The sequence below is a fragment of the Labeo rohita genome, chromosome 3, assembly GCF_022985175.1.
Source record: "Labeo rohita strain BAU-BD-2019 chromosome 3, IGBB_LRoh.1.0, whole genome shotgun sequence".
NCBI classification, from domain to species: Eukaryota; Metazoa; Chordata; class Actinopteri; order Cypriniformes; family Cyprinidae; genus Labeo; species Labeo rohita.
Window position 1 is genome coordinate 31,021,027 of NC_066871.1, and position 115,582 is coordinate 31,136,608.

The 115,582-nt window shown below is 36.8% G+C and overlaps 6 protein-coding genes across 13 annotated transcripts; 1 reads left to right on the forward strand and 5 right to left on the reverse strand.

The window, feature by feature from the left end:
• Positions 1-3,952: 3,952 nt before the first annotated feature.
• On the reverse strand, positions 3,953-16,947 carry ldlra (low density lipoprotein receptor a). Its single transcript, XM_051097627.1, has 18 exons — positions 16,699-16,947; positions 10,366-10,488; positions 9,760-9,882; positions 9,300-9,677; positions 8,670-8,792; positions 8,456-8,578; positions 8,246-8,365; positions 7,855-7,980; positions 7,603-7,774; positions 7,274-7,501; positions 7,066-7,184; positions 6,673-6,812; positions 6,234-6,375; positions 5,985-6,128; positions 5,677-5,892; positions 5,215-5,295; positions 4,336-4,499; positions 3,953-4,155 (listed from the first exon to the last, which is right to left on the reverse strand). The coding sequence occupies exons 1-18, from the start codon at positions 16,754-16,756 to the stop codon at positions 4,123-4,125; spliced, it is 2,613 nt and encodes an 870-aa protein (XP_050953584.1). The 5' UTR covers positions 16,757-16,947; the 3' UTR covers positions 3,953-4,122.
• Positions 16,948-23,474: 6,527 nt separating this feature from the next.
• Positions 23,475-35,321, reverse strand: LOC127155444 (very low-density lipoprotein receptor). 5 transcript variants are annotated; one of them, XM_051097647.1, is made up of 10 exons: positions 35,183-35,321; positions 32,623-32,739; positions 31,852-31,971; positions 31,096-31,215; positions 30,709-30,756; positions 30,464-30,583; positions 28,282-28,401; positions 26,411-26,530; positions 24,112-24,172; positions 23,475-23,997 (listed from the first exon to the last, which is right to left on the reverse strand). In XM_051097647.1, exons 1-9 carry the CDS (start codon positions 35,238-35,240, stop codon positions 24,141-24,143), a joined length of 855 nt encoding a protein of 284 aa, XP_050953604.1. In that variant the 5' UTR covers positions 35,241-35,321; the 3' UTR covers positions 23,475-23,997; positions 24,112-24,140. The 5 variants fall into 5 exon arrangements, with proteins under 5 accessions (XP_050953604.1, XP_050953622.1, XP_050953595.1 ...); XM_051097665.1 differs by lacking the exon at positions 24,112-24,172 and having other exon boundaries at positions 28,282-28,331; positions 30,514-30,583; XM_051097638.1 differs by lacking the exon at positions 24,112-24,172.
• A 1,454-nt stretch (positions 35,322-36,775) lies between these two features.
• Positions 36,776-57,711, reverse strand: smarca4a (SWI/SNF related, matrix associated, actin dependent regulator of chromatin, subfamily a, member 4a). Its single transcript, XM_051097615.1, has 33 exons — positions 57,416-57,711; positions 57,188-57,320; positions 54,298-54,756; positions 53,901-53,999; positions 53,511-53,763; positions 53,241-53,367; positions 52,467-52,640; positions 52,165-52,338; positions 51,898-52,065; positions 51,738-51,788; positions 51,354-51,484; positions 51,110-51,164; positions 50,718-50,830; positions 50,439-50,586; positions 50,161-50,324; positions 47,470-47,536; positions 47,196-47,306; positions 45,705-45,947; positions 45,507-45,620; positions 45,278-45,385; positions 45,104-45,190; positions 44,948-44,994; positions 44,685-44,851; positions 44,350-44,513; positions 42,817-43,044; positions 42,654-42,731; positions 42,350-42,568; positions 42,004-42,266; positions 40,417-40,522; positions 39,800-39,901; positions 39,330-39,462; positions 37,987-38,123; positions 36,776-37,447 (listed from the first exon to the last, which is right to left on the reverse strand). Exons 1-33 carry the CDS (start codon positions 57,635-57,637, stop codon positions 37,415-37,417), a joined length of 4,878 nt encoding a protein of 1,625 aa, XP_050953572.1. The 5' UTR covers positions 57,638-57,711; the 3' UTR covers positions 36,776-37,414.
• Positions 57,712-63,570: 5,859 nt separating this feature from the next.
• Positions 63,571-76,306, reverse strand: il12rb2l (interleukin 12 receptor, beta 2a, like). Its single transcript, XM_051105918.1, has 15 exons — positions 75,833-76,306; positions 74,782-75,060; positions 73,963-74,098; positions 73,711-73,862; positions 71,400-71,545; positions 70,075-70,219; positions 68,862-68,938; positions 68,521-68,758; positions 67,769-67,960; positions 67,578-67,679; positions 66,723-66,854; positions 65,356-65,499; positions 65,126-65,204; positions 64,628-64,703; positions 63,571-64,531 (listed from the first exon to the last, which is right to left on the reverse strand). The coding sequence occupies exons 1-15, from the start codon at positions 75,894-75,896 to the stop codon at positions 64,151-64,153; spliced, it is 2,343 nt and encodes a 780-aa protein (XP_050961875.1). The 5' UTR covers positions 75,897-76,306; the 3' UTR covers positions 63,571-64,150.
• A 2,461-nt stretch (positions 76,307-78,767) lies between these two features.
• On the reverse strand, positions 78,768-80,618 carry rln3a (relaxin 3a). Its single transcript, XM_051106292.1, has 2 exons — positions 80,363-80,618; positions 78,768-79,291 (listed from the first exon to the last, which is right to left on the reverse strand). Exons 1-2 carry the CDS (start codon positions 80,523-80,525, stop codon positions 79,002-79,004), a joined length of 453 nt encoding a protein of 150 aa, XP_050962249.1. The 5' UTR covers positions 80,526-80,618; the 3' UTR covers positions 78,768-79,001.
• A 3,083-nt stretch (positions 80,619-83,701) lies between these two features.
• Positions 83,702-113,172, forward strand: rfx1a (regulatory factor X, 1a (influences HLA class II expression)). Of its 4 annotated transcripts, none has more exons than XM_051106114.1 (18): positions 83,702-83,858; positions 88,619-88,969; positions 90,583-90,692; positions 93,603-93,698; positions 94,974-95,071; positions 96,650-97,097; positions 98,759-98,958; positions 101,655-101,774; positions 101,862-101,995; positions 102,139-102,257; positions 102,384-102,493; positions 104,667-104,818; positions 105,063-105,160; positions 106,196-106,345; positions 108,592-108,800; positions 109,237-109,390; positions 109,575-109,620; positions 111,404-113,172. In XM_051106114.1, exons 2-18 carry the CDS (start codon positions 88,633-88,635, stop codon positions 111,562-111,564), a joined length of 2,742 nt encoding a protein of 913 aa, XP_050962071.1. In that variant the 5' UTR covers positions 83,702-83,858; positions 88,619-88,632; the 3' UTR covers positions 111,565-113,172. The 4 variants fall into 4 exon arrangements, with proteins under 4 accessions (XP_050962071.1, XP_050962072.1, XP_050962073.1 ...); XM_051106115.1 differs by having other exon boundaries at positions 98,777-98,958; XM_051106116.1 differs by having other exon boundaries at positions 96,650-97,046.
• The last annotated feature ends 2,410 nt before the right edge of the window (positions 113,173-115,582 follow it).

Genomic DNA, 115,582 nt, shown 5'->3' on the forward strand with positions numbered 1-115,582 from the left:
CACAAAAAGTATTCCTGTAGCTTCATATAATTACGGTTGAACCACTGATGTCACATGGACTATTTTAATAATGTCCTTACTACATTTCTGTGACTTGATATGGGTAGGACCTTTGCTGTCTATGGAGGATCAGAAAGCTCTTGGATTTCATCAGAAATGTGTTCTGATGATGAACCAGAGGTCTTACGGGTTTGGAACAACATGAGGGTAAGTAATTAATGACAGAATTTTATTTTTTTGTGAACTAACCCTTTAATGACATGTTTTTATCTTTGGTCTAATTTGGCAAGCAACGGTTAATGCTTATTATTTTAAATGTTATTTTTGATGAATTTTGTATGTTTGTAAGTGTCCACAGTTCAGTGGCTAAAATTTATGTAACAAGTTGTCATTTGCAAAGTATGGTTGAATTGCAGTTATGGTCAAATATGGCAAATAAAAGTGTAATTAAAATACTGTGTTTTGTTTGTCATTTAATTTTGTTATATTTATTGTAAAGTACAATGGTAAATACAATTAAAAATATATAAGTAAAAAAAAAAAAGTAAATATAGGATATTTGTATATACAAAATATAAATTAAATCTACTCATTTTTTTTGTTTCGGATTTACTATTGAATTACTGTTGCATTGCATAAAGATTTTAATTATATTTACTCAGTTTTATTTAAAAGATTAATTAGTTGAATCTACTTAATTTTTTTAGTTACATTTACTTGATTCTTAAAGTATATTTCAATGATTTCACAACTTTTAAATTTACTTAATATTTTTCAGTGTAAAAATGTTTCACCAAAAAAAATGAGTAGATCATTGTAAAAGTTTTTAGAGTGTGTGGTCTACTGGAAATTGGTCACCTTCTATTGGTGGCTTGTTAAATCGTAATTGAATAGGTCCCAAAACACACCACAGAAAACGTTTTTTAATGGTTTTAATAGTTAAAAGTTGATGGTTTGTAATGTTTGCAATGGTATTTGAAGTGGAAACCATTATCATTTCTGTGATGGTTTCTATTGTTTTTTTGTTTTGTTTTGTTTTGTTTTCAGGAGGGAAATAATATATTGTTCACTCAGTGAACCGTTTGCAAAAATCATGACTTTGACTTGAATGTAAAAGGAATTGCCCAGTTAACAAAATGAATATATCAAGCAATATTCCATATGAGGATTTTTTTTGTGTGTCAAAGCAAAGTCACAAAGCAAACATGCCACACAAACACTGTGCAGCGACAGAGCGTTCAGGCATCTAAGGCTAATCATTAGTGATGTCAGAACATAGAATTTCTGGGAGATTAAGGGGCAAAAAACAATTACAGTCCGTTCTGAACACACTGTGATGTACAATTGTTTTTAAGCAATAATTAAAGCCAAATAAAAGACAGATCCTAAAACACTTGAATTCAATGGCCATAAATTATATAGGGCAATATAACAGCAACTGGAAAAAAAACACTACCTTTCAATAGTTCGGGGTCAGTAAGAAATTAATGCTTTTATTCAGCAAAGACACATTAAATATATCAATAATAATAATAATGTTTCTTGAGAAGCAAATCAGCATATTAGAATGATTTTTGAAGGATCATGTGACACTGAAGACTATTAAATATATATTTTACAATATACTCAAAAAGCAAACAGTTGTTTAAATAGTAAAATATTTCACAATATTAGTTTTTACTGTATATTTGATCAAATAAGTGCAGCCTTAGTGATTATATTACAATAGATAGATTAAACGACCAAATTAGAAAGATACAAATGTGTTTTTATCTAACGTAACTGCCCACAATGCACACTTTGAACTTTGTCTGTAAAATAAACCTGCCATGGACTTACATTAAATCCCACCCACCTCATTCCATGTCTGGTTTTCTGGTCGCCCCACAAAACACTCAAAGAAGTGCCAGAAACGTGAGTGATAACAAAACATGTTGGAGGCGGAGCTGTTTGCCCTGTCGTCTTAGTCAAAAACATGTAAAGGTTATAGAGGCCCCACACACCCACCGGCCCCAGCTAATCCTTGGCCTACTTTTCCCAGGATGTCGGCATATCATGGTGTGGGGAAAGTGTGTTTTGAAAACTGAGACATGAGGCTTTCCTAGAATTCACTTTCCTGGAAATCCCCAGAAGTCATGGCTTTATTTATCAATCCATTGTGGTTTTACAGGTCACTCCACACCTACCAGAATAATGTGCATCCATTAGAAAATTGGTCTTATTTATAAGCACATTCACATGTGAAATAAGGCCTTTAGGTTCACATTTACAGCTGCCTTTGTGTCGGTATTTAGCAGAAGCCATTTTCACCCTGGGCCTCATGTGCTGCAGATCTCTGGGAAAAGGAATTGACCCTTGATCTTCTCATCTGCTGAAACTTAGCGCCTGTGTTTTATCCTAACTTTACTTTACTGAAGCTATGAACTGTTTTATTCTTTTGGAGCTCTACATGGAAAAACACAACTACAGTCAACAGGTGAAATCTTCAAATTGTTTATTTCAAGTTAGGTTTACACACAATTAGATTAATTAATCAATCAGAATGTACAAAAACATATTATAAATTCTTTACAAATGAACAGCTGACTTAGTACACAGCAAAGAAAGCCAATTATCAACCAAAGATCTCGATTCAAAAAAATAAATAAAACATTTCTTTATATACAATACTGCATACTTCAAAATACAAATGCAATAATAAACATATTTACATATATTATTTACACGTTCACATTGAAAATGTAAAACAGTTGTCAGTTTTTTGTAATAAAAATTAAGAACATTTTTTGACATCCTGAAAAGTATCTGGCATGAATCATCCACATTTTCACTGCAGTAAAATCACAGGAATCATTGGCTGATATAAAGACCTTTATCATAGTGAAAGAGGAGTAACCTCATTATCAATACTGCATATGAGAAAGCAGCCAGATATCGAGCTGCTGTTGCACAAAGTCTTTTTATCGTGAGCTTCCAGTTTCAGAAGTAACATTGACCATTTTGGCACAAAATTAAGCACTCGATGAGTGCAAATTGTGTAAACAACGGCATAAAACATTGGCAAAACCAACTTTGCACTGCTCATGACAGTAAATGGTCCATTTTTGCCTAAATGTAAATGTACTGCATCTTTAATTAATTAACATGTGAATTAAATTACATAAATGTGACCAGTGTTGCCAAGTCCATGGTTTTCCCGCAGAATTGGGCTACTTTAACACTGTTGCCGCGGGTTGTTTTTCATGTCCACGGGTTGAAGCGACCCCAATAATGTAACATTTAGCCCCTGGGATGCTAATTTTACCAGGGGAATCCTGCCAAAAAAATGTGTATTTTACCCCCCAGATTGCGATTTTTAGTGGGGGATCCCCCTTATACTTAGTAGTTTTGAGTAGCAATTGGGCGGGTTTTGTTGTGAAAACCTGGCAACCCTGAATGTGACCCTGGCTATGAAAACCCAGCAAATTATTTGTGATTTACTGTTGTCTACATAAAATCATCCCTTATAAGGTAGACCACATTCTCTAAAAATATGACCTTGATATCTTTAATATTGACTGAGTAAGGTCAAAGATTGAAATCACAATAAAATTACTGACTGAAATCAACCTTTGAGGCTTATGTCATAATTAGATTTTGAGACTTTAGCCTGGATTTCAAATTACGTCACAAATGTTCTAAAAAAAAAAAGTTTTTTGATCCCTGCAAAAAAAAAAAAAACTAAAACAAAATTTAAACACAATATTTACAATAACATTATCATTGACATCTCATGAGAATAAAACCTTGATCTTTAAGTGCTGTTAAAATATATCATTATTCATCATTTGTGTATTATTTATATTAAGTGAAGTGCTAAGCAGCCTTGATAAGCTGAGGTTGTTGTTGTCTGAGGTTTCTTTGTTTCTGTTTTTTTTTCTTCTCGCATCTGCTCTAAACCGTCAGCTCTTGATTGTTTTTTTTTTTGTTTGTTTTTTGCATCAAATGCCTTGTGTGAAAAGGCTGTTTGTATCTGTTCTCCAGATTTCTTTACTGAAGAACTGACCTCCAAGTAGGGAAGACATCAAATATGGCTATTGTGTTGAAACGTTGTCAGTTTTGGCATGGACCTCAATGTTGTTATCATATTTCATCATCAATACTCACAATCTGTCTCTGTGAAAACCAAATAAGACCATCATTATTAGACACAGCAATTACCTTATACACCAGAAGGCTTAATAGTAAACCGATAAAGTTAACAATACTCCAAGACATTAGCTAAGACTAATATGCTAACATAAATATAGTGTTGTTGTGTAATGAGTATATATTTTTTTATGAAGTATATCGTACCTGTGGGTAAAAATAGCCTTCAGAACTACCGTTTCTGCATAGATGCACCTGGTCCTCTGTGGTCTTTTGATAAACCGGGTTGTCAAAATGGATGCTGTTGGTATTTTTCTGACGCCACTTTTTCCATAACAGCACAGCGCCACCCACAACCAAACACAGGATTGCTTTAAAAAGATGAGACATGTTAGAATGAGAGTCTTGAGGAGACAGAATAGATAAGAGAAGTATAATTGCTATTACAAAACTATATGAGCTGCTTTGCTGTCTAGGCATCATGGAACCTCATCAGTGACTGATTTGGGACATTATACATTGTCAGCAACACCGTACACCACCCAAACAGCTCAGAACTGATTTTAAGAGTTTGCCATTAGCATATTGGTAAGATACAACCAATACCTAATGAATAGAACCAAGTACCATTCTACATTTGATCCTTTTCAGTATTCACTTGGATGTATGTCACAAATACGTAAAAGATCCATCGTTACTTCGGGTTACATTGTGACTTTTAAATTGCCGACCTCTTGGAACAGCATTTGTGTACATAATACCTTAAAGGGATTAGCTGAAGCTAGAGATTATGGTTTATCAAGTTTTAAATATGGATATTTTTCCTCACACAAACATGTACTTTTTTTGATGGATGGATGCACTTTATTGGACTTCTATTGGACTAGTGAATCTCAACAGCCACTCACTGCCATTATAAAGCTTGTATGCTTCTGACAGAAGAAAGTCATACACAGCTAGAATGGCTTGAAGGTGAGTAAATCATGGGGTAATGAGGTGATGTTAGGTGAACAATCCATTTAAAATTCTCTTGGATCACAACACATTTATACATGCTTGTTTAAGCATTTGCATTGAGGAACTCACCTAGAGGAAGCAAAATGTACAAAGCCAAGGGTGTGGAAGATGATGCTTTCGACAGAGCATTAACATTACTGTTGTGGTCATCTAAGGAGAAATAATGAAAATTGTAAAACAGATTTCACACATTTCAGTAAAACCGTAAGATCATCTTGGAGGGTTCAGGAATCTCTAGGACAGGGATCCTCAAATCTGGCCCACAATATCCACTTTCCTGAAAAGTTTAGCTCTAACCCTCATCCAACACACCTGAGCATGCTAATCAATGTCTTCAGGATCATCTGAAATTCACAAGTAGGTGAGTTTGATCAGGGTTGGAGCAAAACTCTACAGCGCATTGACCCTCAAGGGCAAGATCTGAAGAATCCTGCTCTAGAGTCTTGAGATTAGGTTTGGGGCTTGGGTTTGCCAGGAAAATGAGAAGGCCGGGACAGATGGTAATGTCTGGGTGGATAAAGCAAGACGTACCTGTCTGGGTGGATAAAGGAAGTGTAGTTGTGGTTTGGGAAGGCTTGATTGGGGCAGCTTGAGTGGGTCGATTAGGGATCACAGGAGCAGGAGTAGATGAAGGTTGCACATTGGTAGTGGAAGGGCCAGCAGGTTTGGGTGTTGTCTTTAAAGGCACTTGAGGACGACTAGTTGTAACAATTTCAGGCTTGACAGGAGGTTTTGTAGTCACTACAGCTGTTCAAAACAAAGCAAACGTTATAGATGTAGAAATCAGCAGGAATTACATTACATCCATGCCTCAACAACAAGCCCCAAATCTGACTTGCCTTGAACACATTTTCGCATGTCACTGGCCAACATCATGTTGTCTGGGCAAGCACAAGTGTACTTGGGTGAGAATCTGTTGATTTGAGGGGCAGCCAGGCACAGAAATTCACATCCACCATTGTTGACCCTGCACCAGTTGGTTCCTGGAAAGACATCCAGAATACGTTCAGAAATACACTGAAGACTATTTCGCATTTTGGATGGAAAATCAATTAGTTGAAAGGTACAGTCAAATGTGGCTGACATACCACTCGGTTGCTTGAGGTTGTGGTACAAGACGATGTCCTCTGGGGACGAAAGGTGTTCGGCCACTTTTGTGATGTCGCTTCCAGTCACACGATTCGCACTTAGAATTGCGTTATTGCTCACATCTGTCCAAAACACTTTCTCCTAGAAATGACAATGGCGAATTCTTGAGTGAACATTCAGACAACCTAGAGGTCTTCAACCCTGTTTCTGGGGACCCGCTCTCCCGAAAACTTTAGCTACAACCCTAATCAAACACACCTGAAGTGGCCAATCAAGCTCCTTAAAACTGCTTGAAAATTGCAGGCAGGTGTGCTGAAGCAGGTTGGAAATAAACTTTTCAGGACAGTGGGTCCCTAGGAGCAGGGTTGAAGACCCCTGAGATAACCACCTAAACAAGGTCTTCCAAAAACAAGTTGAAAAGGAGTTTGAAAGTGCTACCTCAAAAACAGTGAGACCCAGAGGGTGGGCAAGTTTGCCCTGGTCAATGATCAGAGTACGCCGACCATCTCCCTGCACGCTGATGCTGGAGAGGGTGTGCAGTTTGGAGTCGACCCAGTACAGACGCTGGTTCAAAAGGTCTAGGCATGGGACAAGACAAGAAAGTGGGTCAGACCAAAGTTACACTGTGGACCAGGGGTCTCCAAACTTGGTCCTGAAGGGCCGGTGTCCTGCAGAGTTTAGCTATACATCTGAACCAGCTAATCCAGGTCTTACTAGGCATGCAAGAAACTTCTAGGCAGGTGTGTTGAGGCAGGTTCTAACTAAACTCTGAAGAACACTGGCCCTCCAGAACTGAGTTGTGGACAGTTATGTAAGTGGACACGTTCATACCAAGGGTTATTCCGTTGGGCCAGACAATGTTATCTGTAACCAGGGCATAGCGGTCCCCTCCATTAAGTCCACCTCTCTCGATCTTAGCTGGTGTGCCCCAGTCAGTCCAGAACATGAAGCTACAACATATCAGAGAAGATTTAACATAGTAAACCACTTGCCCATGTAGTTTATCCCTACTTTTTAAAGTTTCTAGGACTTGGCATACTTCTTAATAGGATCGACCACAATTGCACGTGGCTTGGCCAGGTTTTCTTTGAAGAGAGTCTTGCGTCTGCTCCCATCCGCTGTTGCTACAGAGATGGCGCCTTTGATACTGTCAGTCCAGTAGATGTTTCCGTGGATCCAGTCGAAGGCGATGCCTTCCGGTGCATCTAAGTCACTGCCAATCACAACACTGTGTTGGGAGGAGTTGTCTGCTGTATCCATTGGTGCTCTGGGAAATAAAGGCAAGATGTGACACTAGGCACCGGTCAGTTGGGAAAGAAGCAATTGATCCTCAGAGACCCAAGACTGATCATGACTCCAAAGATTTACCTGTAGATCTTTTTGAGGGATAAATCCGACCAGTAGATCTCCCTGGAAGCAACATTCATATCCAGTGCCACAACGTTCTTCAGGCGGGGAATGACACGTGTATACTCGCTACGATCCAGAGTCATCTTCCTTACCTCGTGGCGATTGGTGAAAAACAGGTAGGCAATGGTTCCTGTAGAACCATGTTTGTGAGTATGAGTTTATCAGCATGCAATTATGGGATATTACTATTTGGAAGCTTAAAAGCTGTACCAATAGCTTTGCAAGCCTTGCTGGCTGGGTCCATCTGGTAGCCATCCTCGCACTCACACTTGTAACTACCTATCTGGTTGACGCAGATTTGGCTGCAGGTGTCTGGGTTGGCACACTCATCAATGTCTGAAGAAATCAAACAAGCATGTGGGTTTGGAGTTGAACGGTCATTTTGTTGCTTCAGAACCAATGAATTATGACAGGCAGCAAAAGCATGGACTTGAAGCATGAACTCTAACCTTATTTTTAGATCAGAAAAAGCAAATAAGTTTAAAGTCCAAATGAAATGAATGAAATCAGTCTTTGAACTGGCTCTGCACCAAGGTCTGTGAAACGTACTATGACCAGACATCCAGATGATTCAGTATGGGAACCAAATTCAGTTTTGTACCTTCACAGCGTCTCTTGTCCGCCAATTGAAAGCCAGTGGGACACAGGCACTCGTAACCAATCTTCAGGTCATTACAGATATGAGAGCAACCCCCGTTGTTGTAAAGACATTCGTTAGAATCTGTGAATTTAAAAAACACATACTTTAGCACAGGTTGATTTTTGACAAAATTCTAGGCAAGTCACCTCCTTGAATGCAGTGTTTATTTACCACATTCCCGTAATGGCTCGTCGGACCAATCCCTGCAGTCCCGTTGTTTGTTGCAAACTTTTTCCATGCTGATGCATTCACCACTGCGGCACTTAAACCTGTGTGGCGGCTCACAATGGGTTGCTAAAAATCAGAAAGGAGAACTATAAGTTTCACACCTAAAGCATATATTTTGCATATCAGTTGAATAAAGGGCATAATACGTATGGTTTACCATTAACACAGCCCAGCTCATCACTCATATCTTTGCAGTCATATACGTGGTTGCACTGCCGGCTGCCATGAATGCAAGATCTGTCACCACATTGGAACTCATCCGGTCGGCATGTGGGCAAGGCTGTTCGTAGGGAAAACAAAAAATAGTTCGTCATGAGGCTAAAATGGCTACTGATGAGAAAACCGTTATCAGTTATCTGCCGTGACTTTCGACGACAGTCCAATTTATCAATTCCTTGGTTTCTATTTCTGCTGTGTAGCCCCACCCACGTAAAATCTCACTGGTGTATAATGCTTCTCACACTAACTGTACAACAATTTATTTGTAGTGCAAATTCGTATTTATCCGTGAAGAAGAAATTGTTGAATAAAGTCGTTATTTTTGTTTTCTTTGTGAACAAATAGTATTCTTGTAGCTTCATAACATTAAGGTTGAACCACTGATGTCACATGGACTATTTTAACGATGTTCTGACTACCTTTCTGGACACTGAACATGGTTACGTTGCTGTCTGTGCAGGGTCAGAAAGCTCTCAGATTTCATCGAAAATATCTTAATTTGTGTTCCGAAGATGAATGAAGGTCAATAGCAGAAAGAACTGGCAAATGTAAAATCAACAATTCTTACAGCAGTTTTTCTCATCAGAGCGATCCAAGCAATCTTCTCCCCCATCGCATTTCCAGCTACTGTGTATGCATTCCCCACTGCCGCAATGGAATTCCATAGAGGTGCAAGGGTTTTTGGTGGGTTTAGGAGTTCCTGCACTGCATTTCTGAGGTAATTCGTCTGAGCCGTCGGCACAGTCGGCATCTCCATCACAGACCCACAGTCGAGGCACACACTGTGCGTTGTTGCACCTGAAGGAGCCAGCGCTACACGTGGTGGGCGGACAGGAGACTTCATCACTGCCGTCATCACAGTCTCTCTCATCATCGCACACAAATGCGGCAGTCACACACTGGCCGCTGCCACAGCGAAATTCGCCATTCAGACACTGCCGAGGAGCTGTAAGAGGTGATGGAAATTTAAACACACATGCACACTGGCAGCATAAAGAAGAAATACATGACTTCAAGATGTCACTCACCACAGCCTTCCTCATCCGCACCATTCTCACAGTCCGCTTTGCCATCACACTTCCAGCTCTTTGGCACACACTGGTTTAGTCGCCCACCACAGCTGAATTCACTCGGTCTGCAGGTTTTGGCCACTAAAAACAGACACGGACAAGAGGAACTTGTTGAAAAAAAGTTATTATTTTTGTTTTCTTTGCATGAAAAGTATTCTCGTAGCTTCATAAAATTACGCTTGAACCACTGATGTCACATGGACTAGTTTAACAATGTCCTTACTATCTTTCTGGGCCTCAAACTTGTCAGTTGCATTGCTGTATGCAGGGTTAGAAAGCTCTCGGATTTAATCAAAAATATCTTAATTTGTGTTTCGAAGATGAACGAAGGTCTTACAGGTTTGAAACGACATGAGGGTGAGTAATTAATAACAGAATTTCCATTTCCAAATAATTTTCGCCTTATTGATATCAGACAGAATTTTAATATCAGTGATGGCCTACTTTTGAATACATTTCATTCAGCTTCCAATGAGAATGTAGAATGGTCAACTATGGATTAACACAGTTAACCACATTTAAATCATTTGCAAATAGTATTAATAATGTTACATTAACACTTACAGCAGGCAGCAGGAAGTTCATCAGTGCCGTCACCACAGTCATCAGTTTCATCACATACCCATCTCGATGTGATACACTTTCCATTGCCACACTGATACTGCCGTGGTCCACAAGTTAAAACATCTGTAAGATGGAGACATAAGTGATGCTTCACGTAAGTGACACTTTATTTAATACCTTAAGCATGTTATTTTACTGATTTGAGGTCACAGAGATAACTTGAGGGCGAATCAGTTTTTTTTTTTACCTTATCATCTTCCTTAGCCCTAACATCTAAGCATATCACTGTACACAATCTAGTGCTAACAGTATTAACAATGTTATCTTGGTCTACCTACGTATGATTTACTGATTGTGACACGTATGGACAAAGATGGTGTCAAGTTTTTCCTGTTTTGTAATCTGAAAGAGAATGTATGGCAATGCCCGTAAGAGCAGGTCTTCTGGCTCTTAATTAAGGATGACGCTTGCTGTGAGTAACATGACACCAACGATCATAAAGACAGCTCTGCATCATTTTAAAATGATATGGTCATACACAAACAGAAAGAAACATGCTCTTGACATTGGCTGGATGCAACAATGGCTGACTTCTAATCTATTGAAAGTAGTAGTAAACCTTTAAACGGGTCTTATTATCCAAAAATCACTTTTATAAGGTATTTGAATACAACTGTGTGGCCGCAGTGTGTAAAAACAACCTGCCTATAATGGTAAAAATCCACTCACTCATTTTATTATAATCCAAACAGTCTCTCTGAACATGCGATTCTAGATTTCTCCCTACATACACTTCATCGTAGGGAGAAATCCCATCCATTTGTGATGATCTCTGCCCTATTAGCATAGACATAGCCCTGATTGAGAAGCAGCAGTCTGCCATTACTGGAGATATACAATGTCAGCGCCAAAGAGGCATTACAAGTTGTTGTGCTTTCTAATGCACCAACGAACATAGGAGTCTCCAAAAACTCCCTCCATCTGAGCCGCTGAGGACACTGTGGTTAAATTTAATTTTCGAAGGAAATGTCTCGGAAAAACATCAGTAGGAATAACAGCATTTTAAATAAACAGCGTTATTAACAAGTAATCAAACAAATTATTGTTTCCCCTGTTACAATGCCATTACCGTTACTGACAATAAAATGCAGCGTAACTGTCTATAATTTTCATGTTGCATTCTTCTTCTAAGGTAAATTTTATTGTAAATGAGAACTGGTTCTCAACTACCTGGTTAAATAATGGTTATCATTATTATTATTATTAAATTCTAGCTTATTCCTCTCAGCATGTCTTTTACCAGAAATAAAAAGTAGCAGAGATGAGCAAAGTAAATGTTCACGTTTGTTTAGGTGATGTGGGCATTCCCTTATGAAAATTAACCATGGTTTTATTATAGTAAAAGTGTAGTAATCATGGTTTTTGGCACATTGATTACCATTGGTATAAGCATAGTTTTATTACAAATACCATTAAACTATATGGTTAGTGTAGCAAGACCATGGTTAATTTGTGGTTACCATGGTTTAACTGCAGGAACCATGTTTTGTTTTTGTTTTCTTTGTAGTAAAACCATGGTTAATTTTTATAAGGGTTCACCTGCATGTCTGCGCGTTTAAAACTTGAAAAGTGGAGCCACTTGTAGGCGATCACAGTAGAGATAATGAGTTTAGACAGGAAAAACTGGAGCTTGCGTTGGTATAATATGGATTACTTTATCTAAGAATATTTTGTTTTCTAACTTCATTGAAAAGTAGACATTTCAAGCTTTCTATACATATATTTCTCATGTCTGTGAGGCACATATCCGCGGAGATTCAGGTTGTTTTATTTATCATTTATTAAAACAGACACTTGCCGCCACCTACTGGATGTTTTATTATTGATATTATATTTATTTATCCATGACAAGCCTAAACCAGCAGAAAAACACATTCAGCAAAATATTAATTACTATTATCAACAACAAAAAAAACCTTAAAAATTTTTTTTGTCAATATCAATCAAGGGGCATCATTTCGTGTCCATTGGTTTAACCTACATTGGGAAGACCAAATGTTCCCACAAAAAAAGGGTAAAACTTTTGACATTTCAGGCCCCACAAGGAAAACAGAAATAAAGTCCAACACTTGAATTTGTCGAGCTCATAGTCACAAGTGGGACTTACAAAATTTGTGATAGCATGCGAAAGCACCATGAGACCAGTGGTTATTTTTAATCGCACCGTGTTCCCCGTCTGTATAATTCATAAACATGCATTTATTATGCACAGTACAATCAGATGGCTGACTTTTAGATGTTTCCAGTTCGAATTTATACGGCTGAACACTGCTACTGAGAGTATGAGACATGTTTTTGTGTGTGAGATTGTCCTGTTTCATTTTTGCAGGCTCTTGAAGCTCTGCCCTCTTCTGAAAAGGGGGCTGGGAGCACCAGCTCATTCGCATTTAAAGAGACAAATACAAAAACAGCGCATTTTGGCTTATACCCTAAAAGTGGCAATTTTAACTAGCTATAAAAATTTAGGTATTTTGAGCTAAAACGTCACGTATACACTCTGGGGACATCAGAGACTTATTTTACATCTTGTGCAAAGGGGCATAATAGGTCACCTTTAAACTGATAATTAAACAAAGATACTTAAAGACATTGCTCCTAACCACCCACTGTTAAGGCCCATTCAAACCAGGTACAGCAACTATAAAAATAAATATATTAGCGTCCACACCAGCGGATGATATCATCTGTTTATTCTAAGCGCACACTTGTCTTCCGCTTTAAATTCTCAAGCTTGTTATAGCAGGATTGATTCTGATTTGGGGTCAATGTTTTTATCATTCATCAGCTGGAAAAAAAGTTCTGAAGTGATTACAACAATATAGTTTGTGCCATTATCGTTATAGCTGTGGTGTGGAGTAATATTATTAAGATAGATTTTTAGAACTATATCTTTATCTTATCTTTATGGTTATTGTCCTTGGCTTTAAGGCCCATTCACACTAAGAACGATAACTATAAACAAAACTATACGGTTGGTGCAGACAGCCTAGTGGTTAAAGCACTGACATATAGTGTAACTTCACTTTTGCCGACCCGAGTTCGAGTCCCGACTCGTGGTCCTTTGATCCCGTTCCCAACTCTCAACCCGTTAAAGCATGAAAAAGGTCACATCAGCGGACAATAGCGACGCTCATCTGCTGCTTATAGCAGAACTAATTCTGATTGGCTGTCCACGTTTTTATTGTTAATCAACTGGACAAAATCGTTCTTAAGGTGATTCCAATTATATAGTTTCTCTGTGCGGACTCTGCCGTTCTTTAATACTGAAAACGATTTTTATAACTATATCTTTCTAATACTAAACTATATCTCAGAGGTTGCCCTAGACTTCAACATTGTCTGTCATTTTGACGGACAGGGTCGTGAAAATTCCGTCATAATCTTTTATTACCCATCATTTTAATTTTCATATTTTAATTACAAAAACACATTTTTTTGTGTGTTTTGTTCACATTTTGGTTTTTAATCATGAATCTACAGGACGACATCGCAGTGTTTAAAAAATTTAAAACCAAAACAATATTCTTAAATCACAATCGATCTCTTGGTCTAAGCTGTTTTCAGTTGATGAATGGACATAGTGCGTCTTCCTTCCAATAAATAGCAATAGACTAGGCTTTGTGTTACTTTTGGCGTGATAGATCGTAGCTTCTGTGTACTCACGTATGCTTAATCAAACGCTCTGTAATAGTTATCGTCCTTGGTGTAAACAGACCTTTACTCAAGCAGAAGTGGAAGAGTCATGTGACGTTCATTAGTTAGTATTCATAGTTGTGAGGGGAATAATGATGTGTTGATAATGGCCTTTTGATGGCTTTAGCCTACGGCTCAATGGATCTGGGTCACCTATTTCTCTGAAAACTGACGCGAAAGTTGCTTTTATGCCAATTTTTTTTTTTTTTTTTACTAAAGAAATAGCAAAATCAGCACAACCTTAAGTGGCTTATTAATTTTGTAAGAAAAATAACTATTTATCTAATAACTTATTATTAGATAAATATTTGTAATATTTAAAATGAATCACCACAAAGTTCATTAGGCTTATAATTGGCTGTTGCCAAGCAATGTAGCAACTTCACACAATAATTCAGAAACATATTAACTTTATAGCGACCATTTTACAACACCTTCCAACCTGGCTCATCCAATCAGGATTCAGAGTTGTCTATCTTATAATGCAAATGTGAACATAAACTGATTAATGATTACACAAATGTAACATGTAAATAGGTCTTATCAGTATTTAAAGACAAACCTTCCGTTGATATAAAACCGTTTTTGACCTTGAGTTGGCATCATCTATTCAAAGAGTTTCCTGGTTTTCAAATGTCATGTTTTGCCATAACTTATTTTATATATAAATCAAGGAAATAAAGTTTTAAATAAAAATATTAGCATATTATACACATTGACAATTTACTGTCAAAACAGCCTGCTACTGGTGTCATACTAATCTAGGTACTAAATATACTAGTTTTGAACATTTACTCCATGTTGACCACTTCATGTCAATATAATTTCTTTAATCAGATACTTTTGCATGTTTTAATAAACAGAACTTAAATCATGCTGTAGTTAATCATATTGAAATTGTTATCCTAAATCAGTCAAAGTTGTGAAAAAATTAGAGGTTTTTTTTTTTTTTTTGCCAAATCTTCCATCCTTACTTCAAAGCACCATGTATTTTTCAGTTTGTACAGATGCACTTTGAGTTTGGCCACAGTATGCAACGTGGCTGTTTGCTTTTTTCTTGGACGTTTCTTCCACACACAGTGTGTCTGATTATCTAAACAGCCTACTATCAAGACATCTTCAGGGTGGAGAAAGATGCAGAGCAGCCAAGCCAAGGATGTTATGGAAAGTTTATCTGGTTTTTCCCATACTGCCTAACTAAAATGCATCATAACTGATAAAAGTCCTCAAGAAACCTTCTAAGCTACGAGAAGGTTATCTTCTCATGTAATGAAATATTTGTGGCGTATTGTGCTTGCTTCACTAGAACCTGCATGACATCATCTGCACATGTAGATACCAGTTAAAAGAAAACAGAAGCATGTCATATCTCTCTACAATATATCTTTCACCTTTCTCATGTGTAAAAGATTAACCGTGTACAATAAAACCATCAGTGCTACCAGTCTATAAAACAATCTGTTTGACCATAAGAGTTAATCCAACATATGGGTGAACCTATCAAAATATTCTGGGGTGAAACATGATTTGGCACCCACACAGTAAAATAATTTCACTTTACTGAACCTAAAGTCAAATTGTGATTATTTTTAAACTGAATTTACAATCATCTTAATTTTAAATTAATTATTTATAAGCATAATCTATAGAGATCAGAAGCCTAACTACAGTTACACCCAAACATACACCTCCATCACTATTGAAGATTAAGTTCTACATGTTTTTATTGTTTTTCATATATTTTTCTAACTTTTTTTCTCAAACAATAGCAATGCTATTCAACTTTTTATCTACACCGGTACCAATCCAGCAAGACTCAGACATGCCAAACCAACACTGAGAGACCAAACAACATAAACATAGAAACTATGTTCATTTAAACCTCTATTTTTCTTGTCTGTGAACATGAGTAACGTGCCTTTCTGGTAGAAAAATAAGTTTGCATGGGAAGCCAGTTCCTCATGCCATGGATCTACGCTACTGTCCTTGTGACATCATACACTGCAAATGATTTAGAACTTCTGGGAAAGGCATGTGTGCGAAAATACCGGGGAATGGGGCCCCTATAGCAGACACATGGATTGTATAGACACATGTGGTTACTGTAAGGCAATACTAGTGGAGAATTCATTCATGTTGAGCAAAACAGAAGTGAACAATGCAATGGTTTGCGTTCTGTAGAATAACAAATAACGGCTTTAAAATACAACTTTTAGCAAGATAATAACACACATGCGTATTAAAATAATTAGAATATACTTCCATAAACATTTTAGAAGGCATAAGCGCGAGGGAATTCATTAATGCAGAATGTTACATATGGATACATTGCCTACATATATATATATATATATATATATATATATATATATATAATTTGTATAGATCAAATAAGCCACGTTTTAAATTACAACATCACTTACACACGTTAAGCGTGACTGAATGTTATCCTAATGTCACTTAACACGTGCATGATACCGAAAACAATCTCTATATGGGTTAAAATGCATTTATGTACTAATTAAAAAATGGCTACGCTCATTAAAGAATCATAGAGATAAAGTAAACTTGTTTACTCACCTGTTTGAACATGACAGAAGAAAGCAACTGCCAGTAAAAATACTAATGAGCTCTCCATAATCTCTCAATGAGCAGTTTAAACCCCCTCGCTTTTCTGCTTGCTGTGTTCTGGTTTTTATTGAGGATGCTTGTATGAAATAAAGAGTTCTGATAAAGCAGATGGACTCGTGTTAATTTGACGCAGTGGGGAAATGTATAGCGTTAATTTAGGAGCGGTGAACCCAGATATTTGTGTTGTGGTGGTTGAACTTGAGCCATTCGAATTTGAATGGGTGCGTAGAGTGGGCGGGGCTTCGTGACGCGGGACGGAATTCGGTGGTGTGATTTAAGAATTGCACAATCGGGGGCGTGGCCAACCGCAGTCCACGCCCATCCCAAACAATTCTACTCTACAAGTTTCTAGGTAGAAGAGGGGTAGGAAATCTTGAGCGATTACCTCTTATCATTTATGGCAGGGGAAACAATAATAATGCGAAAAATGAGATGAATGATCTGATAAGCATAAACCTGATATATCTAGACGAGATTGCTGCTTCTCTACCCTGTCAAACTACCTCTCAAGGCTGTCAGAAGTCATAAAACTAAATTATATCCGTATTTCTGTGACCTTGACTGATCTGAAATACTATACCTTAATGCTCGTGTGTAGAAACAGAGTAAAGGAAAGCCGCAGTCATTAGTTATCTGTCAGAGAGTTCAAAATCATATTCATGATTATTATACAGATTATGTAGGATAGAAATATAAAAGTAAAAAACAAGCAACACTTTTATTTTGATTCCTGTAAGTGATATTTTCCATAAAATAATTAAATAAAGGAACAGTTTTTACTTATCTCATGGTTTATAAATACTGGGGACACATTATCAAATGTTTAACTGGACAAATTAGCAGCAATGTAAAAACACTGTGAAAAAAAAGGACTCCATGTGTAACCTTGAACTAGTAGCCCAAACGTCATCAGAACACAATCTTCTTAAACCAGCACTGGGACATCAACAAAAATATTTCAGAGTCGTCCTGTCGTTTTTCCTGAAAAGATTTTTAGGAATTTCATGATGTTGTAAGCTTTATATGTAGATGGTAATTGAGGTTAAGATTTCCACGACAGCAGGCATGTTACGTTCCTGAAAGCAGATCATATAATATAAACAGACCTTCCCTGACTTTGCTACAAGGGGAAAAATATTTGCGAGTTGGAGCTGGAGGCCCCTTGAACCAGTTCTGCTAAATTCTGTGTTTGTCTTCCATGGGAATCACGCACAGCGCTTCAGATCAAAGGAGTACAAACACTGTAGTGTCTTCACAGTGGCAGCCTATCTGCAAATGAACATGTCATAAAGTTAGAATGAGAATATGAGTAGAGGCTTTTTAAAGAAGTCTCTAATGCTCTCACAGGCTGCATTTGATTGGTAGAGTAAAAACAGTAATATTATAAAATATTATTGCTATTTAAAATAACTGTTTTTGAATATTTGAATGTATTTTTAAAATGTAATTCTACATTTCCTGTGATGCAAAGCTGAATTTTCAGCATCATTACTCTAGTCTTCAGTGTCACATGATCCTTCAGAAATAATTCTAATATGTCGATTTGCTTTTCAAGGAACATTTATCATTGTTATCAGTGTTGAAAACAGCATTTATTTGAAATAGAAAACTCTGCATCCATGCTAAATAAAAGTGTATGTCTTTTTGAAAAAAGAAACTGCAAGACAACAAGGATTTCTGCAAATAAAAAAGTCTACTGTTTGTGTGGAGGACAGGTGAGGTGAATGTTGTTATCTGTTATCTTTTAAAATGAAAGAAAAAAAAACTGCACCCCAATCGGAAACCGGATTTGTCACTCTGCCACCCATCACACACCTGAAGCTTCCCAACCTGTTCTAGCGAAGCTCTGTGAGTTGTTTGAACAAAACATGTCATTTGTACTTAGTTGGGTGTATAAGTGGGATTCTCAGATGTTTTGTGTTGCCTGTTGGTATGTACGCTAAACGCTAAAGAAAAATGAGGGGAAAACAACTCAGCTTAAGAAGCAATATCTTGTATCAGTAATTAACCCTTGAAATAGAAAGTAGGAGTACCTAAGTTGTGTTTTTACGCTTGTTTGAGAGTTTAATGTGTCCATTACGCTTCTGTGACTAAACAGACTATAGTTTGTTTATAGTAACAGCATTGCTTTTCTAAAAGATGTTGAGAACGCCTCCGTTTTGCCTGCTCACAATGAATATAAAGAAATTAAAATAACTGAATATATAACTAAAAAAACAAAGCATGTATTCCTCAAAAAAATATTTGGCGGCTGTGTAATGTAATCAGATTGATTCAGTCATATTAAGTAAAATATCTGACTTACACAAAAATGTAAATTACTTATAAAATGGATAGTTTCATTCCTCGATTCTAATTGGTCAGCAGCTGTGTTTTAGTCACGATAAAGCATGGCTGTGACCTCTTCACTCAATGGTTTTGTGTATCACTGGGCAACACCTTTAGCAACCACCCTTAGTAACATAAACAATCAATAATATAGCGTCAAAACTGTTCCATGTTTTATGTATTTCGGCAAAATTGACTTTGTTATTTATTTAATGAAGTATGAGTGACCCTATCATATATGGTGTTAAAGAAGAGTCTGTTTTTATTTGAGCTCCGAAGGATGAGGCATGTTACATTTAGAACATTCACCTCTTGCAGTTTACTGTCAGGAACTATTTTTTTTAGTGGAAGGACATCATTTAATGAACTTTAAAAAACAAACAAACAAAAGATATCAATACATACATTTTTGGTTTTAATATTTGTTATTCTTTGGTAACCGGTTTATAAAAGTAATAAGGTACTCGAGGCCGTGCTTTACTGTGAATAAGTCATGTCTGAAGGGTGTTGTTAGCCTCTCGTATCTTATTGCTTACTTATTACAGCTACACAGAATACTCAATTCTGACTGGTCAGTCACCACATTCCAAGGTATGTAAGGGATAATGTACATCCAGCCAGTTGTTATCGCAGAATAAAGCCAAACGCAAACGCAAAGCAGACTGAAGGGCTTTATTCTGCAATAACAACCGGCTGGATGTACATTATCCTGCTTATTACATGGGAGCTTGCCACAAAAGTAAATAATTAGACAGGAATTGATCTGAGTTGAAATATGTGAAAGCAAAGCTTCTGTAAAGAAAGCAGTTGCTGGCAAGTGGACATTTGATGGACATTTAAGGGATAAGGTGGAGTCATACCACATAATACACAACATTTCATCACATAAATAATTATGGCGATAAAAGCGATTAATTTAAGATGAAAATGTTTCAAAATCTTACCAGTTTGTTAGTTATCTTATAATCCATTACAGTGTACAAAACAATCGTCGCAAAATGGCAGTAGCTGCATTAGAATTAAATGAGAGAGCTAGTCTGCAATATCAGGATGACAAAGAATTTTACACATAATGATGAACTGAGTTTTAATTAGAGGTTGGCCGATGTATCGGTTTTGCCGATAGTTAATCGGCACCGATAACTGATTGGTGAACTTGTCGGTTATCGGCAAAAATCCATGCCGATAGTTTTTTCCGGGTTGGGTCCGTTGCTGGAGTGGATGAGAAGGTCGTCATTATACAGCAAAGTCTCTACAGTCTTTGTTGTACAGCAGGAACTGACAGCACGTGCTGTTTGTTTAGACACATGACACTGCGCGCTGCATAGAGCGGGACACTTCAAAGGCGGATTTAAAACATCCACAACAAAACCGTGTGTACAGTATACTGTAGTGCATGTTTTCATGTCATTACTAAGCCATGAATTTGTTGACTAGATACTGCATTAGTGGAGAAAGGACAGCAGTATACTTTTGCCCATTTGGTGATCAAATAAAGTCTTATAGACCACCACTTGAATTGAATGCAATGCGTCCAGTGTTTGATACAGAATAGCTGTGAGCTGTGAGTGAACCGTATTGGTCAATTAATCGGTATCGGCCAGTGTGGTCCAACGGTATCTGTAAAATCCAATAATCGGTCAACCTCTAGTTGTAATATTTTATTAGATAAACAAACACAAAGCTTCCACCACGAAAATTTTTTTTTTCCAGCAAGTGAACAGCGCAGACTGCAGGTAGTTACCTGGATGAGTTTGTGTTATTAGTTTTTATCGGTTGTTATCGGATAATAACATACCTTGGAATGTGGTGACTGACCAATCAGAATGGAGTATTCAACAGAGCTGTGTAATAATCCCCGATAATAATCGGTAAAAACTAATAACACGGGCTCATCTGGATAACTGCAGCCATGCTATTTGTTTGCTAAGAGCATTTTTTCTTCGTGAAAGCTTTGCGTTTGGTTAGCTAATAAAATATTAAAACTCAAATCAGTATTCTATGTGCAATTATTCAATTGTGTCATCCAGGTATCGCGGAGCCGATCTCTCTGGTTTAATACAAACACAGTTGCTGCCATTTTGTGATGATTTTAATGGCCTGTAAGATACCTAACAAACTGATAAGATTTTAAGAGTTTCATCTTAAATCAATGTCTTTTATCGCCATAATTATTGATGTGGTGACATGTCATCTAGTTTGAACTTGCCACTTGCTAGCAACTGCTTTCTTCACAGAAGCTTTGCGTTCAAATATTTAAACTCAAATAAACATTTTGTGGCAAGTGTAATAAGCAGGATAGTGTACATCCATAACACATTTGTTTAAGTTGCCTGACAAAACATTTCTATTGAACTCTCTTTGTTCCTTCTCTTGGAACAAACTCAGAATGAGGAGGTTTGATGACAAGTCATCGTCAGAGGGGGTGGGAGGTTAACAATAGTGTCTCTATGTTCTCAGAGTACCAGTGTCCTATAGTAAGAATGTGCAGGCGTTCCCTGCCACTAGTACATCTGAAATCAGTCAATGTTTTCAAAGCAAAAACCCACAAGATTTTGTCTGATCTCTTAACAGAGACAGAAATTACTGTTTTTGTGAATCATTCTCTTAAAACGTATCATGTTCACATATGTTAAAATCAAAAGGTGATATTTTGCGTATAGAAAAAGAGGGCTTTTATAAACCAATAAGATTTTTATGACAAACAAGCACATAGCTTACACAATTCTCAACATAGACTTTGTTTTCTTCATGCAAAATCTGATTTTTTTTCTTGCTTTATATTTCACAGTGAAACATGACCTGGACATTTTGTGTCATATAGGTGTTTAAGAGGAAGTGTTAAACGGATAAACTCATTTGCCACTCCTTAAATTGTCACCAGACTTTGCGTTACGGGTAACAGGTGGCCTTTGAGCAAGTCAGGCTATTTAGTTAGCATGTGCAAACATCAACTTAGACCTCGATCGGGCGCATATACAGTACAAATAAAATGTATTGACCTCCGCTGGTTTTAGCACATGCTATTGTGTTACAGCACAAAATCATGTATTTGACTAAGAACCATTCACATTTTTTAACACAAAGTAATCAGATATTGCGAAATTAATTACAATTATTTGTTAGTGCATAACTGAACACATAATGCGCCTTTTGTTGTGTGATTCACCGTAACGCCCAAGGGCAAATCTAGCTATGGTGTGACAAATTGTTTTCATGAATAACGGCAGTTAAATGATTGATAGATATAGATAAATCGATAGACAGACAGAACATAAAATAAAAAAGAACAAGAGAATGAACGATAGATGTACTGTTTTTTTTAAGCCTAAGCTTCTGTAACTCCTTCAGGGTTTCCGTAGGCCTCTCAACTGTTTCCATTATGGATCTTCCTGTCTGGCTACTTATTTTTGGAGTTCAGCCAGTTTTGGGTAGAGCTACGGTGTTTTTTTCATTTCATATTTTCTCATTCTGTGAATGTTGGTCTCCACTTTGCTCCAAGGCATATTTCACCCCCTTGGACATTTTCATCTGCTTTTTTTCATCAAGGGTCATATCACAGATTTGAATGGAATGCTTCTCGGTCTTGGTGGTGAAAAAGGAGCATTTATTTGAAATGTTCACAATGTATCGGACATCATAATAAAACAGGAACAGGCCAATCATGTAATTATATGACTTAACAAGAGTTCGTTATGTCAGGAGAGGTTTAGGTGTGTCAAAGCATAACGTTTATGTAATTAAGAGGTGTTTATAGGCACTGTCAAAATATTACTTAAAAAATTAGGAGAAAAAACAGTTACTAATACAATATTAACAAGATAAATGTGAATTTCTAAGGAACCAGCCAAAGGAAAAATGGTAAAAATCTGGTAACCCATAAATTCAAAAACATTGTTGGAGGACTATAGTAGTTCAGTATGTTTCTGACCCAGTCAGACTTGTTTAGTTTTAACTAACACTAACAGCACCACCTTGTGTTAAAAAAGAAACCCTGCACAATAAATACAAAAAACACCCTTCTCTTTCTCCCTTTCCAGTCAGCAACCACTATCAGCAGCCTTGCATTGTGACCTTAACATTTTGAATAACATTTTAATGTGATTGAGATTCTAATCTTATGTGACCTTCTTAGATGAGAAGGATGAGAGCTCTGTAGTTTACTTTAATCGTTTGGAGATTTGATTACTTAGAGTGACTTTTTTTTTTTTTTAGAGAGTGAGTACACTTAAAATATCTTTTAGCCATTTTGAATGGAAGCAATCAATCAATAAAGCAGAAAAAACTGAATTTTAAACCTGTGAATTAAGGACATTTTTGTGAATGGAGGAGAATTTGTTTGCCAGGATCAAACCGTATGTTAACAGTTTTCAGGTGTCCTATCATTTTTAATGAGAAACAGTCAAAAGAAGTGATTTATTGACAGATTTCTTTTAGTGACACTCAGACGTCAAAAAACAATAAAATTGCTAATTTATAATGATACATTTGGAACATGGTTTTTTACCTTAAAAAAGAGAGCAATTTGGCAAATCCAACTCTTTCTTTTCCCTAAAAAGAAAAGAAAAAAAACAAACAAACAGAAAAGGCAGACACTTCTGGTAAAAATACTGTAATGGCAGTGATTTTAATTCAGATTAGCATAACTATATGCAAAAATGCCTTACAGTAACACACTACATTACACATATTACCTGATTAATTAATTCTTGGACAATGGTTAATGAGATCTATACTCCATTCCAAGATTGTGTAGCTCCACCTTCAGTTTAGTTTTCTATGTCAGTGTTATATCAATACTTCATGCTGTTTATCCAGTATAGTAGTAATGTTATAGTAATGTTGCTTGGAGGGTCTTTCCATGTCTCCATGTGTCTGAACCACTTGCCACAGGTGTCATCTGCATGTCGCCCAAATCATCTTCATTAGAAAACAAAAAGCAACATTAGGGAGTTACAGAAACACATTTTTCGTTGGAAAAATTTCTCATCATGGCAAGATTTTCAGGTATTTTAAATTTTTTGAAAAACCTACTTTTGCGAACTAGTCCTAGATTTTTCACCCTATCGCAACCAAGGCAGTGCAGGAACATTTTCTGGAAAGGGAATATCAATAATTATCAAAAAAAAGTTGGTGACTTGGTGGCGCTATAAGAGGGAAAAAAAAACATAAAAAACATATCCCATAACTACGCAACCATTTGTCCTATCAGCATGAAAATCGTTATACACGGCCTTGGTCTAAAGTGCCACAAGTGGCTATATGGATGTTTGCGCAGTTTTTCACACATATGCACGATATTCATATCATATGATAGAACTCTTTGTTTTAAACAACTTTGCCTCGAGAACCACTGCTGTCAATCAGATTGTTTATTAAATGATTGAGAAGATGTAACAAAAAAACCTACTTTTGCGAACTAGTTTTCGGTTTTTTATCTGGAAAAAAAAACTGCAGTGCAATTGTCTGGACTCTCTAGATCAATAATTATCAAAAAAATATTGAAATTTACTCTTTGGCAAGCTATAATGGAGTCATTTAAAAATGGAACCTGTCCAAATATACCCAAAAGCCTATAAAGCCTAAACGAAAACTCAAAACTTCACGAAACCTGGTGAGCACATGTGACAAGTGATTCTAAACAAGCATGCAAAGTTTTGAGTGGATCGGACCACAGCTGGCCCTATAACAGTCATAAACATTAAAAACATCATATTTCTATGGCAAACTACCTGCATTTGCCAAAAATGCTTTTTTAAATCATTGATTTAAGTGGTTACAGGCTCGCTAAATAATATGTAATAATTATTTTTTAATATGTGGTTAAATGCCTTAAAGCGCTTGAACCCCGGTAATTGCTGCTTGCAGCTATATTTTGCATTGCATTGTAATTACTAATAATTAATAAATTTGTAAATTACAAAACGTAGTAATTAAAATTGATTTGGCAGCACTGCATTGTACCTCCAATATACAAATGCTTTCAGCAAAAACTATCCACTGTGTTGTTTAAAGTCTTTTCTCACAAAGCACAATTTGGAGTATCTATCTATCTATCTATCTATCTATCTATACACCCGCACATACTACATTTGTGAGTTATAAAATTGTCAACAAATAGTGGCAATTGTGAGATATGAAAGTCCAGTTCTGAAATATAATGTCATATAATGTGTTCATATAGACTCTTTTTTTGAAGTGCATCATCAAATAAGAAATGTTTTTATTTTGTTTGAGATCCTTTTATAATATCAGTGAAAAAATGATGCATAAATAAATAAATAAATAAATAAACATTTTAAGGGCCATTTTTGTGATATTGTCTTAGTGGAGTAAACAGTGTTTCATTTTAAATTTTAGTTAAAGGGGTCATCGGATGCCCATTTTCCACAAGTTTATATGATTCTCTAGGGTCTTAATGAAAAGTCTATAATATACTTTGGTTAAAAGTCCTAAATAGTAGTGTTTTTACCTTGTCAAAATGAGCTCTGCAAAAATCATCCCATTCTGAGGGATTGTTCCTTTAAATGCAAATGAGCTCTGCTTGCCCTGCCCCTCTCTTCTCTCTGCAGAGTGAGGAGCTGCTCTGAGAGATTGTTTACTTTAGCCGCATTTAGCGCATTTAGCCGCAAAACTTGCTAACTAGCATGTTATTAGGAAAGGTGATTGCAGAGATTCATAAAAAAAAACCCTTATACTCACTTCTGCTGTAAGTGAAGCTGCATCACGAATGATTTGCGCGAACATAGACGCATTTATGTAGATCAGGAGGCGCATTCCCTTCACAAACAAATGTAATTCACTGCATCTTCAGCGGTGCAGATGTCGGGAGTAAATGACGACCACTATGTTCATTATTACATCCAGCAACACAACACCTCAATCGCTCAATCTGAGATATTCCTGTCTAACTTACATCCATGCTCCGGCATTGAAACAATGGAGGTCGGACTGTTACAGCTGATCTGAGGTAAAACGCTCGTGTCAATCAACTATCGTGGTAATGGCCTCTGTTGTTTTGATGCCACAGGCATCTGAGAATGGCTCAATTTAAAAAAGGGGATATTATTTTTACAGATTAATTAAAAACCACTGCATGGATTTTTATCATTATAGGGTAGATTTGTACATACACTGCCAACACACATTAATGTTCAAACAACATGTAAAAGTGAACTTAGCACCCGATGACCCCTTCAAAATATTTTTGTTGTCACTTGAGAAGCATCACTCTTGCTCTCAAATCTCATTCCATCATTTTCAGTGCCGTCACCACAGTCATACTTCACATATCCGGTGAAGGCGATTTACAGCAGTTAAAGAGATCACTCACCACAGTCTTCCTCATCTGCACCATTTAGACAGTCAGTTTCACCATCACATCTCCATATCATAGGCAGACATCTTTTGTGTTTGTCTCCACAGCTAAACTCTCTGGGTTGGCAGGTCTTGTCTGAAATTAAGAGAAAAGCAAAGAAAATCAGTATATCTATCTATCTTCTTTAACTAAGGGGGCTTTTACACTAGCACTTTTGGTGTGCACCAGGGTTTGTTTGACGTCAGAGTTTGGTTCATTTAAACAATGTGAATGCTGTTTTCTGAACTCTGGTTCACACTCGCAAACTGTACCCAAATCCAACTAAAGAGGGTGGTCTTGGGTAATTTTCTCTACCCCTCAGAATATTCCAGAGGATGTTGGGTTTGAGGGCTGCCACATCCTTCTTGATTCCGTTGGGCCTGCGTTCCGTTGCGTGGCTCAAAGCCTGTGTCCCGTCCCATGCTTGGTGCCTGAGATCTTCGCCTCAAGGTGACTCACTGCTGCATCAGAGCTGTAGCCCCTTGGAAGGGCTCTCATCTGTATCCGACAGGCATCCAATTGGGACTGACCTCCAGAAGAAAGGTGGTCACAACAGATGCCTCCAACTCAGGATGGGGAGCACTGTGCATGGGCAGACTGGCGTTCGGCTCCTGGACCAGCCTGGAGAAATGCCTACATATCAACTGCCTCGAAATGATGGCAGTTTTTCTGGTCCTAAAAACCTTCCTGCCAGCCCTAAAGGGGCACCACCTCCACATCCACATCCATACGTCGAGAAAGCTCCTATTATGGGCACAGTGCAACCTGTGCTCACTGGGGGCAGGCTGAACCAGGAAGCAGACGTGCTGTCCCAGGGCAGTGAGTCTCCAGGAGAATGGAGGCTCCACCCCCAGATAGTTCAGATGATCTGGGAGATCTTCGGGAGGGCAGAGGTCAACCTCTTTGCCTCAGAAGACAACTCGCTCATGAAGGAGCGAGATGCCCTGGCCCACGATCATCCCAGCGCCCACCTGTACGCATTCCTCTGATTGCTCTGCTCCCTCAGATCATCAGACAAGTCAGGGAGGTTAGATTCTCAGTCCTTTTGGTGGCCCACATCAGCTCTGTGCCTGATTCCACTGAGGAGGGACCTCTTCTCCCAAACGAGAGGAATGGTTTGGCATCCCTAACCCAATTGTGGAGACTTCACAGTTGGCCTCTCAATGGGAGCCTTTACAGCTCCCTGTGAGGGTAGCTAATGCCATTTCAGAAGTTAGGGCCTTGATGCCACTATGCCATCAAATGGTCTGTATTTTCTGAATGTGTGCAGTCCGGAATGAAGACCCCTCCTCCTAATCTTTTTACAAGAGCTGATGAATAAGGGGCGCACCCCATCCACGCTTGAAGTTTATGTGGCAGCCATCACAGCAAATCACACCCTCATGGCTGGCCAGTAAGTAGGCAAAAACAACCTGGTCGTTAAGTTCCTGAGGAGAGCTAGGAGATTAAATCTGCCTCGTCCTCATACTTTCCGACCTGGGACTTGTCCACAGTCCTCAGGGCCCTTCGATTGAGCCGCTTCAGTCGGGCGACCTACAAAGTCGTCCTCAAGCCTAGACGTGGTTATGTACCCAAGGTGCTCTCTACTCCATTCAGAGCACAGGGAGGTCGCTCTAAAGGCCTGCCAGTTACGAAGCAGAGATTATCCCGCTGGATAGTTAATGACTTTATGCATTTAGACTGCTCTGCTCTTTTAGGCCTTAATTCATCTAAAAAATTAAGACTTTTTAAGACCCCCAGAAACCTTGGAAGATAAGTGAACAGATGATAGAAATATATGTGCATTTGATTTTGCAGACTGTATCTGTGGGGAAAAAAAAGATGAGATTTGAAAAAATGTCACTCACTACAGCCTTCCTCATCTGCACCATTCAGACAGTCAGTATCACCGTCACACCTCCATCTCATAGGCACACACAATTGGAGTTTGTCCCCACATCTGAACTCTTCGGGTTGGCAGGTCTTGTCTGAAATTAGGACAAAAACAAACTGAGAATCAGTGTATATCTTTCCAGATTTTTGTTGTTTTGATATCTCTCTGTGTTCAGTCATGAAACTCTGGGTGACGCAGGCTGATGCAATCTGCTAGCTATCACATCATTCACTAACGGCAAACTGATTGTCCTCTGTTGATTCTACAGCCAATGAAATAGCTTGCTCAACAGTTAAATAGTCTGGATCAGTGATCGGTGTAAGCTGGTCCTTTACAATTGTGCATCCTAAGACAGGGTGTCTATAGGTAAGACTTTTTAAGACCAAGTAACAAAAACTTTATGAGTACAAGAAACACAATTTGAAGAAACACAATATGTTATTAAAGCTGCAAGCAGCGTTGAAAGGGCCCTCGCATCCGGGCTCATCGCCGCCCGGGGGCTTTAGAAAATCAGCGTTGAGCAATATGCATTAAAGTGGTAAATATAGGAGGAATATGTGTCAAACTTCCTGCTGCCAGCTGGTGGTGCTATGACTGTAACTGGATATTGGCATGTAGATGTCTTCAGGACAGGACTCTTATTACACATATAAAGTCTGGTGCAGACTTAACATGGTATGTTTATGTTTGAGTGCAAAGCATGATGTATCCTGTTGCAGGTGGCGCTATGATTATAACTGAATATTGGCCTTGAGATGTCTTCAGGCCAGGACTCTTAACAAATTTGTGAAGTTTGGTGCAGACTGGGCAGTGCATATTTTAGTTAGTGTAAAACAAGTCATTTCCTGTTGACAGCAGGTGGTGCTATGATTATAACAGAATAATGGCCTTTACTGTAGATGTGTTCAGGCCAGGACTCTTATCGAACATGTGAAGTTTGGGGCAGATCTGACATTGTATTCCTGTGGCAAAACATTGAACTTTGTCAGGCCGCCACGGACATGCTCTTTAATGAAAACTCAAGATTTTTTCAATTTAACATTGCAAAGGCTTTTAGATTAAAATTACCAAATATAATGTTGAAGTTATTAAATCTCTATGAGGAGTTCGTTAGAGCGTAAAACATACGCTGTATGTTTTCATGGCATGGCATGTGTTCAGGACAGAACATGTGAATTTTGGGGCAGATCGACATTGTACACCTGGAATTATAACAACTTCCTTTTTCATGGCAAACATTAAAATTTGTCAGGCTGCCACGGACACGCCCTTCAACGTACACTCAAGATCTTTGCAATTTAACGTCACGAGGGGCTTTAGATTAGACTGACCAAATTTAGTGTTGATCTGTTTAAATCTCTAGGGTGAGTTTGTTTAAATACGATACCTGAAAATGACAAAAACGACAAAACTTGAATAGAATATTCAAAATAACAGACTTCCTGTTGAGTTTCGGACTTCGTACCGGCTGACTATTTCGTAAAATTTCGAATTTCGTACATGCGTGTGAAACATAGCTTGAGGGGCACTTCGCTGAAATTTTATAGGTGGCGCTATTGAGCCATTTTGCCACACCCACTTCTGAAAGCCATATCAGATGTAAATTTTCACAACTTTTGGTGTATGTGCAAAGTTTCGTGAGTTTTCGAGCATGTTTTGGCCCTCAAAAATGTGATTCATTTTGGAGAAGAAGAAGAATCTCGCACCATCGGTGCTCAGATCCTAAATATTGTTCCGAAATGTAAATGTCTTTTACTAGCAATACTTCAAAGCTTGAAAATAAAATTGAGAATTGGGAAATAGAGAATTTATGAGATTATAACAAGATCAAATAACTGCCAATAAGCTCAGAAAACTCAACATAACAAGTTTTCTTACCCGACTGGCATATATTTCTTCTTGTGTTCAGCATAAACTCAATTCATTTTGATCAGTTTCTTTTAGAAAACAAGACTGATGTGTTTAATTTGCATCTCAAGGAAATGTACTTTGATTAAAGACATAAAAAAAATATTTTTTTTGCAATCCATGCAATATTTCAAGTTTAGACAAGATAAGTGAATAGTCGATACATAGAGATCCAGGTATGTGCATCTGATTTTGTATACTGTATCTGTGGCAAAAGAAATAATGAGATTTGAAGAGATTTCACTCACTACAGCCTTTCTCATCCGCACCATTCAGACAGTCACTATCACCATCACACCTCCATCTCATAGACACACATGATTTGCGTTTGTCACCACAGCTGAACTGTTCAGGTTTGCAGGTCTTGTCTGAAATTACAACAAAAACAAAGAATCTGTCTGTCTGTCTAGTTATCCAGAGTGAAAAAAAAATTACAAACTGACAATCATTCTGACAAGACTTGTGGTTGTAAGATTGTAATTATGATCCTTACTTTCACTTTGTGCTGTTTGGTTCTGGCTTGTGCCTGCTGCTGCTTCACCTTCAGTAATGATATCAAGAGAGAGGAGAATGGTACCTGGCAACTTTCTTTGATATTATGGACCAAGCCGCTGTTTATAAAATTATTTGCATTGTAATTACAAATTTTTGTCTTGTTTTCCAGTACCTATTTACTCATCTTAGACCTAGTGGGGCATCACAGTACAAATATCTAAATATTCTAAAATCAGGACACAAGCAAAATGACATAAGAGTTGCTTTCTGAAACGTGCAGTTAGTTTATGTTTAACTCAAGAAAAAAAATCTTAATTCAAATGGAAAACAAGGTCATTCTTCTTACCCTGTTGGTAGATATTTTTTCTTGAGAGATTTCACTCACCACAGTCTTTCTCATCTGCACCATTTCTACAGTCCTTGTTACCATCGCACCTCCATCTCATAGGCAGACATAAGTTGCTTTCATCACAACTAAAATAATCGGGTTTGCAAGTCTTGACCGCTGATCAGAGAAAAAATAAAATAAAAGCAAAGAAAGAATCATGACTTCTGTCAGCAGTTGTAATACAGCTGAGGTCTAAAGTTTACATCTTCCTTTCAGAAAATGTCAATTATTTACCGAAGTAAGAGGGATCCACAGCTGTGTTTTGTTTGTTTGTTTGTTTGTTTGTTTAGTAATAGTTGTTCATGAGTCCCTTATTTGTCCTGAACAGTTAAACTGCCTGCTGTTCTTCAGAAAAATCCTTTAGGTCCCACAAATCCCACATTTTTGTGTATTTGAACCCTTTTTTGAAATTGCATTTTGGAAGTTCAAATTCGCGGGCACACAGAGGTCAATTATATGGAGAGAAATCCTGAAATGTTTTCCTCAAAAAACACAATTTCTTTATGACTGAAGAAAGACATGAACATCTTGGATGACAAGGGGGTGAGTATATTATCTGTAAATTTTTGTTCTGGAAGTGTTCTACTCCTTTAATTTGCGGAAAGGCGAACTAACGCTTTTTAAAACCTTTTTAACACCCACAGAAACCTTGTGAGATAAGTGAACAGACGATAGATAGAGATATGCGCATCTGATTTTGTATGCTGCATCTGTGGCAAAAGAAAAGACAAGATTTGAAGAGATGTCACTCACTACAGCCTTCCTCATCTGCACCATTCAGACAGTCACTATCACCATCACACTTCCATCTCATAGGCACACACGACTGGCGTCTGTCTCCACAGCTGAACTCTTCAGGTTTGCAGGTCTTGTCTGAAATTAAGAAACAAACAAACAAACTGAGAATCTATATAGACAGATAGTATCTATGTAGATTTTAATTTTAATCTAAGTATTTTCTTTGTGTTAGTAGCAAAGGTTAAAGGTGTTTTATCTTGTTCTGATTACATCAGACAGTGATTTAGTTTTTTTTATTTAGATCATTCATTTGTTGTTACTCGAACATACTGCTTCTTCTGAACCAGCGACCACAGACTGTCACTACAGTCATCAGTTTTATCACACATCCTCTACAAGTGATCTGCACAGTCCCTTTTACCATCACACCTCCACCACTTAGGCACACACTTTACCACATCACATTGGAAGTGACTCCGCAGGACTTCACTGAAAACGTGCTGAGAATCACAGCGCAAGTTGGGTGTGATGTTTCAGATACTTCATGTCTCTTAAAGATTGTTGGTGATTTGTTGTTGAGAGTGAGACCCCTGCAAATCTCCATGTACATGTTTGTTAAATGTTTATTAAAAACCATTAAAAGTGGATGCTATTTCATTAATATTACTTTGTACACACCAAATATATTCTGCTGTTTTGCTATATACTAAATCTAGAATTAAATTAAATTAAAACGAATTCACCCATGGCGACAGAAAAGATGAGATTTTAAGCAATCTCACTTACTGCAGCCTTCTTCATCTGCACCATTCAGACAGTCCTTGACACCATCACATTTCCATGCTAAAGACACACACTTCGTGTCACCACAGCTGAACTGATTGGGTCTGCAGGTTTTGACAGCTGATCAAAGCAAAAATAAAACAAAACATGTTTTGGCAGATATTTCTCATGAAATGCAATTAAAGACTGTATCTGTTCTGCTAAAATGGCCCAGCAACTAAACATAAACACACATTTTCAGAAAATCATTTACACTGGGTCTGTGTACCTTCGTACATAATTTGAACGAAGAAAGAACGAGCATTTCTGTTGACACAAATTTTAATTCTTTCATTTTATCTCAATTGCAACATAGCCTAGTATGACAAAAACTTCTTGCAGTTCTAAGTGTACAGTTGAGGTCAAAAGTTTACATACACCTTGCAGAACCTGCAAAGTGTTTATTTCACCAAAATAAAGGGATCATATAAAACAAAACAAAATATTTTACAAAATATTTTACCTGAACAAAATATTTTACAAAGGAAAATGACCCTGATCAAAAGTTTACATACACTGGATTCTTAAAGGGGTCATCGGATGCTGAGTTCACTTTTTCATGTTGTTTGAACATTAATGTGTGTTGGCAGTGTATGTACAAATCTATCCTATAATGATAAAAATCCATGCAGTGGTTTTTAATTAATCTGTAAAAATAATATCCCCTTTTTCAAATCGAGCCGTTCTCAGATGTGGCGTCACACCGACAGAGGCCGCTCCCATGATAGTTGATTGACATGAGCGTCTTACCTCAGATCAACTGTAATAGTCAGACCTCCATTGTTTCAATGCTGGAGCAGGGATGTAAATTAGACAAGAATATCTGAGGTGTTGTGTTGCTGGATGTAATAATGAACATAGTGGTCGTTATTTACTCCCGACATCTAAGCCGCTGAAGATGGTTTACGTTTGTGAAGGGAATGCACCTCCTGATCTACATGAACGTGTCTATATTTGTGCGAGTCATTCGTGATCCAGCTTTACCTACAGCTGAAGTGAAAGTGAGTATAAGGGTTTTTTTTATGAATCTTTGCGATCGCTTTTCCTAATAATGTGCTAGTTGGCAAGTTTCGCGGCTAAATGCGGATAAAGTAAACAATTTCTCCGAGCACAGTTCCTCACTCCACAGAGAGAAGAGAGGGGCGGGGCGAGCAGAGCTCATTTGCATTTAAAGGAACAATCCATCAGAATGGGTTGATTTTTGCAGAGCTCATTTTCACAAGGTAAAAAGGGTGTTGTTTTACACTACCATTGAGAATTTTAAGACCCTAAAGAATCATATCAACTTGTCGAAAATGGGCATCCGATGACCCTTTTAACACTGTGTTGTTACCTGAATGATCCACAGCTGTGGATCAAACAGTTTTTGTTTAGTGATAGTTGTTCATGAACCCCTTGTTTGTCCTGAATAGTTAAACTGCCTGCTGTTCTTCAGAAAAATCCGTCAGGTCCCACAAATTCTTTGGTTTTTCAACATTTTTATGTATTTAAACCCTTTCCAACAATGACTGTATGATTTTGAGATCCATCTTTTCACACTGAGGACAACTGAGACACTCATATGCAACTATTACAGAAGGTTAAAACGCTCACTGATGCTCCAGAAGGAAAAACAATGCATTAAGAGCCAGGGATGAAAACTTTTGGAATTTGAAGATCAGGGTAAATTTAACATATTTTGTCTTTTGGGAAACATGTAAGGATCTTCTGTACCTTCTGAAGGGCAGTACTAAATGAAAAAAAATATGATATTTAGGAAAAATAAAAATGTACACATTTCCATTCTGTTCAAAAGTTTTCACCCCTGGCTAGTAATGCATCATTATTTCCTTCTGGAGCATCAGTGAGCGTTTGAACCTACTGTAATAGTTGCATATGAGTCCCTCAGTTGTCCTCAGTGTGAATAAATGGATCTCAAAGTCATACAGTCATTGTTGGAAAGGGTTCAAATACACAAAAATGTTGAAAAACTAAAGAATTTGTGGGACCTGACAGATTTTTCTGAAGAACAGTGGGCAGTTTAACTGTTCAGGACAAACAAAGGGACTCATGAACAACTATCACTAAACAAAAAATAAAACACAGCTGTGGATCATTCAGGAAACAACACAGTATTAAGAATCAAGTGTATGTAAACTTTTAAAAACAGGGTCATTTTTATAAATTCAACTATTATTCTCTCGTGGACTACATGTAAACGTCTTTTATGTGAAATAATCCCTCTTATTTTGGTAAAATAATTAACATTTTGCAGATTCTGCAAGGTCTATGTAAACTTCTGACCTCAACTGTACATTTTGCGTTTTTTTTTTCCTTAGAATTGTGAGTTTATATCTCACAGCAAAGGTCACAGTTGCATTTCTGAAATTAAGTATTCTTATTTTGCATTCAACGGCTAAACCATGCATTTCAGTGCCATCAACACATGCAAATCTACAGCCAGAAAAAAATGTCCATCGGACCAGATATAGCAAACTGGCATTTACAAAACATAACTGATCATCATTAAAAATTGCTTACTCACATGTTTGAACAGGACAGGATAAAGTGACTGCCAGTAAGAACACAAATAAGATCTCCATATCTCCTTAAACCAAAGCAGAGCAAATGAGATGAACCTTACCAACTTAATATTTATCCAAGAGGTCGGGAACTTTTGGGAACGGGGTCGGGAACACTCCTGGCTTTTTGACAAAAATCATGTGGATTACCAGGTCTCTCACCCTTTACTGGTCGATAAAAAAAAATACACATCACTGCAGTTTAGCCTCCTGCAGTAAAACAGTGATGCTCCAGAGGAGAAACGATGCATTAGGAGCCAGGGGTGTAAACTTTTGAACAGAATGGAAATGTGTACATTTTTCTTATTTTGCCCAAATATTTTTTTCCATTTAGTGTTGCCCTTTAGAAGCTACAGAACATACTTACATGTTTCCCAAAAGTTAAATTTACCCTGATCTTCAAATTCCAAAAGTTTTCATCCCTGGCTCTTAATGCTTTGCGTTTCCTTCTGGAAAATTTTAGAATATTTACAAACTTTTGTTGGTTTACTGAACCAACAGTTCAGTGTTTGCTTTTCTTGATGCACTATGATCCTTTGCGAGTAAGTGGACAACAAACAGAGCATTTCCTCACCATGACATTCATCCAAAAAAAACAAACAAAAAAAAAAATTTGGTGGTCAAAGTCTGAAACCATACTGAAAAATCTGGAATTCACATCCACGCCTATGTCAAATAATGTTACGAAAAATGGTTAATGTGTAAGCAGTCCTAAACCAACATCAATCACACAGAGGACAAACTGTGCAAAGGCTTACCCAAAAATTAAATTTAGCTTAAGATTTATTCACCCTTTTTTCACCCAGACCATGTTTTTGGATTAAACCAAAATTCAAACCATCACTTCTGGCCAAAACACCAGTCCATAATGCACAATGTTGCTTTCCTCAAGGAAAAAAAGACCTATGGATAAATCAAGCACAGTTTACAAATGCAAAAAAACAAAAAAAAACAAAAAAAAAAAAACAAATGTCAACAACAAATCAACACATGTCAGTGGATTTTAATGTGAGAGGACCACAGGGGATGGATGTTTTCCACTCCAGGACGCATTATTATGGTTTATGCACTGATATTTTAACCCGAAATGATGGTTTAAAATGAAAATGCCTTAATGGACTTTTTTTTAATAAACAGCTTTTCACCTCACAAGACATTAATTGATGGACTGGAGGCATGTTGTGGATTATTGTGATGTTTTCGTCTGCTGAGCTGACGCTCATTCAGACAGCACCCATTCACTGCAGAGGATCCATTGGTAAGCAAAGCTAAATTTCTCCAAATCTGTTCTGAAGAAGAAACTAACTCATCTACATCTTGAATGGCCTGAGGGCGAGTACATTTTTAGCAATTTTTCATTTTTAAGCGAACTATACCTTTTAAATCCAGAAGAGTTGCTTTAATTTATTGACTATGAACAGTATTGCCTCATGAAATTGGTTTCAAATCAGTAATGCACATTGTTTAGTAAACACGTAAATGGAGTATAAATTTCTACTCAACCATACGTTTCAACTTGTGTGCAAAAATAAATATCTCAAGCAGTTTTTTTTTTTTGAGATGCCTTTATTGTGCATTTTGGAAATCCAGTGACACTGACACAGTACAGAATCCTACACCCTATTCTCCCCCATTTCTCCTGACAGGAAGTCTATAAGGAAGAAGTACCTTAATCCTCTTTGCATTCTTAATTTAAACAGAGAAATCAAGAGAAAAACAGAAAGAGAACTGGCTGCGTTTTCCACAAAAACAAAACAAATCATGCATTCTGGGGTCTTGGATTGGGGGGGATGAAGGGGTGACGTTCACACGGCTAAAAACAATAAGAGGACATTTGAAACATGATCGGCTCTTACTGGTCCACTGTGAGTCAGTCTTGTCAGATATCTGTCCGTCTTATGTCATGTCCTTGAGGGAAATCATAAAAACAAATACGGAAAGAAACAAACGCTCAATACATAAACCGTCTTGCTATACATAAAAGAAGATCGTCTGCTTAAATAGGCAACTGGAAGGGCTTTCTGCATTTTATAGTGTAATTTTCTCATCGAATCATTTTCGTATACATGTCCTCTCTCTAAAAAATGTGCTGTTCTAGGGTAAAACTAGGCCCCTTGTGTGCGGGCGTCTGTTGGATCTCATGTAAAATGACGTATCTGCAGCAGAAGTGAGTCGTGATTGGTCCTGAAGAAGGTTTAATCTTCCTCGCTGCCACTAGCTGAATGCTCCTATACAAAAACATCAGATAAATAATAATTAGCATAAGTGAGCAACAAAATATTGGTAAAAAACATCACCCTGCCTTATATTTACTGAATGAAATGTGAAACTTGCTTCTTACTAATTCCAAAGATAGTGCCTTTTTTGCTCTAGCATTTCAGGTTCTCACAAAATATATTTCATAGCATTTTTGCCATCTTGTACCACTTAATGAGCAGAAAATAAAAACATGATTCTCATCTTCCTCTGAGCCAGATTATAACAATTTGTCCAACTTTCAGCCTCGTTTTCACACGTATGAATGATGCCGAAGACATTAATGCCTGAACCTGATTTCCACTTCGTTGATAAGTCAAATTGAATACATTTTGAAAACTTTTTGACATTTAAACCAAAACTGCTTCTGTTATTTTGATAAGTGTGTTGAAGCTGATAGACTGATAATAAAAAATAAAAACCTTAGTTTAGTAAAAAACTGTACATGAAAGTTAACCATTTTCTTTTTTGGTGTACTTCTTTAAGTTCAACATGAATTATTTATTCGTACCTCTTCCTGGTCCTCCTCACTTTCGTCGTCACTAACAACAGGTTTAGGGCGCCAACTGCGTCCGGTTCGGCGTCTTCCCTTCCCTCTCTCCACCTTTTCCTTTCGGCTCAGCTTTATCTTCACCTTCACTGAACGAGCTAAAAAGACACATGTGTTAATCAGGGACTCAAACTAAATTTGAGTTGTGCATACCAGATACTCTGCTCCAATAATAGTTGCACTGTACAAAATATGTTCATTACCGTAGCTATGTTTTTTTGTGCATTTCGAAGTGCCTCATCAGAAACGAGCGGTGAAAACACCACATTTTGAAATAAAATCCCTTGATTCACAAAAAAAGTTTTTACGCTGGCTTGAGGTGGTTTTTAAAAAGGGTTAATGTAAATACGGAGAGATGGAAAAACATGTGCCGAATAAATTCCTCCATGCACATGTGACTTTGCACAAAGGGAAACCCGGGTAGTGTCAGTATTAGGGCCGTCACTAACGATTATTTTGGTAATAGAGTAATCTGTCAATTAGTCTGACAATTAATAGAGTAATCGGATAATTCTAATACGTTTTTTTGGTTTCGTTTAAAAAAAAAAAAAAAAAAAAAAAAAAAACTTAAGTGAACAATAGCCTTTAAAATGACTTAAAATACACAAATAATAACAATGAGGCTATAATAATTAGCTTAAATAAAGTATCAAAAACAAGTAATCATATGGGTTTATTAAACAAAACTGTTAAAATACATAATGTATTATCAACAATAGGGCTAATCTAATCTATATTTAATATTGACTCAACAACATTTAATTCAAATGTCCACTTATTTTTTAATATTGGGCCATTTCTTTATGATAGAAAAGCTACAGCCACTGTCATTTCTTGAATATGTGGACACGAAAACGTGTGTAAACGTTTATTTTGAAATTGCGATGAACAGTAAGGATATTGAGAAAGAATATTCTCCTGTGTTTGCATGTTTATAAATGATTTACCATACAAATCTGATGAAATAACACACATTGTGTTCTCAGATGAACGTTATAATAAACCCAAACTTATATCAATATGCAGAGATGGAGTTTGAGACACTCTGCACATGTAAATGATAACAGTTTGTGGAGCAGAACTTTGAAATGTAACCTACACACATGTGAATAAAAGCACATATATTAAACCTGCATTGCATATATTTATTTAATTAAATTGTAGCATTTGCATTACCGCCACTTCCGGTATTTTGCCGATTACTCGACACAGGCAAAATGCAATAGATTTTTTTTTTAATTCGAATACTCAAATAGAATCGAGGAATCGTTGCAGCCCTAGTCAGTATCATCATCAATACTCACATTCAGACTCTGATCCTTCATCTACCTCGTCCTCTTCCTCCTCACTCTCTTCTCCCTCGCTCTCTTCCTCTTTCTCGATCTTCTGCCGCACGCTGGTAAACACTGACTGCAGCACGATAGAGTCCTCGTAGATCTGAAATTTAAGATAATTTTCATCTCATTTGAATCAGCCAAATTAAGTACAAGTCCAACAACCTACCAGTGTTATTATTGTTAGCTGAAACTATAAAAATGCATGTTTCTTAAATAAACAGTAACTGAAAATAAAATAAAATTTACATCCATTTCAGTTAGTCGTCAAAGCAACATTTTTATTAATTTGATTTAGGCAGAAGTACTAAAATAAACTGAAATAAAAACCAATATAAAACACTTACCAAAAAAAAAAACAAAAAAACAAAAAACAACTTACTAAAATGGAAAATATCAAACTTAATAATTAACAATATTACAAATAAAACAAATATTACCAATGATCCCTCCAGGTTGAAAGTCTGAGCGTTCTGACAGAGAAGCATGACGTCTTTCTCCAGGTCATTCAGAGTGCGGTACTTATGACTCCTAATGCGTTCCTGCACAAAAAAAAAAGGACATGATTCCATTTAAACCATTATTTACTAACATATTATGAATTACCAGGCATTTATAATATAAATAACGCAGTTCACGCAAACCTACACAAGATGAGCTTTTGAGGTTAAAGTATATAAATTGTCAATTTATTTAAAAAAAATGACCAAACATTTTGCTAGAGAAGACCCTTCTTCCTTGGCTGGGATCGTTTGGAGCCATTTGAAGCTGCAATGGGGGCACCATTGAAGTCCACTATATTTGAGATGATTCCTGAATTTTTTTTCCCCCTCAACAAACAATTTCTTATCGAATGAAGAAATAAAGACACGAACATCTTGGATGACAAGGGGGTGAGTGAGCTTATTTAAATGTTATTAATATTGTGCAGTTTTAGTGCATTTCAATTGGTGTTTGTGCACCAGCCAAAGCATTTGCAAATTAATCGCTTGAAAGAAAGAAACAAAGGGGGAAAAAAAAAAAAAAAAAAAAAAAAAAAAAAAAAAAAAGGACATACCTTGATCTTCCTGAAGTCCACAGGTTTGCGAATGAGTTCGTAATATTCTGGCAGCTCTTTACGAGATGGCAGTTGAACAAACACCTCACTCAGTTGCCTTCCGTTGCTGTTATGAAATACGGCGACAAAAAGGAAAGAGCTTAGAAAAAAGTATGACTCCTAAATGTTTATCTAATCTACAACACAGCATAAAATCACTTTAAGCCTGGGACCATTTTAGTAACACTGTGTTTGTCTAGTCTCTGCATTATGGTAAAATCAGTGTATGATTGTTATGGTGTTGTTCAAATGAACCCTAAATGGATTCAAATCATCAATTCATCACACTATGGAAAAAAATAAAAGCTGGTAAAAACAGTAAGTCTTTAACACTAAATAAACAAGTAAACATACATGAATCAATAAAACAAAGTAAGCACGGAAAAACACTTTTCTGAATACAAAACAGTACAGCACAGCGTTTTCAACACCAAAATCATGGGTTTGCCTCCCAAAAAAGTTATAGTGCATGAACTAATAAAATTGTATGTCTTCAGATAAAATCATCTGCCAAATGCATAAATGCGAATACCCCCAGAGGGTAGTTGAGAAACTAATAAAATGAAATGTACAGATAATTTACTCACCCCCTTGTCATCCAAGATGTTCATGTCTTTCTTTCTTTAGTACTAAAGAAACTGTTTTTTGAGTAAAACATTTCAGGATTTTTCTCCATGTAATGGACTTCTAAATGCAGCTACAAAGGGCTCTAAATGATCCCGGCGAAGGAATAATGGCATTATCTCACAAAACGATCGGTTATTTTCTAAAAATAATACAATTTATATACTTTTTAACCTCAAACCCTTGTCTTGTCTAGCTCTATGTGAACTATTTATTTTATTTTTTTGGTCATGACAGTTAGGGCAAAAAAAAAACTCTCCCACTTTCTCCAACTTCAAAATTGTCCTACATCGCTGTTTTTACCTTTTGTTTGTAAAGGGTATTTGATCTTCACTTTGTAAACACTGGGTTGGTATTTCTGCAGCGATGTAGGATGATTTTAAAATTGGAGGAGAAAATGAGATAGGAGTTTTTAGACGTACCCTAACTGTCATGGAAAACAAAACAAAACAAAAAAAAAAACAAAACAACAGTTCACACAGAGCTAGACAAGACAAGCGTTTGAGGTTAAAAAGTATTTAAATTGTGTAATAAAAATAAATTAACAGATTGTTTCGCTAGTTAAGACCCTTCTTCCTTGGCTGGGATCGTTTAGAGCCCTTTGTAGCTGCATTTAAACTGCATTTTGGAAGTTCAAATTTGGGGGCACCATAGAAATCCATTACATGGAGGGAAATCCTGAAATGTTTTCCTCAAAAAACAATTTCTTTATGACTGAAGAAAGAAAGAAAGACACGAACATCTTGGATGACAAGGGGGTGAATACACTATCTGTACATTTTTGTTCTGGACGTGAACTACTCCTTTACTTACTCCAGAACACATTAGAGCATCAAAATGTTACATGCACATCCAGTATTTCCAACAACTTAAAAGTCCAGAGATGAAAAAGGTCTAGAGAGGAACATGACAGAAGTGACTAACCCATCTTTGTATTTGATTACTGCATCCACAATCTTCTTCATCTTCTTGGTGAGCGTGGGAGGGTTTGGCGAGAGTTTTTCAGCAGGAGGACGACCTCGTTTCTTTTGCTTCTTACTATCGTCGTCTTTATCCCTGCTCCGCCCGCTAGAGCTGGGCGTGGCCGGACCTGGAAGGTCGAGGTCACGGTCCCGCTTTCTTTTCCGGGTTGTTTTCTTGTGGCGCACCTCTTCTTCAATCTCATCAAGAGTGCCTTCCTCGATGGCCTGAGAAGCAGTAAAATACGTCAATATGCCTTCCTTTTTATAACCAATGGTTTTATACAATGCAGTTGTGATTCCTCATTCACCTTCAGCCATTGTTTCTCTGTGAGGGAGTCGCTGTAGTCCACTTCTTTTCTTTGACGGGAGCCACGGCCGAACATCTTCTCCTCCTCTTCTTCGCAGGTGAGCCTTTCCACCTCTGCGTCGTCCTTCATGATCCAGGTCGGCAGCTCATCCTCTTCCATCAGCCGGGGTTTGCGTTTCGGGTTGCGAGCCTCTTCGCGACGGCGGTCGAGATCCATGCGCTGGACGAAAGGAAAAGGAGAGTTAGCAGACAAACAAAACAAAGAGTGTCAATTTAATGTACGTTAAACAAGTAGGACCGCTAACCATGAAGTGATCGAACTCTTCCTCGCTTCTAGCGATCATCTGATTAACAGTCTCGTCATCTGGCACTTCATCTTCCTCCTGAAATAGGAGAGAAGAGAGAGCGAATGTTAATTACGGAAAACGGATGACACCGAAATTGACCATCATGAACGAGTATCCGTACCTCATCCTGCTCTTCGTGCTCCAGGATGGCCTGCAGGAAAGCTCTGCGCTCGTGGCTGGACGACTTCTGGTCGAACATACCGGCCTGGATGACCTTCTGGTCCACGTTCAGCTTGTATTTGGCAGCGGCCAGGATCTTCTCCTCCACGCTGTTCACGGTGCACAGGCGCAGCACACGCACCTCGTTCTGCTGCCCGATACGATGGGCGCGATCCTGGGCCTGCAGATCCTATGAGAGACAAGAAAGAAGCATTCAGAGACAAAATATTGTGAGAAAATTTTGAATGATAAAACCAACAAGACATATAACCACTGATTTTTTTTTTTTTTTCTGAAGATTCTATTCCACGATGATTCCTTACAAAAGATTCAATTCCACAATTAAAGAATTCTAAAGTTTTTAATCGCACAATGACTCTACTGTTCAAATGACTCAGAAATCTTTGTGGAACAGAATCTTCAAAATCATTTGAACAGCATCATTGTGCAATTGAATCTTTAGAATTCTTGTGGAATAGAATCTTTAGTAAGGAATCATTGTCGAATAGAATCTTTACAGATTCTATTCCACAATAATTGTAAAGATTCTTTTGAACAATGATGCTGTTCAAATGATTTTGAAGATTCTATTCCACAATGACTCTGTACTAAAGATTCAGTTGCGCAGTTAAAGAATTCTAAAGATTCTACTGCACAATGATACTGTTCAAATGATCCCAAAGATTCTATTCCACAATGATTCTGTAGTTAAGATTCAATTCCACAATTAAAGAATTCTAAATATTGCACAGATGATTCAGAAGATTCTATTTCACAATGATTCCGTAATAAAGATTTAATTCTACAATTAAATAATTCTAAAGATTCTATTGTACAATGATACTACTCAAATGATTCTGAAGATTCGATTCCACAAGGATTCCGTGTTAAAGATTCAATTCCACAATTAAAGAATTCTAAAGATTTTATTGCACAGTGATACTGTTCAAATGACTCAAGATTCTCTTTCACAATGGTTCTGTACTAAAGATCCAGTTCCATAATTAAATAATTCTAAAGATTCTATTGTACAATGATACTATTCAAATGATTCTATTTCACAATTTTTCTTTACTAAAGATTCAATTTGGCAATTAATCAATTCTAAAAATTATTTTCAAACTAATATTGAATTATAAAATGATTCCACAATGATTTCATACTAAAGCTTCTATTTGACAATAAATCTATTCTGAAGATATTGTTATAAATTAATGTAAGCTCTTATAGAAAATTATCCTGTCTACAACACTAAGCTACTGCACAAACTTATGTCACATCAACAGCTCCCCCTATTGATAAATACTGCTATATTTAAAGCAGGGGTGTCAAACTCGGTCCTGGAGGGCCACAGCCCTGCAGAGTTTTATTCCAACCTTGCTCCAACTCACATACTATGCAGTTTTCAATTAAGCCTGAAGGACTTGATTAGTTGGATCAGGTGTGTTTAATTAGGGTTGCATCTAAACTCTACAGTACAGGGACAGTATTGTACCTGGTGAGGGTTCCAATCGCTGTCAAAGATGATAACAGTGTCGGCAGACTGCAGGTTCAGCCCCAGACCTCCTGCTCTGGTACTAAGCAAGAAGACAAAGTACTGCGAGGCCGGATCATTAAAGTTCTTCAGCAACATACCACGATCCTCAGCCTTAGTGGTTCCTACAAAGAGAAAAGAACAATGTTATCACAATTCACATATTTGAATGAACTTTTTACCCAAGACTTTTTTAACAAAAACAACCAGCACAGAAAAATCAGAGATTCCCACGATATGCAAAAGTTTCTTCCTAAAACGCTTCATCCTGTGTGAATCTGGTTAAAGTGACTTGCCATCCAAGCGCAGGTATTTGAAGTTGCGGTAGGCAAAGTAGTCCTCCATGATGGTCATGAGTGAGGTCATCTGACAGAAAAGTAGCACTTTGTGGTTGGTGGCGCGGAGCTTCGGCAGGATACGGTCCAGCAGCTCAAACTTACCGGAGGCACGGTACAAATCAGGTCTAAAGAGAGCCAACAAATAATGTCAAGTAACAAAGAAAACCAATAAGAATACAAAGCCTAAAAAAATTTCCATTACCAGAAGGTGTTCTACATACCCCTGAACAATGCCTCCAGTGAAGCCCAAGTGCTCAGAGAAAGATTCCTGCAAAACAGACCACAAAAATACATCAAACAAGCTGCCATAAACCTAGCAGATGAATATACAGAACATAAATGACCCTGTATGAGGAATATGTGAAACAAATGATCACCTCAATGTGCTGGAACATGTAAGGGTGGTTGCAAATCTTCCTCAACTGCATAATAGTGTTCATCAGAGTCTTAGTGCCTCCTTTACCCTGTAACAAGCAGGAAGATACATTTTAGAGGTATTCAGAAACACTGAACGTCTTTACACATTCTCAACGTGAATCATGTCTTCTCACCTTCTTGTCTTTCTCAGAGCCGTCAGTGAGCAGCACTCCTTTAGCCTGCATGTGTCTGTACAGCACTCTCTGTAGAGCTGACATGTCGCATTTGATCACATATTCCACCTGAATGCAAGAAAACAGAGGAGGACAGATTTACATTTCAACTTAAAGAACACGAAGTGTGATGTTCTGATGTTCTTGTTCGGACTTTTTTTGGCTGAACAGTTTCAAGCATAAAACAAACCTTCTCCGGCAGTTGGGCCTCCACTTCCTTCTTGAGTCTCCTGAGCAGGAAGGGTCGGAGCACTTTGTGTAGACGACGGATGATCAGAATGGTCTCTTCTTCGTTCAGGTCCACCTTTGGAACACAACAGAATTGAAGAATTTCAATTTATTGTATCCTGTCTAAACATACTAGTACACCTACTAAAAGTTTTCACACCTTCTCTCCGGTCATGGCGAACGGAGCGTTGAACCACTGTTCGAAGGTGCTGCAGCTCTTGAAGATGGTGGGCAGCAGGAAGTTGAGCAGCGCCCACAGTTCGGGCAGCTTGTTCTGCAGCGGCGTGCCGGTGAGCAGCAGACGCCGGGGGGCCAGGTAGTGCGTGTTCAACACCTGAGTCAGTTTACAATGGTGGTTCTTCATACGGTGACCTTCATCCACTATCATGTACTTCCAGCGGAGCTGAAAGAGAGAGAAGCATTAGATACAGAAATCTACAGTGCGACAGTTTCCCATTCATAAAGACAGTCACTTGCTTTATTCCTAAATGAATCAGCCATTCAAACAAATCAAATGAATGAATGATTCCGTAATTAAATCAGTGACTTGCTGCCACCTACTGGCAGTTTTAGTTACATTTTTAAAGTATCTTTTCAGTTATTTAAATCATTTAATGTTTCTGTATTCAGTGCTGTATTTTATATTTAAAACATCAATCTCAACATGCACTGCCACCTCTGAGCCTCATTAAATGCCTAAAAATACACCTACAAGCCACTTTTGTGTTGTTATGTGCCATCTTTGTAGTACAAATTAATTTTGTTAATACTGTTTTCATTTGATTAGTAACTTCTTATTCTACTTGTTCTTATTCTGTTGTTTTTAGAAATTTTAAAAAGCCTAAATATATATTTTTTTTAATTTGAAAAAAAAAAAAAAAGACATACTTTTAATAATGTTAGAAAAATGCCATTACAAAAGTAAAAACAAAATTCCCCTGTAAATCACTTTAAAGTCAAATATCACCTCATAATGTAAAGGATATATTTTTTTTAAATCAGATTTTTTGATTATTGATTAGAAGGTGCTCCTGAAATTTTGACTATGCTCCTAAATTTAAGTGCTCCAAGTGCTACTAAAGAGAGAAGTAAGCATAGAGTACGGAGATACTGAACAAGTGGTTCTCAGTCAAAAACCTTATAAAAAAAAATAAAATGTCTGATAATGGTTGTTCGACAATTGGTGGGTTCAGTTGGGTGGCCAATCAGAATCATATAGTCTTTCGTTTAACACTCAAAATGTAGGTTTGTGTCAGTTTTTTTTGTTCTGCACGCTTGCGAATCATCTTATAACAAAGAGTGTAGACACAATGTACGTAACAGATTCATTGTGCAGTGTAAAAAGCTTCATTTGATTATAACGGAAGAGTTTTTTAGAGACTCTCTTTGCATGCTTTCTAGGCTATATATAATCCATTCAGAATTTGCATAAAAAGTTTGTTTTTTTATGCTGTTTAGAGGACCAGCAGCCATATACAGGCTGCAAAGTTTTGGGAATGACATCCACACATAAATGCAGAATTCACTCTCAAAAATGCAATAATTGATATTGTGATAACTAAAACAATACATGGGCCAAACATAGATACGCAATAAGGCTAGAGAACCCTCTGTAATTTAATTCTGCAACCAGGCCTGGGCAGATTCGTACCTTGGCCAGCACTTGCTTGTCTTTGATGATGTACTCGTATGTTGTCACCAGCACGTTGAATTTGCCACTGCGCAAAATGGGAACAAATGCACGGCGAGCGGCAGGAGAGCCCTGAAATGAAAACCAGCAAAGAAAATTAGTTATTAGTCCTGTAATATCCTTCAGTTAATTGCTTCACTGACATAGTTTATGGAAAACCATTGAATTTGCCTAAAATTGTTTAATGACATCATTTCAGTACTTCGTTTACTACACAAATGAATTAAGTAATCACCTTATAAGAAACTTTCACCACAGATGGAGCCCATTTATCAAACTCGTACACCCAGTTCGACAGAGTCCTGTTAGGAAAACAAATTATTACAAATACATATCACTGCAATTATTTGCGTTGAAATATTACCAAATGTAATAGATCAATAATATAAAATTACAAAATAAATATGGTTTAACCATGGATAAGTTACGGGCAGATATATAAAAATATTTCTACACTGTAGAGTAGGGCTGCATGATATATACAAATAAAACACATTCATGAAGGCTGTGACTGAAAATAAGCATTGTGGGCTTCAGAGTGAAGTACAGTAGCATGATCATCCGGACGCTTGATGTTAACAGTGTTTCTGTGTTTTGGATGACAGTAAATGAATTAGGACATTCTGAAATTCTGTACCATGAGCTGTACGTGTAAATAAATACACAATCCGCTGAAATAAGAGTTTGCTGGTTTAAGGTTTAAAATGAAATAATTTAAAATGTAAATACTGTAATTTTACAGTTTACTTTTTTCCCCCAGTATAACAGTTGTGTTACATTACTAATAACACATTAATAATAATAATAATAATAATAATAATAATAATAAAAATCTTTTTTATTTTTACATTCAACAAAGGGGGATTTGGGACCCATGTAGAGATTTTTCTGTTTACTTTATAGTTTCTAAAATGGGTTTGGGTTGGTTAGTCACTCACACACACACACACACACACACACACACAAACAAACAAAGCAATTTTATTTTATATACATACATACAATAGGGGAAAAATTATTTGATCCCCTGCTGATTTTGTACGTTTGCCCATTGCCAAAACAATGATCAGTCTATAATCTTTATGGTATGTTTATTTGAACAATGAGAGACAGAACAACCACAATTTAAAAAAAAAAAAAAAAAGTTAAATTGATTTGCATTTTAATGAGTGAAATAAGTATTTGATCCCCTATCAATCAGCAAGATTTCTTGCTCCCAGGTGTCTTTTATACACTCTCTTAAAGGAAGTGCTCCTAATCTCAGCTTGTTACCTGTATAAAAGACACCTGTCCACAGAAGCATTCAATCGATCAGATTCCAAAATCTCCACCTTGGCCAAGACCAAAGAGCTGTCCAAGGATGTCAGGGACAACACTGCAGACCTGCACAAGGCTGGAATGGCCTACAAGACCATCGCCAAGCAGCTTGGTGAAGTGGCGACAACAGTTGGTGCAAATGAAAAAAACAAAACAAAATAACTTTCAATCTCCCTCGGTCTGGGGCTCCATGCAAGATCTCACCTCTTGCAGTTTCAATGATCATGAAATGTGAGGAATCAGCCCAGAACTACACGGGAGGATCTTGTCAATGATCTCAAAGCAGCAGGGACCATAGTCACCAAGAAAACAATTGGTAACACTACGCCGTGAATGGACCGAAATCCTGCCGAGCCCGCAAGTTCCCTCTGCTTAAGAAAGAACGTGTTCAGGCCCATCTGAAGTTTGCCAATGAACATCTGAATGATTCAGAGGAGAACTGGGTGAAAGTGTTGTGGTCAGATGAGACCGAAATCATCAATTCAACTTGCTATGTTTGGAGGAGGAGGAATGCGGTCTTTGACCCCAAGAACACTATCCCCACCAAAAAACATGGAGGTGGAAATATTATGCTTGAGGGGCCGAAACTAACCAATTAGTTTCATCCTTTCCCCTAACAACATTAAAAGCACAGCCAAGATGGAGAAACAGCTGATCACAGCAGTACAGGGATAGCCATATTTACATAAATTTAATAGCAGAGCTACAGCAAGTGATTTTTAGTGCTGGAAATCCGTTTGTCCTTTGCTGAAACTTCCATGTCTTCATTGAGAGTGCAGGTCATGGCTGCGTGGCAAACGGCAGACGGGAGCACAAGCTACGGAGCGCTTTGGAAAGCCGGAGAAAGCGGCACGCCTAGTGTTTTCCACGCGTTTAGACACGATATGTGAATGGCCCCTTAGGGGTGTTTTTCTGCTAAGGGGACAGGACAACTGCACCACATCAAAGGGACGATGTACTGGGCCATGTACCGTCAAATGTTCCCTCATTAAAAATGGGTCATGGATGGGTATTCCAGCATGACAATGAGCCAAAACACACGGCCAAGGCAACAAAGGAGTAGATCAAGAAGAAGCACATTAAGATCCTGGAGTGGCCTAGCCAGTCTCCAGACCTTAATCCCATAGAAAATCCGTGGAGGGAGCTGAAGGTTCGAGTTGCCAAGTGTCAGCCTCAAAACCTAATAACCTGGAAAGGATCTACAAAGAGGAGTGGGACACTCCTCCTGAGATGTGTGCAAACTTGGCAGCCAACTATAAGAAACGGCTGACCTCTGTGATTGCCAACATGGGTTTTGCCACCAAGTACTAAGTCATGTTTTACGAACGTGTCTAATACTTATTCCACTCATTAAAATGCGAATGCTTGCGTTTTTCTGGATTTTTTTGTTGTTCTGTTTCTCACTGTTCAAACAAACCTACCATTAAACATATAGACTGATCATTTCTTTGTCAGTAGGCAAACGTACAAAATCAGCAGGGGATCAAATAATTTTTCACCCACTGTAGATACTCACCAACAAAATCAACCCAATAGTTGTAGAATGATTAATTCTATCCAAATAGCAACTTCTGCAGCTCTAGTTTAGAGAGAGTGAAAAGTGACTCACGAGAGGGGGACGATGATGAGGAAGGGTCCATTGAGGCGTTTGTACTCCATGAGGTAGGTGATGAGTGCAATGGTCTGGATGGTTTTTCCCAAACCCATTTCATCAGCCAGAATGCCATTCAAGTTATTGTTATACAGGGACACCAGCCACTCCAGACCTTTGATCTGCAGACGGGACACACGCAATAATTCCAGCATGCCATTTAACAAATCTGATCAGTTCACTAAAAACTTTGAGGTGTATTTGCAGCGTGCTTGGTCTGTAAGGTGCATCTGTACCTGATACTGTTTGAGCTGTCCATTAACTAACAGGCTTGACTGTCTGTCTACCTTCTCTGTGACTGCGTGAGCCACAGCGTAGTACGATTGCAGGCCCCTAACGAACGCTGCATTTCCGTATTCATCGTCAACATCCTGCTTGGCATGCCTGCAAAAGACATCATGGATATTATTGCAAACACCATAACAACAGAAAGGAATTCCAAAAGGAGCATAGGACAGGACAACTTAGTCCCATTTGGATGTAGTAAAAATCCCAGCACTAAACCAGTGACGTACTCAATGATGTGACGGGCGTCCACCTCAGACACATCCTCGCTGTCTGGATCTGGAATAATCTTCTTCTCCTCCGTTTGGGCCTGAGACGGCTGAGGCTGCTCCTCATCCTCCTCCTTTACAGAAGAAAAATACAATAGTACATAAATATAACGAAATGTAAAGATCATGAAACATTACTCACTCACTCAATCAATTAGTTAAAATTATTAATTGTTAGCAATTAAGTAAATTAAAGGAGTAGTTCACTTCCAGTTGTGCATAAAGACAAATATTGGTTATCTGCATCAGGTCACGCATCTTTTGCATGTAAAGTGCATGTAAAGCCCTTGAAAAAAAACATGTACTGTTCAAGAGATGTTGAACAGAAAAACAGATCTGAAGAATAGCCATACCTCGTCCTCCTCTGAACCGCTGTCTTCACTATCAGACCGTGGGGCCACCTCGTACCTAAAGAATATTAACAAAATAGCATTTAAACACTTTCTACAGTGCTGCTTTAGAATAATAATAAATACAGCCTTTTAAGTGTTTATAATGTGCTACTCCAAACCTTTTCAGCAGCAGATAATTAAGTACTGAGAAACATCATATTTTGAAAGAATGAGAACCCTAGAGAACCCAGTGTGTCGCACTCACCCTGGATTCATCTCCAGCCAGGCTTCCAGTTGTCCAGCTTTAGGAGCTTCCATGCCGGTGAGGATCTTCCCACTGTCCACGTGAATCACCTTCACTGGTAGGTCACTCATTTGACTGGTCTCATCCAGAGGCTACAATAGAAGACAAGAACATTGCTGTATTAGATTAGTTATCACTGTTTAATGGCAACTTGCAAATTAAGCATCACTATGACTTGCAGGCAAGTTACTTTTATGCACTTTTAAAATTCAAATACAAATGTCCAAGATGATAAATGCTACTAGTTATGGGATATACCCAAAACTGTTTCAATGAAAGAGACACATTAGTGCAATTGATCAGCCAAGCTAATTGCAAAAAGCCAAACATATGTTAGGATCTCACCTCTCCATCTGGACCCAGAGCAGAAGCTCCACCCTCAGCGCTCTCTGGCTTCTGTGAGAAGAAAAGCAGACAAAGATCTCACACACTGGATAAACAACTGAGGACAACTTGACTTGGATTCCATTAAGGAAACCTTTTCCAATCCAGTAAACCTCATCACCTTCTTTTTCTTCTTCTTCTTCTTGTCTTTGAGGGCCTGGACAGCTTTGTGAGCTCTGACGAGCTCTGTGAGGTTGGCCACATACTCGTCCGTCTGCTGTAGCAAGTAAGCCAGACGTTTGTCCTTCTTCTGATCGATCAGCTTCCTGTAACCCTCTTCATCTTCAGCCTAGAAGAAACAGATGTTTTTTTAGACATCTGCTCAGAAAAACAGGTCCACCAGTTTAAACTGTCTTTGTCACGTAAAGACCAAGTTTGTGCATCTCACCATCAGCCTTCTCATTCTCTCCTTCTCGATACGCTCGTTCTCCTTCTTCTGCTCTCTCTCGGTGTTGGCATGGTACGTGGCTACGGCTTTGGTCAATTTCTGCATCTTTGCGGTGATGGAGCGATGATATTCCTTAAAGTCCTTTGCATGCTGCAGGATGCTGTTGAGATACTCCTACAAATGCAATAAGAGAAAAAACAGGCGGTTCCATCACGAACAATCTTTTATCATTTCTGAATCAGGTTTGAAGTGTGAAGCACACATTTAGCATAATTTAAAAAGCAGCCAGAACAGTCCAGTACCTGGTGTTTCTGACGTCGCTTGCGTTCTTGCTCGATCTTCTGCTGTTTCTCCAGTTTCTCTGTGATACGAGCCTCACGCAGGGACTGTCTCTTGCTGCGCTTGTAGGCCTTGCCGTTCAGTGCTGTCTCCAGGGCCGTATCACGCCGCATACACACTACGACCTCCTGGCGGAGCTGCATTGAGATGGACAACATTGGTCATAAACCAATAAAATGTACCAGGACTGGGCTGAAGTCAATCACAACCACCTTCCAGAGTAGTGTTGTAAAAAGTACAGGCAATTTTGTTATTATAAAAATAATGAAAAAAAATATAAAAGAAAATAAATACCAGGGATCTACAGTCCGACCATTTCAGTCACATTTGCTTATTTAGCTTTCCATATAAAAATTCAATTTTCAATTTCAAAAAATGCACCTTATGACTGGTTTTGTGGTCCAGGATCATATTTAAAATAAATTAGATATATATAATAAACAACAGACAATTTAATCTAATAATTAGGGATGTACTGATGTATCAAGCAATAATCCGCATCTGAAAAAAGCAATTATCTATAATTATCAGACATCAACTAATTGTGTAAAAACAGCTGATGATCAGACCCCAAAAGGGGGTTGAAAAAAATGTCAGTACTTGTGCTGTGTGAAGAAAATGTCTCATGTGTGGAATTACTTTGAACTGGGTAACAATGACAACAGAATTGCAATATTAAAGCTCTGCAAAATAAAAAAGTTGAACATTCTTTGTAATGAAGTAGATACTAGTCATACCTGTCTCTGAAAGTTCAGGAGCCTAAGTGCCTTGAGCTCAATGTTGGCTTTGGTCCTCAAGTCTCCAGCCAGAGAGCCTGGAAGGTTCTCCAGCTCCTGAATACGATGAGCAATACGAGCCTGTAACCTGACAGATGGAAACAGCAACATCAAATGTTGGTAAAAACAGTTTAAAAGGTTGTTTCTCATCGATTTGAAGAATGTTTTCATTCCATCATCATACATCAATGTTTTTTTATCAACATCAACCATTTCTTTTCCTCATCTCACCTGTACTCTCTCTCCTGGAGGATCTCCACTGGATCCAGACCCCGGGGTTTCTGGATGGGTGTGATGCGATTCTGTTTCTGATGAAGCACCATGGGCGGCTGGGTGGGTTGTCCTGGAGACTGGGTCTGAGGGGGCATGACGGGTGAGGCGGCGGGAGGAACTGAAGGTGGTGCTGGAGACGGGCGGCCTGTGGGCTGAGGAGGTATCAGCTTCTGTGGGGCACTTGCAGGGGCGGCAGCATTCACCATGGGCCCTGGGATTACAAAGATGTGATAAATTTGTGACTCTGAGATATGACTGTCTCTTTAGCTTTGCAGAATACAATATGTAGGCTAAATTTTAAATTGATAATATGGTAGCGATTGTTGATAAATTTCCCAATTTACTGACCTTCAGGCCAGGATTTAGGTGGTCCATTGGTGGGTTGTCCCGGCATGCCTGGAGGAACACCAGAAGGTCCTGGAGGCGGCATGTTTGGTCCAACCATTCCTGTAACATACAAAAAAAGATTTTTTAAATATAAATTACATTTCAAGACCATTCAGAAAATTTTGAAAGGTTGAAAGCTAATTTAAAAAGATTAAAATCCTACATTAAAACATCTGGTTACACATTTTAAGATTAGTGTATATTTAGGTGCAGAGTAATACTGATTAAATTCTTATGAAAATAATGCAGTTAAAAAAAAGAGAGATCCTTAAAAAAGACTTTTACATCATTACTTTCCTATGTTGCTTATTTCAGCATTTTGGAGAGCTTTTGAATTCATTACGAGATATCACCTCACCTTGTGGTCTATTATAGTTGGGTCCCCCAGGTCCAGGGCCTCCTGGTCCAGGTGGTCCTGCTCCTTGTCCTGAGGCAGGGGGCATGTTGGGCATCCCTGGCTGCATGCCTGGCATGGGCCGTTTTCCCTGCACTGCCATCTGGAGGTGGTCAGGTAGAGGTTGCCCACGTGCCAGCATCTTATAGGCCATGATCTGTGCCCGCAGTTGGTGAAGCTGGTTTTGGTTAAAAGGAGTGGGTCCGCCGGCACCACCAGGTCCACCTGCATTTGGAGGTCCTCCGCTGGGTCCTGAACCTGCAACGCCACCGGCACCACCACTCCGGTTCTGCTGAGCCATGGCCTGCGGGTCACCGCCTTCCATGGCACCTGGACCAGAAGGCATCATGGGGCCAGATGGAGGGCCGTTGGCAGGTACCGGACTGGGGGCGTGTTCAGAACCACCCAGAGGAGAGGGGTAACCTAGAAAAAAAAAATATATATTTTTCACATTTTCAGAAGAAATTGCTTAAAAAGAAAACAAAACTGCCATGCATTAAATGATTTCAAATGCATTGCTAATGTAACTGTGAATGAGCAATAATAATAGTAAAGGCAAAGGTTGCAAGAAATCGGAGGGGAAAAAAAACAAAAAAAACAAACTGTAGTAGACCATAAAAAAAAAAAAAAAAACACAAAGAAAGCCTGCAGGAACAACATACTTTCATATCTGTTGCTTTCAAGTCTTTAAACATGCTACTTTTATATTCGTTTCTTTTTCTGCCATGACTTGCGGTTTCCAACAGCTGTGGGTTTTTCTGTTTCAAAAGGGTAACCCTGTTCACCCAACATTTCTCTCTGTATGGAAAACAAGCGTGCGAGCGGCCCCAGCGGAGGAACAAAGCAATGCACATCAAAGGAAAATGTGAGCAAACAGGTTGGATGGCTTTTCTATACCCAGTCTAAACAGTTTAGCAGTGATCGCACCATCTGTTCTCCATATAACAGACACAGAGTGCACAAAACATCTGCATATCTTATATTTCACACATGTGCAAGTGGATGATAAAATACATTAAGGAGAGAAGGACATCTATAGAAAAAAAAAAAGAAAAAGAATGACAGTGATAGAATGGAGAGCACCAGATAAAAAGAACAAAAGTCAGATAAAAACAACAGAATGACAGACCGATAGACCAATAGACAGGATGGCAGACAGAGTGACATACAGATATAAAGAACAATAGATAGGTAGAATGATACATACACAGACAGATTGGTATAGATAGAAAGTGTGCGAGCAACAGACAGAAACAAAGAATCATATACAGACAGAATGATAGAACAACAAATAAAGCGACAGGAGGAGTGAAAGTGCTTTAAATATAAATGAATTAAAATAACCAGAGAGACAGAAAGAGTGACAGAGAAACAAAGAGGTAGAAAGATGACAATGACAAATAACAAAAAGAGATAGAGCAACAGACATACAAAACACACTGCTTGATAGATAGATAGGTAGGTAGATAGGTAGATAAGTATATAGAAAGAGCGACAGAGCAACAGACAGATACAAAAACAACAAGCACAACAACAGACAGACGGAACAACAGAATTACAGACAAATATACCGACAGAAAGAGTGACAAAAGAAGCAATAGAGTGACTGAAAGATACAAAAAAAAAAACGCAAGTGGAACAACAGACAGACGACACAAATAACGATAGCGCAACAGACTGACAAATAACGATAGTGCAACAGACTGAAACAAACAGGTAGAACGATAGACAGCGACAGGCACACAAATAATGATAGCGCAAAATACAGACACAAACAGGTAGATCGACAGAGGGTGACAAAGCAGCAGCCAGATAAAAAGAAACAGACAAGCAGAACAACAGGTAGACAAAAAGAACAGACAAATATAGCAACAGAAAGACTGACAGAAGGAGCAATAGAGTGACAGAAAGATACAAAAGAACATAGGTGGAACAACAGAGACAGAATGACAGATATAGGTAAATAAATAGAAAGAACGACAGACAGATCAACAAAAAGAGCAACAGACAAATACATAAATAGACAAGCAAATGACAGACAGACACAAATAACGATAGCGCAACAGACAGAGCAACAGACAGGTGACTGACAGGGCGACAGAGAGTGACAGACAAGCACAAATAACAAAAGCGCAACAGACAGACACAAACAGATAGAGTGACAGAGAGTGAAAGAGCAACACAGACACAAAGAAACAGACAAAATGACAGATAGAGCGACAGACAAATATAGCAACAAAGACAGAAGACAGAAGGATCAATAGAGTGACAAATATACAAAAAAAACACAGGTGGAACAACAGAGACAGATAGAATGACAGATATAGGTCAATAAACAGAAAGAACGATAGACAGAATGACAAAAAAAGAGCAACAAATACATAAATAGACAGGCAAATGACAGACAGACAGAAATAACGACAGTGAAACAGACAGACACAAACAGGTAGAGCAACAGGTAGACAGAGTGAAAGAAAGAACGACAGACATACAGAAACAAGAGGCAAATGAAAGCGAGGCAGAAGACAGACGAAGAACGACAGACAAATATAGAAAGAGCAGAAACAGCGTCAGGAGTAACAGTGACAGAAAAATACAAAAAACAGGTAGAACAAATGACAGACAGAATTACAGATACAGAATAGATAGAAAGAATCACAGACAGAACAACAAAAAGAGTGCCAGACATATACAAAGAAACAGACAGACAAACGATAGATTGACAGAACGACAGACAGATAGAAAGAACGACAGTTCCACAGACAGACACAAACAGGTAGAATGAAAGCGACAGAGCGGCAGAGCGGCAGTCAGACAAAAAGAAACATAGGTAGAAGGACAGACAGACACGTACCTTGAGAGTGTTGGTCCATAGGACTAGGTGGCGGTCCCATGCCACTGTGCCCACCCTGTCTCATGCCCATACCCTTCATTTGACCATAGCGTTGATCTTCAGGAATGCCTTTCTCATGCATGCCTTCCATGGGCTTCAAAACAATACAAAATAGAGAATAACTCAATGAAACCATCCGAACAGTAGAAACACATGCATCAGACGCATATTGATAAAACCTGGCAGTACCTTGTGCATCTGGTGCATGTTGTCCTGGGGGTAACCTGAGGGGCCCTGTGGAGGTAGTGGATGTCCTGAGGAGGGGGGCCCAGGGCTGGGGCCCATCATGCCATGAGCAGAGCCAGGTGAGGGTCCAGGACTAGGCCCTAACATGGCCCCTGGAGACGGACCAGGGCCTGGGGAAGGGCCCGGCCGAGGGGTCCCGCCCATAGGTGGGTCAGGAGTGGACATCTCTCAGCAGAGCCAGAAGAAGTGAGAGGCAGAAAAAACAGTGTTCTGTATCCGTGTATCCGTTTTCAGAAAGCCTACAATAGAAAATAAAACCAATTTTCATCCAGCAGATGAATAAGATATATTATATGCTGACATAAAAAACTGCTAAAACATAAAATAAATAAATAAATAAATAATAATAATAATAATAATAATAAAACATGCTTCAACAATAAAACAAAAAAAAAACCAATACACACACAAAAAAAAAAAAAAACCTAGACATACATATACATTATATACATTATATATACATATACCTAGACATACATATACATTATATACATATATATATATATATATATGACCCTGGACCACAAAACCAGTCTTAAGTCGCTGGGGATTATTTGTAGCAATAGCCAAACATTGTATGGGTCAAAATTATTTATTTTTCTTTTAGCGCAAAAATCATCAGGAAATTAAGTAAAGATGTTCCATGAAGACATTTTGTAAAATTCCTACTGTAAATGTATAAAAACTTAATTTTTGATTAGTCATATACATTGTTAAGAACATTATTTGAAGAACTTTAAAGGCACTTTTCTCAATATTTTGATTTTTTTGCACCCTCAGATTCCTGATTTTTAAATAGTTGTATCTCGGCCAAATATTGTCCTAACAAACCATACATCAATGGAAAGCTTATTTATTCAATTGTTCAATTTTGACAAAATGACCCTTATGACTGGTTTTGTGATCCAGGGTCACATATACCCACACACACATATATAATATATATATATACACATACACATATATACACACACACATACACTACCGTTCAAAAGTTTGGGGTCAGTAAGACTTGTAATAGTCTTTAAAGTAGTCTCTTACGCTCATCAAGGCTGCATTTATTTGATTAAAAATATAGAAAAAAAAACAGTAATATTGCAAAATGTTTTTACAATATAAGATAATGTTTTTTATTTTAACATACTTTAAAATAGAATTTATTCCTGTGATGAAATGCTGAATTTTTATCAGCTATTACTCCAGTCTTAAGTGTCACATGATCCTTCAGAAATCATTCTAATATGCGGATAATATCAACAGTTGTGCTGCCAAATATTTTTTGGAACCTGTGATTTTTTTTTTTTTTCAGGATTCTTTCATGAATAACAAGTTTAAAAAGTACAGTGTTTATTCAAAATATAAATATTTTATAACAATGTAAATTATTTATTATTAACTTTTAATAAACTTTTAATTATTAAATAAATACATCCTTGGTGAATAAAAGAAAAAAAAAAAAAAAATGTACTGACCCCAAACTTTTGAACGGTAGTGTACATATATATATATTCTATTTAAATATATTTATTGTACAATTTTATAGCTTTATTTAATCCAGTTACAACTACAAAAGCACAGCCCTTGAAATGAGGCATAAAAATGGGTTACTTAATCTGTGCCTTAATGTATGTCAATGACTATATTAAAATATTTCAGTGAAGACCCCAAAGGGTTTTTTTTTTCTTATCGGATTGTATTTTATTCAAATATTAAATAGGTCAAATATCAGTCAAATGTTGATATGCAAAACTAAAACTTAGAATTTTTTTTAAAGTGACTATACTATTACAAACGGATCTTAAGAATTCATAAAAAACAAGACTATTACACATTTAAAAAAAAATAATAAAAAAATCAGAAAATACAGATTAAAACAAATAGAGGACAATATAAAAACATTACATTACACTAATGCATTTTCTTTAGCATTAAATGCTATAAAACGTATCATAACCGTTTTACGTTTTACCTTTAGCTGAAACTCGTTAATAACGTTCAACGTCAGGGTTTGTTGTGACAATATGCTAAACAATTGGGGCAAGCTGTCACAAAGGTAAATGAACTGAATATTTGTCTTGGCCAATAACAGTGCAAATGTTCAATGGTGTTTTCCATACAAGAAAAAGTACACAAACACTTACAAATTAATTAATAAACAAATTCACCCTGAGAAATATAAACTGGAGCAAACATTGTGACAACTAGCCCCGGTGTTAATTATACAATACAACTTTTTCAAGCGTTTCCTACCGGCTCTCAGCAACAGTTTTTAACTATGTCACAAACACATGCAGCATTTTATTTATAAAACAGCTATAAGTAAACTAATTAACACAAAATAATTATTTTTATGACGTAATTACTACCTAAAAATGCATAAGCCGGCTAACAAGGCACTTACGAGTTTATTTACCAAAACAACTCAAAGTATAATTAGTTATGGTGTAAAACCCTGTTTTATTTATTTTAAAAAAGTTTTAATAAGCAGTGATAAAAAAAAAATAAACGCCAATTTCAGGGTTTTTTTTCCTAAGGCTAACGTGAATTAGCAGCCGGCTAACACTGTGTAGCTAAATATTAACCAACAATCTCTCACAATCATTACAAATTATTGTTCAACATCATAATAAAACTAGGATGTAATGCTGTAAGCAATTTGTGAAATGTATATAAAACTATCGCAAAGTGAAAATTAGTTTTTAAAGCGTTTTAAAGACGTGACCCAACTAACGTTAGGGAACAAGAGAGAGACTACAGCTCCATTAAAGCCGAAGACATAAAACAAAACAAATTTTAACCGGTCAAAACAGTCCCAATGTGTTTTCAAACCTGACTGCTCGTGTTGGCGGAGAGTTTAAACGTTACTTAAACTATTTAAATCAGTTTAAAAACCACAAACAAGAGCCAGAGAGAAAGACAAAGAACGGCAAAGGACCCGGTTGTGTGTATGTGTGATTACAGTCGGCCATGCTGTGCTTCTCCATGTCCGTGTGTGCTTTAAAAACGGAATAATTTGAGTTAAAACCCCGAGCACAGAGGTAAACACCGCGAGCATCTTTTTTAAGATGATTGATCCTACCCGCCTCCCGTACGCTTGACCCCGGTCCCCCGCTCGAGTTACATTCCCAAAACTTATTCATTCATTCTGCCGCTGCTGTGCTAGTGTAATGTCGGACTGATTCGAGCACAGCAAACCGGCGAAATAAACAACCGAACTGTTTTCCAAAACGGTTACAAAATGTAACAATTTAAAAGTCCGCCATGACGTCATGTGTTCTACAATGATTGTGCCGTGTTTAGAGCGTGACTTACAGTGTAGATTCGCGCCGGTCTCTTCCCCGTACTCTTCGGCAAATCTAGAAACAAAGGGCAGCTCAGCTAGTTCCTTTTCCCTCTCACTTCCCCCTCCCATCTGGTCTGATTGTATCTCTAGAGCGGCCTGAAAGCGTCAGTCAGCGGCTCGCTAGCGCCCCCTAACATTAACAACCGGAAGCTCCTGCTTAGTTCGAGCCTCACGCGGAGCGGAATGTAGGCTGGATAGCTGAATGGGGGGATGGGTGTTGCTGGTTACCTCACGGATTCTGGAAACCTACTTTGTATATGTATTTTTATAGATATGCATATCATTTTCGGTTTTGCCTACATTACTATTCATATATCTGTCATTAACAGTATATTATTGCTATTTTGTAGCATAGCAAATCAGGTTCAGAACAAGCAACCAGGCGCCTTATTACAGAAAATTCCTGAGAAGCTTAATGTTCTGAGTGAAATCTCGCTGAAATGGCCATGTGTACTAAACAGCACAGATTCTGAGTTACAGTGTTTCTGTAATATGGCTTCTGAAGTATGTTCTTGCAAATATAATAGCAAATAACTCATTTTAACATTTTAATCCTATTAGTCCTTTTTGAATTCTGAACTTGTTAGCACACCTATAATACTTTGACTCAGTAGAAATACATTAAATTGATTAAATTTAACAGGAAATCGTTACAAACGATTTCTGTTTCAAATAAATGCAACAGAGATGGTTTCCATAAAGATATTAAGTAGCACAACTGTTGTCAACTAGATGAGTAAAACTGGAAAACAAACTTTGAAGTTGGCCTGAGAAAGCCAAGCCTGAAAGTTTGAAGCAGCTGTTAATGGATGAAGTTTGAACGTTTAGATAGATAAATCTTAGCATTTTGCTAACATGTTTTTAACATGGTTAACATTTTGCTAGCATGATTTGGCATAATTTAACATATTGTTGACATGAATGAAAAAAATCCAGTGAAAAACCAAGACCAAGTTAAAACAAGCTGATTTAGTTTAAAAAAAAAAAAACAGCTTAAACCAGCTAAACCAGTTGATTTAGCAAAAAAAAAAAAAAAAAAAAAAAAAAAACACAACAGCTAAAACAGCTTGTTTAGCCACCTAAAACCAGTTGATTCAGTAGAAAACCAGCTAAAATCTAGGCCTACCCTGGTGAAAAAAACAGCATATGCTGGTAGCTATGTTTTGATGCTGGGATGCTGGTTAGGTATGTTTTGGTGCTGGTTTAAGCTGGTCCTTTGCTGGTCCTTAGCTGGTTTATGCTGGTCCTTTGCTGGTTTATGCTGGTCCTTGACCAGCAACATGAGCACCATAAACCAGCAAAGGACCAGCTTAAACCAGCACCAAAACATACCTAACCAGCATCAAAACATAGCTACCAGCATATGCTGTTTTTTTTTTACCAGGGTAGGCTGGTTGTCTAGTGTTAGCTGTTTTAAGCTTGGCTGGTCTTTTAGCAGGTTTTTTTTTTTCAGTAGGGAGCTGTTAAGCTTCACTATAGCAATAGACAGCTTAAATACACCGTAAGTCTTATTGTACAAAAGTTTTCACCCCCTGAATGAAACTGTATGGGATGGTTCAGGTGGTTTTGCTAGTCTGGTTTGTTGTTGTTGTTGTTAAATCAGCTGATCTTAAACTGTTTTTACTAAACCAGCTGGTTTTAGCTAATCAATCATGTTAATCAAGCTAAAACATGTTAACAAAATTTTTATCATGCTAGCAACATGCTAATCATGCTAAAACATTTTAGCAACAAGCTAATCATGCAAGAAACATGCTTAAAACATGCTAATAACTTGTTAAACATGCTAGCAACATGCTAATCATGCAAGAAACATGCTAGCAACATGCTAGTAACTTGATAATCATACTAGCAATATGCTAGATACTTGATATTAACATTAACAACATGCTAATGCTATGTACTAAATCATGTTATCAACATGTTATCAACGTCCATCTAAATCTATCTAAACTTTCAAACTTCAAGCATTTACAACTTCTTTAAACTTTCAGACAAGGCTTTCTCAAGCCAACTTCAAAGCAAGTTCACAAACTTTACTCATCTAGTTTAAAATTGTAATATTTTACAATATTACTGCAGTAAGCAGAGCCTATACCAACCCAAACTTTTGAATGCTGGTTATTATCTAACTATCTAAATGGATCAAGTTTGTAACCATAATCCTCAACACTTCTCCATCTGATGGTCAAATATAGACAAACTATGCTGGTTTACTGTACTGGTACTATTATACCCTGATAGCACATATACATCTCAGAGACGTCTATCTGACGTCTGCATTTACATCTGCAAGACGTATTTTTTAGAGTGTTTGTTCATCTGCAATACGTCTATAGGACATTTCCTATCAGATGTCAAATAGACATCTATTAGATGTCTTTAAGATGTTTACGATTTAGAATGCATGTAAAACTGACATCTTACAGATGTCTGCCAGATGTTTGTACACAGCAGATGCTTTCCAGATCAAGTGATCTTTAACAGATATCTTGCAGATGTACGTGTGCTATCTAGGTATAGTCAGTTTTATTTGAGGTTTTAGGGGCTACATGACTGATTAATATCAGTGTCTTAAAAGTTATTCATCTCATTTTTCCTTCTGAGACTTTGTAAGGCTTCCATAAAATGAGTAAACTACATCGCAGACTAGTTCTATGTTTACATGCCAATTACAAACAAATCACAGGAAAACATCTCCGAAATTCACTTCTAAATAGTCTTACAGACATGATGGCCACAAATAAGAAGCATATTCATATATAAAAAATATTTATTATGTACAAAAAGAAGCTTTTTACATTCAATTGTCTATTAACGTCTCATTTGTGTCACATGTGCAATGTTTTTCATGTTAAAATTCAAGGTTTGATGTGCAGAGGTAACTATAAGACATTTGTAGGTTGAATTCCCTGAAAAGCGTAAACCACGTGACTGTGGAGTCATTAAAACTTTGCGCTGTTTATCTGAGCACCCTATCTCACCTAACATTGGCTCCACCAATGGCTTGAGTTTGAGGCAGGAACATCCGACCAATGGCAAAAGGCCAGAATATTCTGGAAACCTGTTCAGTCCTTATTTCTATTTGATGATGCTAGTGGCACAAAACATACGTCAACTTTAAATGCTGCAGCTAGTGTGGAAGACTAAAGTAAAATCTGTGCATAGTTCTGCAAGGCCTCTCACATATACATTTGCGTCATTTAATGAATAGCACTTGTTTTAATACTCTTCAGTGTCTGATTAAAATGCACACATTCTTGAGTAAAACAATCACTTTCGGATTGTTGTTTAAGGCACTACAGTACAAATGAAACACCTTGAGGCATGAATAGTTAATTCACCTCAACAGAAGGCAAAAAATGTCTTTCATAATCCGAGACACATTGCCGGTCCCACCAATCTTCATCATCACCGACACCCTTCTCATCATCAGTGTCCACCATCTCGCTGTATTCCTTTTCCCAACTGTCTTGCTTTAAAATGTTTCCTCTATTTAATTTCTCAGGCTCTTCCTCAGGCCTTTCTCCGCCTTCATTTGTTCTGCCCAGTCCATTTGGCACCTGAAAATGTTGGGGTTCCACATCGATTAAAATCTTGTCCGATTCAGTGTCTGATGGAAGAGTAGGCGTGTCGGGATCCGGGTTCTCCACGATCTCCAGCTCAGAGATCTTCAGAGACAATTCAGAAGGAGAACAGAGCAGTGGCAACGTGTGCTGGAAGAAAAGCCAAGACGTGCATAAATATTGTACCGTTTTTGTAAGTGTGACATCTCTTTCATACAGAACACTCAAAAGACTTTAGATTCTCACCTGGAAGTTCATATGCTTAAATGTTTTACTGTTTATTGGATCTGGGATCTTCATAAAACACCAAGCTGATTTGCACCTAGAGAGTGGATATTAATGTATCACCAAAAAGTCGAATGTGATTACTGAATGTAATGGAAAATAATACATACAGGGCCAAAAGCATATGGTTACATATAAGAAAACCTGAGCCCCCCACCCCATCAGTGTATTTAAACAGTCGCTCACACAGAACACCTTCAAAAAAAAGTGAGACACAACTGGTGTAATAGGGAGAAAAAGCTTAACTTATTTTTAACCTGAGCACTGCATTGTTAGAAAATCAGATGCTGCAAAAGATGCAAGCACAACAATCAAATACATCCAACTAACGTACATTTATGTAGAAAAACTATGCGCAAAGGAATAGAAAAACACACTGTGTGTGAACCAGCCCTTACATAGGGGTATCCATGTACTTTTGGCCATATAGATGGAATTATGATGAACAGCAATACTTACACCACTGTAAAAACCCAAATTAGTACCAGGAGCATGAACACTGGAATGAATACAGCCAACAGTATTGTTGCAACATTACCTAGGAGGTGAGATGGGTAGAAATAATTAGTTTACTACCTAAAGCAGAATTTGCGATCTACGAACTGTATGTGAACAAGGAGTATTTTGGATAATGTATGCGATGTAAATTCCAAAGGAAGAAAGAAACAGGTCTTCTTTCCCGTACTTACGGTCTTTCTTATTAGTGGAGAAAGTGGTGATTGTCCTGTCGCCTTCACCAGCAGCGCTCACAGCTCTCACCCAGGCCTCATACTGCTGGGCCGGCTGCAGTTCTGACAACTGCACTCTGGTTCCGTTACTCCTTATGTTAGACCCTGTTACACAGGCCAAAGGACACAGATATACACTACTATTAAAAATGTGTGGTTAGTAGTACAATCTTCTTATGCACACCAAAAATACAGTAAAATCAGCAATATTGTGAAATATTATTACAATTTTAAATAGCAAATTTCTATTTGAATATATTTTAAAATTTAATTTATTCTTGTGATGCAAAGCTGAATTTTCAGCAACATTACTCCAGTCTTCAGTTTCACATGATCCTTCAGAAATCATTCTAATATATTGTTTTGGTGCTCAACAAATGTTGTTATTATTATTATCAGTGTTCAAAACAGTCATGCTGCTTCATATTTTTGTGGAAAATGTAATATTTTTTTTTCAGGATACTTTGATGACTTAAAATTTAAAAAGGAACAGTATTTATTTGAAACGGAAATCTTTTGTAACATTATAAATGTCTTACTATCCCTTCTGATCAATTTAATGCATCCTTGCTGAGTAAAGTAATCTAAAGACCCCAACCGTTTGAATGATAGTTTAAGTAATTTTCACATGGCAATGTTTGTCAAATCATAGAATCTCAGGGTGTCACATTAAAGGGGTCCTATTATGCTCTTTTACAAAGTCTTCATTTTGTTTTGGGGGTGTAGTAGAACATGCTCTCATGCTTGGTGTTTCGAAAAACGCATTATTTTTCACATCATGTATTATAATTATTACAATACCTTTCTCCCCAGCCTGGCACAAATGGCTCGATTAGTTCTGGGTTTAATGAAGGCCCGCCTTCCGAAAAACAAAATGTGTAATGATTGGTTAGCCGTCCCACTGCGTCGTGATTGGCGAACAGTTTAGACGGTGTTTCAGTACTGCCATGCCCCTTGCCAAAGCAGTTAGCGCAAGCTAAATTGTATTAAATATGGATATTTTTCTTACAAAAACACATCGATTCGCTACAGGAGACCTTTTTTGTGAGGCACTTTTTGTTATGGATGGACGCACTTTATTGGACTTGTTTTGGACTGATGAAGAGAAACACCCGTCTATGCCGTTTTAAGCTTGGAAGTGCCAGGATAATTTGTAATATAACTCTGATTGCATTCGGAAAAGGAATGCAACTCCCTTTGGAGTGCACTTTGAGATTTGTAACATTGTAGATCTTTTTTATGCTCAAACATACACACCACACACTAACTAAAATTCAAAAAGTGAAAAAGCATAATAGCACCCCTTTAAAAGAGCAACCATAGGTTACCTGTTTCTGTGATGCCCACTATGTAATGCAGGATGACACCGTTGCTCTCATGTACAGGAATGGGGCTCCATATCAAAGTGGCAGAGGAGGAAGAGATGTTCTTCACATGAATTTGTGAGACTTTAGGAGGAACTGACGAGGGTGATGAAGAGATGATATGAACATGAAGGCTACATGACTAGAAAATCTGATTACAGGATCTCACATTTACTAGCCAAGTGCCCTAAAACAAGCTAAAAGTGAAAAAGTGTTTTATAAATGGAATTTTTTAATTACAATTTTTTAGTGCATAGTACTATACCTAATGTTGCACTATACAAGCCAGTTGTCGACATACTTACAATGCATGCGTTTTTTAACATGTATAATATTTTTCAAAATTTTGTCTCTCTGTTGTATTGTACAGTTTGCAGACAGAACTGGAAAAGTCTATTTTTATATGATGTCATGTGGACTTACAGGGACAGTTTACCCCAAAAAATGAAAATTCTGTCTTTAATTACTCACCCTCATATTGTTCCAAACAAGTTAGAGAAAGGATACAGCAAGAGAAGAAACTGTTGAATAAAATCGTTATTTTTGTCATATCGAAATAAAGTATTTTCATAGCTTCATAAATTACGGTTGAACCACTGATGTCACATGGACTATTTTATCAATGTCCTTACTACCTTTATGGGCCTCAAACTTGTCAGTTGCATCTATGCAGGGTCAGAAAGCTTTTGGATTTCATCAAAAATATCTTAATTTGTGTTCTAAAGATGAACGATGGTCTTGCAGGTTTGGAACAACATGAGGGTGAGTAATTCATGACAAAATTTTTATTTCTGGCTATTTTAGAAATACCAGTCATACCTCCTTCAAGTGTGTATGCAGTTGCTGACTTGAGGAAAATGCTGTGGTTGTTGAAGACAGCAAACAGTGACACATTATAAGCTGTGTAGTTCTTGAAGTCACCTGTGGATGGAGACAAATACAAAGTCACTGTCAGCATCAAGCCAAACTTCAGCTTTCTCTCTTATACACATCCCCACATCCCCACAAACCTGTGAGTTTGACAGATCTCTGGGCTCTGTTTACTCTGACCCAGTTCAGGCAACGGTGGTGAGATACTACAGGCACGTGCTGTACCACATACTCCAGGACACTCTCAGAGAACTGTGGGTGTACTGACCATGAAACCCGTAGTGTCTGGTTTTCACCTATTACACTCAGATTCACCTTTGGTGTGGTCTGACCTGCAGGGCATAAATACGATATAAATATAATCTGAGATATAATAATACACTACCATTTAAAAAGTTTAGGGTTGGTAGGATTTTGATGTTAAGGCTGCATTCATTTGGTAAAATATTTTTACAATTTAAAATAACTGTTCTGTATTTTAATACATTTTGAAATGTAATTTCTTCTGTAATGCAAAGCTGAATTTTCAGCAACATCACTCCTGTCTTCACTGTCACATGATCCTTCAAAAACCATTCTAATATGCTGATTTCTTATTATGATCAATGTTGAAAACAGTTGTGCTTCTTATTATTTTTGCTATTATTTTTCTTTTTTTGTGGAACAGAAATATTTTATAACATTATAAATGTCTTTGCTGTCACTTTTGATCAATTTAATGCAACCATGCACTTCTGTATGGTAGTGAATAAAACATTACATCATAAAAATGTAATAAGTAAACAAAAGATTTACATTTTTAGATCAAGTAGAACTTGAACAAAATTGGAGACAAATGACTATTATTTTATACAATGATTTAACTTTTAATTAGAGTTTCACATTGACATACCTCTCACAGCAAACGGCATGAATGCGGGGTCCGATGTGCCCATTGAGGTGTTGGCTGACACAAAAACTTCCGTAACACCCGGGCTGAGTTTGAGCTGCAGGCAGCTCTGTTCAGTAGGATGCTGACTTCCAGTGTCTCTCCGTTGCCTGTTGACCTGCTTGACCTCAGTGCCATTTTTAAGCTTCACCGTTACAATATAGTTGATAATTTCTCCTCTAGCCTGAGACAGGGGCATCTCCTGAGAGACAGTCAAATGTTGACAATTCATTCACGATCTGCTGAACTGCGAGTTCACTAAACAAGAACCAATCTGACTGTTGCATTATGGAAGTATATCCTACCTTCCAATAGATGTTACAGGAAGACTTGTCAGAATTAGGGGCACAGTCACTCCAAACATCCAGGTGTCCAACTGGTGCTAAAAGAGAATATTATAGACGTAAAGTCATCATCATCATCACTGATTTAGTTATATGGCCCAATATTTAGATAAAATATGCAAAAATCATTTTTTACGCAAAAATCATTAGGATGTTAAGTAAAGATCATGTTCTATAAAGATATTTTGTAAATTTCCTACCATAAATATATCAAAACGTAGTTTTTGATCAGTAATATGCATTGCTAAGAACTTCATCTGGACAACTTTAAAGGCGATTTTCTCAGTATTTACATTTTTTGCACCCTCAGATTCCAGATTTCAAATAGTTGTATCTCAGCCAAATATAGTCCTACTGAGTAACACACAAAACATCAATGGAGAGCTTAATATTCAGCTTTCAAATAATGTGTAAATCTCAATTTTAAAAAATTGAGCCTTATGACTGGTTTTGTGGTCCAGGGTCACATATACTGTATATTCAAATAGAAAACAGTTCCTTTAAACTGTAATAACATTTTATTGCTGTTACTGTATTTTTGACCTAATAAATGCAGCCTTTAAGAGATTTAAAATTAACCAAAACATTATTTGTGACCCTGGACCACAAAACCAGTCTTAAGTAGCACCTTTATATTTATAGCCATAGCTACATAGCTAAAACATACATTGTATGGGTCAAAATTATCCATGAAGATATTTTGTAAATTTCCTTAAATATATCAAAACCTAATTTTTAATTAGTAATATGCTTTGCTAAGAACTTCATTTTGACAACTTTAAAGGTGATTTTCTCAGTATTTAGATTTTTTTGCACCCTCAAGATTCCAGATTTTCAAATAGTTGGATCTTGGCCAAATAGGCCTATTGTCCTATCTTAACACACCATACATCAATGGAAAGCTTATTTATTCAGCTTTCAGAAAACGTATAAATCTTAATTTCAAAAAATTGACCCTTATGACTGGTTTTGTGGTCCAGGGTCACATATGAGATCATTCTGGATTCAGAACATGGTGGTGGCTCTTGTTTAAAAACCAAAATAGGACTGACATGCATATTCTACTACTTTGCGTGTGTGATCACACAAAGATCATCTTCGATAAAACAGAAAATGTGCAATAAATGAGTGCATCGGTGTCTTTAATTAATGCAATGAGGGGTGTTTGTCTGACCTGCAGGGGGTGTCCTGACTGAATACACCTGACTCCAGTTACTCATGACTTTCTCTTCATATCCACAGTGGCAGCGAACACGAAAATTGTACTGTGTGAAAGGCTGAGGATCCACCAACACACACATGAAGTTGCAATCATCCACCTGTGCATTAAGAATTCAACAGAGACACAATTTGTTAGACCCATTATTGTCGACACATCTCTGACAGCGCAAAATTATTTAATTATCTTTCATTGAATGCTTACGGTCATGACAAGAATCCATTCACATTAATGAAGCAAACAACATGAAAAATGTAACAGGTAAATACAAAAAAGCTGTTGTGTTTCTCTTAGATCTGGTGTAGTCTGCATTTTCTATTTTATTGAGATTTTTATTTGAACAATCCAATAATTTTTCTCAAATCCCAAATATCTTTTAATCAACATACTTTTTAAATGGATGTGATTATATTTCCATTAAAGGGTTAGTTCACCCAAAAATGAAAATTCTGTCATTAATTTCTGACCCTGCATAGACAGCAATGCAACTGACACGTTGAAGACCCAGAAAGGTAGTAAGGACATTGCTTAAAACAGTCCATGTGACATCAGTACATCAACCATAATTTTTATGAAGCTATGAGAATACTTTTTGTGCACCAAAAAAAACAAAAATTATGAGTTTATTCAACACTTTCTCCTCTTTCGTGTAAGTCTTCGATGTGCGTTCACCAGATTATCACAACGCATGTGTGTGGTGCCGTTATGACGTAGAACGCCCATCTCTCTTAGCTCTTCCTGGTTCAAATAAGTAAGGCTGTGCAAAAAATTGCAAGGCATCCTCTCTGTCAAAACATTTCAGACACGTTTAGGAAGAAAAAAGTATTCTCATATCTTCATAACATTATGGTTGAACCACTGATGTCACATGGACTATTTTAACGATGTCCTTACTTCCTTTCTGGGTCTTGAACGTGTCAGTTGCGTTGCTGTCTATAGGGTCAAAAAGCTCTCGGATTTCATCAAAAATATCCTAATTTGTGTTCTGAAGAAGAATGAAGGTCTTGCGGGTTTGGAACGACATGAGGGTGAGTAATTAATGACAGAATTTACATTTTTGGGTGAACTATTCCTTTAAACTTTCGTTTTAGCACACCTCCTGCAGATGGATTTTCTTCATTACGGAAACTCAATTTACAAAAGCACTTTTGAACACACAAATTAAAATTTGCCACAGCTGCACTCCTGAAGCCAGTGAAAACAAAGCTTAAAGGAAAATGTTGAAATATTCTTCCAAATCAGAATAGAGTCAAATCAATCTGGTTTCTTTTTACTCTCACCTCAGTCCAGTTCAGCATGTTATTGTGTGTAGAGTACTGTCCTTGACAGCTCTTGTCTAAGGGGCCCACATCGTCACAGTCCATCTCCCAGATGAACTCCAGCGGTGTAGAGGTGAGGCTCAAGTTGTATGGGGGGTCTGGCCGTACTAAGAAAAAAACAGAGATTAAAAAGATTAAAAGCTAGCACAAAATAAACCTATAGTTTTTGCCTGACAAATCACTTCTATGGGATTTTTAAAATATTTTTTTAAGATGTTGTTCATGCTCACCAAGCCTGGATTTATTTAATGAACATACAGTGAAAACATAAATACTGTGATTTGTAAAATATAATCGCAACTGAAAATAACTGTTTTTTTTATTTTTATTTTATTATATTTTCACACTTAATTTATTCCTGAGATGCAAAGCTGATTTTTCAGTATCATTACTCCAGTCTTCAGTGTCTCATGATCCTTCAGAAATCATTCTGATATGCTGATTTGCTGCTCAAGAAATATTTCCTATTGTTATCAATGTTGAAAACAGCTGTGCTACGTAATATTTTGTGGAAACGCTAACTTTTTGAAAAGATTCTTTTGACTAGAATGTTCAAAAGCACAGTATTTATTTAAAATATGATCAGTTTAATGACATTTTTTTAAGCTTTTTAAAATTTCTAATTAAAACTACAGAAAAAGAATAAGTTACCAATCAAATTAAGTCAGTATTAACAAATTAATGTGTACTACAGAGGCGGCACAGAAGAACACAAAAGTGCCTTGTAGGTGTATTTTTTATGTTTAATGAGGCTCAGACGTGGCAGGAGCGCAATCAAATTCATAAATTAATGTTGAGATTAATGTTTTAAATATAAAATTTTGAATACAGAAATATTAAATGATTTAAATAACTGCAAAAATACTTTAAAAATCAACTACACTACCGTTCAAAAGTTTGGGGTCAGTAAGACTTGTAATAGTCTTTAAAGAAGTCTCTTATGCTCATCAAGGCTGCATTTATTTGATTAAAAATATAGAAAAAAAAACAGTAATATTGCAAAATGTTTTTACAATATAAAATAATGTTTTTTATTTTAACATACTTTAAAATAGAATTTATTCCTGTGATGAAAAGCTGAATTTTTATCAGCTGTTACTCCAGTCTTAAGTGTCACATGATCCTTCAGAAATCATTCTAATATGCGGATTTATTATTAGAATGATCAGTGTTGGATAATACCAACAGTTGTGCTGCCAAATATTTTTTGGAACCTGTGATTTTTTTTTTTTTCAGGATTCTTTCATGAATAACAAGTTTAAAAAGTACAGTGTTTATTCAAAATATAAATATTTTATAACAATGTAAATTATTTATTATTAACTTTTAATAAACTTTTAATTATTAACTTAATACATCCTTGGTGAATAAAAGTATTAATTTCTTAAAAAAAAAAAAAAAAAAAAAAAAAAAGATTCAATAAAAATGTACTGACCCCAAACTTTTGAACGGTAGTGAAAATCTGCCAGTAGATGGCAGCAAGTCACGGATTTAATTACTGAATCACATCATTAATTTGATTTGTTCGAACAACTGATTCATTCAGGAATAAAGCAAGTGACTGTCTTTATGAAATTAAAAAATTAAATCATTGACTCACTAGATTTGTTTAAAAATGCATGTTCATTCATAAACAAAACACCGTTGTGTTTGAATGGAGATGCGCAACGGCTCATTTGTGACTTCAGACTATTTTTGGTGACAAAATAGAGCAAAATCAAGCAATAGTGTTATAGTCAGACAATGTAAGTCACTTAATATTACCTTTTTGTTTTTTTAACTGTTGTATTAAATCAACATCTCATTTACAAACTCTCTTAAAATAATTAAAAGCTGTCACTCATCCTAGTTTATTGTGACCTCACAAAGTTCCATTATGATCATCGAAGCTCTCAACACTGCACAATCAATCTCTTATTTACACTCTCTCTACACTTTGTTTATGAAAGGATTGGTGAGATTTGTCTGTCATACATTACTCAACATTGCAAAAACACGTAGAAACCTTTGAAGCTCAACTCAGCGCAAACACAAATATGCTGATCGGGTCACTAGCACATGATGCTCCTAAATATTTTTTCATAGTCGCACGCAGTAGTTTTCAAATGGTCGCACTGTAGAGCCCTGTTTTTATATATTTATTAATAATAATTATCAGAATTGTGTGTACTGGCTGTACTGGCTACTTTACAGTGCTTCAAATGGAGCCAATAAATTGTGATAAAAATGAGCATGGTTTTAAGAAATGGCTTATGATGTAAATATGACTTACTGATATGGTCTGTGTTGAATTGAGACATTCCAGACTGTGCAGAACCCAGCACATTTTTGGCAGTGACCCATGCTGTAATGTAAGTGCCTTTGATATACTCTTCCCGGTCTATGAGTGCACTCTCACTATTGCTCTCCCTCGATTGAACATTTCTGTATATAAACACAAACACCAAAAAAAAAACGTTGTCAGGTGCTCAACTACAGTGTCCATATGCCCATGCAATGGTGGTGCTGTTAAGAAAACACACACCCATCATAATCTTTCCAGTGAAGGGTGTAAACAGTTGGAATCATTGTCTCGTTGAATTTAGTCCAAGAGCAGTAAATGTGTTCTTTATCCATGTCTTCAATAGCGCAATCAGGGCGGGACGGGGCAGATGGTGGATCTGAAAAAGATGGAAGAATGTGAAGCCAGCCAAAATAAACAAAGGTAAAGGGAGAAAGAGTAGCCATTCAAACCAACACAATGTGCTGCAAGAGCATCACGACTTTTAGACTGAGAAAACAGGAAGTCGCAAGGGGAAAGAAAGCAACTAGGCTGTCGCACACTTCCCTTCCTTGTCTAATTTTGGACAACATCTTAACACATAAGCATTTCTCAAAGAATGTTTCACGTTCAGACAAATCATCAAAATAATTAACAGATAAATATTCAGCAGATGCTTTCAAAATGACTCACATCTGAATAGGATTGCATCATAATAATATAAAATACAAATGTTTTATGAATATTTTACTGTGTTAATATTAAGTAATAGTGAAATTAATACAAATAAAAATACTGTACTGTGCGCTTACAAGGAAAGAAATACCAGAGGGCTTAGAAACAAAATACACTTTTTGTATTTTTATTAAACACCTTATATAATAATTCTTCCATTCATAATGTGTGCGCTGTAATGTTCTGATCTAGGTCAGAAAACTTCTGGTTATGAATATCCAAATGCTGTATGTCATTACAGTTTTCCGGTAAACAATTCCCTTCTGAGTCCGCTGTGTGTATCTTGTGAACAAATCATTCCTAGTAATGAGGTCACTAGAGATAAACGATCAACACTGTCATACTCACAGCCTCCTCTTACAATAACGGTGCAGGCATCTGATGTGTTTCCACTGCACGTGCAGAGAATCTTCTCTCTCTGTTCTGTAGCGATAGAAAAGTTGAAGGTTTCGTCGGTACTGGCACAAGCGCTGGCAAACTGCGGTCTGTGGCCCAGCTTGATAACAAGCTGGCAGAGACCACAACTGCTTGCTCTTCCCCATGTACTCGTCTGGCAAAACAGAGACACATTGCCGCCGACAGAAAGAGCTCGATTCCACCAGCAGTTTACACCCACTTCACAAGAGGCTAAACAAATGAAAAAGGCAAAAGAAGGCAAGAAGAACAAGTTGAGGCAACACAACTCTGATAACTAACATGAATTCAATGGTCTATCATGTGAATATTTACTGTGACCCAAAAAGCATCCATAAAACCAGTTATGAGTAGCATAGGTACATTCGTAGCAATAGCCAAAATTAACCATTTTTCCTTTATGCCAAAAATCATTAGAACATTAAGATTATGTTCCATAAAGATATTTTGTAAATTTCCCACCGTGAATATGTCAAAACGTTATTTTTGATTAGCAATATGCATTGCTACGAACTTCATTCGGACAAGTTAAGAGACAATTTTCTCAGTGTTTTGACCTTTTTTCACCCTCAGATTTTCAAATAGTTGCATCTCGGCCAAATATTGTCCTATCCTAATAAACCACACATCAGTTGAAAGCTTATTTACTCAGATTCAAATTTAAATTAACCCTTTTGACCCTTAAAAATGGACCCTTTTGATTGGTTTTGTGGTCCAGGGTCACATTTGGCCCCTTAATAAATAATGAACTTCGCTTTTCTGAAACAAGCATTGTTATTTGTGAACTAAAACGCATTCTTTTATCATTTACTCTATGATCTATATGTATTTAAATGTAACACTACTGAAAACAACATGTACTTTTAAGGTAAGTTTTAATGTTTTAAATTATGAAACAAAGCGCTTTATAGCACACATTTCAGTATGTTGTAATTTATATGTGTATGGCTGAATGAAAGATTGAAAACGAGACACTTTTGCTCACCTTGAGAACATATCCACATGTAAAGTATTAAAGCAAAATGCATTTTAACATTCTGCCATGCCATCGCTCACGTCTCACGGCATTCGCGCAAGTAAAAAGTCCAGTGTGACGCAACGTCCCGTTAACCGAGTAATTATAGAGTTACGGAAAGTCCACGAGCAGACATTTGTTTTTGTTTCCTTCCAGAGAGACACTGTTGACCACTTAAGACGCACATTAAAGTTCTTATTCAGCCTTTTCTCCGTCTTATCCTCACGAATTAATTAAAAATAGTACCGTTAACATCGTTCTCTTCATCCCGGAACGAGCATTTTCTATTTCCTGTTATCTTATTTCCTTTTGTTCTTATGGGTTATAGGTAAAAGTTCACTTTTCGTCGATGAAGTTGTAGCCACCGTGCTCTAACCTCCTCAAATGACAAGCTTGAACTCGCTTTACGTGTAAACATACAATAGATTACGCCTCGGGCCACAGAAAGCACAGCAGAAGACTCCGCCCATACGTCGCGTAGGCAAAGCCAGTTGGCCAATCAGAACAAAGATGATTATTTTTTTCAGCACGTTTCTTCTGCGCAATGAAATTCGTGGGAACCGCTAATCTAAGGCTTGTCTAAATACCCACACTTGCACTAAATACCCACACCCTTGAGAGCACAACATCTAAATCCTAAGAAAGCTCTGTAAACATTTGTATTTTTACAACACTGTCAATGTGTCACACCAAGTAGTGAAAAGTTATATGCACACTTGTGGTCTGCACGTGAACACTTGGGCTAAATACAGGAAATACGTCATGTAGGCAAGTATCTAGTTTCTGTGGGGCCAGACCACCTGAACTCACACTGTACCAAATGCTTTATCATAAAAATATAAAACATAAAATATAAAATGTGTAAAATAAAAAATTATTGTAAGTTCTAAATGAACTGAACCAAACTTTCAGACAGATGTAGAAATCACTCTTTAAGGTAGGACTTTCTATAGACTTTACTTTTTTACTGTGCAGATTGACAAATTTATGATTAGTCATAATTCCCGGATCCAGCAAGTGGCTATTGCAAACAAATTCTCATCATCCCCTTTTGAAAGACCTTGATGCTAAATTGCCTAAAGATAGACAGAGGGATCCAAAAGTCTACCAGTACTAACTTATATATCTGTGTCTCTCTGTGTGTGTAATATATAAGTGTTATATATAATTTGGAATATATAGTTCAAATTACATGACAAAAATTGTAGTTCGTAACCTAATTCATTACATTACCCCATTTTAGGTAATATAATCAGACTACTTTTTGATTACTTTTGACCTAACTCATTTATCACTTTGATTTAAATAGGATAATATTGTGCCAATATAGTATTAATATATTATATATGTGTTGTTATTAACAACATGAAGTGCATTAAACATTATATTACATCAGGGTTTCCCAAACTGGTGTTTGTGAAGGAACTGCAGAGGGTTTATGAGTTTAATGAAAAGCTATAATTAATAAAATAATAGTTTTAAAATCAACCAAAATAAAAAAAAACTTACAAAAAATATTGTATTTGTTTACCTGCATGTCATGTGACCATAACCAACGTCAGAGAACCAATAAACATGCAGATGTGATTAATTATTGAAATATTTATTTTAAATATATATAAATATATTAGGTGAAAGATCACTAGGTCAGATGAATTTGTGCATTTTAATGTGTTTGAAAGGCAAAAGCCTTCCAAAGACATGATACATGGTTAAATAACCTGCAGAGTGGTAATTCAAATAAAAATCAATGTGTTTATCAGTAGCTGATGCAATGTTGAAACAAGTCTTAAACCTGAAATGATTTTTGTAAATCAGTGGTCAAATGTTGTGCCTCTACCTGAATAATGACTGATCTTTGTCTGAATGTCCACAAAACTTGAATGTATATAAGCAGTCTATTTTAGAAAGGAAAACTTAAAAGATGAAAAAGAAGAATCACGAAGAACCAATAAATTATGAATAATGTATTGCTATTGTGTATGTAATCATGTAATCCATAAAAAGTAACTGTAGTCTGATTAGGAGTATTTTAAACTGTAAGTTATGTGTGTATGTATATATATATATTATATATATTATTTTCAGTCGCTTGTTTGTTCTGAACAATTAAACTGAACAAAAAAATCCTCCAGGACCTGCAGATTCATCAGTTTTCCAGTATCTTTTGCGTATTTGAACCCTTTCCAGCAGTGACTTTGAGATCCATCTTTTCACACAACAAAAAAAGGTCCAAACATTCACTGATGCTCCAGAAGGAAACCCGATGCATTAAGACCCAGGGTGTGAAAACATTTGAACAGAATGAAGATGTCCAATTTTTTTATTATTGTGTTGAAATATCTTTTTTTTTCCCATTTAGTACTGCCCTTCGGAAGCAACAGAAGATGCTTGCATGTTTCCCAGAAGAGAAATTAAATACAATTGACCTTGATCTTCAAATTTTCACCCCCTGGCTCTTAATGCATCATGTTTCCTTCTGGAGCATCAGTGAATGTTTACCTTTTTAATAGCCGTTTTTGAGTCCATCAGTTGTCCTCAGTGTAAAAAGATGGATCCCAGAATCATACAGTTAATGCTGGAAAGGGTTCAAATATGCAAAAGATACTGTAAAACTGAAGAATCTGCAGGACCTGGAGGATTTTTCCGAAGAACAGTTCTCCGTTTAACTGTTCAGAACAAACAAGGGACTCATGAACAACCATCACAAAAAAATAAAATAAAAATAAAATTCAGCTATCTTTTTGGTCTTGTGAACTATATGTAAACATCTTTTATGTAAAATATCTTATTCAGGACAGTACTAAATAAAAAAATAACATGCAATTGTTATGGTTAAATATGCAAATGAGCACAACCTGATTCATTAGCGATTAATGCAAATAATCATCTTTATTCAAGAGTGAAATATACTCTAGATAAAGATTAATAAGCAAACACTGCATTAAATACAAAAAGTAACTTATTACAACATCAAACATTATAAAATCATTATTTAAATTAACTGCAACAAGGGAGCTCAATGCAAACCATTTACAAGTCTCAAGCACAATATATGAACAGAGACGGAAAAATTAAACACAGGACGTGCACACTCTCTCTCTCTTTTTATTCACTCATGCCACAGAGAAGGTTAGTCTCAACAAAGGGAGCTGATTTCTCCTTTGCTGCATCCCCACTTGCAGCAGGCGTTGGACAGTCCCACCACTACATCGCGTCCCTTTCTGTCCACGGTACGCAATGCTTCAAGCACCTCCTCTGAAATGAGAGAGCGTACGGGCCTGCTGAACACGCCGCCTTCCTGTTCACCTTGTGCCAGTGATGGAAGATTTGAGTCAGTGGCATGCTGGGAGGACAGTGCAGCACTGTACAGCCCTGTGCTGTCTGGAGCATTATTGTCATAAGAGTTGAATAAGTCCAGTATTTCATCTGTGAAATAAGAAACGTTCATGTAATAGTTGTAAAACAATACATTCACTCAAAAGTAGTAAGAAACAGCAAGTAACACATTGAATTAAACATGAAATTTTGAAGTTGAAAGACTTTACTATTTTCATGTGGAATGAACTCCAATACTGTTTTGTTTACAACTCCATGAAATATAAGTATAAATAATATATATAAATAAGTGTACATACACTATAAGTCTGTATACACTGAGCAAACTCAAATATATGAGTGTGTGTGTATGTGTGTGTGTTTTGAAGTCTTTTATGCTCACCAAGGCTGCTTTTATTTGTTAAAAATACAGTAAAATCAATAATATTGTTAAATATTATTACAATTTAAAATAATTGTTTTCTACATAAATATATTTTAAAATGTAATTTATACCTGTGATGCAAAGCTGAATTTTCAGCATCATTACTCCAATCTTCAGTCACAAAATCCTTCAGAAATCATTCTAATATCCTGACTTACTACATTTTTATTTTTATCAGTTGGTTTCGCTGCTTCATATTTTTGTGTAAACTGATTTTTTTTCAGGATTCCTTGATGAATAAAAGGTTCAAAATAACAGGATTTATTTGATATTAAACCTTTTCTAACATTATGAATGTGTGTAACATTACTTTTGATCAATTTATTGTGTCATTGCTGAATAAAAGTGTTAATTTCTAAAGCCCAAACTTCCATTTTGTGTTATTTCATATTTTTAGTTCATAATTTTGATAATAAAATCTACTATTTTAAAACACACACACACACAAAAAAAAGAATTTCCAAATGTTTGGTGGTGTATTTGTAATATTGTTGCAACATGGAATTTTAAAATTCTGTTTGTTAAAATAATGTGTTGCAAAAATTTTATTTTGTATTAAAATGTATTCTGTATTTTGGTAGTGAAATCTATTATTGTTCAATATAGTAAAAAATATTTAACTATTTATTTATAATATTGTAGCATCCAGAATTTTAAAATTCTGTATATTTTCAAATTAATACTGCCTTTAAAGTTTTACAAAGAAAGAGTTTTACAAATCCTGCTGTAATACTAACCTGTATTTGTCAAGGAGCGCTTCCATCGTGAGCCTCCGCAGGTGAAGATGACAGCGCGGATGAACTCGCGGCCGCATAATTTGACTCCGTACGAGGGGCCGTCCAGCGCCTGTACTCCAGCCAGCAGCAGACACGCTGCAAGCGCTGTGGTTTTCCACATCATGCTGAGAGCAGATATTCACTGACAGCAGTGGTTGATGTTCAGAAGCTGGTTTCCTGCTGGGCTCCCTTTGGTTTGGAACCAGGTGCCTGTTTGACGGTGAAGTTCTGTGATTTTTCCCAGGTCCCTGCTCCTGCTTATAAAGAGGTGAGGGGCACACATGCTCAAACTCCCCCCGAAGCAGGCTCAGGAGTCACAGATAACCCTGTAAGATAGTGGCAGAGACCTTTCTGGTAACAAAAGCATGAGCAGGAAAGGTGACTGTGTAATTATAAGGGCATTCTGTGACACGAAACACTCTTTCTTCATTTAAATCGATGAATCATATTTGCCAAACGACTCATGTCAGGATATTGCTGCGTGAACAACAGTGATCTTTACGTGCAGTGATTGAATTAAGATGTCTGTCTGTTTTTCCATTAAATTCATTGCAGTTATAAAGTTTTATTTGCATTTTTTATGCATTTGGAATAAACCCATGTCCGTGTGCTGCTATCACGCTCTATACAGGAATGCTTCATTATTTTTCAATCACGTATAGGACGGTTAAATTGTTTCATTTTGCCAGGTTGATCTGGATGCTTGCTATCGCATTGCTTAGTGGTTGTTATGTGGGTAGTTCCAAAATTTGCACCTGTTTTATCATCCACCAGGTCAAAATTGTAAGTCTAATGATTTATGAAAGCAAGAGCCCAGCTCTCAAAAATCAGTGTCCTGAGTTCACCCGAACGCTTGTTTTACCTTCTTTGCACTTCAATGCATAATTTATTTTTTTCAGACGAAGTGATGACTGTGAGGTGTAGAGGTTAAGAGACAAAGAGATGTAGCGAGCATGGCATTTTCAAAGTGTGATAACACACCCCACTGCACACGAGCGATCTTTGCAACCACGCGGACAAAGGTCACCAATATCCAAAATGACAACAGAATAATGAATTTTTAACGAATGTGATGATATCAATGACAACAGCATGACATTTCGAGAGACATTAACCACAATATTTGACGTACATCTTTGCCTGAGGGGATGGTGACCATGGAAATATGTATAGCAAGCTTAAATATATATAAAATCATCATTTAGTGGGTACTTTCCATTGGGAGGTGGCTGTCCTAAACCCTAACTCCTATATTTCAACACATGAAAATGATATTGAAATAATTTTTGGATTTTATTCCATTGTTGTTTTTAAAAATATCTTTTTGATTTTGTAAAAAAGTGACGTTAAAAAATAAGTATTTTGTATTTTCTTTGTAAATTATAAAACTTTATGTAAAACAAATTGTGTCCCGCTTTTTAACGTCACTACCGATGTTTTAGTCCATTGGCTGAGACTGATTTTAACTACACCCTTATATTTATAATCAGGAAACACTCATGTGCCACTCTCTCTCTCATAGCTACATGGTGAGTAAATATAGGCCCCATCATTTTGAGGTAAATGTGTTCAAAAATATGAAAAATCTGTGTGTAACGTTAAAGAATGTCACTACCAAACACAATTTTTCTATAATTAAACACATTTTTTTTTAAAATAACATTTAGTTTGTATGTGTGTACAACTGTTCAGAACTGTGCTAGCTAACCATGTGCTGATTAGCAGATTTAAGCTAACTTCAAAAGTATCTAAAAATGTCACTACCAAAACAGTCATGATCAAAACATTTGGTGAAGTTTCGTTAGTGACATCATTGTTTTTTGGGTGTTATCCTGTAAAATTCACGACCGAAATGTGTTCATTGTTTTGGCAGTGACAAAATGGAACACATAATCCTCATATTTGTAAGAAAAAAAAAAAAATTTAGTACAGTTATGAAAATGTTTAGTATTTTTGTTTTAGTAGTGTTTAGTATGTCACTACAGAAAATGTGCAGTCACGACTGAAACATGAGATGTTTTGTCAAAAATAAAGTATATTGAATTATCAACTAAGATGTTATGATAGTGTTTGGGTGTATATTCAAACTAATGAATCCATAACTTTGAAATCAGTATGATTAACTATATGCCTTTTACAAAGAAAAATTGGATTCAAAATACAACAAATCTCATTAATCACATTAATGAAATATTATTAAAATTGTAACTGTTATTGAATTACCTCTGAAAACTTTTTAATAAAATTAAATATAAATTTAATATAAATTTAGAAAAAATTAGAAAAAATACGTATTTACAAGGAAGATGTAAGCAACATCTTAATACGTCAATATAACCCTTTTTTATTAAATTATATATTACTGTGTTTCCGGTAGTGACAAATTTGGGGAGAGGACAAATTTTTCAAAACTTTCTGAAAATACAATATGAAAATTAACTGTGCAATTAGTAGACATTTGTGCCTTGGATATTATAAAATTTGCGTACATACAACATTTGAGGAAAAATTGTTTCCAACTCTGACTTTCAATTCTGTAGAATGGCCAATTTTATATAAAATAATATAAAATAATATAATAATAAATAATAATAATATATATAATAACAATGTAATTAATAGCATATATTATTTCAAATATGTATATATATATATATATATATATATATATATATATATATATATATATATATATATATTTTTTTTTTTTTTTTTTTTTTTTAACATGCACACACACAAAATTACAGGTACTTTTACTGGTACTTTTCTCCAGATCTATTAAGTTATTCTAAATATATGCAGTTCATACAAAAATAATTTGAATACATGTTCTATGCTGACCTTGATTTTAATTTCATAATTAAAATTAATTACATTAATGAATAAAGTTCAGTGTTTTTGAGTTATTCCAATGATCATATATTTTAAGGCATGTTTTGTTCAGGTCAAATGGAGTAAACAAAATTTATTTTGTTACATATCAAAATATTATAAGGCCTACATTTCGCTGTATTTGGAAGAAAATCCTGTTGGATTGTGTGTTAAAAGCTCTTACACAACGTGGATTCGGATCAGCTTTCTATCAGTTGTTCTGTAACAGTGAAAGTAAACCTGCCAACACGACTGATTTCAGATCAGTACACAAAACTCCCGTTGTCGGTTATGATTGACACGCTTCAGACGAACCAGGTGCCGTGTGTGACATTGCCTCCCTAGTTCCACCAATAGCAAGACGCGGCGTTGTGGTTATTGTAATCGCTCCAATCAGAGCGAAGAAAGGGGGCGGGAACGCAGCGAGTGGGTAGCAACAGTTGCCCGGGTGAGGACGAAGCGCCATAGCCACGGTAGTCGTGGTGACAAGAACCCAGCAACGAGAATCAACAACAACAACAACCCGATTCATTGAAAAAAGCATATTAAATCAAAATACCGCTGGAAAAGTCACTCGGAATAAGAGGTGATTCCGTTTTTTATATTTCATATGAAGTCACACTATGTGGAAAACAGAAACAGGTGCGAGGATGATGATGTTTTTAGCGTCTATCGATGTGCAATAATCATTATTAGTGAGCGGGATTGCTGAGCGATCGCGTCGTGCGCTAGACAGATGCGTCTCGCAAAGGATAGACATTACCACCAGCCTCAGCAGAAAGCTGCTCGTTGTTATGACGATATACTAGATAGGTTGTACAAAATGGCGGGTGTTGTTTGCAATAATACGTGAGTCTCCATACACATTGCTGGATAGCCACCCATCCGTAGCACTCGGCTAGCGTTGCTATGGAGCCAGGTGTTATAAACGCTGTTGGCATAGTTACACCGACGACCACGTTGACAAACCCGCACTTATCGCTGGATAAACCAGATGCTCTCCTGCTCTTAACCTTTACTGACCACTCGGTGCTTACCGGATATAAAATCATATGAAATATAGCATTCATGTGAGTCAGTGCATTGTAAATAAGATGCAAAGCAGGACATTTGCCTGCGCAGATACTGAGTCTAAATGTGTGCACGTCCACGGGTAGATTCTTTTGTGCGTTATATAGTGTGCTACTTTATGTTTACTTTATGAATAGATTTATTTATTGACATTTCTATTGATTTAATAATGCATAATGGGTGCATAAGTGTATATTATAGAAGCCTATTGATGAGACAGTGACTGTTAATTCATGTAAATATTTTATTATTATGCGTTTTATTATATATGTGGCCCTGGACCACAATACCAGTCATATGTTGCACAGATATATTTGTAGCAATAGGCAAAAATACATTATATGGGTCAAAATGATTGATATTTCTTTTATGTCAAAAATCATTAGGATATTACGTAAAGATCATGTTCCATGAAGATATTTTGTACATTTCCTTCTGTAAAATATCAAAACTTAATTTTAAATTACTAATATGCATTGCTAAGAACTTCATACAAGTTTAAAGGCGATTTTCTCAAAATTTTGATTTTTTTTGCACCCTCAGATAACAGATTTTATAAATATTGTTATATTCTAACAAACTGTACATCAGCTTATTTATTCAGTTTTCAGAGTTAAAAAAAATGACCCTTTTGTGGTCCACATTCACATTTGTTTATTTTATTCATTTATTGACATTTCTATTGATTTAATAATGCATAATGGATGCATAAGTGTATATTATAGAAGCCTATTGATGAGACAGTGACTGTTAATTCATGTAAATATTTTATTATTATGCATTTTATTATATATGTGGCCCTGGACCACAATATCAGTCATATGTTGCACGGATATATTTGTAGCAATAGCCAAAAATACATTGTAAGGGTCAAAATGATTGATATTTCTTTTATGTCAAAAATCATTAGGATATAATGTATTGATCATGTTCCATGAAGATATTTTGTAAATTTCCCACCGTAAATATATCAAAACTTAATTTTTAATTAGTAATGTGCATTGCTAAGAACTTCATACAAATTTAAAGGCAATTTTCTCAAAATTTAGATTTTTTTTTTTTGCACCCTCAGATTACAGATTTTCAAATAGTTGTATCTCAGCCAAATATCGTAATATTCTAACAAACCGTACATCGGCTTATTTATTCAGCCTTCAGATTTTCAGATTTAAAAAAATTGACGTTTTTGTTGTCTAGGCTCACATTTATTTATTTTATTTATTTATTGACATTTCTATTGCTTTAATAATGCCTAATGGGTGTGTAAGCGTATTATAGACCATTTCGTCAAATGTAAACATACTGGTCCCGATACACTTCCTGTTTCTTTTTTTTTAACTTTACACAAACATCACAAAGAAATACAACCAACATAACATTTGACTGGATGAAAATGTTACATTAGTACCTTTAAGATGTATTTGTATATGTGAAATAAAATAAAAAATAAAAAACAAAAAAACAGGAAGTGCTTCTGGACCAGTGTTGTTTACATCTAGCGAAATGGTCTATATAAGCCTTTTGATAATATTGGTTTTATTATTGTGCATTTTATTGTATACTAGATTATTATATGTCTTTAGTATAATTATTGTGATATTATATAAATACTTGTGTTTATATAACTGTGTTTTTGTTTATATGAACAAGTAATGCATGACAAAACAAGTGCAACAAATTCATAAGATTCATGACTGAAATTCATATTCACAAATTGATGATGTGTAAATCTCAGTTTAAAAAAATTGACCCTTATGACTAGTTTCTCAGAAGCGTCAATTTTTTGAAATTGAGATTTACACATCATCTGAAAGCTGAATAAATGAGTTTTCCATTATTTTTCAATATTTGGCTGAGCTACAACTATTTGAAAATCTGGGATCTGAGGGTGCATAAAAATGTAAATACTAATATTAATAGAAATCACCTTCAAAGTTGTCCAAATGTAGTTCTTAGCAGTGCATATTACTAATCAAAATTAAGTTTTGATATATTTATAGTAGGAAATGTACTAAATATCTTCATGGAACATAATCTTTACTTAATATCCTAATGATTTTTGGCATAAAAGAAAACCCATACAATGTATTGTAGGCTATTGCTACAAATATACCCGTGCTACTCAACACTGATTTTGTGGTCCAGGGTCACATAACATAAAAAGAAGCTAAAGGCATACAGGCTTGATTTGAGGATTGTAGTAAAATCGAATCATACATTTGCACGATTACAGTAACAGTAATTAAGTAAATTAGTTCTGACACTTTGACATTGATATTGGGTAGATGCATTACAAATTCTGGGAACAATACTGCCTATTTTTTTTATTTCATTTTTATTTTTAGTTTTGAAGTCCTACTTTGTGTTCTTGACAATGGTGTGTGCCCTCATTCATTTGCAAGCAGTGATCAGGTTACTGGTAACAGGACACCAAACGCTCTGCCCTAACCTTCCCTCCTCTTCTTTTTGCTGGCCCAACAATGGTTGTAGTCTTTAGGGCTTACCTGGAGCCGTATGGTTGTGCCAAAGTGGTACTTAGCAAACGTGATTATTGATAATAATGAAAACCCATCTAATCTGATAGTATTATCTGTGGCAACTTTACTGTAATACTTACATCAGTGCATAACTCATCCTACACTATTGCCAATTAATGGTGATGGTGATTCGCCTAGCGAAATTACACCTAGCGAAAAATGATGGCCTAGCTTTCAGAAATGCTTGATTCTGACTGGTCATTTGCGTCATTGGAGGGGTAATATTCCCCAGTAATTAATAGCAATACTGAATAACAGACTGTAGATTCAGTCATTTGAACCCCAAGCTTCTTCCATGTTTTTCATATCACACTGCTAACTTGCTCTCTTGTTTCATACAAATGCAGCTGTTTTCATCTTGTGTCTCGCTTATTCACTGTATTGAAAATTAATTTGAATTATAACAAAATAAACAGATAAGATTTTAACTGTTTCAACTCAAATCAATGTTTTATGTTAATGTCATTATTTATTTTGTGAAAATCAGTGTAGTAATTTGTTTCACTGTACATTATCCCTTATCTCATAATATCTTCAACTTGTTTGCTAGGAACTGTTTTATGTGGCAAGTCACTTTGTAATAAGTGACATCATACACATTAAAGGATTAGTTCACTCCTGAATTAAAATTTCCTGATAATTTGTTCACCCCATGTCATCCAAAATGTTTATGTCTTTCTGTCTTCAGTCGAAAAGAAATTTGAGGAAAATATTCCAGGATTTTTCTCCATATAGTGGACTTTAATAAGGATCAATGGGTTGAAGGTCCAAATTGCAGTTTCAGTGCAGCTTCAAAGAGCTCTACATGATTCCAGCCGAAGAGTAAGCGTCTTATCTAGCCAAACAATTGGTCATTTTCTAAAAAAATAGAAATTTATATACTTTTTAACCACAAATGCTCATCATGCAGTAGCTCTGCATCCACAGCTTGACACATTACGTAATCACATTGAAAATGTCATGTGTGGTTAATTCTTTGTCTGTTTACTTCAATTAAAATAGGTAGGATAGAGAGGAAAACTCAACTCATTTTTTCCTCCAACTTCAAAATCATCTGACATTGTTGTTTTTCCTTTTTCCGTAAAGGGCGTTTGACTTTCTTTGCACATTTACTATGTAAATAGTGGGTCACTACTTCCGCCTATGTCATGCGTGACCTTTCCAATGTAACTGCGTAATGCATGAAGTCATGGACGCAGAGCTAGTGCAAGATGGTTAAAAAGTATATAAATGTTTATTTTTTTTAGAAAATGACAGATCATTTTGCTAGATAAGACCCTTATTCATCAGCTGGGATCGTTAGCCCTTTGAAGCTGCACTGAAACTGCAATTTGGACCTTCCACCCACTGATCCCCATTGAAGTCCACTATATGGAGAAAAATCCTGAAATGTTTTCCTCAAAAACCTTACTAAAGAAAGACATGAACATCTTAAATGACACAGGGGTGAGTAAATTATCAGAAAATTAAAATTCTGGGGTAAACTAATCCTTTAAGACCGTTGTTATTGCAGAATAAACCCCCTAAACGGGGATGAAGACCCTAATGCATGGCATTATAATGTAATTATCCCTTACTTACTGACTTATATTAAAGGCACCAATTGCCCTAGCAATACACCAAAATTCACCTTCTCCAGTCAAACAACCTCATTTAAATGTAGTTTTCTGTTTTCTTTTGTTTATGACATTGTATATGTTATTGTGCAAATCTGTGATTCCCCTTTTATTGCGTTCAGTCCAGGGTAACCTAATGGCAACTCCAGCGTATGTGAGGGAGCTGCAGCAGACCTCCCAGCCTCAGGGAGGCGGTGTGACTCCCACATCAGGCCAGGCTGCCACCGTGACGGCAGCTCCTCAACAATTCCTGGCTGAACTTCAAACTACAGGGGCCACGCCTTCAGCAGCCCCGCCCACCGGACAGACCACGCCCCCTCCCTCACAAGCACAGAAGAGCCAAGCAATCGCCCAGGCACCGCCCGCACAAGCCCCGCCCACACAGACGCAATACGTCACAGCTGAGATTCAGAGCTCACCTACACAGTCCAGCAGTCAGAATACACCACAGTACATCGTTGTCACAGTTACAGGTAAGAGTCAGAGTCAGATCTTACGTCAGCCTAAGAGTGAATGACATGCTATAGTCTCTGCTTAGAAAAAAATTACGTATTATTCCTGTAAAAACAGTAGAGCATGACGCTAGCAGCTCCAAAGTCACACGATTCCCAGAAAAAGCATTAATAAAATGTGTATCTGGAATGCAATGCACGTTGGATAAAACATCTGTGGAGTGAGCAATATCAGTAATGAATTGCTAAACAAGTACATGCTCACCTAGAGAACTTTTAAAACTACATTTTGTGACACAAAAATAGTATTATTTATAAAATTATAGTGGATTTGGGTGACTGCCATGACACTCGCTGTGAGAAATACCTCAGGTGGAGTGATACAGACGGTGAAACGGTTGGAGTGCTGATATCACTAGAATATTGCACTCCTCTCAGCCAATCAGATTAGAGGACCAGAAAGAACTGTTGTATAAATGAGCAATATCACACTCATAGATGTGAGATATAGCTGTATATCTGCACGATTGTGATTTGGCCATAGATAATTACAGCGTGCCAATATACAGCCATATCTCATGTCTACAAGTGTGATATTGCGTTTATACAGCAGTTCAACAGCACTGCTAAATACAACAAGTAACAACAATGGAGTGTCTTTAAAAACCCTCTTTTATGGCAACTACTTCCTTCCGCCAAGGATTTAATCTCAGTTTGACAGTTTAACAGCTGAGCCCAAGCCTCCGTTACTAATTCGAAAACGTCACTTTACAACTAGTAACGAAAGAACATTGAGTTGCTTTATTTAAAGTTTATTGCATTACAGTATTAAAAACTCACTGTAGTATGTAGAGTATTATGAGAGAGAGATCGATGGACTGAGCAAGCTTGATTACCTGCATCTGATACAGCATTCATTCTTCAGCTCAATCTCATATTCACAATAAAACATTAGTTTCAATGTCTGCTGAGGAAAGCAATTTCTTTAATAAAAAACAACAGCCATCAGTCAACAGTCAAAAGTACACAGGCAGCGCTCTGATATACAGCATTGAATTTACATAAACATGATGAGATTTTGCCAAAACTATTTGCTCTGGCACAAATAACAGATTAATGAGACCAAATACTGCCCGTTAGTTTTACCCAAAATGAATTATATCTCATGTTTACCACTATAGAGACATCAGAGCCATAAATTCCGGAAGATCTGGCCAAGGTAAGGCTGCTCTCTGCGGGTTCATGAGAGCTGAATGGCCGCTGACTCTGTTGTGCTCATATCTTGGACACCATTGACACAAATGTTCAAATAGACGTTCTATTTGATCTTTATAAACAAACTGCATATTTGAACTATAAACCAGTACATTCCTGCCTGAAAAACTATTAAAACTACATTCCATGACACAAAAACAGTAATATTTTTTAAATTATAGTAGATTTGGCTGTCCGCCATGACACTCGCTGTGAGAAATACCACAAGGGGAGTGGTACAGTTACAAATGGTGAAACGGCGGTTGGAGTTCTGTTGGACTGTAATATCACACTCTTATTAGCCAGTCATATTCAAGGACCAGAAAGAACTGTTGTATCAATATTAATATGTTTTTTTTCCTCCATGTTACTTTCTGTAGAGGGTTCTCTTCATTCCAGTGACTCTGTGTCAGATTCTAGTCCTCCTGCTGCTGTTGTCCAGACTGGAGTTCCTACACAGGTGGTACAACAGGTGCAGACCGCCCAACAGGTAATGCTAACCCTGCACCAACACTCACCTAAATAAGCACCACTTTGGAGTGCACTCCAATAGCAAAAGGATAGTTCACCCTGACATTAATTGCTCACCCTCATGTCATTCCAAGACCTGTAAGACCACAAATTAAGATATTTTTGATGAAATCCCAGGGCCAGAAATGTAGTAAGGAATACGGTAATACAGTCCATTTGACATCAGTTACATTGCTGTCTATGGAGAGTCTGAAAGCTCTTGGATTGCATCAAAAATATCTTAATTTGTGTTCCGAAGATGAACAAATGTGTTGCAGTGAGGGTGAGTAATTAATGACAGAATTTTCATTTTTGGGTGAACTATCCCTTTAAGGGTTAAATCAAGAAATGACTGAACGCACTACTGCTACTGTTATATAGACCAATTATACGTTTGTAAACGTTTAGGATGTGCACGCATCATGGTTGCAGAAAACCCCGGAGAGATAGCCTTTACGACTAGAGAATTACTAGGATATGGTACAGAAGAGCTACATTTAAAATGATTATAGATTATATTGATTATATGTTTTTTTTAATGTTCTCCGCATATTACAAGAGTTTGTCACCCAGCGATAAGCACTGTTATTCAACAAAATTGACGTTAGATAGTGGGATAGTCTTACAGATCCGAAACAGGGATGACGTTTTTTTCTGGTGAGAGAAAATGATGGTAAAAAACTTCGGAAAAGTTAAAAATTCTGACTTTATTCTTGCATTTCCGAGATTATATCTTGCAATTCTAATAAGGAAAAACAACTCGTCATTTTCTCTTTTTCCTTGGCACAGAGTAGGAGTTTATATCCCGCACTTAAGATATAAACTTGCATTTGCGAGAAAAAAAGTCAGAATCGTGAGATAAAATAAATAAATGTCATGTAAAAATATTAATAGTAATAGGTTTAAATAGTATTTCATGCTGTAACTGTAGGGCTAATACAATGAACAGCATATGTGAATATTATGTAGACCTATTGTTTAAGTCAAATTTATGCTTTAAAAGTAGAGTAATCATAGCAGTTTTCATCCATAGTGTTCAGCTTCAAATGGTGTCTTTGACAACAGTATTCTATAAAAATTATTTTTCATTCCAATTTTAACATCAAAAGGCACAAAAAATGTTTTTTTTTTCTTATTCCATGAATTTTACCTGTTTACCTCCACTTGTTATCAGTGTTTTTCTGCAACCAGTATGTGTGCACAGCTGCAAGGGACGTAACTGTGCGCTGAACTGATCAAAAGTGACTGCATAATACAACTTTGCTATAGCTTGAATAAATTACTGTTTAAAATATACTCAAATAGAAAACTGTTCTTTAAAATTGTAATTATATTTTACAGTATAACCTCGGTGAACAATAAACAATTCTTTCAAAAACATTTAAAAAATGTAAAACTTTTGATCAAATTCAAGGTCATGATAACATGAATATCTATACCTGAATAAAACAAAGCAATCAAGGTCATGTTTTTTTGTATGTGAATATCTTGAATGGTTAAAAACCATGACTTTAAGAGTTTGTAATAGAATGCGTGATAATTCACATATTTTATATTCTTGTAATACATAAAAATACAGAAATGTAAAAATCCAGAAATTTTCTCTTTTATACTAGTGTTTTTTTCTCTTTTCTTCAATATGGTCTAATTAAATTAGATTTTATCAGATTGGAAGAAGTCTTGTTGAAGCTTAGAAAACTGGGAGAGGATTTTTAAACACCTGGGCCTCTGTCAGACCACAGATGGAGGAAATTGAGCACTGCTTGTTGTTTGAGTCTGTTTGAGCTTTGTAGAACAGCAGTTCTTAGAAAAAGCCTCACTCCGCAGTCCTCAAACGAAGGAAACATGACGATTAAGGGTTTTTGCTGTTGTCAACCACCACAAAAAACCCTGAACAGCACCTAGCATTAATGGGAGGTCACTGCTCTCAAAAAACAGATTGCATTTTAAATGTGTTAAAGATAAATAGTTTCACAGTTCTGCTGGGATGTCCCACAAATCCTGGTAAACATGTACAGAGCTAGATAACCTTTTCTAAAGATTAACAACTATACATCCACAGGAGAGCAACTGTATGTTCAAGTGTACTAATACAGACGTCATTGTAATGATCCACATCATGCAAAGTCATATAATGTGTGTTTTTCTGAGATTTAAATGATTAGTCCACTCCTGAATTTAAATTTCCTGATAATTTACTCACCCCATGTCATCCCAGATGTTCATTTTTTATGTTCATTGAAGGTTTTTGAGAAAAACATTCCAGGATTTTTCTCCATATAGTGGACTTCAATGAGGATGAACGGATTGAAAGGTCAAATCGCAGTTTCACTGCAGCTTTTAAAGGCTCTACACGATCCCAACCGAGGAATAAGGATCTTATCTTGCAAAACGATTGGTCATTTTCTAAAAAAAATATAAACATTTATATAATTTTTACCTACAAAGTGGTTGTGTTTTGGCTAGAAAGTTCACATTTCTCAATAGCATCCTAGAAAAACCCTATTCACAGTAAGATGCGGTTTATTTATCCAGAAGTAGAAGCATCTGAAAACACGAGGGTTACTGAGGTAAAGTGAGTGGTATTCAGGTTAACATGTGATCTCCACATCTCTGCCCCAAATAAATTTTATTAGGCCACTGATATGACTGGAGCCTTTATCTCGTTTTAAACACAAGTGCTATTCATTTCTTCAGGGGCTTTTTAAAGAGAAAAAAAAATACTTGAGTATTTGAGTGCTTTTTTCTCCAACTTCCTTTACATACACACATACAAAACATTAGAGCTGTAAACCATGGCCCAGTTTAGCTAAATTAGATTGTGGTTTGGCATTCTCGCTTGTTCAGCGAGCTAATGTTATTTTATTTTTTTCCTATAATCTATTAACAGAGGTCAGTGGTTCAAGCCACATCTCAGACAACGAAAACAGAGCCGGGCACCCAGCTGAATGTCACTAGCCTACAATCTGTGCACCTGACACAGGAGGTGAGCTCTCTTACTTATATAAATGTGTGTTATTATGTCAGTGAAGACTGGCTTTGCAGTCAAATTGATGCTGCCTCTCTTTAAAATGCGTTTTATGTGACTCACATTTCATTTTCTAATGTTCACAGTCATGTCATCTTGAATGTATTGCATTAAAGGAATAGTTCATCCAAAAAAAGTGGCTTGACTATTCCTTTAATGCAAAATTCACGAAGCAGACAGTCATCTAACCCTCTGACGGTTGCTTTCAGAACCCTTTTCTCAGACAGAGAAGAAGTGATGCGCAGAGAGAGAGTGAAGTGAGGAAACAGAGACAGATAGAAGACTGGTTGGAGTGTAGGCCAGCAGTAGTACTACTAGAGAAAAGCTCTAACCCGTTTGGAGGCAGTTTATCTCATGCGTCTGTTAGTGGAGGTTTGCTGGATTACTCATCCTGTTTCCCCCCATCTCTACCTGTCGCCTATTCACCCGTCACTTTCTCCCTACAAGTCATGCCAGTGGGCTGGGAGACAGACAGGGTCTCCTACACCTCTGCGCCTGTGCCAGACGTGCAATCTTACCTCTATGAGATGCCCTCTTCCCATAGCGTAGGTGACTTTAGTTAAAACACAGTGTTGTAGGTGGAGGTGTGGTCAGTCAGTGATACTGAGATGACTGTGTTAGATCATTAAGTGCAGTGATTTCCAACCTAAAAGCCTGAGGGACTTTCAGAAATAGTAATGTATAATGTACACAATGTTGGTCAAATATTTTGGGGTTGGTAAGATTTTTTAATGTTTTTGAAAGTCTCTTTATGTGTGTCAAGGCTGCATTTATTTGATTAAAAATACAGTAAAAACAGTAATATTGTGAAATATTATTACAATTTAAAGTAACCGTTTTCTATTTTAATATATTTTAAAATATAAATTATTTTTGTGATGCAAAGCTAAATTTTCAACATCATTACTCTAGTCTTCAGTGTCACATGATCCTTCAGAAATTATTCTGATATGCTAATTGAGTGAATTATTGGTAGTTTCCATTATATTAATAATAATGATAAATGCTATACAGTGTAATATGAGTTAAATGAACATATTTCTGGGTTTGAGGACGAGTACTTGAACTGCACTGCTGAGGATGTTTTTTGGAGGGTACATAAGACTAAAAGGTTGGGAAACACTGATTTAGTGCACTGAATGTGGCTGCAGTCATGTTTTCTTTTTTATTGCAGAATTGTGATTGTATCGATTTTGCCTTCTGAATTTGTGTATTGATATATGTGTGCCACAGGTACAGCAGCAACTCCAACAAGTGCCAGTCCAGCATGTGTATACTAACCAGGTGCAGTATGTTGAAGGAGCAGATGCGAACTACACCACCAGCACCATGTAAGTATTTACAGGAACTAACACTTAGCCCCATTTCTGTGCACGTGTGCTGGATCAGCTACATGGTTTTTCGTGCTATACATACTTCCTGAATTAACAGCTAGCTCTTTGTTAAAGCCACTGTTAACCATGGGTTAAGCTAAGCTTCACACTTGAATTTTAAGAAAGGATTAGATGTTTTTTACTGCCAAATATGAATATCAGTTGTGGTGTGAAAGATATAGCTTAGGTTAAAAATTTACATAAACCTTGCAGAATATCCAAAATGTTAAGTATTTTACCAAAATAAGAGGGATCATACAAAATGCATGTTATTTTTTTTATTTATTACTGACCTGAATAAGTTAGATAGCAGGAAAAAGGTCATATAAAAATGACCCTGTTTAAAAGTTTACATACACTTGATTCTTAATACTGTGTTGTTACATACTGTGTTTTTTTGATAGTTTAGTGTTTAGTGATAGTTGTTCATGAGTCCCTTGTTTGTCCTGAACAGTTAAACTGCCCGTTGTTCTTCAGAAAAATCCTTCAGGTCCCACAAATTGTTATTCAGCATTTTTGTGTATTTGAACCCTTTCCAACAATGACTGTATGATTCTGAGATCAATCTTTTCACACTGAGGACAACCGGGGGGTGAAAATTTTTGGAATTTAAAGAAGGTACATTTAACTTTTTTGTCTTCTGGGTATCTTTTGTAGCTTCTGAAGGGGAGTACTAAATGGAAAAAAAAATATGACATTTAGGCAAAATAAGAAAAATGTACACATCTTTATTCTGTTCAAAAGTTTACACCCCTGGCTCTTAATGTATCGTTTTTCCTTCTGGAGGATCAGTGAGCGTTTGAACCTTCTGTAATAGTTGCATATGAGTCCCTCAGTTGTCTTGAGATTGATCTCAAAATCATACAGTCGTTGTTGGAAAGGGTTCAAATACACAAAAATGCTGAAAAACCAAAGAATTTGTTGGACTTGAAGGATATTTCTGAAGAACAGTGGGCAGTTTAACTGTTCAGGACAAACAAGGGACTCATTAACAATTATCACTAAAAAAAACAAAAAAACACACAAAAAAAACAGCTGTGGATCATTCAAGTAACAACACAATATTAAGAATCAAGCATATGTAAACTTTTGAACAGTGTCATTTTTATAAACTCAACTATTAGTTTCTCTTGTGGACTATATGTAAACATCTTTTACGTGAAATATCTTATTCAGGTCAGTACTAAATAAAAAAATGCATTTTGTATGATCCCTCTTATTTTGGTAAAATAATTAACATTATGCAGATTCTGAAATGTGTATGTCAACTTTTGACCTCAACTGTATACAGTGTAAAACAATGTTGTGCATGTTTAGAAACAGACAGCCATCTATAAACTGTCATTACATGAATAGCTAATAATAAACATTTAAAGCAGTTTTCAAATCTCAAAACTCCTTAAATATCAACAGTTTTAAACATGCTGCAAGACTATTTGTAATTATGCTTGCAAAGTTTAAAAAGCACAAGGTAGTAAAAGTTGTTATATTTGATTATTATACAATACAGAATCAACCCTTCTTATTTCCTCCCAGTCGTTCCAGCAGTTTCCCCTACACAGAGACCCCTCTGTACACCCAGACCACTGCTGGACAGTACTATGAGACCACCCCTGCCTCTGGTTCTGAGGCCACGTCCCCCGGCACACCTCTCACCGTCTCCGTGACCACAGGATCCCCCGGGGTGTCCATGTTTGTGGCGGGGACGGGGCAGATCGTGGCCAATCCCACAACAGCAGCAGGGGGCGGGGTTACAGCTGTAGTGGCAGCTACTGGGACGGCGGCGAACGGTTCTGGAGAGTCCGGAAGCGAGGCTAACGGTAGCAGCGGGAGCTACGTGATTCAGGGCGGCTACATGCTGGCCGGCAGCGGGACCGGCAGCAGCGGAAATGGTCACGGTTATCCGCACCCCACCCGTGCCTCTCCGGCCACCGTGAGTATAAATGAAGGCGAGGACAATAGCGTGCCGTCGGCAGACAAAAAGGTATGACGACAGCAGGGGCGGGGCTTAATCGTCACTCATCGCCACTCACAGATCCCCCCCTCTTCCCGCCACCTAAATGATTTTAAACGCATGATGATCTCATCGCTCCACATGTCAGAGAGCACAGTGATACTTCCAAGTCCAATTTTTTTAATTTTCAGTTTTATTCCATGAAGGAAAAAAGCCATCAGATTGACTTGTCGGGAACAGCATGCCATTTCAATGACGACACATGTCCAGTAGACATGTAGCTTTTTAGTGGTGCTTGTTAAGGCTTTCACTGTGCTGTCGTAGTCATTGCTGAAAACATTATTATTCAGTCATAACCATATTCATAATATCCATGAGAGACAGATGGCCTTGGGTTTAACATGTTCCTATATTCAGCAGCCTTCCAGTTTTGCTGCACATTCTATTACAAAATTCTTTTAGTTATGGATTGAGCCATTTTATTGATTTTATATTTCATTGCATACTCGTCTTGTATGCCACGGCACGCAGAAACAGTTGTCTAGAGGCATACGAGCTGTGAAAAAGTGTTTGCTCCCTGATTTTCTGTATTTTTGCATATTTAGACATCAGATTTGCAACCAAAACATGTGGATGCATACACTGCCATTCAAAAGTTTGGAGTCCTTGAACTCTATATATATATATATATATATATATATATATATATATATATATAGAGCTTAATATGTTTGCAAAAACCTTGATACTTTTTTAGGATTCTCTGATTAACAGAAAGTTCAAAACAATAGCATTTATTTGAAATAGAAATCTTTTTTTTATTGTTACTTTTAGCCATTTAAATACATCCTTGCAGAGTAAAAACATTATTATTTTTTTAAATATATATATATTTATATATATTTAGAGAATCCTAAAAAAGTATCAAGGTTTTTGCAAACATATTAAGCTGTTTCTAACATTGATAGCGATAATAAATATTTCTTGAGCAGCAAATCAGCTTATTAGAATGATTTAAAAAAAATGTGACGCTAAAGACTGGAGTAATGATGTTGATCTGTTAATATGTGATTTTCCTGCAAAAAAAAAAGCCATGCGTACTGAACAGTTCTGCTTTTGATTCATCTGTTAGCATACTTCTGCACACTTTCATCATTGTAAAACTGAAACCTTGAACTCCAAAGAAATGCAAGACTGTAAACTGTTTTCATTTTACCATCAAACTATATGCTCACATCTATATAAAATACAAAAAAAATGTGCATAAACTCAGAAATTCAGACAAAGATGTATTCACAGCACTGTATGTGTTCATGAAGCTGTCAGAATAACAATATTCATGTGTAGACATTGCTAAATAATGCCATTCGTTGCAAAATCAAGGGCATTTAAAGTCAACATGAATTTACAATCCACTGCAAACTCATATTTCAGGTTCAAAACAACTACTTATCATAGCCCTGTCCAACATTGTTTTCCACTTGAATATTATTGAACCAAAATGTTAGTGAATGCCGTTGACTTTAAATGATTTACACTATGCATGAGTGTGTACTTGTGCATGTGTGGTGTCTGCATGCAAAGGAATATGCACGAGTTTGCATTTGCGTGTTGTCTGACTTAGGACATCTTTTAGCCTGGGTTCTCTGTCTGAGTGTGTATGTGGCTGTGTGTGTGTCTTATCCCGGCAGCTGTCCTCTGGCCCTCAGGTGCAGTGGTTGTTGGATAATTATGAGACAGCGGAAGGGGTGAGTTTGCCCCGGTCTACTCTCTACTGCCACTACCTGCTGCACTGCCAGGAGCAAAAGCTGGAACCCGTCAACGCGGCGTCCTTCGGAAAACTCATCCGCTCGGTGTTCATGGGGTTGAGGACCAGGCGCCTGGGCACACGGTGAGAGAAATCACGTCACATGACATGTACTTTCTGGTAATGCCCAGTTTATTTAAGTGAATAAATTCATATAGAGAATTTGTTTTTCCAAACTCAAGTGAAATGTATCGATTATACAGTGGAGATCAAAATTAGAAAACGACCTACAAATACTTGATTTTTTTCTGAAACGTTTTGAAGGAATATTAGCTGTAGGTATACTTGTGTTCTTCTAACATGTTCAAGGCATTTCAACAAAAGCCTTAATTTTGTGGAGAAAACTGTAATCAAAATTAGACCACTGTAGCACGAAAGAAGATTGCAACTAAAGTCTTGGAGGGTTACAGCTGTCGGAAATTAAACGAAGTGTAAAGTTCCTTTCTTTGAATGCCTTCAGCACATCTGCGGCCACAGGACATCACTAGTTTCTCACACTGCGCTGGTGTGATCTTGCTCTACTCTTATTCCACTCTCTTTGGTAACTTTAGTGAGTATCTTAACCATAACTTTGTCGTCAAGGATTTTCCAGAGTTTTGATCAGACTCTGGCCCGCTCAGTTCACGAAATTTGTTCTTAGCTTCAAGGAACTGCTTTATCTTTTTTGAAGTGTGATGGTGGCATTGTCTTGCAAGAAAATTACAGGCTGATTGTCAGATGCTTGCAGGGAAGGAACTGCATCTTGCTGAAGGAGGTTCTGAGAAACATTTGCATTCACTCTGCCATGTAGCTGTAAAAGAGTCCCAAATCCTGTTGCAGAAAACATCTCACAAACCATGAAACTTCCTCCTTCACCTTTCACCGACTTCATTACTAACACAATCTCATCCCCAACTCGTCACATATTGACACATGGTCAAGACTCTGTGGCGTCACTTTTTGACGCACAGGGCAGCCCCTTAGCGTCATGCTTTAAATAAAAAACGCTTGGCGTCAATATGCTGACGCAAAAGGCACTGGAATTTCATCAGTGATCAAATTACATATTGGGTAATCATTTTGCCATTATTGCATATATGTTGAGGGGTGATTTATTTATTATTTTTTTTTATGTAAACAGTCACAACAGTTTTATTTACATTACACTATTTACACATTTATGAGCACATAACCTAACCCCTGCCCTTAAACCTAAGCATTTGTCAATAAAACACAGGATATAACAGGCAAATACAACTACAGTCATAATTTATTAGAAAAATATTAGCATTTTAAGTCTTCCGAGGCAAAGTGATTGATTTATGAGAGGAATATAGGCTGTCACCGGCTCTATCCGCCGTAAAGCACATCCTGTTTGTTGCAGTCTGTTCGCGAATTCAAAAAATGCTGCGGGCCCTGCACATTGAAAAGTGACGCTAAAGGGGTACCTTGTGTGTTAAAAAATGACCCTAAATAGGTCCTGACCAAACGTCAATATTTGACGACTTGGAAGTGAGAATGTGTTGTCTTCACACACCTGGGCTTCAGTCTTTTCTCAGTTTGACGCTGAATAAAGTATTTCCCTTGAGAGTCAAATAAATTAAACTTACTCTCATCACTAAAGTGAACTTTGGACCAGTTCTCCTCTCTCCACACAACATGTTTCTCAGCAAAGGTGAGGTTTCGTTGCAGAGTGCACTTTCAGTCCCACTTCTCTTAAACGTGCCATGACAGATCCTTACCATGTTCAGCACTGAACTGGCAAGCAAATCCACCTGCAATACTGAACCGAGTCTCTGCATTATCCTGTCTTCTCATGCATTTGTCTTACATGGACGACCAGCCTTTTTGGAGGACTTTAATGAATTAGTGTCATTGTAAACCAGCAGTATTCATGAAATGTGACCCTGGACCACAAAACCAGTCATAAGGGTAAATTTTTTAAAAATTGAGCTTTATACATCATCTGAAAGCTGAATATACAAGCTTTCCATTGATGTATGGACAGCTTGTTAGGATAGGACAATATTTGGCCAAGATACAACTATTTGAGTATATGGAATCTGAAGGTGCAAAAAAATCAAAATATTGAGAAAATCACCTTTAAAGTTGTCCAAATGAAGCTCTTACTAATGCATATTACTAATCAAAAATTAAGTTTTGATATATTTACAGTAGGAATTTTACAAAATACCTTCATGAAACATGATCTTAACTTAATTTCTTAATGATTTTTGGCATAAAGGAAAAATCAATAATTTTTACCCATACAATGAATTTTTGGCTATTGCTACAAATATATCCCAGCGACTTAAGACTGGTTTTGTGGTCCAAGGTCACAAATCATAATTTTGGGATGACCAACTTCTCTTGCAATGGCTGACACTTGCCAGATTAACACCAATAACAAACTGCTCAATACTCCTTGTCTTGTAACTTTTTGTAATAAATAAGGGGATTTAAAAGTAACAAATGACTAAGACAAACCTATTAACCAATAAACGTTGAAATAGATTAAAATAAATACAGCAGAAATAAGCAAATACACAGGTGGGCTACGCACCCATCACAATATTTATTTATGTATATTACTGTTTTTTAAGTGTAGATTTTGATCTAATAAATGCAACTTTGGTCAGCATAAGAAAGGTGAAGTAGCTTTAAAAATTCGAATGATTCCAAACTTTTAAATGGTAATGTGTTTTTGATTCACGCATGTACGCACACATGGTTAGAAGCCTCCGTGATCACTCTGGTTCAGGTCATGCAGGTGCACTGAAGCTTTGGTGTGTTTGTTCCAGAGGGAATTCCAAATATCACTACTATGGACTGCGGATCAAAGCGAGCTCATCTCTGCTCCGTCTGATGGAGGACCAGCAACACCTGGCAATGAGGCAGCAGCCCTTCTCCCAGAAACAGAGGTGAACACACATGCTGTCTTTCATATCGTGTTACCAATCTCTCTGGTTCCTGTGTTTCTCAGTCTGTCCGGATTCGTCTCCCTGCAGGTTGAAGCCGGTGCAGAAGGTGGAGGGAATCACTAACGGAATGTCGTCAGGATCTGGACAGCAACAGCAGCAGCAGCAGAGCTCGGGTCTGTCAGACATCAGCACCCAGGTCCAGCAGTATCAGCAGTTTCTAGGTGAGTCATGACATTAGTGGAAACTTCTAATGTCTACATTACAAATGTGAAACAGCCATAACCCGGGGGTTAAATGTTTGGAAGCTCTCAAGTGGATATTTCCAACAAATCATTATATGGTTGCTGTTGTCCTTGATGTTTAGATGCGTCCCGAGCTCTCCCGGAATTCCCTGATGTTGACCTGCAGGGTAGAGCTTTACCAGAGGGCATTGAGCTGGAACATCTTAAAAGCTTTCAGTTGCTCTACAGAGAACACTGCGAAGTGAGTTTTCTCTCTTCTTCTCTGTTTTAAACCAGAGATTGACTGTCGGCATCACAATGAATATCTGTGTAGAAGCTAAGTATCTTTTTAAAGTAGATTTTTTACTGATGTTGCGTTTTTCTGCAGGCTATTCTGGATGTAATGGTCAACCTTCAGTTCCCTTTGGTAGAGACTCTTTGGAAAACATTTTGGAGGTTCAGTGAAAGTCAGGCAGGAGACTCAGCAACTCTAGCTGTGTAAGTTTGCTTCTCAGCTTAACAAACTCTTTTAGACTAATATAACATGTCAAGGTTTTCCCAGTTTCATGCTTTCAGGAGGATTTTATTAAGACGGTTCTCGGTTGGTTCTGCTGAGCAAGGCGATATAGAGCATTAAAGGGATAGTTCACTCAAAAATGAAAATTCTGTAATTAATTACTCACCCTCATGTTGTTCCAAACCCGTAAGACCTTTGTTCATCTTCAGAACACAAGTTAAGATATTTTTGATGAAATCCGAGAGCTTTCTGACCCTTCGTAGAAAGCAAGGGTCCTTCCACATTCCAAGTCCACAAAGGTACCAAGAACATCGACAGAATAGTCCATGTGATATCAGTGGTTCAACCACAATTTTAAGAAGAAAGGAATAGTTTTTACTATTTTACTATTTTGTTGATATTCTTGGTACCTTTCTGGACCTTGAATATAGAAGGACCCTTGCTGTCTATGCAGGGTCAGAATGCTTTCAGATTTCATCAAAAATATCTTAATCTGTGAGTAATTAATGACAGAATTTTCATTTTTGGGTGAACTATCCCTTTAAGTTAACCTGTAAAGCCTGACATATGATATAGTTGTCAGATTTTTATTTAGTTTTTTAAATCTAACAGTTTATTGCACAGTTAGACAAAATATGAAAATTTAAGATTCTTTAAGAAATCTGTTGAGTATCATAACTGATACATCAGGCTTTTATGGCTCATATTTTATGAGAATATGGAGCTCTTATTCAAGAAGGAAAAACAGTTGCTGATATTTTTAAGGCTGAAACATGAGATGAACTTCTGATAGTCTGTAATGTTAAATCATTAAGATCTTTCTAACAGTATAGCAGACTTTTTGCATAAAAGACACATAAATATCAGTTGTCAGTCTATATCTCCTAATAATATGTGACCCTGAACCACAAAACCAGTCATAAGCTTCATTAAACTAAAAAAAATATATAGTTCAAGCTGAATAAATAAGCTTTTAATTGATGAAGGGTTTGTTAGGATATGAGAATATTTGGCTGAGATACACCTATTTAAAAATCTGAAATTTGGGGGTGCAAAAAAAAAAAAATACAGTAAAATAAAATAAAATAAAAACATCGAAATATTGAGAAAAGCACCTTTAAAGTTGTCCAAATTAAATTCTTTATATATATATATATATTTACAGTAGGAAATTTACAAAATATCTTCATGGAATATGATCTTAATATCCTAATGATTTTTGACATTTAGGAAAAATCGATAATTTTGACCCATACAGTGTATTGTTGGCTATTGCTACAAATATATACCTGTGCTACTTACAAGTAGTTTTGTGGTCCAGGGTCACATGTGTCTTATTAAGATGATATTTAAATGCTTAGTTTTATGATCAAAGCAAAGTTTTTATTGTGGGAGCAAAACATAATGCAATGCAACATTCCTCAAAAGCCTGATGGATTAAATTCTCACGTTGTAACACCATTTTTCTAGAAAATGGTGATTGGATAATCAAGTAAACTACTTCAGTCCAGTAAGTGTTCATTTTGACATATTACTAACATTACTAATATAAAAGTTATTTTTACATTTACTTTATAAAAATGAAGACCTGAAGAGGAACATTTTTAAAATGATACTAAAGACCTTTTATCTTCTAAAAAGTATAATCTGTTTATCAGACGACAGGCTGAAGATTGTGTACAGTTGGTTTGTCATTCGTGTTTTGATCATGTTGTTAATTTAGAGGCCTTATACATTTGCATATCAAATATGATACAGAATAGTTGACCCAAAAATGAAAATTCTGTCATTAATTACCCAAGCTCATGTCGTTCCAAACCCATAAGACCTTTGTTCCTCTTCAGAACACAAATTAAGATATTTTTGATGAAATCTCAGAGCTTTCTGACCCTGCATAGGACTATTTTAACAATGTCCTTACTGCCTTACTGGGCCTTGAAGGTGTCAGTTGTGTTGCTGTCTATGTAGGGTCAAAAAGCTCTCAGATTTCATTAAAAATATCTTAATTTGTGTTCTGAAGATGAACGAAGGTCTTACAGGTTTGGAACAACATGAGAGTGAGTAATTAATGACAGAATTTACATTTTTGGGTGAACTATGCCTTTAATGAATAATAAGACAATGAACTTTATCTGTTTTCTTTGGCTATCTTAGGCATGACGAGTCTGAGAAGAGGCTGCCCAAGTCATGTTTGGTGCTGCTCTGTAAATACGATCCAGTGCTTCGCTGGAGTCGTGACTGCGACAACACACTGTACCAGGGCCTGGTGGAGATGCTCATCCCAGACGTTCTGAGACCTATTCCCAGTGAGTTCCCGAATGTTCTCTCAATACAGATTTACTTATTACCATGCAGCGGTATGTGCCAGAACTTGTGGCGATCCATCAGGTGAGTCACATTTTGCCAAGAGTGGCCTATTTTTACTCACATTCACATTCTCCTTGCCAATTTGGATGTGGGTCAGCATCCAGGCTGCTGGGACACCAATTATGGGTGAATCATCCACACAACATCATGTCTTTTTTTGAAATATCCAAATTCTTTCTCCAGGTGCCTTAACACAAGCCATCCGAAACTTTGCGAAAAGTCTTGAGAGCTGGTTGACTAACGCCATGATGAACATTCCTGAAGAGATGGTTCGTGTGAAGGTCTGTGATCGCAGCAAATTATTAACGTTTAGTTAAAGAATAGCTCACCTAAAAATGAAAGCTTGCTGAAAATGTACTCACCCTCAGGCCATGCAAGATGTAGGTGAGTTTGTTTCTTCATCAGAAGAGATTTGGAGAAATTTAGCATTGCATCACTTGCTCACCAATGGATCCTCTACAGTAAATGGGTGCCGTCAGAATGAGAGACCAAATAGCTGATAAAATAATACACAACACAGTGGTATCCACAAAAATATTAAGAAGCACAGCTGATTCTTGAGCAGCAAATCTGCATATTAGAATGATTACTGAAGGATCATGTAATCAGTAATGATGCTGACAATTCAGGTTTACCATCACAGGAATAAATTACATTTAAAAAAAAAAATCTCACTACCCTAAAATTTTAAACGGTGGTGTACGTCCCATTTGCCCTCATTTTATATTTATATATATAGTGTATTTGCGTTATATCAGCCACCTATCACTAGTTATATGCAGCAGCTGTGGTAAAGCTTTCTAAATTTGTCAACCAGTACAGTCAGTACCACAAAACTTGGTTTTATGAATGTCTAATGATCGTTAGTGCTGACAGGAAGCTAAAATAGCGTGCTTATGACACATAGTCAGACATGTTAACCAAACAAGGGGGGGTTTAAAAGAGTTCAAAAACTTTCCCTAATTTGGGAGAATACAAAGGTCAAATCTGTATTAAGACATTTTCTTTTTACTGTTTAAAACTGTGGTTCTCAACTCTAGTCCTCGAGGCCCACTGCTCTGCGCATTTTGTATATCTCCCTCATTTATCGCACCTGATTCAGATCATTCGCTTGTTAGGAGAAAGATCCATGAACTGAACTGAGTGTGTCAGATTCAGATTCTGAGTGTGCAGAGCAGTGGGCCCCGAGCACTGGAGTTGAGAAGCACTGGTTTAAAATAATCTTTAATAGCAAAACAAAACCTTTAATAGATTTTCAAATATGAAATATTTATGTTTTTATTGCCTCCTTTCTCTGTGAAATGGTCTTTGTTTAGGTGACGTCTGCAAGTGCGTTTGCTCAGACCCTGCGTAGGTACACCTCTCTAAACCACTTGGCCCAGGCAGCTCGTGCCGTACTGCAAAACACAGCACAGATCAACCAGATGCTCAGCGACCTCAACAGAGTGGATTTTGCCAATGTGCAGGTGCGTGTGACTAGACAAATCACACCCGTCCCACTCTGATTTGAGGCTGAACACTGTATTTACAAGACCAGAGCTAGAGCTTTGTTTCACCATCTGAGACATCACCAACTCACTTTTTTCACATGCATGTAGGTGTTTGTGGTCTTTGCAGTTATCAGGGAAACGGAAACACAAATGAGTGTTTAGCATAACATGCAGTTCGTTTCCTTGAAAGTCATTTAAAAAGGGCTTATGGTGAGCATGTTAGTAGTCATTTAGTGGATGATTTTATCCAAAGTGACAAGGTGATAGTCCACCCAAAAACTTGCTTGACAGATCTGTATGACTTTTTTCTGCACAACATTAAAGAAGATATTTTGAAGAATGTTAGTAACCGAGCTATTTCTGTTCCCATTGATTTCCACTGTATGGACAAAAAATGCAATGAAAGTCAATGGGAACTAAAACTGTTTGTTTACCAACATTCATTTACAATATATTTTTTTTATGTTCTACAGGAAAAGTAAGTCATGCAGATTTGGAACAACGTCGGGGGTAGTGAATAATAATAAAATGATTTTTTTTTTTTTGGTGCAAATATCACTTTTTATAAGTTTACATCCTAGTTTTGGATCAACTCTTGTGGCATTCAAAACATCTTTGGTCATAGCTTTAACCGCTAGGCCATACCAAAAAGGGAAATACTAGCCTTTTGAGAAATTTTGAGAGGAATATTGTTATTAGTGGCCTTTGCTAAAAGGAACTGAGCCATATCTACAGGCCAGAATATCATAAAGATATTTAAAAATGTAGGTTATTTTACTATTTGGTAACCTTCCTGTTATCATCTGGTCAATTTGATATTCTGTTTCCCAAAAATGCTAGTTAATGTTATTGCATTCGTCTAAAACTTCCTGACTTTGCTTACACAGGGCGTAACAACTTCCCCCATAAAATTTGTGTACTTTTCATATAATTTACTCACCCCCATGTTATACAAGATGTTTATGTCTTTTTTCAGTCGAAAAGAAATTAAGGTTTTTGAGGAAAACGTTCCAGGATTTTTCTCCATATAGTGGACCTCAGTGGGGATCAGCAGGTTGAAGGTACAAACTGCAGTTTCAATGCATCTTTAAAAAGTTCTACACTGTTCCAGCCAAGTAATAACGGCCTTATCTAGCACAACGATCTCTCGTTTTCTAAAAAAAGAGAAAATCTATATACTTTCTTATCTCGACATAGGTGACGTGGGCGGAAGTACCGACCTAGTGTTTATAAAGTGAGGGTGCAAAGAAAGTCAAATGCCATTTACAAAAAAAAAAGGTAAAACAACAATGTTGGGTGATTTTGATGTTAGAGGAGAAGTTGAGGTGGAGTTTTTTTGTACTTCCTTTTTGAACCGAAGTACACAGACAATGAGCTAACCACATGTCATCTTCCCAACATGATTACATAATGTGTGAAGTCCTAGACGCAAAGCTGGTGCAAGATGAGTATTTGTGGTTTAGGGCTTTTTTTAGAAAATGGCCACTCATTTGGCTATATAAGACCCCTTTGAAGCTGCATTGAAATTGCAATTTTCAACCCGTTGGCTCCCACTGAAGTCCACTGTATGGAGAAAAATCCTGGAATGTTTTCCTCAGAAATGAGGAATTTCTTTTCGACTGAAGAAAGACACAAACTACTTGGGTGACATGGGGGTGAGTAAATTATGAGGAAATTTTTATTCTGGAAGTTAACTAATCCTTGATTAATTTATGCACCTCAAGCCTCAGGCTTATGCACCTTACCCTAGTGCATTTTCGTTTTAAAACAGCATTTTAAAATAAAAACGATCCTCGTCTACACTGGTGTTTTCACTGCGTCCACACTCTGTCCACACCACACAACCGAAAACGCATGTCAAAAAGTAAGTTTTGATATATTTACGGTAGGAAATTTACAAAATATGTTCATGGAACATGATCTTTACTTAATATCCTAATGATTTTTTGGCATAAAATAAAAATCAATCATTTTGACTCATACAGTGCATTTTTGGTGATTGATACAAATATACCCGTGCTACTTATGACTGGTTTTGTGGTCCATGGTCACATATATGACACTGTTCTAGTGTTTTTTTTGGGTTATTTTAATAAAAAAAAAAAAAACTTACATATTATGCCTTTAATTTTTGACTGGGAAGATGTAATTAGGTTTTTCAGCCCAGAATAGATATTTTCTTTAGTTTGGGTTTTTGAAACCCCATGCGCTTTCATTTGTAGGAACAGGCCTCTTGGGTGTGCCGGTGTGAGGATCGGGTGGTGCAGAGGCTGGAGCAGGACTTCAAACTGACACTCCAGCAGCAGAACTCTCTGGAGCAGTGGGCCGCCTGGCTGGATGGTGTGGTCTCACAGGTCTTAAAACCGTACCAGTCTAGCGCTGCCTTTCCAAAAGCAGCTAAACTCTTCCTGCTCAAATGGAGTTTTTACAGGTGAGCCTCAGAAAGCTTGTGCTAACATTAAGTTTGTGGACATCATAGTGAATTTGGCAGGAAGGGCAAGAAGATGACGTGATGACATCTTAGATTTACTCTCTACAGTTGATACACGGCACAATATTGAGTTTTTAGTTAATTACAATACAGTTCAAAAGTCTGAGGTTAGAAATATTTTTGAATGTTCCTGAAAATGTTGTCAGCTCATTCTGGGGTTTGTTGCAGTTACAGATATATCGGCGTCATTTTGCTGTTTATAATAGTCCTCACATTGCGTGCAAGTTTTTGGTTTTGGAGTTGTAATGACTGTTGGAGCCAACTGTAATGTCATATATGTTTCCCTCTTTTACTCATCCTTTTATGTGTCTTACCCACCCCACCATGCTCTTCTGGTTCTCACACTTCCTGTATCTGTTCTTTGTTCTCACTTTAGCTCTATGGTGATCAGAGACCTGACTCTTCGCAGTGCTGCAAGCTTCGGCTCATTTCACCTAATTCGCCTGCTTTATGATGAGTACATGTACTACCTGATAGAGCACAGAGTTGCCCAGGCCAAGGGTGAAACTCCCATTGCTGTCATGGGAGAGGTACAAACACGCACACCCAAAGAATCACACTCAGACATCACAGATCTTTACCTAATCTCAGACATACTGAGTAAGACAAAACAAAAGTGCCTCATAACAGGATATTGAACTGAGGAACTGTGAAAGGCAACTGTGATTCTGACTGTTGTTTTACATGTCTCAATTCTCTTTTTTGATCTTTAAGTTTGCAAGTCTTGGCCGAAGTTTGAATCCACTTGATCCTGATAAAGGTTAGTAATTGTATGCACAAACACCAAACAAAATAATCAAGTCATTATTATTATTATTATTATTATTTACATTATAATTATAATTTACAGTAATTTATAATTTAATCAAATTTTACTGTATTGTTAAAATAATACAAATTATCAGATAGATTATCAGTATTTAAAAAAATAATAATAATAAAATGTGTAAAGTCAGTGTAAAATGTTTAAAATATGTATTTAAAATGAAGCAATAATTATTTTCAGCAATTGTATTGTAATTTTAACATAATATATATAATATAATATTAAAAATATCCGATGGATTATCAGTATTTTGAAAAATATAAAACATTGAAATTTTAATAATAAATTATATAAGTATTTAAAATTAAGCAATGATTGTTTTTAGTAATTTTAAAATAATATATTATTCAAAATATCACATGAATTATCAATATTTTGAAAGGAGATTAAAATACAAATAAAAAATTAATGTCATTCATAATAAAATAATACGATTCTATATGCATTTAAAATAAAGTAATTATTATTTACAGTAATTTATAATTAATCCAAATTTTAATGTAATGTTAAAATTATCAGATGGATTATGGGCATTTTGAAAAAAAAAAGGAAAATTTTAAAAACATATTGCATTTTTAATAATAAATATGTAAGTGTTTAAAATTAAGCAACAATAATGTTCAGTCATTTTAAAATAATATAGAATATATTGTTAAAAATATCAGATGGATTATCAATGTTTTGAAGAAAAAAAGTAAAAATATAAAAACACATAGAATTTTTAATAATAAAACATAAGCAATAAGCATTTAAAATTGAGAAACGATTATTTTCAGTAATTTTTTGTAATTTTAAAATAATATATTAATCTATAATATATTTATATATTATTAAAAATATCGAATGGATTGTCAAAATTTTGAAAGAAGTTTAAAAATATAAGTTTAAAAACACATTTAATTTATCATAAAATAATACAATTCTATATGTATTTAAAATGCAGTGCCTATTTTTTACAGTAATTTATAAATAATTAAAATTTTAATGTAATGTTAAGGTAGTTATAATTATCAGATGGATTATCAATATTTTGAAAAATATGACAAATATAAATAAAAAAAAACATTTAATTTATAATAAAATAATTCTATGTGGATTTAAAATTAAGTTATTATTTAGAGTAGCTTAAATATACAACTATAAAAACAATTTTTAATGATAAAATATGTAAGTATATAAAATAAAGCAATATAAATAATATGTTAATATAATATGTAATAGATTAAAGAAATTCAAATTACAAGGTTGATTATCAATATTTTGAAAGAAGATTACAGAAAAATACATTTAATTTATAATAAAATTTGTTCTGTTATTTACTGTTGTGTTAAAATGATTAAAATGATCAATATTTTGAAAAAATATTACAAATATAAATATAAAAAATACATTTAATTTATAATAAAATAATTCTGTATGGATTTAAAATTAAGTTATTATTTAGAATAATTTAATAATTAAAATTTTAATGTCACTTTATGTAATAGAAATATCAAATGTATTATCAATGTTTTGAAAAAATATAAAAAAAAAAGTTAATTTGGTAAAATGTATTTAAAATGTATTTAAAATGTTATTATTATTATTTTCACTAATGTATAATGTAATTTAAACTGTTGTAATTTTAAAACATCTGATAGATTATAAATCATTTCAGTACTTCATAAAATATATGTATTGTTATAGCTGACAATCTCTATATGTCTTTGTGTCTCAGAAGAGGAGGAGGAGGAGGAAGAAGACAGCGACGACGAGTGTCAGGAGTTATCTCTGCAATCCGACGGAGGCGCCATCGGAGACGAATCTCTAGAACCGCCCGCCAAGCTAGCTCGAACCGACCAGCGGGTGCTGTTCACCACAGGAAGCATGGATAACTAAGAACTGAAACACACATGCACATAAACACACACGAGCACACACTCCACAGAACACTTACCCGTCATTTGTGCACTTAACCCAACACATGCATCTAAAAAAAACAAATGCTGCAGCTTGCATATCTACACAACATGTTCGTATGTACATTTCCATGCCGGTTGACGTCTCAAATGCATATACACACAATGCAAAAACACAGATAGCGCCGCCCTCGCCCTCACACTCATAACATGATCACCGATCATATCAAGCTCTTAGACAGGGTGTAGAGGTCACTAAAAATAGCTCTCGAATCTAAACCCGACTCGTCTCGATTAGCCGTTGAGACGCAAGAACACAAATGAAACCTGCTGCAACTGGATCCTAAGAGTCGTTCGCGACGGACTGAACTCTGATTGGCTACTGAAACCTGAATGAAACTGTCAGTCAAGCTTTTTGTTAACCTGAAAGGGTTGTTAGGGAGAAAAGATGGACCGTAAGTGTGCGTGTCGTGCGTTGATGTATACTTTCTGCCTATTTGTGTGTTGTTCGTGTGATTGTGAGTGACCCGGGACCTTAGCGTTTTTGTCCGCTAGCGCGAACGCGTGTGTTTTTGTGCATGTGCGAATGACCGTCCGTGGTTCTCAAGAAGTGTTGATAGTTGTTTTCGTCAGTGGTACCTTTCTTAGTTCTTGATGCCTTCAGTGACTGCCATGCCATATATTATAGCCCGGCTCTTTCAAAACTCAATTTCCCATGAGTCCACTGGGTGTACGTGATTCAGGTTGTGTATTTTGATTTTTTTTAGGGCTAGTCTATACATACCTCTGCAGTTTTACCACTGGGTTTTTTCCCAGTATGTTTAACCTCTCACTTTTTTTTTTTATTGCACTTTTTCCTCTTGCCAAACATCATCCTGAGCTTGGTACATTTTATGACATTTAATGTTTCTGTCCTTACATACTTTTTTCTATGGTCACAAAGTGACAATCTCGATGTGTACAGCGTTGTCTAACACTGTTTAGTGCATATTTGATGGTTTGCTGTGTATTTGAGATTTGGGTCAAGATATTTTACTAGAACCCTTCAAACGAACTTGACACCACTGCCCATAGTAGCTAGGAAATGTAAAAGCAGAGAGCGGAGCGATCTTTCGGCCATTTCCTTCTCAAGACTCGTCCGTTGAATTCTGTTTTTGTGTTGTGGCATATTTATTGATCGATTTGAGAGACCTACAGTACATTAAAACTCTATATCTCATATCATTCAGCATATGTAAGCTACGGTTATTTCTGCTGTATATCTGAGCAGCGCACAAGATGCTGACTGATCTCAAACCAGCATGATGCTTTTTTCTTTCCCTTTGATTCTCTTGCCAGAACCACAGGAAACATATCAGAAGATCTGGAGATCCTCTCTGTACAACAGCCATTTTCATAGCAAATTGAATTTCCCTTTTCACTTTTTTGAAGTTGTTTCCATTTGCTCAAAAAAGGAAAAAAAAGACAGTGTGGCAGTGTTTTGAGTAATCTGAACCATGAGAATGGTTGTGCCTTTGCAGTTATCAAATGAAATCCAGATGTTTTTAATTTAAAATATGAATAAAATAATAATTTCTAAAATTGTGAATTGTTTCAACTATCTAGTTGTATCAAGTGGCATTTTTTCCATCAGCTTCTCTTGAAACCTGGGGTTTCACACCTATGTTGTGATGATGAGTTGTCTGTGCCTCACTAACTGCAGTTTCTTAACATCACTGTGCGACATCCTGTCCAAAAACAGTGAACGTGACAAGGAAACATTGCATGTGGTAATGTGAGGGGGTTTATGCATTTACTTGCCAAGGTACTTTCCTGTCAGACTGTCACATTATGTATCTCGCAGACATTTCTGAGAAAAGCAGCTCATCGGTATATCGAGAAGAAAAAAAAGAAAGGCAAAGCCAGCCATCCATGATGGTACAAAGTACCAACAGAAAGAAAAGAGTTGAGGTCAAAAGTTTATATACAACTTGCAGAATCTGCAAAATGTCCATTATTTGAGCAAAATAAAAGGGCAAAATATTTTTTATTTAGTACTGACCTGAATAAGATATTTCACATAAAAGATGTTTACATATTAGTCCACAAGAAAATAAATAGTTCAATTTATAAAAATGACCCCCTTTCAAAATTTTACGTACGCTTGATTCTTAATACTGTGTTGTTACATGAATGATCCACATCTGTGTTTTTTTGGTTAGTGATAGTTGTTCATGAGTCCCTTGAGTCCCATGTGTCCTGACCTGTTAAACTCTCCGCTGTTCTTCAGAAAAATCCTTTAAGTACCACATATTCTTTTGTTTTTCAGCAAATGTATGATTTTAAGATCCATCTTTTCATATTGAGTACAACTGAGGGACTCATATGCAACTATTACAGAAGGTTCAAACATTCACTGATGCTTCTGAAGGAAAAAACGATGCATTAAGAGCCGGGGGTGAAAACTTTTGAACAGAATGAGGATATGTACATTTTGTTTTGCCTAAATATCATATTTTTTCATTTAGTACTGCCCTTCAGAAGCTACATTAGATACTTACATGTTTCCCAGAAGACAAAATAAGTTAAATTTACCCTGATCTTCAAATTTCAAAAGTTTTCAAGAGGCTCTTAATGCATTGTTTTTACTTCTGGAGCATCAGTGAGTGTTTGAACCTTCTGTAATAGTTACATATGAGTCCCTCAGTTGTCCTCAGTGTGAAAAGATGGATCTCAAAATCACACATTCATTGTTGGAAAGGATTCAAATACACAAAAATGCTGAAAAACCAAAGAATTTGTGGTACCTAAAGGATTTTTCTGAAGAACAGCAGGCAGTTTAATTGTTCAGGACAAACAAGGGGCTCAAGAAAAACTGCTAAACAAAAAAAAAAAAAGCTGTGGATCATTCAGGTAACAACACCGTATTAAGAATCAAGTGTATGTAAACTTTTGAACAGGGTCATCTTTAGAAATTCAACTATTATTTTGTATCATCCCTCCTATTTTTGTCACGGTGGATGTACAGAGAAAAGAGGTCAGGGTCCAAATGCAGGAAAGGATAATTTAATTAAACAAAACACAAATAAACAAACCAAAAGGCCAAACACGGCACAACACGACTAGAATCCAGATCAAAAATAAACCGAACAGAAACACACACGAAGACAATAGACAATGCAGACCTAACCAGGAATGAGAAGTGAGAGTTCTTATACAATAGTCCAGAGTGTGAACAGCTGTGAGCGTAATCAGTGCAAATGACAAGACAGACGTGAACAATCAGGGGAGTGCAGTGCAAGGGGAACAGCGACCTCGAGAGGCTGAGGGGAGACCCACAGCCCCGATCATGACAGTACCCCCTCCCTACGGAACGGCTTCCAGACGTTCCCAAAGTCTGGAGGGAGGAGGTACGGAGGAAGGCAACTCAGGGGGAGGGACGGCGGGCCAGGCCCGTGCAGCGCAGTCACCGCCGCGTCAGGAACAGAGAGCGGTCACCGCCGCGTCCGGAACAGAGAGCGGTCACCGCCGCGTCCGGAACAGAAGGCACGGTGAGGGCCGCGTCAGGAACAGAGAGCGCAGCCGCCTCCGCGTCAGGAACGGAGATAGCGGTCGCCGCCGCATCAGGAACAGAGATAGCGGTCACCGCCGCGTCAGGAACAGAGAGAGCGGTCACCGCCGCGTCCGGAACAGAGAGAGCGGTCACCGCCGCGTCAGGAACAGAGAGAGCGGTCACCGCCGCGTCCGGAACAAAGAGCGCGGTCGCCGCCGCGTCAGGAACAGAGAGCGGTCGCCGCCGCGTCAGGAACAGAGAGCGGTCGCCGCCGCGTCCTGAGAAAACGGAACAGCGCGGTCGCCGCCGCGTCCGGAACAGAGAGCGCGGTCGCCGCCGCGTTCGCCGCCGCGTCCGGAACAGAGAGCGCGGTCGCCGCCGCGTCAGGAACAGAGAGAGCGGTCGCCGCCGCGTCCGGACAGGAGATAGCGGTCGCCGCCGCGTCAGGAACAGAGAGCGGTCGCCG

What these genes read in the sequence shown, in the direction of transcription:
- ldlra (XM_051097627.1), bottom strand. Translation starts at nt 16,756, where the DNA reads ATGGAGAGCTCATTAGTATTTTTACTGGCAGTTGCTTTCTTCTGTCAT. An exon ending in CTTCTGTCATGTTCAAACAG is followed by an intron (nt 10,489 to 16,698) that starts GTGAGTAAACAA and finishes TCCATCTTACAG; the next exon opens with ATGTTTTAACTTGTGGACCA. An exon ending in TGCGGATGAGGAAGGCTGTG is followed by an intron (nt 9,678 to 9,759) that starts GTGAGTGACATC and finishes CACCTCTTACAG; the next exon opens with CTCCTCGGCAGTGTCTGAAT.
- LOC127155444 (XM_051097638.1), bottom strand. Translation starts at nt 35,240, where the DNA reads ATGGAGATCTTATTTGTGTTCTTACTGGCAGTCACTTTATCCTGTCCT. An exon ending in ATCCTGTCCTGTTCAAACAT is followed by an intron (nt 32,740 to 35,182) that starts GTGAGTAAGCAA and finishes TGCTTTGATCAG; the next exon opens with CTGTCAAAACCTGCAGACCC. An exon ending in TGCAGATGAGGAAGGCTGTA is followed by an intron (nt 26,531 to 28,281) that starts GTGAGTGACATT and finishes TCTTAATTTCAG; the next exon opens with ACAAGACCTGCCAACCCAGA.
- smarca4a (XM_051097615.1), bottom strand. Translation starts at nt 57,637, where the DNA reads ATGTCCACTCCTGACCCACCTATGGGCGGGACCCCTCGGCCGGGCCCT. An exon ending in CAACTATAATAGACCACAAG is followed by an intron (nt 54,000 to 54,297) that starts GTGAGGTGATAT and finishes TGTATGTTACAG; the next exon opens with GAATGGTTGGACCAAACATG. An exon ending in TGGACTTCAGGAAGATCAAG is followed by an intron (nt 39,902 to 40,416) that starts GTATGTCCTTTT and finishes TTTTTTGTGCAG; the next exon opens with GAACGCATTAGGAGTCATAA.
- il12rb2l (XM_051105918.1), bottom strand. Translation starts at nt 75,896, where the DNA reads ATGGCATGGCAGAATGTTAAAATGCATTTTGCTTTAATACTTTACATG. An exon ending in CGTTATTGTAAGAGGAGGCT is followed by an intron (nt 74,099 to 74,781) that starts GTGAGTATGACA and finishes CATCTTTTTCAG; the next exon opens with ATCCACCATCTGCCCCGTCC. An exon ending in CACTGGAAAGATTATGATGG is followed by an intron (nt 73,863 to 73,962) that starts GTGTGTGTTTTC and finishes GTTTATATACAG; the next exon opens with AAATGTTCAATCGAGGGAGA.
- rln3a (XM_051106292.1), bottom strand. Translation starts at nt 80,525, where the DNA reads ATGATGTGGAAAACCACAGCGCTTGCAGCGTGTCTGCTGCTGGCTGGA. An exon ending in GCGCTCCTTGACAAATACAG is followed by an intron (nt 79,292 to 80,362) that starts GTTAGTATTACA and finishes CTTATTTCACAG; the next exon opens with ATGAAATACTGGACTTATTC.
- rfx1a (XM_051106114.1), top strand. Translation starts at nt 88,633, where the DNA reads ATGGCAACTCCAGCGTATGTGAGGGAGCTGCAGCAGACCTCCCAGCCT. An exon ending in CATCGTTGTCACAGTTACAG is followed by an intron (nt 88,970 to 90,582) that starts GTAAGAGTCAGA and finishes TACTTTCTGTAG; the next exon opens with AGGGTTCTCTTCATTCCAGT. An exon ending in ACCAGGCGCCTGGGCACACG is followed by an intron (nt 98,959 to 101,654) that starts GTGAGAGAAATC and finishes TGTTTGTTCCAG; the next exon opens with AGGGAATTCCAAATATCACT.